General features: G+C 39.0%; 17 protein-coding genes, 2 long non-coding RNA genes and 1 other non-coding gene across 36 annotated transcripts in view; 8 read left to right on the top strand and 12 right to left on the bottom strand.

The window, feature by feature from the left end:
* The window catches only part of LOC135666069 (methyl-CpG-binding domain-containing protein 2-like), a 4,960-nt gene extending 4,787 nt beyond the window's left edge, over nt 1-173 (top strand). For both annotated transcript variants that reach the window (XM_065177583.1, XM_065177584.1), the window contains exon 5: nt 1-173. This exon is cut by the window's left edge. The gene's annotated coding sequence lies outside the window, so the exon portion shown is untranslated.
* A 5,602-nt stretch (nt 174-5,775) lies between these two features.
* Nucleotides 5,776-24,203, top strand: LOC135666108 (L-arabinokinase-like). 2 transcript variants are annotated; one of them, XM_065177648.1, is made up of 31 exons: nt 5,776-5,912; nt 6,428-6,564; nt 7,000-7,107; nt 7,209-7,277; nt 7,586-7,669; nt 7,890-7,966; nt 9,619-9,685; nt 11,145-11,202; nt 11,298-11,365; nt 11,448-11,510; nt 11,841-11,894; nt 11,976-12,078; nt 12,164-12,273; nt 12,364-12,483; nt 12,878-12,934; nt 13,590-13,762; nt 13,843-14,008; nt 15,293-15,376; nt 15,965-16,090; nt 16,389-16,519; nt 16,598-16,679; nt 18,421-18,508; nt 19,208-19,251; nt 19,365-19,460; nt 19,545-19,621; nt 19,855-20,073; nt 20,314-20,479; nt 21,198-21,269; nt 22,450-22,653; nt 23,638-23,752; nt 23,863-24,203. In XM_065177648.1, the coding sequence occupies exons 2-31, from the start codon at nt 6,457-6,459 to the stop codon at nt 23,880-23,882; spliced, it is 3,009 nt and encodes a 1,002-aa protein (XP_065033720.1). In that variant the 5' UTR covers nt 5,776-5,912; nt 6,428-6,456; the 3' UTR covers nt 23,883-24,203. The 2 variants fall into 2 exon arrangements, with proteins under 2 accessions (XP_065033720.1, XP_065033719.1); XM_065177647.1 differs by having other exon boundaries at nt 5,906-6,564.
* Nucleotides 24,204-29,449: 5,246 nt separating this feature from the next.
* LOC135666081 (uncharacterized) lies at nt 29,450-32,523 on the bottom strand. Its single transcript, XR_010509688.1, has 3 exons — nt 31,964-32,523; nt 31,748-31,872; nt 29,450-29,745 (listed from the first exon to the last, which is right to left on the bottom strand). It is a non-coding gene; the product is annotated as an uncharacterized LOC135666081 (long non-coding RNA).
* A 1,192-nt stretch (nt 32,524-33,715) lies between these two features.
* Nucleotides 33,716-44,034, top strand: LOC135666119 (auxin response factor 19-like). 2 transcript variants are annotated; one of them, XM_065177659.1, is made up of 14 exons: nt 33,716-34,124; nt 34,211-34,323; nt 36,220-36,318; nt 36,421-36,477; nt 37,015-37,170; nt 37,270-37,354; nt 37,614-37,704; nt 37,998-38,162; nt 38,266-38,388; nt 39,188-39,263; nt 39,421-39,556; nt 39,955-41,828; nt 42,481-42,671; nt 43,353-44,034. In XM_065177659.1, exons 1-14 carry the CDS (start codon nt 34,079-34,081, stop codon nt 43,549-43,551), a joined length of 3,411 nt encoding a protein of 1,136 aa, XP_065033731.1. In that variant the 5' UTR covers nt 33,716-34,078; the 3' UTR covers nt 43,552-44,034. The 2 variants fall into 2 exon arrangements, with proteins under 2 accessions (XP_065033731.1, XP_065033732.1); XM_065177660.1 differs by lacking the exons at nt 33,716-34,124; nt 34,211-34,323; nt 36,220-36,318; nt 36,421-36,477; nt 37,614-37,704 and having other exon boundaries at nt 37,031-37,170.
* A 1,479-nt stretch (nt 44,035-45,513) lies between these two features.
* On the top strand, nt 45,514-56,864 carry LOC135666104 (DExH-box ATP-dependent RNA helicase DExH10-like). 2 transcript variants are annotated; one of them, XM_065177641.1, is made up of 17 exons: nt 45,514-45,655; nt 45,992-47,067; nt 48,872-49,186; nt 49,455-49,559; nt 49,753-49,821; nt 50,491-50,658; nt 50,740-50,811; nt 50,892-51,008; nt 51,167-51,394; nt 51,529-51,687; nt 53,259-53,348; nt 53,440-53,535; nt 54,707-54,860; nt 54,932-55,080; nt 55,163-55,258; nt 55,598-55,690; nt 56,524-56,864. In XM_065177641.1, exons 2-17 carry the CDS (start codon nt 46,081-46,083, stop codon nt 56,632-56,634), a joined length of 3,009 nt encoding a protein of 1,002 aa, XP_065033713.1. In that variant the 5' UTR covers nt 45,514-45,655; nt 45,992-46,080; the 3' UTR covers nt 56,635-56,864. The 2 variants fall into 2 exon arrangements, with proteins under 2 accessions (XP_065033713.1, XP_065033712.1); XM_065177640.1 differs by having other exon boundaries at nt 56,467-56,864.
* A 194-nt stretch (nt 56,865-57,058) lies between these two features.
* LOC135666105 (gamma-glutamylcyclotransferase 2-2-like) lies at nt 57,059-59,563 on the bottom strand. Of its 2 annotated transcripts, none has more exons than XM_065177642.1 (9): nt 59,345-59,563; nt 58,506-58,624; nt 58,351-58,427; nt 58,060-58,116; nt 57,911-57,967; nt 57,770-57,813; nt 57,607-57,678; nt 57,443-57,531; nt 57,059-57,366 (listed from the first exon to the last, which is right to left on the bottom strand). In XM_065177642.1, exons 2-9 carry the CDS (start codon nt 58,612-58,614, stop codon nt 57,215-57,217), a joined length of 657 nt encoding a protein of 218 aa, XP_065033714.1. In that variant the 5' UTR covers nt 58,615-58,624; nt 59,345-59,563; the 3' UTR covers nt 57,059-57,214. The 2 variants fall into 2 exon arrangements, with proteins under 2 accessions (XP_065033714.1, XP_065033715.1); XM_065177643.1 differs by having other exon boundaries at nt 57,443-57,522; nt 59,345-59,482.
* Nucleotides 59,564-62,221: 2,658 nt separating this feature from the next.
* Nucleotides 62,222-64,222, bottom strand: LOC135666099 (cytochrome P450 CYP73A100-like). Its single transcript, XM_065177634.1, has 3 exons — nt 63,580-64,222; nt 63,372-63,499; nt 62,222-63,295 (listed from the first exon to the last, which is right to left on the bottom strand). The coding sequence occupies exons 1-3, from the start codon at nt 64,182-64,184 to the stop codon at nt 62,691-62,693; spliced, it is 1,338 nt and encodes a 445-aa protein (XP_065033706.1). The 5' UTR covers nt 64,185-64,222; the 3' UTR covers nt 62,222-62,690.
* A 2,806-nt stretch (nt 64,223-67,028) lies between these two features.
* Nucleotides 67,029-68,985, bottom strand: LOC103974663 (cytochrome P450 CYP73A100). The gene is made up of 3 exons (XM_065177638.1): nt 68,073-68,985; nt 67,865-67,992; nt 67,029-67,788 (listed from the first exon to the last, which is right to left on the bottom strand). Exons 1-3 carry the CDS (start codon nt 68,906-68,908, stop codon nt 67,184-67,186), a joined length of 1,569 nt encoding a protein of 522 aa, XP_065033710.1. The 5' UTR covers nt 68,909-68,985; the 3' UTR covers nt 67,029-67,183.
* An 889-nt stretch (nt 68,986-69,874) lies between these two features.
* On the bottom strand, nt 69,875-72,056 carry LOC135666102 (uncharacterized). The gene is made up of 2 exons (XM_065177639.1): nt 71,961-72,056; nt 69,875-71,875 (listed from the first exon to the last, which is right to left on the bottom strand). Exon 2 carries the CDS (start codon nt 70,487-70,489, stop codon nt 70,055-70,057), a length of 435 nt encoding a protein of 144 aa, XP_065033711.1. The 5' UTR covers nt 70,490-71,875; nt 71,961-72,056; the 3' UTR covers nt 69,875-70,054.
* A 142-nt stretch (nt 72,057-72,198) lies between these two features.
* On the bottom strand, nt 72,199-81,682 carry LOC135666101 (DNA repair endonuclease UVH1-like). Of its 3 annotated transcripts, XM_065177637.1 has the most exons (10): nt 81,427-81,653; nt 80,758-81,307; nt 80,381-80,604; nt 80,068-80,177; nt 78,764-78,931; nt 77,603-78,406; nt 76,178-76,288; nt 75,815-76,075; nt 74,045-74,268; nt 72,199-72,921 (listed from the first exon to the last, which is right to left on the bottom strand). In XM_065177637.1, exons 1-10 carry the CDS (start codon nt 81,503-81,505, stop codon nt 72,711-72,713), a joined length of 2,742 nt encoding a protein of 913 aa, XP_065033709.1. In that variant the 5' UTR covers nt 81,506-81,653; the 3' UTR covers nt 72,199-72,710. The 3 variants fall into 3 exon arrangements, with proteins under 3 accessions (XP_065033709.1, XP_065033707.1, XP_065033708.1); XM_065177635.1 differs by having other exon boundaries at nt 80,758-81,681; XM_065177636.1 differs by having other exon boundaries at nt 72,783-72,921; nt 74,050-74,268; nt 80,758-81,682.
* A 336-nt stretch (nt 81,683-82,018) lies between these two features.
* On the top strand, nt 82,019-84,742 carry LOC135666116 (uncharacterized). Of its 2 annotated transcripts, none has more exons than XR_010509699.1 (4): nt 82,019-82,173; nt 82,278-82,332; nt 82,421-82,517; nt 84,547-84,742. It is a non-coding gene; the product is annotated as an uncharacterized LOC135666116 (long non-coding RNA). The 2 variants fall into 2 exon arrangements; XR_010509698.1 differs by having other exon boundaries at nt 84,513-84,742.
* An 888-nt stretch (nt 84,743-85,630) lies between these two features.
* LOC135666114 (preprotein translocase subunit SECE1-like) lies at nt 85,631-86,345 on the bottom strand. The gene has a single exon (XM_065177654.1). The coding sequence runs from the start codon at nt 86,293-86,295 to the stop codon at nt 85,750-85,752; it is 546 nt and encodes a 181-aa protein (XP_065033726.1). The 5' UTR covers nt 86,296-86,345; the 3' UTR covers nt 85,631-85,749.
* Nucleotides 86,346-87,764: 1,419 nt separating this feature from the next.
* Nucleotides 87,765-100,268, bottom strand: LOC135666113 (aspartate--tRNA ligase 2, cytoplasmic-like). The gene is made up of 10 exons (XM_065177652.1): nt 99,689-100,268; nt 97,791-97,901; nt 97,445-97,558; nt 96,425-96,715; nt 96,229-96,339; nt 96,001-96,054; nt 95,014-95,093; nt 94,824-94,939; nt 89,131-89,245; nt 87,765-88,160 (listed from the first exon to the last, which is right to left on the bottom strand). The coding sequence occupies exons 1-10, from the start codon at nt 100,250-100,252 to the stop codon at nt 88,034-88,036; spliced, it is 1,683 nt and encodes a 560-aa protein (XP_065033724.1). The 5' UTR covers nt 100,253-100,268; the 3' UTR covers nt 87,765-88,033.
* Nucleotides 100,269-101,254: 986 nt separating this feature from the next.
* Nucleotides 101,255-104,344, bottom strand: LOC135666115 (SUMO-conjugating enzyme SCE1-like). 2 transcript variants are annotated; one of them, XM_065177655.1, is made up of 6 exons: nt 104,286-104,344; nt 103,543-103,642; nt 103,366-103,449; nt 101,803-101,955; nt 101,611-101,724; nt 101,255-101,512 (listed from the first exon to the last, which is right to left on the bottom strand). In XM_065177655.1, exons 2-6 carry the CDS (start codon nt 103,609-103,611, stop codon nt 101,450-101,452), a joined length of 483 nt encoding a protein of 160 aa, XP_065033727.1. In that variant the 5' UTR covers nt 103,612-103,642; nt 104,286-104,344; the 3' UTR covers nt 101,255-101,449. The 2 variants fall into 2 exon arrangements, with proteins under 2 accessions (XP_065033727.1, XP_065033728.1); XM_065177656.1 differs by lacking the exon at nt 104,286-104,344 and adding an exon at nt 104,105-104,151.
* An 872-nt stretch (nt 104,345-105,216) lies between these two features.
* On the bottom strand, nt 105,217-111,075 carry LOC135666075 (squamosa promoter-binding-like protein 12). 2 transcript variants are annotated; one of them, XM_065177589.1, is made up of 7 exons: nt 110,782-111,075; nt 109,601-109,800; nt 108,644-109,530; nt 108,108-108,244; nt 106,500-106,763; nt 105,669-106,041; nt 105,217-105,585 (listed from the first exon to the last, which is right to left on the bottom strand). In XM_065177589.1, exons 3-6 carry the CDS (start codon nt 109,306-109,308, stop codon nt 105,710-105,712), a joined length of 1,398 nt encoding a protein of 465 aa, XP_065033661.1. In that variant the 5' UTR covers nt 109,309-109,530; nt 109,601-109,800; nt 110,782-111,075; the 3' UTR covers nt 105,217-105,585; nt 105,669-105,709. The 2 variants fall into 2 exon arrangements, with proteins under 2 accessions (XP_065033661.1, XP_065033662.1); XM_065177590.1 differs by lacking the exon at nt 110,782-111,075 and having other exon boundaries at nt 109,464-109,530; nt 109,601-110,676.
* A 2,913-nt stretch (nt 111,076-113,988) lies between these two features.
* Nucleotides 113,989-114,061, top strand: TRNAE-CUC (transfer RNA glutamic acid (anticodon CUC)). Its single transcript has one exon. It is a non-coding gene; the product is annotated as a tRNA-Glu (tRNA).
* Nucleotides 114,062-114,676: 615 nt separating this feature from the next.
* On the bottom strand, nt 114,677-119,346 carry LOC135582022 (glucan endo-1,3-beta-glucosidase 6-like). 5 transcript variants are annotated; one of them, XM_065177609.1, is made up of 3 exons: nt 119,208-119,346; nt 118,114-118,589; nt 114,677-115,820 (listed from the first exon to the last, which is right to left on the bottom strand). In XM_065177609.1, exons 2-3 carry the CDS (start codon nt 118,440-118,442, stop codon nt 114,722-114,724), a joined length of 1,428 nt encoding a protein of 475 aa, XP_065033681.1. In that variant the 5' UTR covers nt 118,443-118,589; nt 119,208-119,346; the 3' UTR covers nt 114,677-114,721. The 5 variants fall into 5 exon arrangements, with proteins under 5 accessions (XP_065033681.1, XP_065033680.1, XP_065033678.1 ...); XM_065177608.1 differs by lacking the exon at nt 119,208-119,346 and adding an exon at nt 118,590-119,147 and having other exon boundaries at nt 118,114-118,508; XM_065177606.1 differs by lacking the exon at nt 119,208-119,346 and adding an exon at nt 118,683-119,147.
* Nucleotides 119,347-120,457: 1,111 nt separating this feature from the next.
* LOC135666083 (uncharacterized) lies at nt 120,458-123,696 on the top strand. The gene is made up of 6 exons (XM_065177610.1): nt 120,458-120,855; nt 121,846-121,899; nt 122,016-122,096; nt 123,007-123,076; nt 123,157-123,245; nt 123,389-123,696. Exons 1-6 carry the CDS (start codon nt 120,697-120,699, stop codon nt 123,521-123,523), a joined length of 588 nt encoding a protein of 195 aa, XP_065033682.1. The 5' UTR covers nt 120,458-120,696; the 3' UTR covers nt 123,524-123,696.
* Nucleotides 123,697-124,205: 509 nt separating this feature from the next.
* Nucleotides 124,206-130,902, bottom strand: LOC135585934 (vacuolar cation/proton exchanger 3-like). 3 transcript variants are annotated; one of them, XM_065177603.1, is made up of 12 exons: nt 130,430-130,552; nt 128,867-128,958; nt 128,377-128,637; nt 128,189-128,256; nt 128,044-128,072; nt 126,718-126,914; nt 126,432-126,644; nt 125,779-125,913; nt 125,325-125,441; nt 125,190-125,243; nt 124,957-125,073; nt 124,206-124,780 (listed from the first exon to the last, which is right to left on the bottom strand). In XM_065177603.1, the coding sequence occupies exons 2-12, from the start codon at nt 128,918-128,920 to the stop codon at nt 124,373-124,375; spliced, it is 1,653 nt and encodes a 550-aa protein (XP_065033675.1). In that variant the 5' UTR covers nt 128,921-128,958; nt 130,430-130,552; the 3' UTR covers nt 124,206-124,372. The 3 variants fall into 3 exon arrangements, with proteins under 3 accessions (XP_065033675.1, XP_065033674.1, XP_018679034.2); XM_018823489.2 differs by lacking the exon at nt 128,867-128,958 and having other exon boundaries at nt 124,214-124,501; nt 124,684-124,780; nt 130,430-130,902; XM_065177602.1 differs by lacking the exon at nt 128,867-128,958 and having other exon boundaries at nt 130,430-130,895.
* Nucleotides 130,903-133,833: 2,931 nt separating this feature from the next.
* On the top strand, nt 133,834-135,661 carry LOC135666109 (leucine-rich repeat extensin-like protein 2; the record flags this gene model as incomplete). Its single annotated transcript, XM_065177649.1, has 2 exons — nt 133,834-134,060; nt 134,143-135,661. A coding segment is annotated over exon 2 (1,494 nt), but the record flags the coding sequence as incomplete, so codon positions are not given.
* Nucleotides 135,662-135,665: the final 4 nt, after the last annotated feature.

Raw genomic sequence — 135,665 nt, 5'->3', positions numbered from 1 at the left:
TCTTGAACAATTATCCTGGTGATGAGTGATGTTTCCCAGAAAAAAGATGTTAAATTTGTAACCTTATATGGGTTGTGGATGTTTCTTCATGATCTTTGTAAGTTTTAGTAGACAAAGAGGTTTTTGTATCATGAATTTTAATATAGCTATTTACAAAATGTGAAATTAGTATATATGTGTTCTTTAATTGGATCACTTTTGAGTAGATAAGATTGATTTTCTTGTTTAGTTAATTCGATATCAAAATTATTACACATCCATCTTAGAGAATTTATTCTGATCAAAGATTGAATGTTTTAGCTAAAGATCTATTAAATCAATCTGTCTGTTTTCATCATTTATCATTTATACAAACAGAAAAAGAGTAGTACTTATCATTTATAAAAAAAATAAAAGTATTCTTATGAAACTTAAAAATTAAAACCAGTTATGAATTTTAAATATTAATTCTTTGTAAAAAAATTAAGAATATCATATTTGTCCTATCAGTTATAATATAACATATATACATCCTCCAAGTATTAAATCCAATAAACATTACGCAATACAAACCAAGATTATTAGAAACTAATCGGAACTAAAATAATTAAATATATAAAATGACATAAAACTTTGAAAAAGTCTTATTCTAGTAAACCTTTTTGGTCAAACTGTTCTCAATTAATGGAGATTTACGAAATGGGCATATATTTTTTTATCTGGCATTAATTGACATACGAAGAACTCCACTATCATTAAATTTCTCCAATTAAGAGCACAATAATTTAATAATTACCAAATAGGATTAGATCAAATTATCAAAAAGTCTAAGTTTTCACTTTTTCGCGTCCCTCTTTTGCTTTATTGCCTTTTGGTTTTCTCCGAAAGCATAAGGTTATTCATATGGATTCTTGAACGAAGAGATAGTTTAGATCGGGTGGTTGGCTCTCAAACCTTTGTTACGTGATTATGGTCGACCCGAGATGGGACTGAGTTGTCTACCTATATCGTGTTCTCGCATGACAAGTCGATGCTGGGAGGAGGGGTTCTCGACTCGACCTCTCCGATACTTAAGTTTAAGTTAGTAGATGATTTTATTATATAAAAGGTTCGGTCCTTTTCTCTAAGATGAGGGGCTAGCTTTTATACCTACGAAGTCGACCCGAAAGTGCGTGGGTCATTAATGCTTGTTGTTGCCCTCGTTCGACGTGACCATGAAAACGATTGACTTATATGTTCTCGATGACGCGAGTCAGTTCGTGTGGACTTCTACTGTGCGATGTCGACCCGTACAGTTCGAGTGGCGTAGGGGTCGATCATCCATCATTTGCCAAGTCAACCACTCTCCCCCATTGGCCACGTGTCTGGTTGTTCCACATCAACTTTCGAGTGGTTGTCATGTGTCGCTTTCTGGTTGGCATGTAGATATTCCCAAAGATCTCACTTGGAGCAGCCCCAAGGCCAATCCTCGATGCCATCCAAAAGGAGGCTCGGCCAACCCAAGCCCTCATTTCCAAGGCCTTCCCCTCTACCCCTCAACACGTCTAGGATGGAGATCTTTCTCCAAATAAGGGAGAAAGGGTTTTGAAGGAGCCCATGCTGATGAAACCATGCCCGAGTTCAAAGACCGAGTAAAGTATTGCAGGTTCTATCGTGACTATGGTCACAACACCGAAGAGTGTTGAGATATGAAATATCATATCCAAGAGCTCATTCGTAGAGGGCACCTCGGGCGATATCTTTGTAAACCCTAGGAGCCCTCCCCTCACCCTCATGGCCCCATCAAAAAGCAGATAAACGTGATTATCGGCAAGTCGGGCTTCGAGGGAGATGGTATATCCGGATGGAGGGCCTACGCGTGAGCCTTGGTGGAGAAATGCCTATTGCAGGAAGATGGCACTGAGATCACTTTCGAGGCGGGGGAAGCCAAGTACCCCAATAATGATGATGCTTTGGTGATCTCGATTAAAATGGCCAATGCTCAGGTAAAAAGAGTAATAGTGGGCACTGGGAACTCTGTCGATATGCTATACATTGATGCTTTCCAAAGACTCAGATTGATTGAGAAGGATCTATCCCATATGACCTCGACCTGCATCGGGTTCACGAGGGATTCCATCTCCTCTCTTGGAACTATTGGAAAATTTGGGGTAGCATCACATGTGCAGCGGAAGAATAAAAAATAAAATCCCAAAATTTCTCACAAGGAAAGAAGGTTTCATCATCATGCGAAGATTGGTACGCAAAAAGCATAAAATCAAAAAACTTCGTGTATATGAAAGATATATTATTTAGGGAAGTCGTATATCCCTGAAAACCTATAGATCTATGGGAGAGGATGAAAAATGTCAACTATCCTCCTCTCTAACGGTGATCCAGACGGAAGGGGCTGTGAAAATGCTCCTCAAATCTCTTCAATACGCGTATCATGCGATCAAGAAAAGGCCAACCATTCTTAGTATCCACATGCCTCAAATAAGATATGTTGGTTAAGGAAAAGAGGGAGAGAGGAGAATAGGAGATGACAGCTAAAAGAGATCTAGCCTATGGCAATTTGGTTCTCTCATATTTATAAAGCCCATTGTCAACTTAACTTTAATAGATCATACTCTATTGGGTATTGGATCTTCATCCAACTACCCAAGCCTCTTAGATTAGTGAGTCTTTACCCAATAATCTCTCATTGGCTCTTATTGAATCTCATGCATAGGATCCAATAATTCAGGGGCTTATTGGATATCTAGTAAGATATGAGCTCTAATATATCATATCTGAACATTACTCATCACAATACCTACCATATGTATGTGATACTCTAGGCCTAATATCGAGCTAGCCGTGAGTCATACCTATTATAACTCAATTTGGCTCGGTGAATTATTATCTTCATACTAATTCACTTAACTTATCGACTACGAACGTACTATGTCACTATACAGTAATCCCCAAATGATATAAGGTAATCCAATCTATTGGACTTATCTGTTCTCAGTTACCATATATTTATAGTCTCTCATCTATTTAATATCCTAGAAATAGTATTTCAGGCATAGTGATGTTAGGCTCATACGGTTTCTACTTGAGCCTCGCTCTAATCGAATTCTTCTGAATAACTATTTCTCTCTCAATTTGAATGACTCTGGCTAGGGATTTGCCTGAGTAAGAACACATGAGATATTTATCTTATAACACAAAAAGAGAATGATCCTCTATTGATACTCAATAGCCCTCGTAAGATTGGTTGCCACTCCCGATGACCAAACGTGCTAGATCTAAAACTTCTAGGCCTATAAGTCTAGTATCAAAGAGTGGAGTACTCATACAATACTTCCTTGATATCTCAAGTCTAAGGATCATATATACTAGTGGGATGACGGAATCACTGTATAACAATGAGATATTATCAACTATTCAATATTCTATGAGCAGATCAATCAATGAACTTATTCTCTAACGAGCATCGGTGGTATCCCTAGTGTCCCCACAGGAGTAGCTATAAGACTAATCACCTCCATCATATGGATATGTATACAGTACACAAGTCTATCCGGTCATCTTGATGTCCCTCTCGAGTGACTTATGACCAGGATTATTTAAGGTCTATGTTTAAAGGCGAATCGATCTCATTATCATGATCTCATCACGATCTGATTCATATTGCATAGATCCATGGACATCACTAATAGGTAATATAAAGTGAGAAAAAATCAAATAAATAATAAGCAAAAATAGTACGTATCATGTCACACATGCCATCACTTATGTGAGTGACTTGAAGGATACTTATGACTAGCAATGCTCCCTTGAGTTGAAGCCACCATCATAAGCCTCCAACATCATGAGGTGGAAGTTGGATGGAACATGCATGTCCCGAATCTCCTGAGTGAAAGGGGATTTGGCTGAGATGGTTTCTTTGAGTTCTCCTTTGGACTTATGAAATTCCCCTTGGACCTTATCTATGTGTCGATTCACCAACTATAGTTGGGCCCGAAATAAGTCATCCGTTTGACAATAAGATATCTATCTCAGGGAAGGTCAAGGTGGTGCGATAGGGTAGAGGGGCACTGCACTCTGCCACTAGAGGTCTCAGGTCCCTCAGCTATTCCCCAATAGGTGAGGAGGTGTTCGGGAGCGATGATGGCTAGTTGATCGAGGTGGCACCAAGAGGTGGGGGAGTGAGCTTGGGTTGGTTCGCTAGTCATGATGGTGGGGAAAGGGATGCCTACTAGGCTAGCTAGTGTATGAGAGGCATGATGGCCAGCATCATTCTTGTGAGGGTTTGGACTTAGTGACTAAGGTTGAGGAACGTCTCGACGGGGATGACCGACTGCTCTACACCGACCCTAAGGGGCGAGAGTCCAAGGTCATTAAAAAGGCACTAGTAGCATCCAAGAGTCTAGGCTAAGGTGGATCCATCCATCTAGGGGAGGGCAGGAAACTGTTCTCCCTGCCCGAAGGCTCTGTGAGTGGGCAGGGCCTTCTTGGGGTGCTTATTGTTAGTGGACATTCTTGTGATATCGGGCCCTCCTTCTAGCACCAAAAATGTTAAGTGCTTTTATATCGTGACTTGGGGATCGGTACAGCTTGGTTCTGTCACAAAAGCGTAAGGTCGTCCATGTGGATTCTTGGGCAAGGAGATCGGAAGAATAAGGCTAGGTTGGGGGGTTGGCTTTTGAGCCTCTGTTGCATCTTCATGGCTGATCCAAGGTGGGACTATGAGTCGTCTTGCTTGTGTCGCATTCTTGTACGATAGGTCGATGCCGAGAGGGAAGAAATTCCCAACTTGACCCTCTTCAATGCTTAAGTTAGCAAATAGTTTTGTGGTGTAAAAGGTTCGATCCTGTTCTCTAGAATGGGGGGCTAGCTTTTATACTTGTAGAGTCGACCCAAAAGTATGCGGGTCGTTAATACTCATCGTTATCCTTGTTCGACGTGACCATACAAACGATTGACCCATACATTCTTAACGGTGCGAGTTGGCTCATGCACACTTACAATGTGCAGTGTTAACCTGTACGATCCAGGCAATGCAGGGGTCGATTGTCCGCCATCTGCCAGGTCAGCCTCTCTCCCCCTTGGTCACGTGTCGAATCACTCCACATCAGCTTTTGAGTGGTTGCCATGTGTCGCTTTTCAATTGATGTGGAAACGTTCCCAATCAGCTTCTGCCTCGTTGATCATGGCCTTCGCTATGTTGATAGTTGGACCTTTTCCACGTATCACTATCGTTAATTTCGATGAAGGAAAAGGAGCCAATCACAGTGAAGCTTTTTCTCCTTCCTCTCTTCCATAAGCAACTGCATCAAGCATCACTCAATATATTTGTTCTAAGCTCTTATGCTCCCCTAATTGAGTGATTGTGAGGATGAAAATACTCAAGAGCACACTCCTTCAACGTGAGGTTTAGAATCCAAGAGGGAGGTCAAGCATACACTCTTTGAAGTTAGAGGCGGAGGCGAGGGAAATAACAATAACATATGGATTATAATAGAGATAGAGAGAAGGGTGTAGGTAATAAATGAGAGGGTGTAATGATAGACGATGATCTTAACGACTAACAAGGTAAGACGAGGAAATGACACATGGTAATCGGTGGAGATTAAAAATAATATTATTTTTTTAAAAAAATATAAAAAATATTATATGAGAATAAAAATAAAAAGGTATTATACGGAAAAAAAGTAAAAATTTAAGATTTTTTTAAGGAATTTATGCATAAAATTATTGGTGCATGATATATTATCCTAATCATTGAGTTAACCTAATTAAGACCGGACTTTCGTTGACATTTTCGGCCGACGACCGTACTGGGAAGTCAACTAAAACCTTGCCGAAAGCGCATCTTTCCTAAAATTTTGGAATCGACATCAACATTCGATCCTTTTGGTGTCCCACTTTATCCAAAAACTCTTCTCAAATCCATCATTCGCGAGGTCGGTTGTTTCTTGACTTCCCCATTTCCCCTAATCGTTCTTCTTTCTCCAATCCATTTTGTGGGTTTAAAGGAGATTTGGGAGAGTCGGCTAGCCCATTGCCTGTCCCTCTTCCTCCTCTTTTTAGGGTTCCGAGTCTTGCAGATCTGTTTCCTTTCAGTTTGCCTTTTATTTTCCTCGATCTTGCCGCTTTCTTCGTTCTGAAAACGTGAAGATTGGTTTTTTTTTGGTTGAAACGTAGAGGTATTAGAATGGCCGATCGTCAAGAAAAGACCAATATTTTCTGTGATGTTGGAATCAGCATCAACATTTGATTCTTTTGAAGTCGGTTGTTTCGCCTAATTATTCTTCTTTTCTCCATTCCGTTTTGTGGGTCTAAAGAGATTTGCTAGAGCCGGCGGGCCCATTGTATGCCAGTCTTTCTCCACTTTATAGGGTTCTGAATCTTGCAGATCCATTTCGTTTTCATTTATTTTTCCTCTATCTTGCCCATTTTTTGTCTTGAAAACGTGAAGGCTGGTTTTTTTGGTCGAAACATTGAGCTATGGGAATCGCCGATGGTGGTGGTGGAGTCTCCGCCTCTCGGGAGCATCTTGTCTTTGCTTATTACGTGACGGGTCATGGGTTTGGTCACGCTACCCGCGTCGTCGAGGTGAGCCATCATAGTTCTTGTTATCTGATATTGTAACATTCTGGCTCTATTACTTGTAATGGACGTTCGTAGCGGTCATTTTTCTTGTTCTTCTAATGTTAGTAAGATATAGCTAAAGATGCCACCCTCGACACGATCATGATCGAACCTAGAGGTAACGATGGGCACGGTTGATGCAAAAATTATGCTCTTTTTGGACTTGGAACTTCTGTGGTAAAGTAACTGATGGAATTTATCTTTATGACAAAATAATCTAACTACTATAACTTGGGTAAAATGTGGAGGATTACTGATACCAATGATATTGCATAAACTGTAATATGACTCATGACACAGATATGCCTTGGTGAACCATTGAAATATGTTTGATTGTCTCCTGGGGTAGCATGACAGGTAGCGAGAAAGAAAAATAAAATGCTAGTTCTTTCCTTGCAGGTTGTGTGGCATCTCATTGCTGCTGGCCATGATGTTCATGTCGTAACGGGTGCTCCAGATAGTGTATTTACCAGCAACATACAATCTCCCAATCTCTACCTACGTAAGGTTAGTCTGGAATCTGGATACAAGGATGAATTTGTTCTTAATTTATTGTCTTTGACGTGAGTTTGTTGCAAGTATGTTGCTATGAACCAATTGATTTGTAGGTTTTGTTAGACTGTGGTGCTGTACAAGCTGATGCCTTAACAGTGGACCGGCTTGCATCTTTGGAGAAGGTAAATATAGAGCACTCTGACAAAGGATTGCATATGTTCCCTTTTAGAAATTTTCCCGCCCTAGTTTGCAACTAATTAGTCTCTCAGCAAGCAAAAAATTCAATTGGTTTCTGATCAATTGGGGAAGAGATTTTGTGTTTAGAGGAACTCTATGGATTTTATACTGATAGCATAGCTGCCATTTTAGTTTACTGCTTCGTTAGTTTGATTTCTGATAATTTATTGATTCATTACAGAGAGGTGAGTAAATTGTTAGTGTATGATAGTAAATGTTTAAATGATTTTTTTTTCCATCTTTCTTGATTCAGTATCATCAGACAGCTGTGGTCCCTCGAGCTTCCATACTGGCAGCAGAAGTTGAATGGTTGAAATCCATCAAGGCTGATTTAGTGGTAATTGCAGCTGTCTTTTTGGTCATGATGATCAATATAAACCATGGTGTTTTGCTGTTTTGTGCTATGTATATCTTGGCTACAGCAAATATAATTTTCCAAAATTTCAGTTCTGATAAACTAATTGCTGCTTTTTGATATGATCGTATTTCTTTAAGAGGAACGTTTTCTTTGTCCTCTTAAGTTTATTATTTTACATTGCTATTTCCTGTGGATTCAGGTCTCAGATGTTGTGCCTGTAGCATGTCGAGCAGCTGTAGATGCCGGGATTCGCTCTGTTTGTGTTACTAACTTCAGGTAGGTGAATTTGTTTTTTCTCAAATGATTACAATTTTAACTATAGGTGTTTATTTGCCCATTGTCTTGTTGCTTTTTTGAGAATGTTTATTGTGATTTTAGTCAAGAAGAATTTTAATACGGATTTAAAATGTTAAATAAAGTGGGATGAGGTAAAGCAGAAAGTGGACAAAGAAAAACATTTTAAGTATCAGTTCACTAGGTATCATCCTGGTAGCTGTACCATAATCATGTCAGACTGTTATGAATGACCAACATGGTTTTGACACCAAACTGATTTAATGGCATGCTAGTAATCCATGTATTCATTGTATCATCCCATACAAATATATTAAACAATTCTTAGAATTTTCTTGATGTACCAAGGTGTACTGATATGATAAGGTTCCATTTGGTTACGGCACCAGTGGTATGGCATACTTCAGTACATCCTTGAAAAATAACAGTGATTTAAAAAGCGCTAGACGCCAAGGTCCAAAAACGTCCGAGGCGCTAGGCGCTCGCCCGAGCGAAGCGAGGCGCTAAAATATAAAAATATATAATATAATTAATAAATATAATTATTTAAAATTTTAAATAAAAATATGCTATTAAATTAAGAAAATCTATTAATAGTATTGAAAATTAATCATTTCAAATAAACTTAATATTAACAGTATACTGTATACTGAGCCTGCTGACTTAGAAACAAGGAAGCAGCGGCAGCAACGGCGGCAGTGGGAAAGGGAGCGGGAGCGACGAGCAGCGGGAGGCGCGAGCGGCGACAGCGACAGCGTTTGCGAGCAGCGGCAGCGGGAGCAGGAGCGGCGAGCAGCGGTAGCGGGAGCAGGAGCGATGAGCAGTGGGAGGCGCGAGTGGCGACAGAGGCAGCGTTTGCGAGTAGTGACAGCGGCGAGCGGTGACAGAGGCAGCGTTTGCGAGCAGCGACAGCGGCGAGCGGCGACAACGGCAGCGTTTGCGAGTAGCGACAGCGGCGAGCAGCGAGATCGGGATCGGGAGTGGCAGCAGCAGCGGGTTAGGGTTGGGTAAGGGTTATATCGATTTAGTTGGTTCGATTGAACCAACTAACCAACCGAACCAGGACCGAACCAGACCTAAAATCTTGATTCGGTTGCCTTGGTTTACCCAGGCACTCGCCCGAAGCGCCCAGCGCCTGGGCTCGGGCGAGCGCCCAGGCGTTTGAAGCGCGCCGCCTGGGAGATTAGCGAGGCGCTCGGGCCTCGCCTCGCCTCGCCCGAGCGCCTAGGCGAGCGCCTGAGCGCCTTTTTCAATCACTGAAAAAGAAGTATACAAAATTTTAGCATCGATTGGTATGGTTCTTTCATTGGCATTCCATTATCCCATTGGACTGGTATGTACTATCAATATGATCAGTATGGCCAAGTACATAAATTCATGTCATATCTCCTCTTTGTGCTGATTTAATATATTACATCTGCCTTTAGTAGCAAATTTAGCCGTTGAGAATTAAGTCCTGGCACTTTCTTGTGTTGCCAAATCCAAAATTATTTGGCAATATTAGTGAATAAGGAGAGGCACAACCTAAGAAATTTTGACAATAGAAAAACAAATGTTTGGTACATTTTTTTATTTTGATTTACCTTGAGAAGTGTAGGGTTTTCTTCTCTTATTATCTATGTTTGATTTTGCAGTTGGGATTTTATATACGCAGAATATGTCATGGCTGCTGGGCACCATCATCGATCTATTGTCTGGCAGGTGCTCATTAGGTCTTTTTTTCTTTATTTGTCAGATTAAGCAGAATTTCATTTTTATAGTATCTGGATTTCTGGATCTCCAATGTTATGTTGATTCTTTAGTTTCTGATTTCTTGCTTTTAGAATATGCTGAATCTCCTTATTTTCTTTGTTTTTCCAAAGGACTTTGTTGTCCAAAGAACTTGGGATTAAAAATATTTTCTATTTTCACTTTATATATTGTGTCTTTTCTTTTATCATGATTTTCTTATGTCATTTGATGGACTGCATAAACCATGTCTGCAACTTCATTCTTCTGTGTCAATCCGCTACTTGTTTGTGTGGGGATTTGATGAAATTAATCTATAAAATTACAGAAAGTGAAGAGCAAAAAGAAATTTTTATGGAGAAATTTAGTGTATCAATCTTTTTCGTGTAATAGATAGTGATTACACATATTTATACAGTGATCTTTTCTTTAACTATTTAGTTTCAGATATGATTAGACTCAATAGGTAAGTTATAATTGTCACTTGTTCTTCTCACTTGTGTTGGTTCATTTTTGTGGTTGTCCCTCGATGCCTTCAATGCCTAAAATGCGTTGAAGAAGGAAGAAATTAACATGAACAATGTAGTTGGTTTGAGATGCAGAATCTTTTAGCAACTTTCTTTTACATTTGTAACTGACAGGTTTGCACATTTATAATCATCTTTAAGCAGAACCTTTTATGCGCTAATCCTTGATGCTGTTTCATTTCTGTTCAATTTTTGTCATTTGCAGACTTGATTATAAAAAAATGCAAAACTTGACAGCATTTTTTTTTTATTAAAAACATGATGCAAGGATGATTCAAGGTTGATACTTCACACCTTATTTTGCTTGTAAAAAATGTCTACAGAAAGGAGGATTTCAATGATACTGAAGAACAGGATGGCTCAGAAAAACAATTAACATGAATACATGACTAAAACCATTATACTTTGTTCTATCCCTTTGGGCCATTTATTCACAAAGGAAAATTTTGGGCTATTTAATAACTAATGTCGGAGTCAGACAATATACTTATTCGTATGTGTTGACCAAAATAGTAATGAATTTGTTGAACTAGTCCAATATGTGATATTGCAAGTTATGTCATGATTTGTTCAAGTCCTATATGGGCTACTTATGTCATGACTTACTGCTTCACCTGCAACTTCTATACATTCAAATTTTCTGGTGTCAAAGTTTACTGCTTTTACAAAATGCCGATAATATGTGACATTCTACTGCTTAATTAGACCACATATGCTTCTTATTTCTTAATATCTTAGCAATGCATTTTGTTTTATACTAAAACGATAGGATATGACTGTATCTTACATCAGTCCAAAGTAAATAGTTTTCTCTGCCTATGGGAGTAGCTATGTATTCTTTCAATCTCATCTTGCTGTAATATTATATCTCAACATCACAAAGTATGACTTAAAAATTTATGCAGATAGCTGAAGATTATTCTCACTGCGAATTTTTACTCCGACTTCCTGGATATTGCCCTAGTATGTAAAATGAATTGCCATAAATTTCGTAGTTTTTTTTCAGCACTTTCACATTGCTTTGTTTATTACTGTGAATTTGCTTTTGTTACCTGCAGTGCCTGCTTTCAGGGATGTTATTGATGTACCTTTAGTTGTTAGGAGTTTACGCAGATCAAGATCTGAGGTTGGGCAATAAGTGATGTATAATGATCTTTCATAACATTAGCTCATCTTCTAGTTCTTTGACATTGTTTTTTTTCTGTCAGGTGAGAAAAGAACTTGGAATTGGCGATGATGTGAAAGTAGTTATATATAACTTTGGGGGACAGGTTAGTTTAGCAAAACTCACCTACTGTTTTGTCTTCTTGTTGTTAGGACCAACTTGTTAAGATTTTTGGAATTATTTTTTAATTTTTAAAAGGAAAATGACAGTTGTTTTTTGTATCTCCCATAATATTTTCTCCTAAATACCAGTAATTAATTATTTTTACACTCTCTTAGTTGCATAATTACTGGAAGTTTTATTAGAAACTTGGAAATTGAATTTTCTGGTCAGATCATTCCTGTACTTATGATACTTTGTAAGAATTATCTTTATGCTCAAAATATCAGAAGTTATTTTCTTTGACACTGTGGTGGTTCTTATTGTTCTCTTCCAGCCAGCAGGATGGAAGCTTAAGCAAGAATGGTTACCAGCTGGTTGGTTATGTCTGGTATGCTCATGTTTGAGTTATTAAGGTAGCTTTACGCTTTAGTTTAAGTTGTATTTCATATGATGTTCTATGTTTGTGAAGGTCTGTGGTGCATCTGACAAACAAGAACTACCTCCAAACTATGTAAAGCTTGCAAAAGATGCATATACACCTGATTACATTGCTGCTTCTGACTGCATGCTTGGTATTATGAATATTCATGTAATATTGAATATCTGGTAGAACATTGCAATTTTGTAAATTTTCACTATTTATTTATTTATTTGTAGGGAAAATTGGATATGGTACTGTCAGCGAATCCTTGGCATACAATTTGCCGTTTATTTTTGTACGCAGAGATTATTTCAATGAAGAACCATTCTTGCGCAATATGCTCGAGGTTGAACAAGTTCCTGTAGAACTATTTGAGAGTTTTACAACAGTATATCTCTTTATCAATGCATCTATATCTTTTTCTTGTTGTAAGCAGTATTATCAGGGTGGTGTGGAGATGATCAGGAGGGATTTGCTCACTGGAAGCTGGACACCTTATCTTGAGCGTGCACTTACTCTTAAACCATGCTATGAGGCAGACATTAACGGTGGCGAGGTACGCTTTTATATATAATTGATCACAGCAGATTTAAAATGCCATTTGTTGTCCTATTCTATCGTCATACTTATTATAAAAGAATTGGTTCTAGCAAAAGTGAATGAGGGAAGCTGATTAAGGAGAGCAGCTTGATGTGTGGATATACATTGCGTTGGATGAGAATAACAGTGATATGTACTGATAAAGTTTATAATTAATTTTGCCACAAGAAACAAAACATGAGTTTATATGGATGTTCCTGAAGGGAATTCTTCCAAATGTATCAGACTATCAGCTGCTTAAGACTAAATTTGGTTCATTAAGACATATCTTCTTTACTGAATAATTGCTTTGTCATTTTTATTTTCTATGTTCCACTTCAAGTTAAAACTAATTCATGCTTTAAATTCAGGTGGTAGCTCGCATACTGCAGGATACTGCTAATGGGAAACATTATGTTTCAAATAAGGTATACATTTTATTTTTAAAGAATATTGACTAAAATATAATTATAAATTTTATTGTTCTAATTAGTTTTGGTGTTGTTCAGAAATGTTGACTAATAACAATGCTTGTAGTCAACAAATCTGAAGGGTGTGGGTTATATTGGAATGAAGATTCTGTAATAAAGTAGGATTTTCAAATGAAATTTTAAGTGGTGTAGCTATGCATTAGCTTTCTGTGGAGGTTGTTTCTTTGGATTTTCCATTGCAACTACAATTTTAGATTCTAACTCATTTAACTCAAAGTTTGTTCTTTTCATTTGTCCAGATGTGATGGTGTCAAAGTTTCTTGGCTACACTTGCAGTGCAAGCATTTTCATGCTTTTCTCTAGTTCATAAGATCACCCTAGATTCAAGGCATTTTAATCAAGTAAATTGTAGCTTGACACATACCTTCAAGGCTTCAATTATAGAGATTATGTTTTTAAAATCATTTATTTAACTATGTAGGCCTTTGTAATCACTGGAGCATCCTACTTCCATTGGTTGCTGATTCTAGGATTAATTTAAAATATTCACATCAAGCTTTCTTTTTGGTGCTTCCTTCTTTTCTAGTTATGCCAGACCCTGTGATTTATGAAACATCCTGATTTGTTTTTCTTAATACATCTGCAAATGAAGTTGAGTGGAGCAAGGCGATTGCGTGATGCCATAGTGCTTGGTTATCAACTACAAAGAGCTCCAGGCAGAGATATAGGTGTACCCGATTGGTATTCTTTGGCTGAAAATGAAATTGGTCTTCGTGCTGTATCACCTATGACTGAGACGAATGATGAAAATTTTCTTGTGGAATCGTGAGTTCTATGCTTTTGTAAATGAATTCATGCTTTCTAATAATGTTGACTAGATTTGGTTGATCTTGTACTGTTGGAAGATGCTTTGAGGACTTTGATATACTTCACGGGGAATTGCATGGCCTACCTGATACGATGGCTTTTCTAAAGAGCTTATCAGGACTTGATAGTATAACTGACTCGAAGAATCCTGAGAAGCGCCAAATGCGAGAGCGCAATGCTGCTGCTGCACTATTTGACTGGGAGGTTTTCAGCTGGCTTACTCCTTGCTCCTTTTTTGTTATTTGAAATCATTCTCTTTTTTAGCATTAGCAACAGCTACAATCTTAAGGTTCTTGAGTTATGCCGTTTACTTGTCTCTGCTGCATAAGATGCAGCACCTAGTTCTCAATTGGAAGTTTGGAGTTGATGACCAATAATTCCTAATATTTATCATCTCGAGTGTTTTTTGCTGTACAAAACACACTGCCAAAGGAGAATGTAATTGTGTTTGCATAAGTCAGAAACATGGTTTTCAAGTTTCATTCTTAAAGTTTTTTCTGTTCTTTTGACTGTCTTTTGGTGTTTTAAGCCTAGTTGTTCTCTTTGCATATTTTATAAACACTTAGAGCTGCAGACACCTTTCCTATTTGTTCAATTTCAAAATTTCTTTGATCAACTATAATCGCATTAATTGTTCTGCAACCCTTGTAAACAAGCCTGCATCTCTTATTTTTGTTAACCAGGTGCAGGTACATTTCTTCTAATGATATTGGTTTATAAACTACTTGTTAATTCTTATGCATCCACATTACAGAGTTTTTTTTTATAATTATTTTTTATATTTTAAAATATCAAATTGCCTATCTTAAGCTTGAGTTTTAAAAAGTGCAATGTTGGCATTGGTTAAATGACACTGTATATACCAGACCTTGTATATAATAGGCATGCTTAAGTAATTAAGTTTAACCCACATCTTATAGATGCATATGGGTATCTTATGAAAAGTTGTATATACATGCACATCCTTGTGCATGTGTATGCCACACAAGGTTCGCCGTACCATACCGTACCAGCATTTTGACTCAGGCTCGGTATGGTACGGTACCGATGTATCGGGGCGGTACATCAGGGTGTACCGAATAATTTTATATTTTTCATACTATAGCAGTGCTACAGTATAGTACTGTATAACTGTAACAGCGTTACAGTATAGTACTATAGCACTGTAGCAGTGCTACGGTATAATACTGTAGTACTGTAGCGGTACTGGGCGGTCCACGTACCGGTAACCTGTCGGACCGGTACGTACCACCCGGTACGGGCGGTACGTTTCGGTATGGCAGACCTTGATGCCACATCTCATAGTTATCAATGGTTATATATTCATGCACAACCTCATGCATGCATATTCCTGTGTTAATGTGAATATGGAAGAGTTGTTAGAAATGGATTTTAGAGTGGCTATGTAGGAAAAAAATAAGATGAGATGACTGAAGTGCCATTCAGTTGCTGATTATTGAATTTTTTCCTCTCTTTTGATGATTGTAGGAGGACATTTATGTGGCAAGAGCGCCTGGAAGGTTGGATGTAATGGGAGGAATAGCGGATTATTCAGGAAGCCTTGTATTGCAGGTGAAAATGATGGCTACTAATGCAACATACTTTTGTGTTCTCACCCATGCTGAACTGATTACAATAGATCCATTACTGTAGCACCTTTGAGAACTCAGATTCATTTTTCAGAAGAGTGGGTTAACTATTGGGAAAGAGTCCAATTTCAGTGTATTTTGGAGACTATGAAATGCTGAGAACATACATATGCAACTTCTGATTTATTTATATTTCCTAAAACACATGGTTATATTTTTATTTCCTAAATTGATTTCCATGATTCCAGTATGTTTTCTTTATACATTTTGGTGGTTGTTTTTTAATTTTTCTTGAGTGTATCATCATCTTCATAATTTCCTTCTAAATGACTAAGCCTAAGACTTCTCCGGAAAAAAATAGAATGAAATTAATAGAAAATGTGCAGAATATATATGAGCAAGGATTTATTTAGTCATTCATAATGGTCAAGCTAGTATTAGAAAATGAGCACTTCGTTATTAATTTAGTCATTCATAATGGTCAAGGATTTATTATTGAGTAGATAAATGTCCATTGCATGTCACACCATTTTCACTCTTGTGTAAAATTTTGTGATTCCCTTTGTCTTAGATGCCTATTAGAGAGGCCTGCCATGTTGCTGTTCAGAAGAACCATCCTAGTAAGCAAAAGCTCTGGAAACATGCTCAAGCAAGGCAGCAGGCAAAAGCACACGGAGCTATTCCAGTCCTGCAAATTGTAAGTCACTTAACTAAACTTTTTGGTAAAAGATTTTTGTTTACTTGAACTTACAGCACAAAGAAGGCTGGATAAACTTTGACTACAAAATACTTCTATTATACATGTAGCTTACTGAAGTATCATTAAAACCTTGCCTTATGATTGTATTCATATTATTCAGCATATTTTTTGGTTGTGAATAAATATTTACTTTTCTTGGGTTTGTTTTTTTTTTAATTAAATATTGATTGCATGTTCCTGTCATTTCAGATTGAAAATATCAAGTAATTCTGTTCTTTGCTTCTGTTTGATTTAGGTATCATTTGGGTCTGAGTTGAGTAACCGTGCACCAACTTTCGACATGGACCTCACAGATTTGATGGATGGCGAGCGACCAATGTCATATGAAAATGCTTGCAAGTTTTTTTCACAAGATCCTTCTCAGAAGTGTGATAAATTTATCCTTATGAGTGACTTTGATTTTCTAGTCATTCTCTGTTTCACTAATATATTTTGTCATTTCAGGTGGGCAGCATATGTTGCTGGAACAGTTCTTGTTTTAATGACTGAGCTTGGTGTAAGATTTGGTCAAAGTATAAGCATACTGGTAAGTGTTTGGAAAGGAAAATCTTCCATGTGTTGTTTGATCGAAAATATTAAATAAAACAAGTGCTTTGGCATGTTTTGTGGTGTTGAAGAACTGTTTATGATTCATATGCATAATAGGGTTAGTGAATATGACAGTAGCTCTTCTGTTTTCTCCTCCTACTTTTCATTCACAAATAAGAGAACAAACTTTTCAGATTGTCAATAACCGCCATATCAGAAAAGGGAAAATTTTGGGTTTACCTAATGGCATGTCCCATATTGACTGTACATATTTGGCATGGTATCTGTGGTGGAGTCTAATTTTATATTTTTCATTCTCTTACAGCATCTCCGCAATACTATGTCCACATGGATCAGAATAGCTGTGGTGATTATTGCTAGGAATCATCAAGAATGTAGAATGTTGCTTATGATATTAACCCAATTTTCAAAGACTTGGTGAAAATGTTTAGGAAGATATTGTAATATTTGTGGGCATGAGGACAATGTTCTCTTGAACTAAGTGATCATGTATGCATTATTTTAGAATTTAGATGCATCAGACTTTGAGGAGGTACTTGGTGTCAAACAAAGATTTAGGAAGTGTCCTTTTTGTTAATGATATGATTGATGACCATTCTACGTTGTTATTCCTTAAGATAGCAATGCATCATACATATCTTTCAAGATCTCTTGCTTTGATTATTAAGATCCTTAAATATGGTTTTTCTTGCTTTCGAGGACTTTTTCCTCATTTTCCTTTATGTCTATTTTCACTCTATTCCTTAGCACAGAGAGAAAGACTTGGTGTTAGTGTTTTTAAAAGCGCCAAGCGCCAATGTCCCAAAATGCCCGAGACGTTAGGTTCTCACCTAGGCACTTGCCTGAACGAAGTGAGATGTTTTGGAATATAAATATATAAAAAACATATACTATGATTGATAAATATTATTTTAAAAATAAAATATGACATTAAATTGAAAAGCTATAAAGTACCAAATCACATAGTCCATCTCCTAATAACAAAAATGTTGAAAGACTCAAAATAATAAAGTTTTACATCAAATTCAATCAGTATTATAATCATCATTCTTTAGATAATTGTATTTCCAACTAAGATACTTGAGTTTTTTCATGAATCTTTCAAGTTACTTTGTACATTTGTCATTATTTCTGAAACCCTAATAATAGTTCTAAATAAATAGAGATTAACAGTGCTAAATAGAGATTAATAATATTTCTTAATAATGATTAACAATGTTAAATATGGATTAGTAGTTATAATTAGGGTTAACAGTTCTAAGGATTAATATAAGTTTTAAAGGATTAATAGTGTTAACAGTTCTAACAGTGCACAGTAGGGTTAACAGTTTAATGGGTTATGGCTTTGTTGTTGTTGTAGATGTATTGCTATCTACCTATGCCAGTAAACTTGCATTGCAGCCAGACAGTAAATTGTATTGTTTGCTGAAGTGTAATTGTGAAATGAGCTTGTCTATCATTCTTTATAGTTTATGCTAACTTTTGGATGTAGAAAAACTGAAAAAGGCTTTTTTACAACCTGAATGATCTTCAATGGTATATTATAGGCTTGAATATCTAAAAGTTCACATGCTTATATAAAATGCTTATATTATAAAAGTTCACATGCTTCAATGGTATATTATATGATAATAAGCACATTGCTTTTTTTACATATAAAATGATAGATGTTCCTCTCTGAAGGCCTAATTTATTTTCTGATTTAATTTTTATGTTAGGTTTCTTCTGCTGTTCCAGAAGGCAAAGGTGTCTCTTCTTCTGCATCAATCGAAGTGGCTACCATGTCTGCGGTTGCAGCCGCTCATGGTTAGTTTTCTTGTTTATTCTTTATTTCTGACTCTTTCTGAAAGCCAACTACTTTATTAGCTCATAGTTATTTTTCTAAACCATATATGGTTGTCCTTTCTCGTCATTTTGTGAAAACCAACTAATTTGTTTCTTGAAATTTGAATGCCTATCTTGCTTCTTCACTTCAATAATTGTAAGTTCGTCAGTATTTTGTCTGTGAAATAGATAGTTGGATCATGGATGTAGATCAAGAATCTAAGATTATTGCTTTTGAAAATAATCTTCTTTAAGCATCATTTGTAGCAATGTTAAATCGTATTTTTATTTTATCTGTCAAATTGCTCTTAGTCTATATGATGATTCATTGGGGTTACCATGCATAGCATGCATTCTGTCAGAAAATGACATGTCCATCAACATTCAATGAAAATGCACTTGATTTAGACAATCATATTCTTACCCTTATATGGATCAATGTATGAATTACTTGGGGTTTTTGAGCTATAATTTTTTGGAACCTAAACTTATTTCCTGATATGGTTGTCACCATGTATTTTTTATCAGTCTCAATCTGCAGTTGGCTTGTTTATCTGGCCTAAAATACTACCTGCCGAACACTAGACATTCTAGATACATGTTTAAAATGAAGCCCTATTCTGCAGTTCTCATGTCCTGGATATTTGAACCTTATGCCTGAAAATATTTTGCTATTTGTAGGATTGAAAATTGATCCAAGGGATCTTGCATTGCTTTGTCAAAAGGTACGACCATGTTGACAGCCACTCCAATATAATACGATGTTGAAATTATCATTATAGTGCATTGAATTTGATAAGCTGCACCTTCTTGTTACTAATAAATTAATACTAAGCAGGTTGAGAATCACATTGTCGGAGCTCCTTGTGGAGTGATGGACCAAATGACATCTGCTTGTGGGGAAGCTAACAAACTGCTTGCAATGGTTTGCCAGGTTTGCATCATTTGTATTCCAGGTCTCTAGCTATTTATTTGGAGTTTGTTCTTGTATATCACTTAGCATATTCATCTCATGCAGCCTGCAGAGGTAAAGGAGCTTGTCGCAATTCCTACTCACATCCGATTCTGGGGTCTGGACTCTGGAATTCGACACAGGTATGCAGCTTATCTATCTTTCTTTGAAGATTCTTCACCAGCCAAATATAGAGAGTTGAAATTCTCAAATAGTACCAAGCTGAATTAGTCTAAATGCTTCATTGGTTTATTTTTGCTATATTAACTGATTCCTAGAGTTTTATTAACTTTATTATAGTTCTTTTTTCTAATGGGCTGGAATGGAATGGGAAGTATGAGGTTGATGACTTTCTAACAGGTGCTTGTACATGCAGTGTTGGCGGGACTGATTATGGATCTGTGAGGATCGGTGCCTTTATGGGACGCAGGATGATAAAGTCTGAAGCCACTTCTTTGTTATCAAACTCCCTGGCCAATGTGAATGTTTCCCACAATGTTGACGGAATGAATTCTGATGACTATGAAGAGCATGGCATTGAGCTGCTTAAAGCTGAAGCTTCATTGGATTATTTGTGCAATCTATCAACACACAGGTAGGCTTCATGTAGATGAGATTTTCATTTTGAGTAATAATTTCTGGATTGCATCTCCTTTTATGTATCACAACTAGATGCCTTATACTACTTTTCCTGGCCTATGAAGAAAACTGTGCTCATCTTTCCCGAGCCCTAATTGTGAATAGTTATACATCAAAGTTAGGGAAAAATGTGTATCTTGTAAATTGTAATTGCTTTGAGAATGAATAATGTGTCCGTTTCATTTTTCTATTTCAGATATGAAGCTTTGTATGCAAAGAGGCTTCCAGAATGCATAAATGGCGAGACATTCCTGAAGAAATATGATGATCACAATGATACAGTAACTGTGATTGATCCGAACTGCACCTATGGAGTCAAGGCTTCTACTAAACATCCCATTTATGAAAATTTCCGTGTAGAGGTAGGTCCATGCTAATCGGTCCATTATGTGTGTTTTTACTGGTACTGTTTTAAACCTTTTCTGCTTATTAGCATGTACTGGTAGATGCTGGCTCTTCATGCATGATTGCTATGCAGTTTGAGAACTAGATGATAATGCAATGACCATGTGGATGAAAGAAAGCATGTTAGATGGGAACTACAGTTTGATCGGGGCTATTTTCTTATACACTAAAGCTTTAGAAAGATGTAAAGCCTATATTGTCCTTCGAGTCTAAATGATGGTATTCTCGTAATGTTCTAACGCAAGCTATAATAACACTTGAACAGGAAGAAGATAATTTTTAGAACGGAAGTGGGAAATATAAGTTTCAGTGAGATGATTGTGCAGAAGTTTTCCATAATTTTCAGACTGATTCCATCTGTGTGTGCTGAAAATAATAGAGAAAAGCATGTTATGGTTGCATGGTTGGTGAAAGCTTTAATTTATATTTTATTGTTCAAACTGATTTCATTCCATAAGCATGAGTCTTCTCCTAGTAGGCCAATGAAATTTATGAAACTCAAGTTCTCATTTTGTCTATCATTGCAAATGTAATAGTGAAGGTGTTTAACAAATGTGCCTGCATAGTCCCCATTCTGAACATTTTTAGGATGGTGTTCTTTACCAAGTAATTTAATATTTGTTTAAAGGTTAAACTGATTACCGTTTGCTTTTCATGGTACCTTGATGTATCAAGGCCTTCAAATCCTTGTTAACGGCAGCGAAAACAGATGAGCAACTTTCTTCCCTTGGAGAGCTTATGTATCAGGTACATTTATGCACTCCTTCAGCTTCATATTCTGGTTTTTGTAAATAATGGATGATACACTTCAATCCCTACTCATGGAGCTAGAAGAGGCTATGAAATGTTGCACTGCAGCCAAGGGAATTTATTTTTGCAGAGTGTGTAATTGTCATTAGTAATTTCTCTCAGTGATTTCAATAGGTGCTCGGGCGCTCGCATAGGTGCTCGGGCGAGGCGAGGCGAGGCCCGAGCTCCTCGCTTCAAAGAGGCCTAGGCGGCGCTCATCCGAGCCCAGGCGCCGGGCGCTTCGGGCAAGCGCCTGGGTTAAACCAGGCGACCGAACCAGATTTTTAGGTCTGGTTGGTCTCCGATGCTTTAGTTGGTTCAATCAAACCAACTAAATCATCGATATTAGGCTCCCTCTCGCGATTTCCCTGACTTTCTCAACCCTAACACTCGCGATTTTGCTGTCGAGATTTCTTCTCCGCTGTCCCTGCTCTCTGTTACCGCTACCACTGTCGTCACTCGCTGTTGCTGTCGTCGCTCGCCGTTGCTGTCGCCGCTTCCGCTGCCGCTGCCGCTTGCAGCTCCCACTCTTGCTGTCGCTCGCCGCTCCCGCTCCAGTTACAGTTGTCGCCTGCTACCACTACCATTGCCTCAACAGCCTCGGTCTTCTCACACTCTTCTCACTATACTGTTAACAATATATTAACAGTATACCGTTAACTGTATACTAATAATAGTAATTTTTATTTATTAGATTAATAATATATTATTTTGATTTTAATACAATTAATTTTTTATTTATTTAATATTATATTTTTATTTAAAAAATAAAAATATACTATTATGATTTATTTATTTATTGTGATTTTGTACTTGATTTTTAAATTGAATAACATTTTTTATTGAAATAATTATATTTATTAATTATATATTTTTATATTTTAGCGTCTCGCTTTACTTTGGCGTTTTTGGACCTTGACGCCTAGCGTTTTTTAAATCACTGATTTCTCTATGATGTTCTTTTAGGAACTTTTTTCCCTATTAATGATGCAAATGTTATATATATTTTTTAATTTATCACTTAAGGTCAGTTTCCATTATATGGTTGTATGCAGGATTCACCAATTAAAAATGTTGCTGAGTTTCTAATTATGATATGATGTTAAAATAAATACTTTTTTATTTTGTCTTGCTGCAGTGCCATTACAGCTACAACGAGTGTGGGCTTGGCTCAGATGGGACAGATAGACTTGTCAACCTAGTGCAAGAGATGCAGCACCGTAAATCATCTCATGATGGGAGTACTAGCTTATTTGGTGCCAAAATCACTGGTGGAGGCTCTGGTGGTTCTGTTTGTGTTATTGGAAGGAACTGCATTCAAAGTAGTGAAGAAATTCTTGAGGTAATAACTACTAGGTTTTAGGAATATTTGAAATTATTTGAATCTGTATAGGAAAGAAGATTCCATCTCAAAGTGGCTAATAAAAGGCAAGAGCTAGAATATGGTTGCAACTTAGACCAACCATCACCTAGCACAGTCATTAAGCGTAAATTATAATTCTTAGAGGATGCATAAATTATAATTCTTCAATATAAAATTGCAAGGCTGTAATATGATTTATTTTAAATGATTTTGTTGTGTTTAACAATGCTGTCCTGATTGTGTTTCTGATCAAGTGGATGGAAATAACTAACTGCTTTTCACTAAAAACTTTTGCTAACTTGCGTCTATATTTTATTTAAAGTTTCTCTTGCATTTTGAGTCTCATCAACTTTTGGGAATAATGTTAATATAACATTTTTCAAACTTTGCTCATTCTTCAGAACTCGTGGCCATGTTGGTGAATTTTTTTTTGTCATTACTCATCAGACCTATCATATTGGTATGCAAACCCTTCTGGAAAGTAATTGAAATAGTTTCTGCATTTGGGTCCATCTGTGGTGGTTCAACCTACCACTGTGTATTGATAAGTTTCTTAAGAAATAATTCTTCGCCTAGCGAATTGCTTGCTATTAAGTTCCACAACCTGCTTTTAGGTCACCATTATTTGCTGCAGTATCTGAATCCATTTTAAGTTTCAAGTGCTTAAAAAATCATAGTTTATCAGCACTTGAGATTCAGATCAGAAGAATGTTATTGACAAAAAAAAGAAGTCAATAGGTTATTCATACTGTTGGGAAAGAAATATTATTATAGTGCTGCTGTTAGTAACTTTGCTTTATCTTTGTTGTTACCATAATTATTACCATAACTATTTTGTCCTTGTGGCAACCTTTAACTCGTTTGGTATTATGAATAGTTCAAAATGCTATTCATCCTCTTGGAGAATAGTTGTAGTTCATGCATGCCAATTTGATACTTATGCAAGATGTTGGGAATCTTCAGATTCAGCAGAGGTATAAATCTGCAACGGGCTACCTACCCTTCATTTTTGAAGGCTCATCAATGGGTGCTGGAAAATTTGGATACTTGAAAATACGTCGGCGGCCATCCTCAGCAGGTGCTCTTCTGAGAAAATAAGACAAATGTTTCTTGGCGCCATTGATTTTTCTGGTGTAATAAATAGTAGACTTTAATGTTATGCTGATGATATTGTTTTGTTGTTTTCAGTGGCACCCACCAATATCTGAGGTTGCTGACCTTCGGAGGAACCAACTAATTGTCATCATGAATCAAGCCTAGGGCTTTATAGAATGTTAGTGTACGAACGGGTCGGTTGAAACCCATCAATCTTGAGATGATCCATATATAACATTTCTGGTTATATTGAAAACTCGATCACGATGCAATAATTCCATATCGAATACAGTGTCCTCTGCTGCTTCTCACTAGCCATTATATTGTTAGTTCTATCTATGTTTATATTCAAGACAACAAGTTCTTTTTCATGCTCTGGTGTAATATATTGATAATAAAGTTGGTTCAAATGATCTGGAAAATTTGATATTTCACCATGAGTTCAGAGGCTATTAAGATATTATTTTCTCCCCATATTCTAGTGTTAATAAAGATTCTTCATTGCAGCAGCAAAAAAAGACTACCAACCCTCAAACTCAACTAATAACTCTGGTAATATACAAAGAATATCGAAGGAGGGAGGTATGTACGCCATAGATCTACGGCACTGCCTGAATGATGTTAATGTCATCACTGTTAACAACCTCATTGTTCATGTCCTGTAAATTGTGGAGTGGAGGTTTTCCTCAGTTGCACCATCCTTTTTGTGTTCAGAATCCCTTGGTTTATGCTGTGTGCTCATTTCACAAATTAATACAGGTTTTCTTCAAGTTGAAAGTTTAAAGATTTTATTACTGCTATGGGAAAAAAAGACATCAGTACAATATGTTTTCTGTGAATCTGAATGATACAGAGTTTGGAAAACAAATAGCAACAAGTTGATATGATGTTGTTTGAGTTTTGAGGTGAACTATAGCATTGTTTCCAAAGCCCAATCTGTCATTGTGTTTCATGTCACAGGGATTAGAGTAAAAGATGAATGTGGCTTAGGTTGCTTGTAGTCTGTCATCCCACTTGCACTGGGACCCACAACTTTTGTTTTCCACTGGAATCTATTCAGCACTATCAATTCAGAGAGGTCTTTTGCTTCAAAAAAAAAAAAAAAAAAATTTCAGAGTTGCATGGTGTGGTGCTAAAGTGGACATCATATATTGGTGTCAAATCCTGAGGCCTTCTTCAACCCTTTTTTCCCCACCATTCAAAGCCACAATGAGAGGGCATGAGGAATGGAACCAAAAGTGTGTCACTTGAGCCTAAAGGCACTCTCACCAGGGCACATGATAAATCTTCATATCTTCAGATAGATTCTAATCCATTGAAAAGGCCAGCAAAAAAGTAGATGCTGGAAGCTCTTTTTGGATAGAATTTGCCAACAGCCACTCCACCCACCCACTTTCCATGCCCAGTTTCATGAGCTCAGTTGATATCCACCATCCAATCTGATCTTTTAGCCACAAGGAGGAGAATATGTGGGATTTGGATGTATCTCCAACCATGCATCATTCTGTGTCCAAACCGATGTTGACATGGTCTGAGTCATCCAACACCATTAGCTACAGTCATGGGAGACATGCATCTTATCCAAGTTGCAATGTGTTCTCTTGTGTTCTTTTTTTTCCTTATTTTGGGCCAAGGAAATTTTGGATATGAACCATAATATTCCACACATCTTAAATCATCCTTGGTCATCAAATCTGTCTTATTCTTCAGGATTGTAGCAAGAGAGAATAAATTTGTACAAATTTCTTTGAGAAATATGTTCAATTACAAATATGAATGACTTCTATTATGAAGGAGTGATCCTAATTTTTCAAAAAATACTTATGAATTGTGTAAGATTTTACAAGGGTTGTTGAAGAATGTTGTTGTTGTTATTGTGGTTGGTTGCTGGTGGTGTTAGGCATTCATGACTTGGTTATGGCTTGTCACACTCTTTGTGATGTCTAATCTTAGTTGTGCTTGCTTTGTGCAGATGTTGGGTTTTCATCACCTAACTGTGATGCATGTCTCTTGCCAAAGAGATTCCCACTACAAATAAATGCCAGTTATGGGTTTCAGGGCCAATCTTGAGCCTCTCTCTCTCTCTCTCTCTCTCTCTCTCTCTCTCTAATAGTGAGAGGAAAAAAAAAGAAGATTAGATTGTGCTAAAGCTCTTAAATGTTACCCCGTTACATGAATAAATTCTTTCACAAGATTCATGAAATCGATCCCAAATAATTAGAATTTATAATATTATTATTTTCATACAAGAATAAATTCTTGATTGAGCATCCCTTGTCCATTTGCAGCAGCATAGAGCCACCATTCAAGGTCAACATCTAGACTTGGATAAGCCCTAAACCCTATTATCATGTTAAAGAAAATGATTTTTACCATAGTTAATCTAGTCCAGTTGGTCCCCTGCTGCAGTGATTGCTGCAGATAAGAATCAATCAAACAGGTGGGACAGATCCTGCTGTGTCTTCTTGCTGCTCAGGCACTGTTCCACATTGTCTGAACTTGAAATGTCCACTTCAAACAGTTGGGGAAGAGATGGACTCCAGAACCAGCCTTGAGGTGATGTGGTGGTGTTGTGGTCTGAATCAGATGAGCTGGATCTCTTGCAGCTGGGGGGATGCATGAGAGTTGGTCGTGCTTACATCTCACACTAAATGCTCCTTGGATTTATCTGTCTGTATCTTTCTTTAAGCATATGTCTGAAACATCAAAGTTTTGCCACTGTTGTCATCTGTAGGATTAACAATGACAGTCGACTTCCTATGTACTCTGATCCTTGCACTAGATGAAGTCCAAAAGACTTACAATGATGATGGAAAGGGTTACATGGAATGCAAGCATACACAATACCTATGGGATAGTGAGTATTTTTGGTTCTTGATCAAACTTAGTTACAGAGTGGTAGGGGAAATACATATGAATTCTATATTTGCAAGAAACCAGTTCAAAGGGAAAGATCTCAAGTACAGCCTCAATGATTCTTTTTGAAGACATGAATTCAAGGGAGTCCATACATTGGAGTTGAGATGCATCTGTTGACTAAAAACTCATATCCTTTTCTGTTTCCTCTGCATTTTAGTTCAACAAGTATCAAGGTTGATGAATTTGACCTCTCGAGTAAGTTGAGCAGTAATCTATGAAGCTCATGACTAGATTAAACTTCGGCAACTCTTTCAGCTCTAATCATCCTGCAGAAGTTTGTTTTCTGCTGTAATCATGGAAGCTTGATCCTTGCCTTTACAAGGAATGTTCTCCAACCACAACCACCTCAATCATCTTCAACCAGCTGCAGAAAAAAAAAAAAAATCAAATCATCAATTAACACAGGTTCGGAGGCCCCCCATATACCACCATTGACTAAAAGAAAAAGAACTACTTTATCATATAGTAGATCTACTTCATCAAGCAAGAATTGGTTAATGTACTAAAGCAACAGTTAGGAGGCTGTTTATACTCAAAAAGACAAATGGATAGGTGTCCTTTTACTCATGAAAATAGTTCTCCCTGTGTAAAGAATTTTACTTCAGCACCACGACAGACTCATTCAATCCCTTTTGATGATATGGCACAGAAGAGGTCAGTCCCTTATGCACAAGGTGGTCCAAAGGTCTACCCCTTTATGATTGTGATGATAATGGATCATGAAAGAGAATCTTTCTTCACATCTCCTTGGGTCCATAATCATGTCGGCCACCTAATTTGCAATTGACAGCACTTGATTTACTCCAATGATCCCCCATCATCTCATTACATTTCCTCTTTAATACTGATGATCTCATATACTTATCTCAAGTTCTTACAATGCTTATCTCTATCTTTATATGATCCAGTCATGCATGTTCAAGTTAGGTTAACTACAAAGCTATAAACACAAGTTTAGCATCAGTTCCCAAACCTTAAAGCAACAAAACAAAGGACTTTGACTGAGATACCATGTGCACTAACTCTGACCAGCTTTGGTATATAATATGAACTTATGAAGATTAGGTTTTCCAACTCTTCCTCTCTGATTTCACAATAATAGTTCCAAAAGTCATCCTCTCTGCATTTAGTCAGCTTGTTTCATGCTCAAGGGTCTGTGGTACCACCAGAAGACTGGTAACAATTAGGTCTCACTTCAGGAGACATGATACATTGAAGTGTCCCCTTGAGGGGCAGCCAAAGGAGGGGCAGACAAAGGATAACTGTAATCAAAGGGAAATTATATAACTTAGCTGCTGGTGATACAACATACAGCACTGTTGTTTAATCTCATTCTAGGAACTTAAGTGTAGGTCAAATGGTAGCAGCTGAGGATTAAGCTTGTTGGTATTCTTTTCTTTTCTTTCTTCCTGTTGGTATTCATGTAGACCAACTTGATTCCAAATCAGTAAACAATTTGCCAACAGCTATTTTTTTTGTGTCTGCCTCTGTTAACTTAAATGTTTTGCTTAAGCTTGGAAGACACTCTTATTAGTTTTTGTTGTCAGTGTCTTTTGCTTCCAAGCATCATTTACCTTCTTGAAGAAGTGTGTGATTATATTCATTATCTAAAGCTTCTAATTGAATTGAGCTAAAGGTAAATGTTGTATTAACAGTTGTATTCTGCTTTATATATACCAAATCCAACATTTCCTACATTACTTTATGGTTTGATCAAATTGCAAGGAAGTAGGAGGGGTTTGTGTTGACCACTGAGGCCATTAGTTGCATCCAGTCTCTCAATATGGAAATTTGTGTCTACAGAAAAGCAAATTGTTGACTTCATTCTGACATGATTCATTTGGTCAATTAATAGAGATTGTATTTATTCTGGTTTAATCATCTGAAAATTTTTGTTTTCTTAATCAGCCATGTCAAAGCTGTGTTAGTCATTCTCAACCATTTCAACAACTAGAAAGGTCACTGGAGGAAAATAAAAATAAAAACATCATAATGAAAAAATGAAAATGACACATATTTCAGCATTTTGACTTATGGTTTATCAAGACAATGAAGAAAAATATTATCAATGAAAAGCCCTGACAAGTGTTGAAAAGCATGCTGATTTAACTATAATGCATTCAGAAAATGATAAAGCTTTTCCAAATGTTAAGTACAAATCACATTCTTCCACTAAGTATATAGGTTGATGTGGATCGGTGTGCAGACAGATGAAGGAAAGGGCAGAAGTAGGAACCACAGTTTCATCCACAGATATACATTGATGCTGATGCTCAAAGATTTTATTCTGTATTAACAAAGTACCTAACACACAAGATCAATGTATAAGATCAAGATTTTATACATTGATGTGGACCAAATTTTATACTATGACAACGAAGCTTAACATACCAACATGATCATTTTATTCTCAACTTAGCATTATATGTCAAATTATCAAGTTTTTTTAAAGAGTAACATAGCATCATATAGTTAAAGAAATCATTTGAATTTCCAAGGATTTCATATAGTTAAGGAGCTAGTCTTCACAAATTTTGCAAAACAGCAAATCCACATGTAGATATTATTTTGCAGACAACATAAAAACCCTGTTCTTTTGCTTTGGATATTGAAAGCTGAGTTTTTCTTTTTTTGGTATTATACTCTGAGGTTTATTCTCACACATATGTCCACCTACATGTTGACTAGCTAAACAAAAATTTTGATGTGTAGATATTTAATGGCATCATGAGAGATATATGAATTATTTTTTCCCAAAAAGTAAAAAGGAAGAATTTGTTTTCACAGTTGTCTTGAACATAAGAAAATGGTAGGGAAGGGTTCACATATGGGTGTAGATTGCCAAGCTTCTTTAACTAGTAGAAGGTTCATACTGCAACAGCACACAAATTTGGGAACTGAATTGCACAGGATAAGGATGGACTGAAACTATGCCTTGTGGTGTCTTCTGAGCCACTCATTCACCATAACAAAATCCAAGGAACCCAATCAACTTACAATTTCTTGTCTTCATAAGCATAAGTTGATCCAACAGTACTTTCATTTCTCACATTTTATCTGCAAAGAACAGAAGATTCAAGAATAAGTACATGACACTGAAAGTAGAGGTTTATCTAATTTATGATTGGTTATGATTTTCAAATGTTTACAGTTAAAATTAAAAAATATATATATTTCAGATAAGCAGAAACCATCGCAGACAGGGAACTGAGACAGTAAGATCATCTTCCAAGAGTAATCTTACTGCATGTCCGCTGACTTCATGCAGAATATTACTGTCTACCGAAAGCTAAACCAACTGTAAAAAGATGTCGGCCCTTGAAGCCTTTGGAAGGTGGCCAGTTCAATCACCATCCAATCAATCATTTCTTCCTCCCCACTCTACAATTGTACACTAAAGAGGTTGTTGAATTCTGTGAAGCCACCCATGCTGCAGGGGATGGCGATGGTGTCCCCAGAGGCAAGAACAGTGCATGGTCAAACTCACATGGCATCTGCTTTGTGGTGCTGTAGCTGTCCAAAGAATATGTAATAATCTTTTAGGCATCTGATGTTGGTTGTGAATTCTTTTTTCCTTTTTCTTGTTCTTGTAGCCACTGTTGCACCAAAACCATGTTCTTGACAGAACGGATGCCTTTAAAGAAATCAAAATGAATTGTACAAGTGGCAGATAGAAAAAATGATCATGGAAATGTGGGAGGCTTGTGGGGTAGAGTTAAAACTACAGAACAGATAAATATATGAGCAAAAACAGAGAAAAAATGAGTAAATAATACTGCCAAAATGGACTGCAGCAACAGAGTGTGTTTGATAGATGGGGTAGAAACGTTGCGATCAAAACAGCTGGTACAGGTCAAGAAGCCACTGATTGACCTTATCAACACCCAACCATGTAGATCAACTCACTGCACATACCTACCTTCTGTCTGCAAGAGAGCACTGAACTCCATGTGACATGTTCGATACTTTGTACCAGCAAAAGTACTGCAATTTGTGGTTGTAAACTCATACATATCCGTGGCATTAGCTAAAACATCACATCAAAGAAACATCTTTTGGTGGATAGTAAGCCATTGATGCTCGACATTAGATGTTAACAAGGGCATGTTCAGAGGATGCGAAGCATTTATCGACTAAGTTGTCATGCCAAGGGACTCTTCTACACCTTACTATTGGTAACAGCAATTGTCCTTGCTTGTAAGATCCATCCCTAATTTCAGCAATATGTCTTTTAGTTTGAGAAATTACTTGTGAGATGAAAAAGAAACTGAAAGAAGGTTTTAGTATGAGCACCAACATAATGTATTGGGATGATCTGAACCTATAATCTATGAGGTGCAGTAGAATAATGCAAGCAAAAGCTAACATTAAGAGATTTAGGTGGTTCACATTCTTCCAGCATCAAACTAGCTGTACACCTCTCTGATTAAGATTCCTTGAAGATCCTAAAGGGGATATGGCCTCTCTAATATATATTTATCAACCATTCATGCACAAGAATCAAAGGCTTCATACTTAATGCAGTTAAGAAGGTGCTTAGAGGAAGCTTCCTGGTGAAGTTCCAAGAAGTTCATGCATCAACCCTCCTAGTTAAGCTATATGTAACTTTCTATTAAAATAATTGAATTATGTGGTACTCTCTTTTACTCTCTTTTCTTGTTTATGTTTCTAAAATGAAGGGTACATACAAATGTAAACACTTTAATGGCATTATTATCAACTGCATTTTAAAGTTCACCAAGGATCCCAAATCTGTACTACCATGGCATGCATTTTTTATTTTATTTTATGATACAACCATTAAAGCGTGGACCATAAATTTGATGATATTATAATCACTAGCACCTTTTCTTATACTCTTCTTCTTCTTCTTCTTCTCAATCCCAAGCATGCCTGTGAGTGATATTATTAGCTACTTGCACATGAGTTTGGAATCTCCAAAGCATCTTTATCATTGTTCTAGATTGGTGCCAATATCATTTTATGGCTGACGTAGATGGATATTTTAGAACACATTATATATCCATATATGTTGTAGCATAGGAAAGGTTATACATACAAGTGAATCTTGGAGTTGCAATTCTCATTGCTAAAAATTCTTTCTTGCAACCGAGGAAGTCTTCTCCCATTTCTATTAGATGCGTTTACTATTTCTTCTCTGCTTGTGTGAGAACCAAACATGTCCTTCAAGAAAAAAAAAGGTAAAAAGACCATTTTTAGGGCCAACAAGTTAGAATCATATCTGATGTTTTTTAAGCTTAAATACCAAACCCACCATCAAGGAACAAACTGCGATGGATGTGGAAGCATCAACCTCTCCGTACTTGTTGTTCTGCCTACTTGCTTCTTCTTCTTCTGCACAACATAAAATAGCATTAATATTATCGCATCCAAGCTTTTGTCTTCGGTGACGTATTCACCGGCACATGACATCTGATACACAGCAGACATGTTAGGCGACACTTATCTTTATTTTCTCTCCGTGCTTCCCCTCCGAGCTTGAGACGGAACAGAGACAACCACTGTTTGCTGGCACTGGTCATGACCCCCACAGCCATGCGGACAAGCATGGCCGTCCTCTCGCGGTCACAAGGGAACACCTCACTCTGGGCTCCACGGACCCCGCCGCAGCAGAGACAAAACAGAGGAGCAGGGCTTCTTGCTTCTCCTCGGCGGCATCAACCGTCTCGTCTCGCTTTGCGCGATTCGGCTTGTACGAGCCGGTCCGGCCTGATCCCGATACCGGACGAGCCGGCCGTCCCGGCGGTCCAGAAAAGGACCGACCGAGCTGGGTCCCGCGTGGGCCAGGTTCGGCCTCCAGCCCACGACGCACCTTCCCGGGAAATGAGTGCGCCCGGGCCCACCTTTCCCCACTCTCGCGCCTTAAATACAGCGAATTAAAGATTAAATTATTGTTTCTCTTTTTCTCTCTTTCCGCATAAAAGGGGGAATGTAACATAAGCAACCTTTTTTTTACACGTACTTGTCCCCACCGTATTACCTTCTTTTGATTGGCAAAAGACATACCCAACCAATGGAATTGCAGGTAGATTTATCGTGTAACTTTTACGGGTAGAAGAAGTATTTTCATATTCGGTCGGCAGTCCCATCGCCGTCACACGAGGACGCGCCGAATAATACGCGCCACGTCACCGAGGGACCTAATTAATTAACGATGGCCAATTCGAGGATTAAACCTAATCAGACCGCATAGTATATTTTATTTACGGCACGTGATGGTGGCCGCGTTCGACGTCGGCGTGGTGGCGGCCGCTTTATTCCTCGCGCACGATCACCCTCGTCCTCGCACTTATTCACAATCTTGCCATCCTCTCGTTACACGTATGAAATGTGTTCCCTCGGCAAACGGAAGCAGCGAATCGCAGGCTACGATTTAGAACTCCCCCGTTAAGCAGTTCTCGTGCATTGATCTTTGACATATCTTAACATGCCACAAAAAGAGATGCCAGATTTAAAGCCTCAATGATTCGGGTTTTTGGAGGAGTTGGAGGTGAGCAATTAAGGAAGAACTGCACATCTGTTACTGCTGTCACCAAACATGGCATGGTGGTTGTAATGACGAGGGCTAACACGCTTAAAAAAGAAACCCCACTCCTTTGTCGACACGTGTCCACAAAAAAAATCTCCGATGATAGGTCACTTTCGCAAACAAAATCTCTTTCCCCAACCCGTTATTTCCGGTCTCACGGTTACCATTCTTGTCATAGGATGTTGGGCGGGCCCCAGAAAGGGGTGGAGTCGTGGTGCATTTAAGTGGTCGGAGTAACACGTAAAAGAGTCAGGTCGGGTCGGGCCGTGGTTCAATTGTCGACGAGCCCCTTCCCAACCGACAAAATTGCGCCAGGGGTCCTCCGACCGGACCGTGCTGTACTTTTCAGGCGATGTGACCGCAACGGGACGCGGTTAAGACTGTTACCCGGGGGTTCAAGACGAAAACGAGGACAAAAGTAGGGGCTAAACTGCTTATTATCTGCTAGTGGAACGAGGAAATGGAGGAGACGACCGTCTGACCGAGGGGGAATACTGCTTATTTTATCGACGCCCCTTCTCTCGTCTTCTTCGCTGCGACTTCTGCTTCTTTGGTCCCTCGCTTGTCGGGAGACGAACCCCTCAAAGGGCCGAAACCCTCGCGGTTCCGCTCCCCGCGCAGGGATCCTCCCCTCCTCGGTCCCCGCCACCCGGCCGCCTGATCACCGGACAGAATCGCCGGAACCCGGGGCCCCTGCCTTCGAACCGGCGCAGCTCGATTCGCGGAGACCGGGCTATCGGCCTGCCCCCCGATCTGGTACTCATGGAGAGCTCCCCGGCGCCGGCGGCCCGCGGGTGAGCGCCGGAGACGGTTGGTGGTGTGCTAGACGGAGTCTGGAAGATGAAGGCGGCGGCTCACGGAGCTGCGGCTCCGAATCCTTGCGAAGGTGAGTGTGGTTTCCAGCTGGTTTTTGCTGTTTTGACCGTTGATGGCGGGGAAGGGGGTTGACGGTTGTGGTGCTGGTGGTGGCAGGGGAGAGGAAGACGATAAACCCGGAGCTGTGGTATGCCTGCGCGGGGCCTCTGGTGACGGTGCCGCCGGTAGGGAGCCTCGTCGTCTACTTCCCCCAAGGGCACAGCGAGCAGGTAAAGAGACGAGAAAGGCTATTAATTTGCCACCGTGACCTCTCCTAGGATGTGCTGTGCATGAGTGTGGCAATTGGCTCCTGCGTTGCTTACGAGCGACCAGTCCTGTGGATGCGGAAAATACCTCCACTTTTTATGGTGGTTAGCGAAACCATCCTTTTGTGTACACTTCTTCTTGTTTTCTGGCCTGCAGACCATTCTTCACCTTTTGAACGGATTTGATTTATTTTACTTATATGGGCTCTGTGGCTTCTATTAGTGGGAACTGTTATTCTCCATACTCGGGAGATTTGCGGACAGCAGGAACTTTAGTGTGGTGCTTGATTCAAGAAATTTGGAAATATTATTTGCTTAATTTAAGGCCAATTGCAAATAAGAATCACTTAGGTTGCTTCTTGGTAGTTTTTGTTTCTTATCAAGTAAAAAAGTTCCTTTTTTTTAAATCTTCCTTCGCTGTTGTTATTTTTCTGCATAATCCTCAGATCTTCATTGCTCCATTTTTTGCCTTCAGTTTACTCTGTAACTTGTGTTTGGAAAGATGAAAAAACTAGTAAAATGAGTAATATATGCAAGTTCTCTTTGCGATTGTTGGCACATAGTGCTAGTCTTTTTCTTTCTGCAACATATTAGTAGCTTAAAACATAATAACCAATGTCTGAATTTGTGACAGAGGAAAGTAGATTTTGGAAACTTTATACTTTGGTACAGAACACAGTTGAAACAGTTTCTTTCTTATAATTATTGTGACTTGCATGTGAAATCAGGAAAAACAGATCATGTATATCATCCTCAGAACCTTCTGTTTGGATGGGCCAAGTTCGACTTTGATGATTGATGACCCTTGTTTCACGCAGTTTCGTCGCTGGAAGGCAACCTGATACACATAGATACTGTTTCCAAATAGGATGGACTATGGAGTGTCAGTGCCCATATTTTGTGCATTACCTATATTGGATGTGCATCAAATCCAAATTATATATGGTAATAGAAAACCTGTGTATGAATGTTTGGTGGCCTTTGTGTGAGTGCTAGAGAGTGACAACAAGGCAATTTATATATGTTAGAAAGCCATGTATCCATTCTCGATTTATATCAAACAAAGTATATATATTTCCATTTATTTCTGATCACCAGTTCTACTTCTTGTTTGAATCTAATTCTCATTCTTGCCTTTTTTCTTCACAAGACCACTCTACATGTTTGATAATGTTGGATCATGTAAATAAATCGACAGTGTTGGATCTTATTAATAAATTTTAAAAATCAAATGACAAGTATGCCAGTGACGTTCATAAACTAAGCTGAAGATCTGATGTAGGTCCTTGCATAAACATTTGAAATAAACCTTGCTTCTGAATTTTCTTCTATTTTTTTGTTCAATTTTAGGTTCTGGTCTTTGTTTAAAACTTGGCTGAAGTTTGATGTGGATTGGGATTGGCAGTTACAACGAACACTGGATCCAAATTTGTCAATTAGCTTGAGGTTTCCTTTTTTTCTAAAAGATCTAGGCTATGTGTGTAAATGGGATTTCACTGCTGGCTTGTTGTGACTTGGTCAATGGATGAGCTACTTGGCATCTATTTTGAGCACTATGATGTGCCATCTTCTTATTATCCTAAGTAGGCAAAATTTCTACAATAAGAGAACAGATTTATATTCTTTGAATTTTGGAACATTTTACCTGTTAGACGAAAGTCCTCAACTGGGGTAAATTTGGGTGAAATTGGTTTAATTATAGTGTTGATTGTCATTAAAACTAAACAATATTGATAATCCTATATGATCTCTTAATTATAGTGTTGATTGTCATTAAAACTCAAAAATATTGGTTGTGAAGATTGATTGTATGCTTTCACTTACATTGCTTAAATTTTTAACTCATATTTGTTTTTTCAGGTTGCAGCTTCTATGCAAAGAGATATTGATGCTCATATTCCAAACTACCCAAATCTTCCATCAAAGTTGATATGTCTTCTTCACAATGTTACTCTGCATGTATGCCACCATTTATTGATATTCATTCCTTTTATACATGAAAATTATGATTGCATTCTACAGTGGGCTTTAACTTTCAAGTTTGGCTTTGTAATGTTTTAGGCGGATCCAGAGACAGATGAAGTTTATGCTCAGATGACTCTTCAGCCAGTCAACTCAGTGAGTCATCTTGTCTTTTTTATCACATAGATTTTAAAATGGCTAAAACGATGTGGCTAATCAGCTAGTAATTTGACTTGGAGTTGCTCAGTACCCAAGTTATTCCATTTGCTTTGTATTCTATCCATCAGCAAATAGACATTAACCAAAACTAGAAAAGGACAAGACTGATTGCTGCAATAGTGTCATGGTACCTTTAGACCTATGGTATTTCTCCATGGTACGTGTGATGTTGCATAAGAGCTTCCAATCTCTTGATACTGACAAAGAGCTTTATCACAAAAAATGCTTTACCGCTTTACTCATAAATATATGGTTTTTCGTTTTTAGCCTCAAAGGTTGTATGGCTAATGCACTTTATATATCATGCATGTTACAGGACATTTCCTTCGCTTTTTTTGAGGAAAGATACTAATAACAGTTGACTCTCCCTCATAATTTTAAGCATTTTAGTCCTGCTGTATGCATTAGTTCTCCCTCCAAAATTATGTCAAGCCTACCATGAGTATGTACTTTACTTTATTTTTTTTAATGCAGTATGACAAGGAGGCACTGCAGGCATCAGAGCTTGCATTAAAACAAACCAGGCCACAGACGGAATTCTTTTGTAAAACACTTACTGCAAGTGATACAAGCACTCATGGAGGGTTCTCTGTGCCTCGTCGTGCTGCAGAGAAAATTTTTCCTCCTCTTGTAAGTAAATTCTGTAGTCATCTGTTACCTTTGCATGTGATATAGGCTTTTAATAGTTCACTAATGGTCCATAGTGCAAACCTTGTTTTTCTTGTGTAGGATTTTTCAATGCAGCCACCTGCTCAAGAATTAGAGGCCAGAGATTTGCATGACAATTTATGGACCTTCCGTCATATTTATCGAGGTAAGACACATGATTTTTACAGGTCTTTTATAGTTTAATATTCATGTCCAACTTTTTGATAAGAGTTGATATATTGTTACTATTAAGGTAATAGTATTAACCTTTACAATTTTGTGTTAGAGGTTCTTTTTGACAATCCATTAAGGAAACTTAGTTAAGAGGCTAAATATCATGGCTTACTGAACATATGCTCAGCTTTTGCATTTATTATTAAACTTATATTCCTGAAAGGTCATGATCTTCTTTCTGTGAAATCTAGGCCAACCAAAAAGGCATTTGCTCACAACTGGTTGGAGCTTATTTGTGAGTGGAAAGAGGTTGTTTGCTGGTGATTCTGTCTTATTTATTAGGTAATGCCAATTTAATCTCTAAAATGTGCACCAATACCTTTATCATGTTTTCTTGTTTCCAGAATGGAAGTTATGAAGACATTATAAGGAAAAACTCAGTCAACGGTTTCAGAAGTGTTTTAGTTAAAATCTTATGGTTGTTCCTTTCAAGTTTTTTCACAACATAATACCAATTGCCACATTTTTCCTTCATTAATTTTTCTATCTGTATGTAACTGATGGTGGATGCTTAGCCAAAAGATCAAGATCTTAGTCAAAGCTTATGTATTTCTCATTCACTACCTCATGTGCAGGGATCAAAAACAGCAGCTTCTTTTAGGTATTAGGCGTGCTAACAGGCAACCTACTAACATACAATCATCGGTCCTGTCAACTGATAGTATGCATATAGGCATTCTTGCTGCTGCAGCCCATGCTGCTGCCAATCATAGTCCATTCACCATATTTTACAACCCTAGGTACGTTATTTTCCATTCCTCACTGATCCACAGTTTTGGAGAAATGTTAATTTTACATAAGATTTGTTCTATATTATAGTGATAAATTGACATCTTTCTGCAGGGCTAGTCCTTCAGAGTTTGTTATTCCTTTTGCGAAGTACCAGAAAGCAGTATATAGCAATCAAATATCCCTGGGTATGCGCTTCCGAATGATGTTCGAAACTGAAGAACTAGGAACTAGAAGGTAAAGAACTTGTTCATTAAGTTAACCACATCAAAATGGGATGTCTGATTGTATCAATGCTTCTTTGTAGCAAGGGTGTCAAGGTGGTCTGGTTAGAAAAGGCCATCTGCTGAGTTCACAATTTTTAGGCATTCAAGTGTGAAACTTTGAGAGTATAAGTGGTCTAGATTAAGATTAATTTCTCCCAAAGACACTCAAACAGCATCTAAATTGTATTTCTTGTCTAGTAATCAAGAATTCAAGATGCTGATGATGAAGTGGCAAACAACGGTGATATTTGAAAGGAAGAAATACAATTTAGGTGGACTAAAAGAGAAAGAATAAAGTAGAAAAGATAACAAGTAGGGAATAGAGTAACAAATTATAAATGAAGAAATTAAGGAAAAGAAATTGAAGAAGAGGATGGGAAAATAAAGCAGCATAGGGTTACTGTTGTAGTGAATATGACTGTTAAATGCCCCAACTCACATAGGAAACAAGGATGTATGTGATGAGTTCTTGGAGGAAACTGCTTGATTTTTCTAGGAGTTGGTTCACGATTATATGCTTTCTTCATTACAGTAAACTGCTCTTTAAATTTCACATATGCAAACACCTTGAGTATGTGACTTAACCACTACTCAGTTAGGCAACAAATTTCACAGTACCCTTCTGGTTTTGCTTTTCCACTGAGTACTAAAGTTTCCTGTTTCTAAAATGACAAATACTTTCTCATTCAACTTAAACCCTTGATTTGTGCCACATCCCCAGAAAAATTCTCACTAGATCAAAAACGTAAAGTTGCTTTGAAATTTTGCAGGTACATGGGTACGATTACTGGTATCAGCGACTTAGATCCTGTAAGATGGAAAAACTCACAATGGCGAAATTTGCAGGTTGGTCTTTGAATATCAGTGATATGCATGCTATGGATTTTCCAAACGATTGAATCTTAAGCTTTTAGTCCAGTTAATGATTTGCATTGTTTAGTATTTTTTTTATTATCTCTTTTACAATTTTTTTCCTATTAATAGTATTTAGCATGCCTGACAGGTTGGTTGGGATGAGTCTGCAGCTGGTGAGAGGCGTAACAGGGTCTCTATATGGGAAATTGAGCCTGTGGTAGCTCCTTTCTTCATCTGCCCTCCGCCATTTTTCAGGAAGCGACCCAGACAACCAGGAATGCCAGGTACAATCTGATGCATAGTACATGAACAGCAAGATCTCCTAATAAATGATTTAGATCATTGCAGAACTTTCTTGTCGTAAGCTACTTTTCCTAGTAAATTTGAAACAAGATGCAGCATATCCTCAAACAAGCTTTTTCTACAAAATATTGAAGTGCTTGGCATGAAAAGGGAGTGGCTAAAACTGTAACATAAATAACAAAAATTCATGATTTGGAAAAAGCTGGCAAAGAACTGAGCAGAAACCCAGAGCTCTAGATAGTGGGGAGAATCTTGGTGATGATTGCAGATGAATCTTGATTTGCGGAACTTGGAACTAGGATATTGAGCTAGATTTTGATATTTTATAGTTTTAGTTGTAAAATGTTTTAGTATGCTGAATTGGCAGTTGATGTTGCAGATGATGAATCATCAGAAATGGAAAATCTTTTTAAGAGGGCAATGCCTTGGCTTGGGGAGGAGATATGCATAAAGGATTCTCAAACCCAGAATACTATAATGCCAGGTTTAAGTTTAGTGCAGTGGATGAACATGCAACAGAATCCATCACTTGCTAACCAAACCCTGCAGACAGAATATTTGCGCTCTCTTACAGGACCTGTTATGCAAAACCTTGGCCCAACTGATATTTCAAGGCAGTTGGGTTTGCAAGCTCAAATGTTGCAGCAGAATAATATACAGTTCAACACCGGTAGACTGCCTCAACAAGGCCAACAAGTTGATGATGCTAAGGTGTCAGTTCCGCTGAATCAAGTAAGTGCTGTTAGTAGAGCCCCACAACAAATGCAAGATCCATCTATGCAGCAGAAGCAGCAATTGGTCAACCAAGCATTACCAGTGAATCAGACACAGAACAATATCATACAGCCTCAAGCTTTAGTCCAGACTCAAGTGCAGCCACAGCAGCAGCAGCAGCAGCAGCCGCCAATGATTCAGAACAATCAGCTATTACAAACTAGCATCCAACAGAATCAACAACAACATCCTCAGCAACTGCTTCTGCAACATCAGCAGCAGCTTCAGCAGCAGCAACATCAACAGCAGCCACAGCAGCAATTTCAGCAACAATATCAGCAAGCACAAAGTAGGATGCCAGTTAAGCTTCCTGGTCAAGTGAATCAACAGTTATCTGACCAACAGATTCAGTTGCAGTTGCTACAAAAACTCCAGCAGCAGCAACAACAGCAGCAATCATTGTTTTCACAGCCGAGAACACAACAACCTCAACTTCCCCAAGTTCAGGAATACCAGAGAACTCTCCCAGATGTACCACAGCAGTTATCAAACTCACATTCACTACTTCAGCTATCAGTGATCCCTCAACAATGTGCAAAGCCTACTTCACAGTCTGTGAGGCTGCCACAGCCCTTGCAGAACCAGTCACAGCAAAAGCCTCAGCAGCCGCAAGTTCTAATCAGTGATCTGCCTGGAGCACTCTTTCCTGCCACACCAGCAACCATTATCACAGCTAGTGGCAACCCTTTACTAGCTGCTGGAGGGGCACAGTCAGGAGTTACAGATGACATCCCGTCTTGCTCCACATCACCTTCAGCAAACAATGGAACGATTCTTCCCCATGCAATCTTAAATAGAAATGAACATCGTAATCCAATGTCAACAGAAAAGACATCTAAGTCAGTCATTACAATGCTTGGCCCCAACTCATTTGAAGCAGCTGCAGCAAATCCTGGCATCCCGAAGGAGCTTCCAAAAGTTGTACATAATGTGAAGCCTTCAATCCCAATTTCCAAGATGCAAAATCAGGGTATTGTTGCCCCTCAGACATATGTAAGCAACACAGCTCAAATGGATTACTTGGACACAATCTCCTCAGCAACTTCTGTGTGCCTATCTCAGACTGATGGAGCTTTAAATCAAAACTTCCCTCTCTCTTCATTCAATCAGCCATCACTTCTCCGAGATGCACCTCCAGATGGTGATGTACCAGGAACAGACCCAAGAAATAATGTCCTTTTTGGAGTTAACATAGAGGGTTCGATGGGGATACCTTTGGCTACTGATACTTTGCTGGTTAATAACATTGATTCAGGAAAGTATCAGAATCATATCCCTGGAGATTTAGTTGCCAATTACAATACCTCAAAAGATGCTCAGCAAGAGCTATCATCATCCATGGTTTCACAATCATTTGGAGTTCCGGACATGGCATTTAATTCTATTGACTCAACAATTAATGATAGTGGTTTATTAAATAGGAATTCCTTTGCACCGGCACCGCCGCCACCCCTTCAACGTATGCGCACTTACACCAAGGTTCGTGGTCTCAACTTGAAGCTATGATATTTGTTTTGTCCAGCATTATCATGTGCCAAATTAATTTCTCTGCTAAATATAGGGAAATCTTTAATCAACTTTGTTGTTTTTGCTTTATCACCCAAGAGTAAATTGATTTATATTACCTGCAGAAGAAATGCTTAGTGAGCCCAACCTAAAGCATCTTGTAATATATAGCATAAAAAGTGAAGCTAATAATACCATCATATTGTGAATTATCCTTGAAAAGTATAGCTTGCTGCAATAATTTCCAAATACTAATCAACTTCATAGCTACACATATTGAAATATATATTGCATCAATATAACATGATCCAAATGCATAAGCTTATTTATCTCATTGGCTACACTGTAGGCATGAAAATTATCATGCATAGGGTAAGTTCCATGAGCTTAGAAATAAGTGTTGGAACTCATGGGATAAGTTAGCTAGTAATGGATGTATAAATAATCTCATTTTTTTGCAGTACTATAAGATTAAAACAGGATCCACCATGTTAAGCAAGACGGGCAAGTTTATGAAATAGCATAGATATTTTTCTTATTTCTTAATGTATGCTTCTTGATAATATTAAAGCTTGCTGTTTTCAATCTTCCTCTCTCGTGTCCTAATTTATGATATTTCTTATAGGTGTACAAGCGTGGAGCAGTTGGCAGATCTATAGATATCGCACGTTATTCAGGCTATGATGAACTGAAACATGATCTTGCACGGATGTTCAGTATAGAGGGACAACTGGAAGATCGTCAGAGAATTGGCTGGAAGCTAGTTTATGTAGATCATGAGAATGATGTTCTACTTGTTGGGGATGACCCATGGGAGTAAGTTACAGCATGAATTTAAGCATTTTAAGATGTCTTAATTTTTTGGATTAAAGAAAAATTTGCCAATATTCTTTAGGAATACTGAAGATGACAAACATGCTTATTAGTGCATAAAGGATCCAGAAACTTCTGTTGTCATTTGTTGTGGAGTCACTATCTAGGATGATATTTATGTTTTCCCACTTTATTCTTCTGAAAGGAATATGGATGATAACACAACCCATGTAGGCAATACCATAATTTAAGTATTTATCATATCTCCTCAAAGAAAAATGACAACATATTACAGGACTTCTGAAAACAATTCAGAATAATTCCAAGTCTTTCCAGGATGATTAGATATTTGTGTTTTCCTGACTTTGTGTAATAATAAGCAAAGTATACGAGGTTCCGAATAGACTAAGTCTTCTTAGTGATCCGAGTGCTGCACCCAAAAAGATATTTTGTTATTTACAATTGAGATAATGATTCAAGTAAAGAAATGCATGAGAAAAATTTAATGATAGCAAACAGGAGGATAAGCAAAAAGACTACTAAGTACTGATGTTGTGAAGACTTGGTTCTTATGCGATTTTGTTCATGTCTTTCACATTTGCAATGCAATAGGTTAATTACTAAGCCATCATAGCAGAAAGATTGTCTATGTTCTAACAAAGCATGATCACTCCTAATGTGCAGGGAGTTTGTTAACTGTGTTCGGTGCATCAAAATACTGTCCCCGCAAGAAGTCCAACAGATGAGCTTGGATGTTGATCTGGGAAATAACAACCTCCCAAATCAGGCTTGTAGCAGCTCAGATGGTGGAAATGTCTGGAGGGGCCATTGTGATCAGAACTCAGGCAACCCCTCTGCAGGATCATATGATCATTTTGAATGATGTAGCTGGTCATGCAGTGAAAGTGGTTTTGGCCTTTCAGCCTTCATTAGCCAAGGCCATTTCTTTTTACTTACCTGCCTTTTCCTGATGAAGGTTGTGTACCAAGTGATGTGAGGACCAGAAGTCTCAAACCTCCAAACTGCACAACTGACCACGGAACACCAATATGTAAAATTATGTGCAGCTCCACAAGGATGAAAGTTCCATGATTTGCTAATGAAGATGGGAATTGTAGTCATGAAACATCCAAATCGAGAGAACTGGTAGGATCCTGACAGGAGCTGCAGGCTTTTGTTGTTGTAGGTTTTGTACTTGGTTAATTTCAGTTCCACTCTTCTGGTAGTGAATAGCCTCCAGTTTTTTCTACTATGTACATGTGTAATATCACAAAAGAAAACTGGAGAAATGAGCAGATCTACTTGGTGGTTTTGTAGAGCACGCATACCGCCATGAATGTCTTTAATGTAATTGTAGCTTATTTTACCCTGTTGTGATCAGAACTTTATGCTTGTTAAGCTTTATCCTGTGGCTTGGCAGAAAGAAGACAACCATCTGTTGCTCATTCCAGGTGAGAAACTGGTAAGATCTTAATGTTGCATGACTTGGTGCTGCTTCACACTGTTGGAAACATAGGAATCATTCAGTTTTCAATCTTGATGTAGTGTTTGCACCAAAAAGCCAAGTTCTTGTTATATAATTTGGACAAACTGCAAGATCCACAGGGAGAACAGTTTGATAGGCTAGATGATCTGAACTGCTAGGCTTCAGCTCAGTCCAATGAGAGGGATAATGTGTTCTTGTGATATCATAGCCAGGTAAAGCGAATAAATGATGGTTCCCAGCAAATGTCTTTGATATTTCCTGCCAACCAAATACAACACTGCTGTGGGTACATGAACAAACGTCTAGTTGATATGAGTTGTATTATCATCTTCTTGCTGCATCAATAATATCCTTTAGAGGCATGAAGTTGAGTTGTCTTGGGAGGGAGAAGGGGAGAATGCATGCCAAAGGCTATATATATATATATATATATATATATATATATATATATATATATATATATATATATATATATATATATATATATATATATATATATATATGTCATTTTTTTTTTATTTTTTTAAAGAATAAATAACGAAGAGAGGATAGAATTCATAGGATCTTGTAATAAATTATCAAAAGTTTAACCCTTCTATTATTTACCTACATCCTAATATATCTCTGTGTCACTGTATTCTTCCAAGTTATATGTGAACCAAATCAAAAGGTGAGTTGTTTATATCAAAAAGAAATACTTAATACATACTAGATGACATTATTATCATACACAAATCATTCAATCATTAAAATATTATATATATATATATATATATATATGTCTAAAACGATAAAAGGATTGATATTTAACTTAAGGAATTCAATATCTCAAATAGATTCGTATCGTATCATATTTATCGACGTGAGTATCCTTTGAAACATGGATCATCATTGAGACGATTCTAACCTCTTAGTTTTCTTTTGCTTTTGGTTGTCTCATCACCACAATTCAATTCAATTTTCTTAGACTCGTTACTTAGGTTCTAAATTGATGTTTTTCTTTCTCTAAATTACATCATATTCGAGCAATTAGGTTTGTCAGTCAGACCGAATTAATTTGCTTCATCAAACTTTTTTACACTGATTCGATCTAATTAAAATCGAACTGAATGCAATCAAATCTCTTTAATTATATTTATCTTTTAGTTGATACAAATTAGGAGATGGCTGAAATGACAATCTCACCCATCTCATCGGGTAGCAGTTATGGCCCAATTTGAGGCCCAATATAATTTAATGAGCTCAGCCCATTACTATGTCTAAAGCCCATTAAATCTCGTAATAAATAAATAAATAAATATTTAATTAAAGTCGATTGCGTCCAACCCTAAATCTAATTCCCTCTCTCTCTCTCTCTCTCTCTCTCTTTCTCTCAGTCCCGCGTTGCCGGCTCGCTACGCTCCCCCTCTTTTCTGTTTTCGAATCCCTAAATTTGTACCGCCACTGCGCCCCTCTCCATTTCCGCCACCGCAGCGTCTTCACCGGCTCATCATTCTTTCAGGTTTGCGCTGTATCTCCCTCATCTCTGTTCCCTCTTTATCCCTCCCCGAGAAATATCTCGGTCGAACGTTTCTCCAGGTCAGGTTTCTTGAATCGGGGTACTGTCAGCCGCGCTTCACTCTTGAGCTTATGTTATTGTATCTTATCGACTATAGGATTGTATTTAGAAGTTGTTCTTCCTGATACTATTATTTTTGCCCCTTGATAATTGTTTGCAGAACTATTCTTGAACGGAAAGAAACTTGTTTTTGCTAGTCTTTTTTTTCTCCATTCCAGTCCCAACATGGTTTGGGCACCATAATCTTCGTATATTAATTTTGCCTCTTTTGGGATGCAGTTCTTGGTTTTCTTGGTTGTTGGTTGAGGAATACCATCAGATATCTAACGCAAGGCAGGTGTAGTAGGTCATACTTCTCTAGTCGGTAGATGGAGGAAACTGTACTTCCAGGAAAGAGGAAGCTACCAGAGCAAGATTCCAATAACAATTCTGTGTTGGCAGATGAAACTACGAAGGCTGAACCCATTCCAAAGCGGAGGAACCTGTCACGTACATGTGTTCATGAGGTTGCTGTCCCAAATGGCTATTCTTCTTCCAAGGATGAAGCCACCTTTGGAAGTCTTTCAAACCCTGTGTACGGTGGTCAGATGGCCAAGACCTATCCATTTGAATTAGATCCTTTCCAAAGAGTTTCAGTTGCTTGCTTGGAGAGGAATGAGTCTGTGTTAGTCTCAGCACACACTTCTGCAGGTAAGACCGCAGTGGCTGAGTATGCCATTGCGATGTCCTTCAGAGATAAGCAAAGGGTCATCTACACCTCACCACTAAAGGCTCTGAGCAACCAGAAGTACAGAGAGCTGAGTCAGGAGTTTTCTGATGTTGGGTTGATGACCGGTGATGTCACAATTGCACCAAATGCAAGTTGCTTGGTCATGACGACAGAAATTCTGAGAGGGATGCTGTACAGAGGCTCTGAAGTGATAAAGGAGGTAGCTTGGGTTATCTTTGATGAAATTCACTACATGAAAGATAGGGAGAGAGGGGTTGTGTGGGAAGAGAGTATAATATTTTTGCCCCCAGCCATTAAGATGGTTTTTCTTTCAGCAACCATGTCTAATGCCACAGAGTTTGCTGAGTGGATATGCAACTTGCACAAGCAGCCGTGTCATGTTGTGTACACTGACTTCCGACCGACTCCACTGCAACATTATGTGTTTCCTATAGGTGGCTCAGGTTTGTATCTTGTTGTAGATGAGAATGAGCAGTTTAAAGAGGATAATTTTATGAAGCTTCAGGAGACTTTCACAAAGCAAAAGGCTCAGGCAGATGGAAACAAGAGCGGTGGAAAAGTGAGTGGTAGGATTGCAAAGGGAGGGACTGGTTCTGCAGGTTCTGACATCTACAAGATTGTGAAGGTACCTTTCCTAAAATTTGGAGGAACAGTTAATGACTTAGGTATTAAGGCTTGAATGTTTGATTAGTTTGGAAATGTCATGCGATGGCTACATGTACAATGCAAAATCAACCAGCTTGTGGTGTTGTACTCTTAATTTGGATATTGACTCTTGTAGCTAAAATTTTTTGTCAAACATTCACATGAATCAGGTGGTTCATTGCTAATCGGGCTGATGTAAGATTAGACTGTATGTTTGATACTTTTTTTTCTTTTAACCGTTAGGTTGGAAAGTATTCTGATTCTTTTGCATGGTAAGACATGCTGATTCAATTGTGAGATTGCTCACTAGCAGGACTCTGCCAACAGCTGTGGTCAGACTAACAGAAGATTAGAGCATCTTATGTATATTATGCTTGATGTTGCTTCTGCTGCACTACAGTTGGAGACTTGAAGTCCAGATTTTGAACTCTGACATTGAACTGTTTAACTAAATTTCATATCATCTCATTGCTGCTGGTAGAGCATTGAGCATTCACTCACTGATATAGCCAGCTAGATACTAGGATTTCTGTGCCTATCAAATGTGTATGGTACAGGTCAAAATATCCTGTACCAAGATGGTATTGGCAGTGTTCTCTAGACCAACATTTGGCATGTTCTGATTGACACAGGGCATGCTGATTTGCACAGAATGGAAGTGGACCATGCCATAAAGGTATGGGGATGCTATCGCCATCAAATGGCAATTCTTGGTGAGGTGACGTTTTTAGGGCAATATAAAAAAGAACATCAAATTTCTGACTTTTGGCCATGCTATTAGTTATATGTTGTTTTATATCAAAGATTCTAAATCAGCTTATCCAGATTGAAGTCCTTTTGCTGCTGTTTTGCTCATTAAGTGTTACAAAATATGTTTAATTGTTTTGATAAGCAATAGCTTAATCATTCTTTCCTCTGCTGTTATAACTCGTCACTTATCATAAGCTTGCTATAGTAGAACTGGTTGACTAATTCTTTGAGAAATCCTTATCATGCACAAACTAGCATTGAAGAAATTCAGAGTATATTGCCCAAGCTAGCAGATTTGGCTTGCAAGGAGCTAAGGCATATTAGATGTTGAAACTATTTTCTTTCCACATTTTATACATGTTTACTGCAAGGATTGTCATGTTGTGTCATGGGATCATGCCAATACTTCTACTCACAATTTCATATTGGGGGGTCCTTAAATTGGGCTATCTGTATGTTGCACCTTCGGCATGGGTCAACATGGCATATGTTGACACCATTATGGTATGATCAGTTTCAGGTTCTAGAAAACATGTGAATTGGCATATCAATCTTTAGCTTAGTCCACTTATTTTGAGGTCGTTAACTGATTGACACAGCTGTTGTTCTCCCATAGTGTAGCCTACTATTCTGCTGACTATACTATTTAGTGAATACACAATATCACATATAGAGTTGCAACATGCAGTGTAGTGCTTATACCCCTATTTTCTTCCACATATCTTTTATGGTTTCACTCATTGTTCTGCTTATGTCACAACCTTTTTCTGCCCCACCCGATGGATGCTTTTGACACGTGTCAGTCTGCCATAATATCCAGCAAATGTTGGGAGCTGTGTCATACTTAGAGCAAACTTAATTTGAAAGGCCATAAAGCATCTCCCTGATTCTTTCTGAAAATGCATTCCTACAACCGAAAAGTTAACCATGATTCTTTTCATACTTCTTGGCATCCAAAGATCACATGCTGAGGTATTTAATGGTTTATCAGTGCATTCACAATTATTAGTATTAACATGTTGTTTCGTCTGCAGATGATTATGGAGAGAAAGTTTCAACCAGTGATTATTTTCAGCTTTAGTAGAAGGGAGTGCGAGCAGCATGCTATGTCCATGTCAAAGCTAGATTTCAACAGCCAAGAGGAAAAAGATGCTGTTGAACAGGTTTTCCGCAATGCAGTCCTCTGTTTGAATGAAGAAGATAGAACATTGCCTGCTATAGAACTGATGTTGCCACTTCTTAAACGAGGTATAGCAGTGCATCATTCTGGCCTTCTTCCGATAATCAAGGAATTGGTGGAGCTTCTCTTTCAGGAAGGACTTGTGAAAGCCCTTTTTGCTACTGAAACTGTATGTTTTATGTCAACATTTCATATTTATTTTAATTTTGTTAATTTTTTCTTTTTAAATGGACACTTTTAAGAAGTAGAGGTTCAGATTTTAATCTGTAAAGATAGGTCCCACATATATATTACTATTTTAAAAAAATCCCATTTGGTGTAGAGTTCTGCTTCACCTTGCTTAGAGATGTAGTTTCATATAAAAGCTGTATCTTTTATTTTTTATTATGTTGAAGTTAGTTTTTGGTTTATCTTATGTGCTTATTTTTACTTCGCAGTTTGCCATGGGATTGAATATGCCAGCAAAAACAGTTGTCTTTACATCTGTTAAGAAATGGGATGGTGATAGTAATCGGTACATTGGATCTGGCGAGTATATACAGGTAACATAACTTTCACATTCATGTTTTATATGGAACCAAATTAAAAAGGAATAAGAAGCATAAATGCCTGGAAAAAGAAGTTAAAATATTCTCAACATCATGAAGGGTGTCATTGTAATTCATTATCTTATTGCTAGAATTTCTATTGTGGAATTATTGATTATTTCTTTATGTTTTTTTTTTGCTTCGAAAGATGAGTGGAAGAGCTGGACGTCGCGGCAAAGATGAACGTGGTATATGTGTGATAATGATTGATGAAAAGGTAAAGATGTTTTAAGCAACTTCATCAGATATTATCCTATAATAATTTAAATTATAGCTGGAGAAACTGAAAGATAAATAAAAGTGATTAAACATAATTTTTGTTAGACAAGTGGTCTCATAAAAACTCTGCTTAAAAGCACTTAGTGGAAGTCTGGATTCACAAGTACAATACCAGATGGACATCTGAATAGTTTTTGCATCAATCATGTCAGACGATAAAAATTCATCTGGTATTTTTATCCTGCAAAGAGTTAAATGCATTTACCAATTTATTAATCCCAGTCTACTGTTTTATAGAGCATGAATACTGAATAGCAATGCAACACATAACCATTGCTTTCATCTGCAAGAAATTGTGATCTTTGCATTATGAACAACTTATTGTAAATTTACTTAATAACATCTAACAGGATTACAGGTGGTAAGCAAATGGATGAGGTTGAATATGATGTTCAATGCCTTATGCCATTTTTATAAATGTTGGTCACTTGGTCAAATTTTTTTGACTTTTAACTGTTGAATGCTTTTCTGTTGTGGGTAGACTATTAACAATCACTACTTCCAACAAGCGTCCTTAGGCATCCTGATGATTCATTTTAGTGCTTTTTTTTTAAAAAAAATTGGAGTTCTCTTAAGCATTCTGATGCACACTTTTGTTTTTCTTCAGATGGAAATGAACATACTCAAGGACATGGTTTTAGGTAAACCTGCTCCATTGGTCAGTACTTTCAGATTGAGCTATTATTCAATTCTGAATTTAATGAGCCGTGCGGAAGGTCAATTTACTGCTGAGCATGTCATTAAAAATTCATTCCACCAGTTTCAGTATGAGAAGGTTAACCCTTTATAATTTCATGCATATTGTATTTTATCTTGCACTATCATTTTGGTTGAGTAATTTGGTTACTTGATTCAGGCATTACCAGATATGGGACAAAAGATCTCAAAATTGGAACAGGAAGCTGCTGTGCTAGATTCTTCTGGAGAGGTAATTTAGCACAAGGGAAAGCATTGTCATTTTCTTCTCCATGTGAAGTTACTATTTATTATTATTTTTTGCATCATTAGGCTGAACTTGCTGAGTATCACAAGCTGGGACTTGAGGTAGCTCAACTTGAAAAGAAAATTATGTCTGAGATCACCAGACCTGAAAAGGTTCTGATGTACTTGGTACCTGGTAGGCTGGTAAGTTGCAGTTTCTATCATGTTAACCAAACTCTAGCCATTTTTTTTTTATTCTACCAGATGTTTATTGCCTTCTTTTGGATTTTTAAAGAAGTATATCACTTTGAAGTAGTATTCTTAGGCAGTTAGTTGAAACTTCAATTTGTCTTTTCCTGCAGGTTAAAGTACGAGATGGTGGAACGGATTGGGGTTGGGGAGTGGTGGTAAATGTGGTGAAAAAACCTCCCACAGCGTCAAGCACTTTGCCTCCCGCTTTGGTGTCTGCTCGTGGTAGTAGTGCTTATATTGTGGACACTTTGCTGCACTGCTCTCCTGGTTTAAGTGAAAATGGCTCGCGTCCAAAGCCATGTCCGCCGCGTCCAGGGGAAAAGGGTGAGATGCACGTGGTGAGTTGAAGCTCGTGGGATAACAATTTTATTGGTGCCTGTTCATATTCTTAGCTTGGTAGCTCAAGTAGTTCATGAAGTTGAAGATACTTAAAATCCATGGTTTGGCTGATGATATTGCAAACTATCTGTAGGTTCCTGTACCATTGCCTCTGATCTCTGGTCTCAGTAGTATCAGAATTGCAATTCCTTCTGACCTCCGACCAGCAGAAGCAAGGCAAAATGTACTTCTTGCTGTTCAAGAGCTAGGAAATCGATATCCACAAGGACTACCAAAGCTGCATCCAGTGAAAGTATATTTTCAATTTTTTATTTTTCTCCTGTCATTATTCTTGTCCATGCTTAAGCATCTCCTATTTTAATTTCTTAAAGATTGGCTATAGGTATGATATTTTTGTTCAGCATGCAAGGCCAATTTGTAGGTAGTCTTTTGCCAAAATATATTAGAAAATTTCAATAAGTGTTGGCTATGTAAACATTGTCAAGTATAAATCATATTTATCTTTAAAGAGAGACATACTTATCATATGGAGACATCATACAATAATTCTTAATTAAAGAAAGATATGTTAGTAAAAATGATGTTCAGTCATAAATTTTGTCACACAGCTCATGTATTTAAAGTTCATCTCATATTAAGTATCGCAAATTTTTATATTCCTTGAAAGTTTTTGTGATGGAGACAAATAAAAGGGCTGTCAACACAGCATCTGCTAATTGTGTTAAACAGAGAGTAGATCTCTTTTTGAGGTTCAAAGTGGTGTGTGTACAATATTTTAATAGACAATCTTTTATATTGGATCAGTGCATTTGACAGGTGGAAAAAGAAGAGTAGTAGACACACCTAGAGGTCAATTTTGTTGGAAAGTGCTGCTGTACTTGTGTGCCAATTTTAGGGGCTAATTACATATTATCCCCTGTAATTAATTATCTTTAGCTTCCCGGTCCCTATACTTATAAAAGTGAAATATTTAATCTCGTTTCTCCTCATGTCGTCAACTCTGTTGATGGAAATATCGTAGGGTTTACTACTGAGCACGTACTGACTCTGCCTCACTTAGATTTATCACTAAGAACGTGCGGTAGTTTCGTCAGTAGAGTCGTCGGCATGAGTATAAACTATAAACAAGGCTAAATGTTTTATTTTCGTAAGTATATGGATCTCAATATAATTTTTGATAGTGTAGGGACTGATATGCTAAAGGTAACTAATTATAGGGGGTAATATGTAATTAGTCTAATTTTAGGCCAAGTGATATAATAAATATATGTAGAAGAATCATCTAAATCATACTCAATTTGTTATTTAAAAAAGAAAAAAAAAGTTGGAATACAACTTTAAAAGAAAGAAATTAGTAATATAACCTATGTGAAGGTTCATATTTATTAATTTATTAGGTTTTTGTGGCTGAGAATGGGACTAAAAAAACATGTGTATTTTAGTGCTGGGCAATGGAATTGCGAGGGAGCATCTTTGGAAGAAGGTTAAAAGGGAAAGAATTTTTTTCCCTTTATATCTGAGCCTAGATCCATGTATCAAAATTCTTCTGAAAACTCATCCTATGCGTCTGTCTCACACCTGACTTGTGGGGTTCACAGATAAAATTCATGAGAGAACCACATCATAAGAGAAAGATTCAAATGGAGGTTTGAGACACCGCATAAATGATAAAGTTTTCGGCAGAGCTTTGGGATACATCATTTTCCTTTATATAGTGCTAGGAAATGACAGTTCTTGTCCTTCTGCACTGCCTTTTGTCTTTCTGATTTACTATTTAATAATGCTTATAAACAAGTATCCTTGATCTTTACATCGCTGATTCCTGTGAGTCCTTCTGTTTTGTTTCTTTGGCATTTTTGGCAGGATATGGGCATCAAGGATCCTGAATTTGTTAACTTGGTTAATCAAATTGAAGAAATTGAGCAGAAAATATTTGCTCATCCGCTGCATAAGGTATTATTTTACTTCCTTCTGTTTCAACATTTTGTCTCAGTTTTGTGGGATTTATCTGAATGTGAATTCATGTTCTGTTATTTGGTTACAGTCTGGTCAAAGTGAACAGCAGTTCAAGTGGTACCAAAGAAAAGCTGAGGTGAATCATGAAATCCAGCACATTAAGTCAAAAATGCGTGACTCGCAAGTAAGAAATTCTTGGGCTTATGTACACTTTGTAATGTAATCTTTTCTCAGGGTGATCTTATGTCCATGTTTGGGTGCATTTATATTGCTTGAGCACAATCATGGTTTTTCTCATGTCACATCCAATGAGATGATAAAATTTACTTGGTTAGTCTTAGCCTTATTTTTCTTTAGGCAAGTATTAAGTTGGCCAGGAGAGAAGAGACAGGTGGTAGAGTTTAGGGCTTTCACTGATGTGCTACATTTGTGGTATTTTGATAATTAAAAAAAAATAGTTTTAATTTAAGATGCTGAGGGAGAAGCACAGGTATGTTTGGCAGAAAACATTTGAGCAAGGTAAATATGGACGTCAAGTAGAAGACTGTGATTGCAAAAATGATCTAGTAGGCCAGTCTTATGAATTATTTGGAAAAAGCAAAAGAAAAGTAAGTCGATATTGACCTAATGCCAAGGTTTGGAAGCCTTGCACTTTCTTGGAGTTATACATGAGAAACAAATATCTTGCTCAAAGATTTTCCAAAGAAGGGTAAATCAGGAATCCAAATACTCCTGTATGGAGCACATTAAATAATTTTACGTTCACAATCCTAATAAACTGAAAGCAGCCTACTATAACAGTCTCTTTGGAAGCAAACCATTACCTAAAATAGAACACAATACCCTACTAAACAAAGTCTCAAGAAATGAGAGGGAACCAGTCCTATTTGATTTCAGGATATAATTCCAGTAAGAAATCACTTTTACCTTGTGGCTTAGTCTGTAACTCTTTTAAATTAAACTTGAAAATGTAGTTAGTCATCAGAAGACTTGTTTGGCAGCTGATGAGGAATGCCAAATGTCCCACATTTTTCTTATGTGTTCTCTAATCAAGTGTCAAAAATCTCAACAGCAGCAAAATTTAGCCCTGTTCTAATTGCAGCTGGGTGTCTGTCCAAACTTCAACAAACCTTATTTTCCACAATTGTCGAAGTCTTGAATCTTGTGCTGTGATCTCGTTGAACACCTCATGCAATTATAGTGACTTTGCTCTCTTGTTGTAGCAGCAATTTTTTCTTCTGAACAAGGTCTTTGTAGGATCAAGTGACCTTTCTAATAATTAGTGTATGTTATAGTAATGAGATTATTGGCCAAAGTATATATCTAAGATTCTTTTTTTTTAACATTGATATTAGTTGCAAAAATTTCGTGATGAGCTGAAAAATCGTTCTCGAGTTCTGAAGATGCTTGGTCATATTGATGCTGATGGTGTCCTCCAATTAAAAGGGCGTGCTGCCTGTTTGATAGACACTGGGGATGAACTTCTGGTCACTGAGTTGATGTTTAATGGTGCGCCTTCGGTTAGTAAGTTTGGTTACTCTTTCATTGAAACTGTCTTACCCTAAGGAGTGTTTGAATAGGTACATTTAATGATCTTGATCACCACCAAGTAGCTGCCCTCGCAAGTTGTTTCATTCCTTGTGATAAATCCAATGAACAAATACATTTAAGGAATGAACTGACAAAGCCTCTACAACAACTTCAGGATAGTGCTCGAAGAATTGCACAGGTTTGTGAACCTTATGCTTTCCCATCTATATAAATAGAAAACTAGATGTTTTGCATTAATGAAATGCATGATGCAATTGCAGATACAACGAGAATGCAAATTGGACATAAATGTGGAGGAGTATGTGGAATCAACTTCTCGGCCATATTTGATGGATGTAATATATTGTTGGTCAAAGGTTAGCGCTTGTCTTTTTTTAATGTCTGATTAAAAAAGGTACTGATTGATGACATTACTTTTCTCATTTCTTATTGATGTCAGTTTTCTTTTTCCATCTTTTGTCTGATCAAATATGTGTTTAGTGTACTATGGTCTCTTGTTCAATCTAGCTTTGGTTTGCATGAATAATGATATATATCAAATTGTCATCTTGAAGAAAGATTGTTCAAAGGATAGGAAGCTTTTTGCAGAAAGGCACATGTTAACAGTATCTTGCTTTTCCTTGATAGATTGCTGCTTATTTGCTTGAGTATAACGAGTTCAATAGCTTTCTGTTCATAGTTTGTTTTCCATGCAGGGTGCATCATTTGCTGAGGTAATTGAGATGACTGATATTTTTGAAGGGAGTATAATACGGCTTGCCAGACGATTGGATGAATTTTTGAATCAGGTAAAATTGGATGCATCCACCTACCTTTTCTTCTGGTTTATGATGCTTCTTGTAATGTTTTTGTTATTTTTCTCCTTCCTTCTTGAGATATGGGTTTTTTCTTTGGTCTTCTTATGAGGCTAAGTGAGATGTAAGATGTTCTTTTTTTATTTTTTGGCCCTTTATTGAGACTAGAAGGAGTTCTAAATGAGGCCTGCAATATCAAACATTGCACTTAGCGACGGACCAAGTGGAACACTAATTATTAAATGAGGATAGACGTGGCCCACATCTTGCAATGGCATGATTTCTTTTGCAAGATGTCTCACAAGGATGTGGAGTATGGACCAAGTTTTGACCAAATCTTGGGTGGTTGTTTAATCAAATGCATGAGGACTATTGTGGCTTAGCTGTCATCTGAGCCTAAGATCTGCCAAGAAATTTAGAATCTTAGAATTAGCATATAGAATAGATTTATCTTACGCAAGCAATAGCTGGTTAAGGCCTTGTGATGTCAAAAGGAGTTGAATGGGCATGATAACTGGCATGTACATCAGCATATGCCTGTACATGTTTGTCTAAGCTTTTCAATCTCAACATAGAGACGCATTTAGACAGTTTCACAACATGACACATACGAGGATATATAGTTTCACAACTTGTTCGTTGCAGCTTCATCTCGTTCTTTGAGTAGAACAATGAAAGCTGCTGCAGGTTCGAAGTGCCGTCTGAATTCCTTATAATGTAGCGACCTGTATTGTCTTAAGTTGATTCCTCTGGTGCATTATTTTGGCCAGAGAATTGCTGCTACCCGATTATGCTTAGTTAATTTCCTGCACTTATGGTCGTTCCAGTTGCGTGCTGCTGCTCATGCTGTTGGAGAGGTTGATCTAGAAAAGAAGTTTGAAGCGGGAAGTGAGAGCCTACGACGAGGTATAATGTTCGCTAACTCCTTGTACTTGTGAGAATTGGAATCTGTATCATGTAAGGCGTGTCTACCATCAATTGAATAGTTGTAGTCTTTCCTACCGTATAGCCCGCCTGGCCTCTCCCCCCCTTAATTTGTTTTTGTACACCATCCAAATGGAGATTTGACAAACATGATTTTTTTTTTTTGGGAGGGGAGTGGTGGTGGTTGGGTTTATAAACTAATTTCTGACATATACCTTTTGAATCTAATCTTTGTCTATCCAAAGCCTCTTGTATGCGAATGGACTTCCTCTTCCATTTTGTTATATTCAACTGAAAACATACTGTGGCATTTTATTTCTTTAGGGAGAACAAATTAATTAAAATATTTATTTAGGGAAAAGAAATCTTGACCGAACGTTACAAAAGATTTGGCATGTCAGACATTCCACCAAATTCAACCAAATCGAACGAAGCAGATTAAATATACCGTCATCCTTTTTTTGCATAATGAGAATTGTTTAAGAATGTTGCTAAAGGCTACATTCGAATGAAAATAAAGCAATTAGTCTCTGATGGGGGGGGGGGAGTTGGCGAGTGATTGACGAGAGAAGAGAGAGAGAGAGAGGTGCCATTTCATCTCGAATCCACGACCGCGGTCTCTTTGAGGGGCGAGAGGTACACGAGAGGGAGCGGGGATACTGGCGGAGCAGCTGCCTTCTCTTGCAGCAGAACAAGCACCTTCCTCACCTCATCTGCCAACTCGATCACCATGTCATCTTCGTGGCCTGCATGCATTACAATCTCCCTCACCATCAGCAACCACATCACCTAGCAAGAAGAGCAATGAAAACCGAAACATACCTATGTCGAACAATGCCTTCTCCAGTCGGAACAGGTAGTCTCTGTTGTTGCCACACGGACCACGTGCAGTAGCAATCTGCCTGCAGTCTCTAAGAAGACCAGGTTAATAATAATATGGAGAAGAAGAAGATCGAGATTGCATTAGCACATCCTCGGTCTCTCACCTAGCCATATCCTGGAGAGGAGCTGGACCTAGATAGTAGCTGTTGGCTTCTTTGTCAGGCGTAGATACGAAACTGCAGCGCAATCAGTAGGAAAAGATCAAAAGACTGGACGGACCTCAGAGTAGGTTTCAAAGAAGAAGAGGACGGTGAGTGAGCTGCTTACACGAGTACTCCTGTAACAGTTGGCTGATGAGGACCCCCCTCCTCCTGAATCATACATGTGACACAAATCCAGTTGAGGCAAACGACAGGGATGAAGAGATGGGAAAGAGCCAAGACAGACAAAAAAACCAAGAGACTTCACCTTGAAAAAGTCCACGGATGCTTTAGTGTCGTACTCGCATTCTCTTCTCTCCAAATACTGAAATGAAATGTGCAACAAGATGCTCACGCAGCTCAGTTACAGAGTATTGAACCTTCATTCAGAATGCTAGCACCAGAATCTGATCTAACCTTCATTGCTTCTCTTTCCTTTTCTGCGCCTCCTTTAACGCAATATGCAGCGCCCCACTGTTAAAATCCAAGATCTTGTTGGAAATGAGAAGACAGAGAAGTAAAGCAGGAAGGATTATGCCGATTATGCGAGGAGGAGTTTCATTTAGCATCAAAGATGCACAGGTAATCATCTGAAACTGTTCTTTTCTTTTCAGTTTCGTTTATATCCTCTGTTTGTCGGAAGAAACAATGCTCGTCTAATAATTTCTGTGTTTGTAATAACAAAAATCGTTTGAGAGATGAACTTACGCAGATTGCTCCTTTCTTGGCCTCCAATGTGCAAGTTCTAGCTGGATTTTCTGGTGTTCCTCTATGATCTATGCAAGCTGCAGCAAATGAATCAATTCTCTTAGTCTTCCACAGATTCCAATCTGGTTATTCCATTCAAAAGAAGAAGAGCTTACCAAGATCAAACACACGCCTATAGTCCTTGATGAAGCCTATAATTTTCTCATCAAAGTCAAATCCAGGGTTCCAGATCAATGACCCATATCCAAATACCCAGAGCACCATCTTCTCTTACCTACGAATAGAAACGACAGCCATTAATACACTATCCATAAGAAAAATTGAGGAGCATAGATCTGCATCAATTATACTGTGACCATAATACATACAGAAATATTAGAAATCTATCAAGTAGTTGCTCCATATTAATAATTTACAGTTGACAAGAAGAAGAAGAAAAAAAGGGGAGACCAAGAAACTCAAATCGCAATTGATTACGAACAAGGAAGCAATGGATTCTAAGGGGAGACCAAGAAACTCGTGGAAATATATTTCCAAATTAGCTACATAATTCACGTCGGGAAAAAAAATCAAGATACATTTGGGTTATAGACTGAGCAAGGCAGCCGATCAAGAAACTCATCTAAGAAATAAATGTTAAAGCTGAAACTAAAGCCAAGAGTGAAATTGGTCTTCTTCTAGTATGGAATTTGATTAAGAGTAGGAATATTGGATGGTCTCCGCCATGGAAGACAAAACCTTCTCCGATGGCAGTAGACAGACAGGGGAGAAGATTGAATAGAAGATCTAGATTTAGTTCATCTGCCTCTTCTACACTCATCTCTCTCTCTCTCTCCCTCTCTCTCTCTCTATCTATCTATCTATCTATCTTTACCACCGAAAAGAAAGATAGAAATCGAAACTTTCCTGGAAAAGAAAATGGCGAACAGCTTCTTGGAACACCAAGAATCGATTCGGAAAGAGAAAATGACCCAAGATTGGTGCAGCTTCTCACCACAGACGGTATCCCGACGCGTGCTGAAACCACACGGAGAGGAACAGGGGCGCCTCAGGAGGGCTCGTAGGATGAGGATTGGAGGCGAGGCGAGGTTTCGAGAGCCTACGGGTTCTGGCAGATTGAAACCCTAGATTTTGCTCTCCAAGTGGGTTATTGGCTCTCTCCCTCTCTCTCTCTCCGCTCCCCCTTCTTCGTTCTCGCCGTTTCTTTGGGTTCGAAGGAGGACGACGGTGCGTTGGTATTTATAAGCGGATGGTCACATACGAAGGGGGATGGAAATCATGTGACATGATAAGACATCCATCCCATGCTTGACTTACGGAATCGCGCTCGCTGGCCACTCAAATGACCAAAATGGCCTCATTGCGACTCGCGTTTTATCAGATCCGTTACAGAGCAAATAACGACCCGTCATATCGATGTCATGAACAACCAATGGATGAGTCGAATGGGATCGGACAAGTTTGATCTGAGATCGGCGCTTGTGATAGGAAGCAAACTCTGTGGTCCCATGGGATCGATTTAGGAGTTCATAAACGGCGGCGAGATCAGCGTCCACGTGACGCGAAGATAAACCGGTGCAGGAGTCACGTGCGGCGCAAGACGACGACTGTCCGTAGCAGTGAGCCGGACGCTGATTTTTTCGTGCTTGACGACGGGCACGAAAATTGAGGACTGTCCGAATCGGGTGAGGACGCGTCTACGTTCGTTGAACACGACAAAGTGTTCGATTCGTCCTGGGCCCGAGGATGTAGGTAAGTCTCGGTTTCAGTTTCGATGACACTTCCCGCTTTGGCGACCGCATGCCCGTTGTCTATGCACCGGGACGAGTTCCCGGGCAGGTTCGACGAATCTCCCCCGGGGGAGCGGGGCCCTTCGGATGAACGAAACGCATGCATGCACATGGTCACGTGAAATGACATACTCGCCCCTTTCAATTTTCACTCGAGATTTACGAATCACGAGGCAGGCGTGAATCACGATGGAAAAGGATCACGTGCGATAACGAGCATCGAGACTTTCGGTATAGGGTTTATAAGTCCAAAGAAAACTTATTTTGTCCACATATATAAATATATATAAATATATATATATATATGTATATATATATACATATATATATATATGTATACATATATATATATATGTATACATATATATATATATATGTATACATATATGTATATGTATATATATATATATATATATATATATATATATATATATACACATACATATATATACATATACACACATATATATACTCAAAAATTCATAATTTATCTTTTTCTCACAAAGCACCCCCTACTTTAAAAATTACCTTGACAGCATGTCTACTTTTTTTTAAAATAATGTTAATTTTTTAAAATTATTTGTGTTCACATACGATTAAATTAAATTTAAAAACTAGTTTAACTAGAATCAATTTGTTATCGAATACTATATAATCTCTATTTTACATTTACTAATTGATGTGACCTATACGATCTTTTTTATCTCTGGCTATTACATATTCGATTGTTGTTGTAGCAATATACTCTATAGTCTTAAAGTATTTTGATTTCGTGCATCATTATGTTTAAAGTCAAGTTTCATTATACTTAGGAGTGTTGATTTATGTTGTTCATGGCACCAAGTCTATTGAGCTTCTATTTTATAATTATTATAATGAGAGTTCTAGAGTTTTAGTTTTTTTTTTGGTAGGGTTCCAAAACTACAACTGTAACCAATTATTGGCGACAAAGCTTTAATATTTTATTTTAAGTATGTCTCAATTTCAGTAAAAATATTTGTTAGGAAATTTAAATTTTTGGTTTATTATATATCTAGGTTTCTAGAGTCATATTGATGTTTATTATTTTAAACAGTATTATGAAAACTTATTGTTTTACTATCAATATTTTAAGTATTCTTTAAAAAAATTCTTGAACATTATTCTATTTTTGCCTTATTTTTTTAAATAATAATTATAATTTATTTATGTAATATTTTTTTCTTCATATTTGAGCTTCCAAAGAGGCCTACAATATATGTATAAAATTTGGTCTAAAGAAAAATTTTCCTAATAGGTGATGCACTATTATTGAGAAAATTTTAAAAATAGTATATCACATGGATACACTATTTAAAATGATCTTAAATTCTTAGAAAACTTTACATGTGACACTTATGGATATGTGTCATTGGTTTTCCAAATGAGAGAATTTTTTTGAAATTTTTATAGATTTTTGAGCATTTGAACAATGTATCAATTTTCTATTTTTCTTCTTTTTTTAATTTATTATGAAAAATATAATGCATCAATGCAATATTTTTTCATAATTGAGCTTCTAAATAGGTCAACAATAGTGCATCGCATAGATGCACTATTCAAAAGAATTTCCTATTATTAATAGTGCATCACATAGATGCTGTATTCAGCTATAGAAAATATTTCATAATATAAGATGCATTGTTCTTGCACAAAATCCAAAGAGATAATGCACCTCATTGAATGACTATGTAAATGATCTAAAATTTTTAGAAAAAGTTTGAATTGGACTCAGACGAATATATGACATTGGTTTTCTATTTTAGAAAATTCTTTTGATATTTTTATGAATTGTGTTTTTTTTTTTTTTTTTTGACCATTTTTTTCATGTTTGCACGAATATCTTAGATCTATGTAATATTTTTTAACATTTGAGCTTCTAAATTGCTCCAAAATACTTGATAAAAAATTTGAGCTAGAGAACTCAACCTCAAAAGTCAATCTCAAATTTATTAGGTTTTTTTTTCCAATATGTAAAATAGAGCATGTAAATTGAGTAGTTGTTTTGCTAGAGTGAATATTGGCAATCCCATTAATGTTGGTCAACACCGTTCTAATGTTCGATGTCGCTCGATACCATAGTTCATCGCATCATGTCATTCACACTTAACGATTAACATCAAAGAGGAAAACGTTGCTCGTCGCTTATACCTTATCGCCCAAAGGGGAAGAAGGAAAAAAAAAAAATCTTTACATCCGTTCGGAAAGAGATATTTTTTAAAATATTAAAAAAAATAAAAATGAGGTTATAAATAATAAACATAGGTTGCTAATAAAAATCTCCTTGGAGAAATAGTTGTTTTGATAAGAGGAATTTGTTCCTGAATTAACGAATTTAGTATACGTTTGAATTGGTATAGAGTTTCTTGTCCTTGTAAAAGAGAAAAAAAAAAATAAAAAGAAAGGCCTTTCTACATCATTTACAGTACATTCATGCATCAATTTCAACTTTGTAACCGAACCACTACAGTATGTACTTTATTGCTTAGGCCAATTGATCTCAAGTCTCAACAATTCCTACGACTTCGTCTCTCATGGTGCGATCGGATGGAAGGCGATGGTGGAGTGGTTGACGATCTGTAAGCTGAACTGCCCTCCCTTCTCTGTCACGTCGATCTTGTCCACCCCCGGCGGCGGCACCATCTCGAAGTCCTTCACCAGCTTCCCGACGATGAGAGAGAGCAGCGGCAGCGCCACTATGATCCCGGGGCAGCTTCGCCGGCCGACGCCGAAGGGGAGGAATCTGAAGTCCACCTTGCCGCCCACCAGTGCTTCCACCTCCTTCTCCTCGTCCAAGAACCTCTCCGGCCGGAACTCCTCGGGCTTGTGCCACCATTCCGGGTTGTTCCCCAGCCACCACGCGTTCACTATCACCTTGGTTCTCTTGGGGATGTCGTATCCCCCGAGCTTGGCTTCCTCGAGGTTCATGTGGGGGACGAGGAGGGGTATGGGCGAGTGCAGCCGGAGTGTCTCCTTGGCGACCGCTTGCAGGTACGGTAGTCTCTGTAGGTTGGTTTCCATCAAGGGTTCATCTCCGAGCACATCCCACAGCTCCTTTCTGAGCCTTTGCTGGACGTTGGGATGGTTCACCAGTTCTGCGATCGCCCACTCCATCGACCACAAGGTCGTCTCTATGGCTGTAGCATGCGCAACATTAGCCTCTCGTTATGCCTATCAAGTCTCGATGCAAATGATTCCAGAGTCATCGTTTACCTGCAACGTTGATGTTCTCCACGATGTAGATCACGTTGTCTGAGGTGATTTCTCCGTTCATCTCGGCCTCCAGTATGTAGTCCATGGCGCACCTCAGCCTTTTCCCGTCTCTTGCGGCCATCAGTATTCTGTAGGCGGATGAGACCCGCGGGAATTAGACATTGGTGTGCGGTGGTGATCCAAGAAAATGATGTGTAGCTATGTCTACCTTCGTTTCTCTACGTAGTTGTCGTTGTAGAAGGCCAGCCTTCGTCTCTGTAAGTCCCTGCACTTGTTCAAGTAGCCTCTCAGGAAGGGCCGCAGGATGGGGATGAAGTCGCCGTAGTTGTACTCGAAGCTCTGAGCCAAGCGGCTCCTCTCGGAGTTGAACCACGTCGCCTGCTGGAACAGTGGGTCGGACATCGACTCGAACCGGGCGTCGAACATCATCCGATACATGACGTTGTAGAGCATCAGCTGCAGGCGGCGGCGGACGACCACCCCCTCCGTTTGTGCCACTCGGTCCCCCCTGAGGTCGCGCACCACCATGTCCATCTCCTCCTCCCACATCTCCCGGTACTGCTGCACCACCTTGTTGGTGAAGAAGGGGAGCGTCATGACCCGACGCATCTTGCGCCAGTGGTCGCCGTACTCCGTGAACACCATGTCCTTGCCGTTGTCGGTGAAGATGTCCCACACCACGTTGCGCGGCCGGGAGCCGAACTCGACCCCCTGAGTGTGGAGCACCTCGGCGGCTAGCTTCGGGTCGGACACCACCACCAGGTTCCGCACGCCCAGCCGCAGCAGGAATACATTTCCGTACTTCTTGGCCATGCCCACCAGGTTCCGGTGGTTGAGGTCGTTGCCGACCTGGAGCCAGTTGCCGAAGATGGGGAAAGAGACGGGGCCAGGAGGGGTGTTAGAGCCGGGCACAGAGACCAACACGAACGGCAACAGGAGGAGGAGGAGAAGAGGAAGGGAGAGGAAGAAGGGCGACAGGTCGGGGAAGAAGGACTTGGCTGCATAAGCAGAGGCGACTGCCACGAGGGTGACGATGCCCAACAACTTCGCCATGACGATGCCTGTTGTCTTCCTTATTGTGTTGCCAATGCTTCTATATAAGCGTTTTGGTGAATGAACAAGAAATATAGTTAGGAGAATGATTAGAAGCGAATTCCCGAAAACACCTCATCTTAGACTTTTTCTTAGTTTCCAAAGATTATTCTCTATTTATCATAATCTCTGAAACATCTCACGACAAGACAATCAGAGAATCGATCCTATCTTTGTCAGATTATGAGACAATCAGAGAATCGATCATATGTAAATTTTAGATTCGTCCTAATAATGTTCAGCAGGTGAGGGTTTTCTCGATAATTCACCTAATGATCATCATTAATTGAATCTTACTAAAAGTACATAGGTACATGCACTCAATCTAAATAATATGCTTCCATCGTTCACAGCATATAAAATGTATTTACAACATGCCAAGTCTTAATCATGTAATCCTTCCTAATGTGACATTTATCTTTATCGACCTAAACAGATCATTCTTTCAATTTGCCAAATTGTGATGAATATAATATCATTTTCACTGCTGGTTTCTGAATACAGACGCAGCTTCCTGTGGTTGCAATCATCATTGTGGTGCCAAAGTTCGTACTGAACGATAAGTTCTTTGAACCTGTGGTAAAGACTGAACAGTACTAGACGTTTGTGAACTAAGTCTTCAGCATTATCTCGTGTTAATGATCGGGTTTGTGATGCACCGATCAACCCTACTCAATCCTAAATCGACACGAATCATAGTTGAATCGATCCAATTTAGAATCGAACTCATGTAGAACCTAATTCAACCTATCTTAAATCATTTTAAATTCATCTAATTTGAACTTGTATAAGTCCAATTTATATCTGTTGTGAAAGATTCTAGTTGTCATATCTGCTTTCAAATTCGTGTCAGAAGGTTAGTAATAATTTCAAGCCTATGATGTTTAAGTTAGTAATAATTTGAAGATCATCAAAGTAATTATATTCAATCAAGTAAGAATGCATTTGGAAAGTGTTTTTATAATATAAAAAATAATCATTAATGTTATGGTAATTATTAGGAATGTTTAATCATGAAATCATATGTATAGGACATAGTAACATTTTGTCAAGTCTACTTTGTTGTTAGAACTATATAATCGACTCGATAATGCTAAGTTGATGTCCTCGTCGATACCAGAACTCTTGCGTTTGTCTTTATATGTTAGTTAAGTAAAAATAGATTGTCGATCAAATGTTAGCAAGTGAAAATAATATGTTACCCAAATAAGAATAATGCATCAATAACATGTCATATCTTTTTTGCTAGGTCAAATAAGTTTGAACCAATCAAGATTCATCGGAGATCTCCTTGACTCGATCCAATGAAGCTGGTTTGGTTGATCTCCAAAGCTCAGACCGGGCCAAAGGGAGTAAGTACATGGGGCGCATTGTAACCGGGGTTAAAAGGCTCGGGTCAACCATTGACCAAGTCACAGGACCACCTTGGGTCATGTGCGCTGCACGTTCCGCGTAGTGTGAAGGGCTGGCTGCAATATGTCTGACCAGGCTCAGCCCACGTGCAAGGCGCTCGACCGCTGGCCCACATGGGCCGCATGTTCCAAGCAGGTGGTTGTTGGCAAACCTGAGTCCTGGGCTACTATTGGGCCTCTCTTCGGACAACAAATCAGGTTTTGTGGGCTCGCATTAACTCGCGAAGGGCCGCACTTACTCCACGTGGGAGTCATTGGGCCGTTGAGGCAAGCCGGAGGTTCTACGTCATGCGAGGCTGAGTTGCAGGTATAGATTGGTTCTACTGAAGGAATATATCACATGATACTAAAAAAAAATTAAAATAATAATTTTTATTCTCAACATATAAAGATATTAATTTCATAGGAGGATAGCGTATGCAATAATCATCCTTCCCTCAAGCTTTATTATCCTCCTGGATAACCTATGCAATAATAGTATCAATGGTGATCCTACTATTCTATTTATCTTGATTCGTTATCCTCTCGAACGGTTTACCCAATGATGACATCAATGGCGATCCTTATCTCCCGCACTGTCTCATTTCCCCTGCTTTGTTATCCTTCCCTTCGACTTTATTATCATTTCGGACAATCTACCCAATCGTAACATTGGTAGTGATCCTCATCTTTTGCATTGTCCCATTTCTCTTGCTTTGCTATCCGACCTAAAGTCTCTGGCTTCGAACAAGCCTAATGGGTGAGGATCAAAATTACTTTTTATCCTTTTTTTTTAGCATCATTTCTATACGTCACGACACGTGTTGTATCTTTCACCAGTAGAGTCAACGATATGAGGAGAAATATTAATTTTTTAAAATGAAAGAACTGAGATATTAGACATAACTAACTACATAGGATAATATATATTTATTTTTCTCAACCGGATAAGCTCTATGCTAGTCGTCAATTGGCTAGATCCGACCAAGTGCCATCGACGGTCTGATTTAGGTAGCCCAAGCCGGTCTAATCTAGTCTCAATCGAATTTGATTAATTCAGATTTAGAAAAAAAGAAACTTTAAAATATTATAATAACATAGATTAATAAGACTATTTCTTGTTCCGGGAAGATAAGCGGTTCTAACTACATCTGCAGCACATTTATGCATCAAATTCACTTCAACTGGTAGCCCGGCAAATCCCAATTACAAAGCAAGAGTTTACATAAAGAAACACACAAACACAAGAATACAATCCTTATTACAGTGTGTAATTACTAATAAACACCGTTTGATCTCATCATTTCATACTACTTCTTCATCTCCCTCTCATGGTGCGATCGGATGGAAGGCGATGGTGGAGTGGTTGGCGATCTGTAAGCTGAACTGGCCTCCCTTCTCTGTCACGTCGATCTTGTCCACCCCCGGCGGCGGCACCATCTCGAAGTCCTTCACCAGCTTCCCGACGATGAGCGAGAGCAGGGGCAATGCCAGTATGATCCCGGGGCAGCTTCGCCGGCCGACGCCAAAGGGGAGGAATCTGAAGTCCACCTTGCCGCCCACCAGTGCTTCCACCTCCTTCTCCTCGTCCAAGAACCTCTCCGGCCGGAACTCCTCGGGCTTGTGCCACCATTCCGGGTTGTTCCCCAGCCACCACGCGTTCACTATCACCTTGGTTCTCTTGGGGATGTCGTATCCCCCGAGTTTGGCTTCCTCGAGGTTCATGTGGGGGACGAGGAGGGGTATGGGCGAGTGCAGCCGGAGTGTCTCCTTGGCGACTGCTTGCAGGTACGGTAGTCTCTGTAGGTTGGTTTCCGTCAAGGGTTCATCTCCGAGCACATCCCACAGCTCCTTTCTGAGCCTTTGCTGGGCGTTGGGATGGTTCACCAGTTCTGCGATCGCCCACTCCATCGACCACAAGGTCGTCTCTATGGCTGTAGCATACCCAACATTAGCCTCTCGTTAAGCCTATCAAGTCTCGATGCAAATGATTACAGGGTCATCGTTTACCTGCAACGTTGATGTTCTCCACGATGTAGATCACGTTGTCTGAGCTGATTTCTCCGTTCATCTCGGCCTCCAGTATGTAGTCCATGGCGCACCTCAGCTTTTTCCCGTCTCTTGCGGCCATCAGTTTTCTGTAGGCGGATGAGAACCGCGGGAATTAGACATTGGTGTGCGGTGGTGATCCGAGAAAATGATGTGTAGCTATGTCTACCTTCGTTTCTCCACGTAGTTGTCGTTGAAGAAGGCCAGCCTCCTGCTCTGCAGGTCCCTGCACTTGTTCAAGTAGCCTTTCAGGAAGGGCCTCAGGATGGGGATGAAGTCGCCGTAGTTGTACTCGAAGCTCTGCGCCAGGCGGCTCCTCTCGGAGTTGAACCGTGTCGCCTGCTGGAACAGAGGGTCGGACATCGACTCGAACCGGGCGTCGAACATCATCCGATACATGATGTTGTAGAGCATCAGCTGCATGCGACGGCGGACGACGACCCCCTCCGTCTGCGCCACCCGGTCCCCCCGGAGGTCGCGCACCACCATGTCCATCTCCTCCTCCCACATCTCCCGGTACTGCTGCACCACCTTGTTGGTGAAGAAGGGCAGCGTCATGATCCGGCGCATCTTGCGCCAGTGGTCGCCGTACTCCGTGAACACCATGTCCTTGCCGTTGTCGGTGAAGATGTCCCACACCACGTTGCGCGGCCGGGAGCCGAACTCGACCCCCTGAGTGTGGAGCACCTCGGTGGCTAGCTTCGGGTCCGACACCACCACCAGGTTGCGCGCGCCCAGCCGCAGCAGGAAGACGTTTCCGTACTTCTTGGCCATGTCCACCAGGTTCCGGTGGTTGAGGTCGTTGCCGACCTGGAGCCAATTGCCGACGATGGGGAAGGAGACGGGACCAGGAGGGGTGTCAGACCCGGACCCAGAGAACAACGCGAATGGCAGCAGGAGGAGGAGAGGAAGGGAGAGGAAGAAGGGCGACAGGTCGGGGAAGAAGGACTTGGCAGCATAAGCAGAGGCAACTGCCACAAGGGTGATGACGGCTAACTTCGCCATGGCTTCCTTCCTGTGTTGCCAATGCTCGTTGAGACAGTGAAGGGATTAGGAGAAGAGGACGTGATTTTATATAAGCGTTTAGGCGAGAGTGGAGCAGAAGAAATCTTCGATGGTTTTGTAGGGTAATCGATGGGCAGCGGAGGGAAACAAGGTAGGAGAAGAATGGCTTTTGGAAGTCAGAGGACTCGGCTGAGTTGGTAGAGCAGATGTTGGTGGCACTTCTTTGACTTCCCTTCAGTTTACTAATGCAAGAAGAAGATTTCTATTGTTATGGGGGAAGTACTATGTTTCTAGGTGATCGACCAATAGAAACCAAAAGTACAAGCTTTTGAACAGTAAAAGAAAGAAGAGTTCTCCTTGCAAACACTTGAAGGAGAGTGTAGAAGAGAGAGTTGGTTAAAGGACAACCCTAATTTTCTCTTGATTGGAAGAAAAAAACAAGAGGATGAATTAATAAGTATTAGCTTAGCATGTGTTCTACTATGGAGACAAGTTGCATTTCACCGAAGAGCTGATTAGGTTGACACAAAGGGTTTGTTTGACCGAGTGAGGTTTAAGACAGAGAGAGCAATCGAGCGCATGGTTGGGATGACAAATGCATGGTATGGTATCGTTCTCATGTCACCTTCGTTTCTGCTGGCGTCCATGGTTTTGCCTCGTGGTTTGGGCAGTATAATATTATGGAACTGTGTCAAGTGGCTGACTATTTTTGTGGGTTTGGAACATGGATGATGATGATGATGGTGGTGGTTGGTGAGATTGAGATCAAGAAGATAGCGTATGGGTCATGGTGCTTATGTTATATATATATATATATATAATTAAAGTTTTGTACGTAAGATTATTTAGTCCCACATTAGTTGAGGAGTATAAAAATCAAGGACTCATAAGTTTGTCAAAGTCTTCTTTTCCTTTAGTGCATATTTCGAAGCTCCCATGTTTCGAAATGATAAAGTACACCACCAATGATAAATCGATCAAATGATCCCTTATTATATTAGAAGAGCTTATCATATATGATCACTAACAAATATATTAGAAGAGCAAGAGGAAATGCGAAATAGCTTCAAGATGCGAAAATGTTACTCCGAATCTCAAAGCAGAATCAACGGAAAGAAAGAAACTATCCGACCCATGATGAGCTCATCATGAAGCCAGAATGCAGCAGCTCGTGAAGCCCGCACGGCCGCGTGGCTCAGAAGACGCTGCCTTCCCGTCGTCGAAGTAGACCCTCTTTCCTGCGAGGCTCCCTCCCAAGTGCCATATCACGCACGTGTAGCTCTCCGACAGCTCTTCCTCCTCCGTGGGGTCCGACCTACTCGCCTCGGCGGCGACCCTGGCCGAGCCGATGGAGATCGGCTCGGAACGGGCCGGCGAGACGCGGGAGACGGGGCCGCTCATTTCCGCCACGATCCCAAGGCCGACGATGCCGCCGCTGTCGAAGCTCCTCGGCGACCTCGCCGTTGGTGTGCGGGCCGCCGAGTCGTCGGCGAACAGCTCGGAAAGCCCCCCGTAGAAACCGCCGTTGGCGGTTCGCTTCCGCTTGGGGAACTTCCCCAGCTGGTTTCCCCCTCCCCACATCAATCACTTCTAGTGCTTAAGCTTACGACTCTATAACACAACTCCATCTAATAACAACAGCAAATAAAAGAAAGAACAAGAGGAAGGCTTCTACAGTGGTGTCCTTTATATTGCTATCTTATGATGGAGACTTTTGGGATTGGCGTCCGGAGAGAATAAAATCAGCAGAGAAAATTGAGTCTTTAAGCCTCGGAAAGTAGTACAAACTTTGTTATATTAATGTCATCATGCAGTATTAAATGCGATAAAGATCAGAACTAGACACCTATTGTTTGGCTTGTAGATTCATATACATGTGGTATTAACAGGTAATCTGTCATTTGATACTTCAACTTGTACTAAATTATGGATGTCCCTATCCTTCCCTGACTACTCAATTGCAGTATCAAGTTGATTGTGTTCTGTATCACATGCAGTTGTACGCAGTTTAGGAAGTTCTAAAAGCTTGTGCTTATACTTGATATGAATTGTGCTGGAAGCAACAAGATAAGTAGCATAAAATAATACCTGGCAATGAGCAAGAAGATAATGAAAACCACTAGTTTGAGGTTTTAGTATTACCTTTAATCTTTCTTGGTGTCTCGCCATCATCTTTTGAGAGCTTTGTGGTATCGGCTTCTTCCGACTGTTCTGATTGCTGATGAGATTGCAGCTCTGATGTAAAAAAGGTTCTCCTAATTTCTGGACCTCAAAAGCTCAGATGGATAGATGAGTGGAAACTACGAAGAGCATCTATCTTGAACAAAATGGTACATCCAAGCCAGAATATGAAAGAACAATAGGAAAAATGCATGAGTTTGGGATCTAAGGCATTAACTAGATGCAGATACAGAATGTAGAATCATTGCTTGGTAACAGACTTTTAACAGTTAAAAGTGCATGATAAACATATATCAGATTCTTGAATTTTAGAGAAACATTGTAAAATGCTAGCTTATGCATCAGATATTTACTAAAATTAATCTTTAGCAACTACATCTAGAAACTTATCAAACAAGTAGTATATACCTGAATGAACCCAAACAAAACTTTTTCTGGAGAAACTTATCTCTGCTTGCACCTGAAGTGCCAGAATGATGGCATGTAAAATGCATTTGTCATCTATTGGCTTGATTGGATGAGACATCTTTCAAGTGCATTAATGGAAATCAAAGTCATGCAAGCATATAAGCTGAAATCCACTGCAATGTAGAAAAATGTAGTGGGGGCAGAGCAGGTTCAACAGCATCTACAAAACAGGCATTAAAAGTAGCCCAACAACAACTGAGTTCACAAGGATCTTGTACTATTCAGCCTTGACCATTAGTTAAAAGAGGTTACCATTCATTATAAACATTGGCAGCACAATGACGAGAAGAGCATTCTGGCAACCATTGAAAGCTGTACCTGTATACATAAAGCAGTCATTATCATTTGCTACAAAGAAAATAAAACTACTGTTCAGCCTAGACCACAAGTTGAAAGAAGTTACCCTTCATTTAGATTTTGGCAGCGCAACAAAGATCACTCAGGCAACCATAGGAAGCTGTACATCTATACAGAAACCAGTCACTGACATTTGCTGTGAAAAGAAAATTTGCCTACTGTTCTGCATTGACCATCATTTCAAAGAAGTTAACCCTTCATTATAAATTATGGCAGCACAAGGGATAAGAGCCTCCAGGCAACCATTCGAAGCTGTACGTGTATACAGAAAGCAGTCACCAACATTTGCTGTAAAAAAAATTAAAGTGATTGAAATTGTAACAAATACTGTTAGTTCCCTTGATGAATACAATACAGCAATTTACAGACACACTTGTGCTGAAGAATGTAAACTTGCTCTAAGGAAGTTACACACTAAGCCCCAATAACTAATAGGAACAGATTGTACAAAAACTTATGCTGGGTAATAATACCACCCATAATGTAATTAATCACTTCAGCTAACAATCAATGAATTAATCATCTCAATTAATAATGTAAAAGAGGTTGAGATTGTTGGCCATGCTGACCAAATTGACAGGTAAATTATCCTAATCTGAGGCTTGCCGTCCTAGTCTGCCTCTTGTGATGTTCTTGAAATCACATTGGTCAACCGCTGTGCATGAGATCCCACCTAAGCACCCCCTTTTATGAAACCAATCAATGTTGTCTCATAAGTTCACATTTGGGAAGGGTACAAGAAAAGATGGTGTTGTGCACTTGCTGATTCTGCAAGATCATGTGTTGGCACTTCGCATCACAACAAGGTTGGGCACTTTGCATCAAGAAATTCCTTCAGCATCCGAGCTGCCTTCTGACCTCCCATGAATTCTGTTAGCCTCTCAATGGGAAGAAGAGCAAGTTCGGCCAAGTTTTTACATCCATCCATCAGTGCTCTGTAATTTGCATCTGTCACTCCAGGGAGACGCCTCAAGAACTCTACTGCAGAGGTATTATAATTTTCAGCCCTGAGACGGCAACAGATTCATTAAATTTTAGACTATCATATAACATGTCGAAACCCAATGTAATATTCTCAGACAATTGCCAAGAAAACCAATACTGAAAGCAAAAGAACTGGTCCAAAATCTATGCACATCATATAACATAAAAAGCAGAGCCCAGGGCACAAAGCTTCTGCCAATGAAAGTTTGGAAAGGATCAACATACACATCGTTATCCCTGCAAGCAGAGAGTGTTTATATGACATGTCTAGAACTCTCTAAACATAACTCCCAATTGTCTAAGGATTCTCTTGATTCTGTCTATAATCAAAATGGAACTCAAAGGTATGAATACAAATAAAAAGACATACCACAATTTTGACCAAAAATTTGGATGAAAGTATATCCACAAATATTAGAAACTAGAAAATCAAACAGAAAGACCATCATCTAGGATCAGTTAAGTCAAACCCTCATAGGGAGTGAGTGGTTTGAGGTTCAAATGCTCCATAACACAAATACACATTAAATACAGTCATAATACAGCGACGTACAGTCATATATACAGCGACATAAACCTTTTTCCTCTTTTAAATTAGATGAGTACAAAAGTCACCCCTAGCATCAGAGTGAATCAAGGATAGAAGATGAGAGGGTCATTCCCCTCTCCGAAAAAAGAAGCCTTAGTTGTTCTAGCATGGTTGGGCAGCCAATTGGCCAAATCACAGCAACATAAACCTATATTGCTATATATGCAATCTTTATAAACACATTATCACATATGTGGTTTACATTTCCACCTTATTGCTACGATTCTGTAATCATACTATTAGTACTGTTAAACATGGTCCATGACATTAAAACTTTAATCACATATGTTTATCCATTTCTTGTAACTTATCACCTAAACACTTTAAATGAATATACATATGACACCATAAGTCCTGGATTTGAACATATATTTATTATTTATCAATCATATATTATTTTGAATATTATTATGCAAAAAGGCATGTGCATCCACTTATGTGGGTAACAATTTATGCTAAATGACCGTCCATATACCACAGCCACTTGGTAAAACATTGCCTAGTTAAATATGTGGTTATTTGCTATGAATTTAGTAGTAAGATACTCGTGTGTTTACCTTACATCGTTCTCCACAACACCGTCTTCTGATGGAACACCTACTCTAATTGCCTTGCTCTCATCTGGTTCATCCTGATTTTGTTTGAGTGATGAAAATATTTCTGCTGTGGCATGCACATTGCGAGACCAGACAAGGCGCAGGCGAGGAAAATGAAGAACAAGCAACGAGAGCTTTGAAATTATGCTCGTTGGTGATACATCATCACCAATGTCACTTGCAGACTGTAAGAAGCCATGAGAAAGTTAGTGTCATCTACAAATTTATCTAACCAAACCTAGTGTCAGCCTCAAGAAAGAAAAACACAATTAAAATGAGTTTCTGGCCTGTAGTCAAACTACACCTTGTTCATGACATAAAATGATGGAGAAAACAACCTGAAGCCACTTGAGATGTTAGGGCACACTATTTGAAGTTTGCAATTTACTGATATTTGCAACAAATATTACCTCAGCCCAATACTTAACAAATTGATAGTGATCAAGAAACTCTGGTAGCCAAAATGGATGTCATAAATGATGCAGGTGCAAAATTCTTTAAAAGTCTCCAATGAGTTATCCACCAAAGCTTGGAGACTTACAAAAAATGTGGATAATAATTAGGGATCTTGATGGACCCCTAGAACCAGAAACGCAACACAAAATTTTAGGCTTGGATCCTCATTTCGATCCAAGAACCTTATGAGATTGGTGACAAGGATCTGTACTGTGCCAGTGTGTAGAAATCTGACACCAAACCCCAGTCCCACATGAAATGTCACACGGATACTCATTTTGGACACAGGCTTATCAAAAATTGGATGTGGATCCTAATGGATATAACCTAAAATCAGCTGAATAACATCCCATAACAATAATGAATGTGTAGTTTTAGCATAGTCTTATGTATATGAACCTTTGCAATAAATTGTAAAGTAGCTCAAATAGAGACAAGATTTTATCATCATAGTACCAAAGAAAACAGAAAATGATAGAATGGCAGGCTAAGAAGCCGGAAGCATTGTTTGCCAATCAGTAGATTGGCAATCAGAAGATTGTTCAGCGTTTGGGAAACAGTTATCCAGAAGTTTAATGAAGTCGAGTTGGAAACATTAAGATAGATGAATTCCCTATCATAGAAGGAACAAAAATGATTAAATTTATGTTTCGTTCAACTCAATGGAAAATCTACATGATAGTTATTGGAACTAATGACTCTGTATAATCAACATGATAGTTATTGGAACTGGATCAGAAAGGCAGGCAGACTGGGAAAATCATGAACTGGACCCTTGGCTGCTCTAATCCCTTAATCAGATTGTTTGTGCTAAACAACCATACTGAACCAGTTGACCCAACCAAGTTTACTATCACTCATGAAAACTGAGCCAGATCAAATTGAAAAGTCCAACTTTTATCTGTTACTGTTGAGGGCATTTTAGTCATTTCTGAAATAGAAATGATAGTCCACTTTCTCAACTACCAAATGAGCTCATACAATGCTGATAGTCCTGATGAGACGCCTTAACAAGATGGCACTCCTCTTTTAATCACCAAATGACTCCTATCATGGTAATACAACAAATCACAAGCATCAAAGTCTATATAAGTAATGGGAAGCAACCCAATGAGCTTCATATATAAAAATATATATATATAAGTTAAACTGGCGGCACATCCAGTTGACCCACTAATTTAACCAATAACCTGACTGACCCGAGGTTTCTTGGATAAGACAGTTAAGAGGCATACATGATGATTAACAAGTGACCAAAGACCAACTATGAAATACCTGGAAAGAGAAGCTCTTATCCTGTGAAAACTCAATTAGAAGCACAGGCATTCTGTAGTAACGACTCATTGTTTCCACCTGATGATAGAGACGACCTGATGCAAAACTTTGAAACAGATCTGCTATGCTTTTTCTTTCAACACAAATCTGAGGTGAAAGAACGTAATCACCAACTTCCAGAGTAACAGGTATAACATGCATGCCTTTCAGGTGAAGAACATTAGGAAGGCTGCTCATGAACTCCCTCATATCCACTATAACCTGCAAAACAGTTCAAGTAGACAGCACAGTCAGTTCAACTTCATAAGAAAATACTTGGAATATCTTCCAAAATGATTTAGAAAAGGAAGGATATAAAATTGCCTGCATTTTTTTTTCTTGTAGCTTTCTACCACCTGCTTTCCTTGTTAATGAGTTCTGCGCAATAACCGACTGTGGTTCGCAAGAAGTACTAGGTCCAATACATCGTCCATTCTGAAAGGAGAACACAAATATTTTACTAATATTAATGAAGGTGAACATGATGATACACTTTCAACTTTCAAGATTTACTAACTGAAAGCTTGCAGCAATCTGGAATCATGAGATAAAGAACCATACTTTATAAAGCAAAAGATTTCATGATAATTCTATAATTAGACTCTTTGGTTAACAATTTTCAAAAACGACATATGAAGACTCTACTTAACATAAAGGAAAACAATTCTACCATTGCATTTGACAATCATGAGCAACACAAATATTATAATATCTGGAAGTGAAAGACAAGTTATATCGAGTTGATGATATCCAGAAAAATGTTTTAAAACTAAACATGATTTCTGTGATTCTGAACAATACAATGCCACTATCTTCAAATTTACTTATAAGCTCATCATTGAAACAGATTATTGCCTTTCTTACCAGTAGTAGAATTTAGAAAATATTCAATCTTGCCTATTAAAGATGCTTCTGCTGCCTTTTTGTCCCTTCAAAGGAAAAAAGTATAAAAAGTGCCAACTAACTGACCAACTTGGTCTACGGACTCATGCTCATCCTATCAATATCGGCCAGCAATATAGCATGACTATAGTAAAGAAGGCACAAGAATTTACTGGGAAAATTTGATAAAACAGCCAATATGAGGTTGATCTACAAAAGATAGTGTGACGTTCCTCACCAAGATAATATTTATACAAGAGAGATTCTCCAAACAGCCAAAGGGGGCATGAGAATTCTTTCTTATTGATTGCAGTTTAAGCTCATGCAACCATGAGGAACCCTCTGACTAAAAGTGAAAATTGTCATTACAAACACAAAAGTAGTTTAGAACAAAACTTTACAATATAATCAATTTGCATATATTATAACTTACAGTACACAGGGTCTGGTCACAAATTAAACAATAATGACAAGCTAGCCTCTGGAGAACTTGTAGTAACGAAGATCCTTAAAGGTTCTCAAATGCCCTACTGAACAGTCATTCATACTCTGTTAGCAGATAGTTTATGCACCAGATACTTTGATTCCATAAAAGAAAACTCCAGTTTAGTTCTTGAAGCCCATCATACAGAAAGAGGCATAAAACAATTTGTATGCTAGGTTGCACTTAACTAAAATAAACAATAGAAATTCCCAAGGGAAATGATAACTACATTATCTCCAATTCATTCAGGACAGATGAGTTCACGTCTAGAGATATAATAATTCATGCTTGCAGATAAGTGATAGAGGTAATACATGATAGGAAAGGATCAACAACTGAGAAAAGAGATAACAAGCAGGGGATGCAATGGTAATGAACCAGACCTGATCCACTGGGATCATCATCAGTGATTTCTGCCTGATCAAGGATTCAAATGCACTGTTTTCCCTGCGTATGCTTGCCTCAAACTTTTGCACCTCAGCAGAGTCCTCATAAAACAAAAAGTAGACCTTTAACTTCTTAGAGGGATTCTCAGCTTTGTAAACTTCTATTTCTCTGACAAAGGTCATGTCTGGATGATATACAATTATAACAAATGGGTTCAGCACATCAAGTATATGTTGGTCACTATCCAGTGCATAAAATTGCACAGGTGGAAGTGGCTTGATATGATTCAATGTTGCACCATGGGACTCCTCTTTATGCCCCTGAATAAGATCTTTCTCTATACATATGTTCTCTAGATTATTCTCCTGATAACTTTCTGGGGATTTTCTTTCAGGGTCACTGTGTACACCCTCGGGATTTGAACTGGTCTTTTCATTTTTATCATTGTTATCTATCTGATAACTTTTAGCTTCAGGAAGTTGAGTCTTTGACAAACCTTTCCTCGATCTTCCTTTTCCTCTTGTTTTTCGAAAATATTTCCTTCTACTTTCGGACTGAGAATTATCCCCAACATCAACTTCTTTAGATAAAATGTTGATCTCTGATGCTGCAGCCAATAAGGCATCATTTTCATATTTGGATATGCTGCTAGGTTCTGAATTATCAGATGATCCAGCAGCAACCACACCATCAAGTACACCAAAACCTTTAGGTTCCTGAGATCTTTTCTTGTTGCGTTTCCTTAAACTGTGCAACTCCACTTTGCCTAGCAAGTACTTCTCCCACTCTTCCCGCATAACCTTAAGCCAAAAGAGAAGTAGCATCATATCCAGATGTATTCATTAGTAATCAGAAACCAAACTTAGTTGGTTTCAACAAATCTTCTCTAAACGATCATAAAAAACAATTAAACTAGGAATATGCTGTAAAGTTCTAATTAAGATACTAAACTTAACCTAACATGCAAATACTAGCAGACTTGTCAACAGAGTGCAACATCCTTGATCTGAAGAATGTATTAAGAAAAAAATCATGCTTGATTATGGAAAAAAGGAACTACAGAAAGGTGAATCACAATGCCACCACAATGTATTGTCACAGAAATATCTTTGTCGTGATTTGTTTGAATACAAATACTACTAGTTCCAGAGCAACACCTGCTGTGGGCTTCTTGAGATGCAATCTTCCAACTGCATGCATGAGCGTTCATCTTTACATGCAACCAGAACAATTTCACTGAGATCCCCTGCATCTTCTGCTACTGTTTCTCCTTCTTTAGGCTGAATGTCTTTTCTGCGCTCTTCTTCTATTTCTTCCAGCAGTTCCTGCAATTAAATTCCTTTTCTTGGTTACCTTAGGTTCACTTAAATATATAAATATAAATTATATATATATATATATAATCTTATAAACTAGAAAATCAGGAATTTCCAATGAGAACTTTATGTAATGGACTAGAAAAAGTTCTTAACCTGCAACTAATAAAATGTAGAGCAAGAAATAAAATTTCTCAACACTATTATATCTGATTCATACTTGTGCATGGAGAATTAAATGAAAAATGTACAATGTATCTAAGTAAAAGGTAAGAAAGAAATTTAATAAAGCTTAAAAATTAATGAAGTTAAAAGATTTTGCAGTTGTGCAAATACAAAATCAGATGTCACCTGGAAAATTTGATAATGCTGATTTAGTTTACAACCTTTTCAATCTCATCTATTTCACATAGCATTATGTCATCAAAATCAAATGTGGTCTGGCCAAGGATGATCACACTGGTACACGCTTGTAAGATAAGGACATGGTATTTTTCCATGCCACACCAAAGTGGTTATTGAGACATGCCAGTCTGGCCTAGACCCTGATGGCATGCTCCAGCAGCATATGTCAAGTTACCATTTGATATATGTTCCATAACTAAACAGAGAACAAAATAAAGTTCCTTAGGAAGTAGGAACTTTATGAAATTCCTTTTGACCATTTGACCATGAAATTCATTTTAAGAACCCTTCTAACCATGCATGTTTCCACTCCAAAACTCTTGCTCACTTGTACCTTGCTTTGGCACCAATACAAGCTATAAACTGGATAAGAGCACCTTAAGCCTGCCAGAAGAAACTGTTTTTACATCCCATAGGCACCAAATTACACATACAGACAAATATAGCACGATGGACATACAAGATATAATGTAAAGTGCCATATAGAGACTTCAATGAGGGACTTGAATATGTGTTATATCGTTGCTGCATCAGCATGCACCACCCACAATACAGATTTGACATAATAATCATCTGTTTAGAAACAAAGTTCTGATAGGATAACATCTATTCAAGAACATAACTTCATAACACGACATCCTACGTGCTACACTGCTGTGGGAGAAGAAAACAAGAGAGGGAAACACAGTGTATCATACCAAGTGGACAATGAAGAAAAGCAAGCAAACTCACTCACTTACACGTAACACCTTCCACTTGGGGGCTTCTTCCAGGACTTCTTCCAACACTACACCAGCTTTTGTATCCACTTTACTTCCATCTGTTTCAATTGCAGAAGAAGCTCCAGTCCCTGACGAAATGAACAGTAATATTATTCAAAACAATGCATGATGTCTTTATCTAGAATAAGATTTTCTCCAGCCTTCATTATTGAAATGGGTGGATGCGAGGATTCAATGGTATGCAGATACATACTAGCAAGACAACCATTAGCATAAACCCACATAGTCAAAAGGAAAAGAACAGAAACTAAATGAAACAGGGGGAACTCACCACTTCCGGTTTCTTTCTTGCTCTCATTATTAACTTTCCTTTTCCTAGTGGCGCTTTTAGTGTCCACACTGATTTTTGTCCCATCTGCTCGAACCATCTGGTAAACCCGCTTTTTCGCAAGCTCAAAAATCTTATAGCTTGAATCAGCAAATATCCACACTGATCGAACACCTTCTGAAACTCTCAAGGTATCCAAATACTTCAGATACGTGACAGCATCGTACCTAACAAGAACAATTTCCACTAAACTAAAATTAAGAACCAACTTCAACAGCACTGCCGTAAATTTTAGTCACGAAGAATCAATCTTGAACCTCGAAGTATAAGAAGCATCAAAAGTAGACAGCGGTAGAAATTTCACAAGTAACTTTCTTTACCTGACAAGGTAATCCAACAGCTTCCTTAGGGTCTTGAGATCGCTAACCAGCTGCTTGGTCTTCTTCCCAAGAGTGTGCCAGATGGGGTCGAGCTGCCGCCTCACGATCTCATCGAAAGACTTGAACAGGCCGTTCTCGACAGTGAGGTCCTCAACGTCGACCTTGTTGGTCCTCCGGAGCTCCTTGAGACAGGCATCCATGGACCCAAGCACCGCAGCCTGGATCCCAATCATGGCTGGCGTCATGGGCACCCTGACGTCCACGACCTCGGGTGGAGCACTCTCGAGGTCAGACGAGACGAGGACGTGGAACCTTGGCCAGAGGTGGAGGCGGCGGACAAAGAGGGACTTCATAATGCGCTCGGCCTTGGCGAAGCCGGCGACCATCGCGTGGGGCCGATCGGAGAAGGCATGGATGGGGGAAGAAGGGGAGTGGTCCCGGAGGATGCGGGCGATGAAGGCCTCGGTGGAGGTGTCGGAGAGGCGATGAGCGTTGAGCACGACAAGGGCGGCAATGGAGGATGGGGGGACGCGGGAGGTGAGGAGGTCGGCTACGAGGACGCGGGGAGTGACGAAGAGGGCAGCGCCGGAGGCGTAGAGAGCAGTGCGGTTGTGAGAGGGGAGGTCGCCTGGGATATCAGAGGGAAGGGGGAGGTCCGGTTGCCCATACCTGCGGAGCGCGGCGGAGATGGCGGACTTCTGGGTGTCGGAGGCGGAGAGGAGGAGGAGAGAGCCAGCGGAGGCGTCATGAAGGAGGAGGAGGGAGGCGACGAGGGACGGGAGGGGGAGGCCAGAGGAGAGGACGACCAGGCCGCCGTTGGGGTCGTCGAGCAGGTCGGAGACGATCAGCCCCTGGAAGGGGAGCATCGCTGACTCGCGACTTGGGGTGAGATCGGAGAAACGGTGGAAACCAGGAAGAGGGAAGAGGTAGGTAACATCGGGCTCTTATCGGTCATGGGATCCGACCCGGTCCAATGGCCTTGGTCTCAAGACGGATAGGGTTCGGATCCCAAGCAGTTGAACCGGTAGTTTGTACAAAGACTAAATTGACCGGACACGAATCCAATCCCTCCATACGAGCCTAAATTGCCTATTTTGGCGCACGCAGGTCCAACCAAACCAAGCCAACCTGTCTAACCGGACCCGATCTCCAAATTGCTGAACTCGGGTCAAAAATTAAACAAAAGGTTGGTCAATTTCGAAATTGTAATTTATTCGAGCAATAGCGGTAGAATTTTCGAGTTAATTCATAATTAAAAGAATTAGAAACAGCGGCATTCGACCTTCCGCCGATGGAATCGCGCACTCTGAATCCGCGCTTCCACGCCGCTCCTCCTCCATCTCCCTCTCTCTGGAGCGTCCGTATCTCGTCAGTTTTTGGGTTCTCCCACCGCATCGAGGACCACCAGATCCGAAGGTGTGATCTCCTCCTCTTCAATTCTTCGTCCCCTTTTGTATTAGGAGTTAGGGATGTTGAGGAGGCACTCCGATTCTATGAACTGATCCACTAGTTTTTCTTAGGTATTTGAGAAGGGTGATCTCATTCAAGCCCCGAGGCGTCGCTAGAGTGTAAGAGGTAGGAGTGGACACATTCGATGCCACTACAGATATATCCGCAGAAACACTTGTGATTTCTTAGAAGATAATGATTTGTTTTCGACCAGTACATCTCTTGGGAGGTGAATGAACTCAATGCTCTGAGGGTGGGAAGGCGCCAATTACCATGGGCTTCACATATTCGAGTAGGAGCAAACGCCTCAGGTACTTTCTCATTCTGGGTCATCGACGTTGCAGAATAGTTCAAATGAAATAGTTTAATTGCTCTTCTTGTAGCAGTCAGATACTTAGGTAATTTTGCCAAATTTCACAAGTACAAATCATGTCTGATAAGTGTAGCAAAAGAATTGTAGTATTTTATATGATTTACATGGGAACACTGGTGTGTCTTATATGAAGTGCTAGAAGTATACCATGAATAATTCAACTGATCAAATGCATAAATAGGGAGTCTATGAGTGAACTGGGATTGTCTCAAGCGATTCCATATTATGTATGATGTGTTAAATGCATTCTGTTGAATATTTGTTTTTACTTTCTAATAACTTTCTGTGAATCTCATCTTTTGTTGCATTTCATTTGCACGGAGTTTCCAGACAGTGTAGTTGATTTCTCAAACAAGCTTTTAGTGTAGAAATCTGCATGTCCATCAGCAACAATTTTCTGAAATTATACAAGATTTTGATGTATGATCAGCTCCAAAATGTAGTATCACATGCAATTGTGAACTTGAGATCCTTTCAGTATATTTCATTGTTCCCGGAAACAAATGCCTGAATCATTGTATATATTGGATTGCATGAATTAGGGTAGACTATTTTTCTATATGGAAGAAAACCAATTTTCATCTACATGTAAACTTGAAAAATTTTATCATGTGTATCTGAATGGAAACCATAGGCTGAAAGAATACATTTAACTTCCAGTCACTTAGATTTGAAAATGTGGACCAGTTTGACAGTATTTTCCTGCAACTTAGATTATTGTCTTTCTTCATTATATAGTAATCCATTGAGTAATATAATTTCTTGATTCAAGCTTGAAAAGATTTATGTCATTCAATGTTTCTAGTCCGAAAGTTCATATCGGTACAAGTCCTGTGACAATTTAATTTTTGTAGAACATTTATTGAATGCCATGGCAGACTGGTTGTTCTCATGGCATTATAAAGTTTCTTTTCTTTATTGCTCTACTCTATTACATTTCACAATCTCTTTTTTTTTGTGAGGATGTGAAGAATAAAGAGACTATTCTTTTTTCTGGATTCATGTGTGAGAAATGCTGCCTAAATTTAGAACACAATGAAACTATAACCTTCGGAACAAATCTATATTGACATTGCTTGGACATGAACACGTTGCAACATGGACGTAGCTATATGTCAAATCTTTTAAAGTAGGTCACAACACGATATGAACGAGGCAAACAACAATTATGTAAATTATATATTGCTACAATTCATATATTAAGTGATATTATGTACAATTTGACAATCTATGGTCATCATAAATATAACTTATGATAAGCATAAACAATCAAGTATATATCAAATGACCATTCACATATAGTACGTCGTATTAAGGAGACTAATTAAAGCATGGAAATTCAAAATTCAATGTATACTATATTCAAGTGTTCAGAATCCTTATATTCAAGGTATATGCACATGTGGGCATGAGAAGCATTTTGATTGCATCAAGTTAGAGATAGCATATCATTTTTGTTTATCAAATTAGGATAGTTCAAGTTGCCCAACACAATAAATTATCCTTTAAGGATCTTGTAATTTTGCAATCATTACTAAATGAAAATAAATTAAATATCTTGCTTAGAAGAACTATTACATTTAAGGTAGATGAAGTTACCTGCACAAGCCAAAAAAATGATATCCTTATTAAACTAGCAGTTATCCTAATTAATGAAGTATGTCATGACAACACCATCCCGAAATGCAGCATTTGATCATTATTTTTAGAAATCTTGGATTGCACAATAGTGCAAACTTCCACCTTGTGATATTGACTAGGCTTAAAAGATGGAAAAGGCTCCAAGGCAGTCATTTTCCTTACAGAAGTGAATTTGATTGTATAGGCTTCTATCTTGCTCAATGGTGCAAACTTCTACCTTGTGATATTGACTAGGCTTAGCAATCGTGGATTACAAAATACATGTTCATTATATTTTTGTGCATCTTAACAGCAGTGAATTTGATTGTCGAGTGCCTTTTCCTTAGCGGTGCATGACTATGCTGGAGGATTGGGCACTGTTACAGACTCAAGTGCATCTAACTGGGGTGTATTTTATGGGACACATCAGACTAGGTCCACGTACAAACTGATATATGCTTAGAACTTTAATTTGTTGTCATTTTGTCAATCTCTTGTACTTGTTAAACAATTTGATTTGATGATACTTTTATCAATTTTGCTCATGCAGTTCCATTAATGATGACCACTTTTCACTGGTTAAATGCATGGGTCTTCCAATAGCTGAGCAATCAAGTAACAATTGATGCATAATAGAGGAAATGCTTAAGCTTTGATCGCAATGCTTCCTTTGGTCTTCAGCTGGTTAGAGTTTTCTAACAAAGAAATTTTCTAGATGAACCCGAGAAAAGTATATATGTACATATCATACTTCATTTGGAGTTTATTCAAGGTTTGGAAAAATCAAAGTTGTTAAAGCAGGGTGTTTATGTAGATTAAATTGGTCATTGTACAAGGTTTGCCGTTTGCTACCGGGTGCAAACGGCAAGCTTCACAATCTACTCTGTTTATTGGCATAACTCCCTAGGGTTTCCTATTTTCGCCAAGTACAAACCAGTTAGATTCTGCTTTTCTGTGGAGCATTATATTTGTGTTGAAAGCTATTCTTTGCCTCCGGTATGCAGCCTAAGTTGGTACTGTCTCTGCTGCTTTTAGTTTCTGTTCTCCACTTCAATTTTTCATTTCTGCATCTATGCAAACCTTTGTCACTTAGAATTCCATTTCTGCATCAATTTCTGCTTTTGGATTGGTTTCTCATGCCAGGTATAACATTTTTATTACATGTACTGAGCATGTCATGGATTCTTTTCTTAATCATGGTGTGGTTTTTTTATCATTTCTATTTTTTATGATCTTGCTGTTATAACTTATCAGTGTATGCATCATACTCTTAAGCATCTGTAATCTATAAATTATGTGATTTATATGTATATTAGCTATCATTCTTTATAATTCTGCAAATTTAAGTTCATCCATAAAAGTTATTCAATTTATTGTTCTTAGTGACGATAAAATTGCAAAAATTCAACCTGAGACAATGAGAGGATTAAATTCCGGGGAATAATGGAGCTTGCATTAAGAAATTGACATAAAAGGTACAAAAAATTTCAAATATATATGATGAAGAGGTTTAGCTAATTTTGTTCTTTTCTGTTTTGTTTTGGGCGTTCTCAGAAGAAGTCTTGGATGCCCTTGCCCGCGAAGACCTTGTCGGAGATCTCGGCGAGGATTGCGTTGACGGTGAGGAGGGCGACGCTGGAGCCGGCGATGACGGCGATGACGACGCCGGTGGTGCCCAGCACCTTGCCGAACGGTGGCCACTCGATCTCCCTCACCTCGTCCGCCACCCCTCCCCACAGATCCGACGACGACGACTCCTTCTTCCTCGCCTCCATCATCTCCTTGAGCTCCTCAGCCACCGATGCCGCGGCGGTGGAAGCTGCGGTGTCCCTCTTCTCTACTTCCTCCTCCTGCTCCTTCTTTCTTCCCTCGTCGGCCTCCGACTCCTCCAGGGTCTCGGAAGCGCCGCCGTTCTCCTGGGCGGAGAAGCGGCGAGGGCGGCGGGTGCCCGGGAGACGGAGGGGCGAGGAGACCCGCAGCGGCGAGTACTGGGCTGGGACGGGGTGGAGGTGAACGGGGAGAGCCGCCCGGAACGGGACGGCGCGCGGAGGCGGCGGGGGCTTGAGAAGGAGACGGGAGAAGGGGGCAACCGCCATGTTGCTCTCGCTATTATTGAGGAAGAGATCGGTCGGTTCGAAGGAAGATAGGGGTGGCTCGGAGAGCGGTAAAGTTACTCGCGGAAACACCTTAAGCCTACGAATGCGGCGCTACTAAGGAGAAACAAAATTTGGGGGAACAAACGATAGTTTACTATAACTGAAAAAGAAAGTGAACGAACTCGGGTTAGGGTAAATTACACTATGTAATCAGTTATTTTTATATTCATCTTTATACTTAAAAAATTATGCTGTCATCCTTTTAATTATAAAAATGAAACATCTAGATTTATTTATTTTAACGTCGTTAATTTTATTAATAAAAATATTAAATAAATAGTAGAAATATAATTTTAACGTTTCATCAGTGATATTCGACAACATTAGTGGTGGTGGATGATGGTGTCGTTGGGGATTACGGTCGATTGTTATGGATGAAGAGAGCGACAACGAAATATGGGGATCACTTTGCATCTGCGTCGACGTCGACGCAGATTGGAGAAGGGTTGCTCGGCATTTGCGTCGACGTCGTTTTACATCTGCATCGATACCGACGTAGTTGTTGAGCGACGTTGTTTTGCATCTGCGTTGGTGATCTTTTCGTCGCTCAATAATTGGATCGACGTCAATGTAGATGTTAACGGTCTTCAACTCTTATGTCACTCTACAACTACATCGGTGGCTTTTTCATCGCTCGATAATTGTATCAACGTTGATGTAAATGTCGAGCAATCTTCATCTCTTGTCGTCGCTCTTCACTTCCACAACAACTCTTAACGGTGTTACCATCGACATCATTGGCTATCATTATTGGAATGTTAAAATTATATTTTTATCTTTTGTTTTCATATTTTCGTTAATAAAACCAATGACGATAAGATAAATAAATCTAGATATTTTATTTTCGTAATTGTACGGATACCAATTTAATTTTTTAAAGTATAGGGATTGAGATGCTATTATAGTATAGGGATTGAGATGCTAATAATAGCTAATTACATACAGTACTATGTAATTAGCCTTGACCCAAAAGCTAGTTGGTTCACTTTCTTATTTGATTATGGTAAACTATCGTTTGTTCTCCCCACATTTAATCTTTGCTGAAGCTATGGTTGAATTTGTCACTAAGTCGATTCTTAGGTTTTCTATATCCCTTATTTACAACAAGTAAATAATTTTTTTTGAGTTAAAAATATTTAAATAACCTAATCTTTATATTCAATTCAATCGATTCATACAAATCATTCAAAAATAAACAAGTCAATTGACTCATTACATGACTGATTCCAGAAGTGAAAAAGATCAGTCAATAATCAGTTTTCGATTTTTCTAATCCGACCAACTAGTTGGATCCATTTCAACCAGTATTTTCAATTTTTATAATCCGACCATCCAGAAGGGTCCACTTGGATCAGTATGGAAGCACCTGTGCAACATATATTTCAAGCAATTCACAAGAAACAGTAGGATAGCGACAACAAATAATTTAGACAGCATCTCATTCGTTTGTCCCACATATAATGCTGCTTATAACCCATAAAAGATACATTCAAAAAAAAGTCGCACTTGAAATTGGGAGTTGGGGAAACGTTGTTCTTGTTAAACGAGAAAGTAGATTAGAAAGACATCAAGCAGGTGTACTTATATAGTAACAAAGGACTTGCCCAGGGTTCCTGAACTTGCCCTAACAACAGATTACGACAACTTCCAATGATGGAAGCGATGAGGCTGGCAGTTGTTACGGAACAAGCCTTTGTGGATCGCGTGGGAAAAGGGATGTCTTGCGGATGTTATTGAGAGCGCAGAAGAGCATCACCACTCGCTCCAAGCCAATGCCAAAGCCACCGTGTGGAGGTGCGCCATACCTAGAAAAGATTCACCAGTTCAACATAAGAACATGGATGAATAAGTAAACAAAGGCTCAGTACTTATTTCCATATTTGCAGTGATCAGTAATCCGTTATCCCAAAGGACGTTCCACAATTTATTTTAGTCATCATCTATTACATTCAAAAGCTAATTCTAGTAAGATTTATGCATTACGCAGATTTATTGACTTAGATGTCTTTACTCGGTTCTTCAGATTGTGACAGTTGGAACTCATGAAAGAGAAGCTTAAAAAAGAAAAGCAAGCCACCCTTCAATCACACACATGCACGTCCACATACAGATGCATGCGCACACACAGAAGCACACCCACACACACATGAACACTCACACGCGCACACACACATAGATAGATGGACAGAGAGACATGAAGACAAATAGACACGCTTGTGCAAGTGTGTAGCACACACACACAAACATGTGCATGCGCACACACAGTTAAAAGGTCACCATCAAAAGGAAAGTTGTTACTACAGATAACTAAAGCATTAACCTGGGAGAAGGGTCTGCTTCAAGTTTGAACAGCTAGTTATGGTGCTACAATAAAAAAGGATGTATAATGGATGTAACGTATCATTAGGTTTTCTCCAATTATATTAGTTTTTCCTCATCAAATGTTTTGATGCCTAGTGGTTTTACCACTCTAAAAACTGAACCATTTCATTGAGCATTCTACCAGTAAAAATTACTGTGATTACAAACATATCTTTGAATGAAGTCATGGAACAAAACACAAGTCAGGTAGGAATGCGTCACATATGTGGGTATATTCTTCCAATTGGTGTGCATATATTGTGTATACTTTCTGTTATGAGTATTGGTGCCAGCAAAAACATGTGATACAAGGAATTAAAGGTATGAAATCATCATGACAAGAAATAGTTAAAACAAACATCAGAAGGAATAAATAGTACCAATGGTAAAAATAGGAAGCAGAAAGATAAATACCGGAAGGAGTCGATGTATGATGCTATTGTTTTTACATCAATCCCACATGCCTCTGCACGAGTGGTCAATAACTCTGGCAGGTGTACTCTTTGAGCCCCTGAAATTATCTCCTCACCTAGGGAAGAAAAGAGAGGTTAAAGAATGGAAAAGCAAAATACCAGTCTATTTTACAATATAACTGAATAATCAAAATAAAAATGTACCTAGAATCATAAATAGGCATATGCTAAAAAATAATGCATATGCAAATTCATTGAGTAATATTGGCTGTGTCTATAGATTCATTAAGTTGTTTCTAATTATATAACTAGATAATTAGGCATCAAATATACAGAGCTTTCAGAAGTGAAAAATTAATGCATATGCAAATTCATTGAGTAATATTGGCTGTGTCTATAGATTCATTAAGTTGTTTCTAATTATATAACTAGATAATTAGGCATCAAATATACAGAGCTTTCAGAAGTGAAAAATATCACAAGAAATCCTGTGTAGTACATTATACCAAATTCAACTTTGTATATTCTGCTTCGTTTTTAATTAATGTTTACTTCACTAATGAGAGGCCAAAAACACCAAGGCACATTATTCTGAGGGCAGCAAACAAATATCCCTAATCAGCTCCTGAGCCCCAAAAGCCTAACCCATGAGTTATTTAAATGCCACCATTATTTTGTACTTGCTTCCCTCAAGAAATTGCATTGTACGGGAAGAGACATGCAAAATGTAAAGCTCTAATACCTTATTCAGCAAAAGCTTCGAACAATGCAAAAGTTCACCATACTTACAGCAGAAAAATTATATTGTCAAGTGTCACACTAAAGAACAAATTTTGATATTTGTTTGTAAGTTGGTGGAAAATTGACTTTTGAAGTCTCAAGGAAAAACATTTGAATGAAGACAGTAAGTGACTGCAAATACACTGTCAAGATGAAAGCTGAATGTAGAACACAACACACTCTTTCAAACAAACAAATCATGGCTGCATCCAGAATCTTATGCTTAACAGAACAATTTCTAGCACTGTGTTTACTATATGATACACAAATCTCAGATGACTGTTGAAGACAGCTAACCACATTATGGTAAACTGCCTACGTTGTTTTATATGGATGTTATTAACTCACCACAATTTGCTTTCATGTGCACAGTGTACATGTCAAACAACCATTTTAAACCAGCTTCTCATCGCAGCCCGTATTGAGAAAACATTTCCCAACTTTAATGATAAGCGTACAGCTAAACTTGTTATCCGAAGAAATGGTACACTAACAAGGTCTTGGTTTATTTTGTCCAGTAAGGTAGATCCATGTGTATTATCAGCAAAATATATGGCCCATGTACAAACAGAAAACTATAAGCAATTTATGCATGTACACAACCAGGGTCTGGATAATAGTATTGTATTTAGGTTTGAAAAAGAAAACCACCAATGCTAGTTCCAATCCCGGATGAAAAAGGTGAAAGGTTGCATTGGGTCACCGACTACCAGCATAAAACTATGTCAAATCTCATGAACATAGATCTTAACTGATTTCAATATAGAGCTAGGTCATCACTCAAAAGTGACACAAGGTACCTTCACTACCTAGGTGTCCCAAATTGCAAATGATTGGCTAGGAGGTCGCTCGGAAGAGGCCCATCACATCAACACCCTGATGTGGTGCTAGGTAGAGTTCTCTTATTGTTTTGGACGAATGGGAGTAAAAAAGTTCAATAACAGATAGTTAGATTAGCAACTTGGAATATAGGAACATTTTCAAGAAAGAGGCTATAATTGATGGACACTATAATCAGAAGAAGAATAAATATTATTTGCTTAAAAGAGACTAAGTGGGTAGAGACAAAATCTAGAGAGATTAATAATACTGGATTTAAAATTTGGTATACTAGAAAAGTTAAACACAGAAGTGGTGTAGGAATTGTTATTTATAAGGATCTTAAGAACAATATTATAGATGTAAAAAGATTTAATGATAAAATTATAATTCTAAAATTTATGAAAAGACAAGATGTTTTAAATATCATTAATGCTTATTCCTCTTAAGTCGGATTGGATAATCAAACCAAAAGAAAATTTTGAGAAAACTTAGATGATATCATTCAATGTACGTCTATAATCGAAAAACTTATAATTGGAAGAGATTTAAATGATCATGTAGAGAAAACATATGGTGAATATAAAGATGTGCATGTGAGCTTTGATTATAGGGAGAGAAATGAAGATGGTTGTATGATTTTGCATTTTGCAACTTCGTATGATCTTATAATTATAAATACTCACTGTACGAAAAGATATGAACATTTAATTACTTATAAGAGTGGTCACAACTGCAGTCAAATAGATTTTTTTCTCACTAGAAAGGTAGATGAAGTTATTTGTAAAAATTATAAAGTTATATTTGACGAAAGTTTGACCAATCAACATAGGTTGATGGTTGTTGTCAAAATAAAAAATATGTTCTACCCTTACCCTTTCTTCAACACCAAACCCGATAGAGTAAGAGACACATCCATTTGCGTAAAGGGCTCTAAATAGTAAATACTACACTGCTAACGCAAACATTGGTAAGAATCCAATGCCACAATATCAAAGGGGGTGTAACAAGGACTTTAAAAGGATGGAATTGCATAATCCATCGTGATCTCACTCAAGCAAACAAGCAAGTCATTGTGCTAATGTGAGAACTTTCGAGGTGCGTTAGAGAGTTCTTTTCACACTTATTTTAGGAATTGAGTGTACTGCTACAGTGTACTGGTTCACTGTACTACTACAGTACTACAGTGCGGACCGGTAGCGAGCGGTCCATGTACCGTCAGCCTGTCGGACCGGTACATACCGCCCGTACCAGGCGGTACGACTCAGTATGGCAGACCTTGATATTATCTTAGTTAATAGAGCCTTAGTGGAATTAACTATAAACTTGAGCTACGAAGGCAAGACTTAAAAGTTAAGTTTTAAATTAAATAGGACTAAAACTGAAAATATAAAATGTACTTTTAGTGAATTTAAAAATAGACAAGAGAATATAGTTAAATTAGATGGACAAAAAGTCCCTTTAAGTAAAAGTTTTAGGTATCTTAGATCAATTATTTAACAAGATAAAGAGATCGATGAAGATACTATTCACAGAGTAAAACTAGGATGATCAAGATCAACGGTTTAAATAAACGCCCAAGTGCTCGGGCAAAGCGAGGCGAGGCCCGAGCGCCTTAAGGGTGGGCTAGACGACACGCTTCAATGAGGTGCCGCCTAGGCACTCGCTTGAACCCAAGTCCTCGAGTGAACGCCCAATTCCAATAAAGTAACCAAACTAGACTTTTAAGTTTGGTTCGATTCAACAGTGACTAGTTGGTTCAATTGAACCAACTAGCCACTTTATTACTCGTAAATGCCACCCCTTGCACCCTCACAGGACCCCAAGCCATCAACCCTAATGCAACTTATGCCTCCACCGTAAACGCAACGAACCGAGGCTTCCTCTATCGCTGACGGACGGGTCCACCGGCTTAGCCTTCGTCCGCAATTTCCTTCAACCGTTGCTGCTTCCATGTGCAGCTCCTGCCACCGTCGAGGGAGAAGACCGCAGCTTCCTTTACCACCAACGGACACCTCTGAAGCTTCCTCCACCCATGACGTCATCATCCACAGCTACCGCTACTGTCGTTCGACGTTGTCATTGTTGTCGTCCGTAGCTTCCGTCGTTACTACTGCTACCGTTCGTAGTTCCTTCGCCACCGCCTCTATCATCCGAAAGTTCCACTATCGGTAACTTTTTCTCCCCCTCTTAACAATTCTTTTCTCCTTGTCTGAAAGTTCCATTGTCAGAGCGCCTCGCGTCGCTTAGGCGAGCGCCTAGCGCCTCGAGCAGTTTGAGATCTTGGCGCCTTTTGGCACCTAGTTTTTTAAATCATTGATTAAGATGGAGAGAGGCGTCTGGAGTCTTATATGATCATCAAATACCTTTAAGATTAAAAGAAAAAATTTATAAGATAATTGTGAGACCAACAATGTCTTATGAATATTGAATGTTCAACAGTTAAAAGAAAACATATACAAAAAAGTTTATGTTGTCGAGATAAGAATGTTGAGATGGATGTATGACGTTTCGAGGAAAGATAAAAAAGAAATACTTTAATTCGTGAACAACTAGATATCGCTTTAATAGAATATAAGATAAGATAAAATCGTTTAAGATGATATAGGCATATGCTAAGAAGGCCTATAGATATTGTAGTTAAAAGAGATGAAATAATTAATGTTAATAGTACAAGGAGAGGTAGAGGAAGACCTAAAGAGACTTTAATAGAAACTATAAATAAATATTTAAGTATTCTGAACTCAATAAAATATATGATATTTTATAGATCTTTATGACGGTAAAATATCCATGTAGTCGATCCCAAATAGTTGGGACTTATAGCTTTGTTGTTCTTGTAGTGATGTTATGAAAGAGTGAAAAAAACTTGAGCATTGGTTACTATTAATGTCAATTACTAACTCAACCAATTAATTCCACTTACTAGATTAACATAATATTATTAGTAATTGCAACCATAATATTATTAGTAGATGAACATGTCAATTACTAACATAATATTATTAGTAGATGAACATGTTGGTATCATGCGTGAAATTGCTTATCAAAATGAAAGAAAGGCTATCATTTGCCACCGCGCCCGACACCCGACGAGCAATCGTTCGTGAACTTACGACTGTTCGTTTTGCCTTTTAAAGTCTTTATTTTCTCATTCCTCTCTTTTCTCTCTTGCACATCGAGTGTTTGCTAAATTATTTGTAAAGCTGCCCTCTTCACGAGACATCAAGACTTATTCGCCGCTCACTTTCAAACTTATCAATTTGCTCTTTTTACGGGTTCTATAAGACCTGAGCAAGGTTACAACTAGGTTGACCCTTTGCGGATGGATAATGTAATGTCATATCATGACTTAGACAATCCCAACTAACTCTGAGACATTGGCACAAGACTAATTCAAGACTTAGGCAACTCTAGCTAAGTCCGTGACTTTGCCACAAGGGTGCCTCACGACCTGGGTAATTCCCGCTAAATTCATGACATTGTGAGTACTATTGATGTCATTTACTCAACCAATTAATTCCACTTGCTAGATTAGCACAATATCATTAGTAATTGCAACCATAATAGGACTTGCAAGGCACTAACAAGTGATGTTGATATCATGGGTGATTGCTAGTCAAAATGAAAGAAAGGTTGTGCATTTTCAAAAACTGACAACCGACTCTGAGACTTTGAGTTTTAAAAAAAATAGATGAATGATTTAAAAGTGATAAAGTTTAATAATGGTAAATGACCAGTTAAAACAGAAATGATGGATTAAGAAAGGCTACTATACATGTCTTTTAAAAACCTAATACTGCTGAAATTATATCTTAAAATTTTGCTTGTGATGTAACGAGAACAGGAACTTAAATCTATAGGAGAACTCATCAATAGTGTGTTTTATAGTAGTAAAAGTGTCAAGGTGAAAAGAGAGAATATTTTTTGTTTGTAAAAAATATACTAAAATCAGTTGCTCATTTTTGTACAGAAAACATAAGAGACTAGTCACCACTATAAAATATTAGGTAGCTGACTAAAAGAAATCACACATTTTCAAGACTAGTTAAAGCAATGGAAACTGCCAATAATAAACAATGCCTTAATTCTCACCTCGAATGAAAACATCAAACGAGTTACTGTATGCTGGATCATCATAACAAGGCATAGTGTAAAATGGTCTCACAGCCAAAGGATATCGACAGAGAATGTAGAAATCTGTGTCATACCTGTGTTGGCAAGGAAGATTATGCATGTCATTCACAAATCTCATATAACCAGCAAAAGTAGAAAAGTAACCTACTTCTCACGGACAAGCCGGCCCAATTTTTTCTCGGCCTCAGTGTTCAAGTCACCTAGAGGATCAACTTCAACTCCAGCTTCCTGTCAAATCACTCACAGACTTCTTTAGTCGAGAAGCCACATAAAACTAACTTTATGATTGAAACTTGGTTTTCATCGTCAGAAAGCAAAGGAGACAGAGTAGCTAACTTTAATTATTTGAAAATAAATTAAACTGTTAAATGCTGGAGCTGCATAATTACTGAGAGATCCATAGCAATGCAGCAAATTTGACTTCCATGTAACAGATTAAAAAAAATTATCGCAACCTTTGATCTCTTTAACAAGTAATTTAATTGAATAGAGAACATAAAAACATTACTAATATTCAACATGAGGTTCTTTTTGGAAGAGAAGCTATGTGCTTTTTGAAAATGGCCACAAAAGAGTCTGGTGTCCGCAACATATATATACTAAATTTCTACCAGAATGAATGTTATGAACATCACTATCAGGTTCAACAAACACAAAGTCCCAGCTTCAATTTGACTTTCATGATAAAACCAACACTATGATGTGCATTCGATTGAGCTCTCCAGATTGCAATCCAATGTCAATATCCTAATATAAATAAAAGCAATGGTTTCTATCTACATGCCAACAATCCTCCACTCAACAAACTATTAATTTTTAGTGATAACCTTTTTTTTCTGTTCATAAGTCATATCACCAGTTCAGATCATAATCTCTACCAGATTCATGATGAAGTCAGCCTCCAACAGATTAATAACATATTTCATTCTCCACGTGGCTGAAATTTGTTTTCAATGCCATGCAGCATGCTATATCAGCCTCATCTTCATTGCATTAACTTTCAGTATTCAACACAATCAAAGAAAACTAAAGGAAAGCATACAAAAGTGCTCATAACCTAATGTTAACGAGTGATGACCAATGAGTGACTTTGATATGAAGATATTGAAAATGAACCAGTTCATCTGATATGCACCTGAAGCATTTTGATGCCTTCCTGGAAATTAAGTCTCAAGGTCTTCCTCAAGTACTGTAAATCATAAACTAAAGGATATTAAAAACAATATACAGGGGAAGCTTGCCAAAAGCATGAAAGAAGTATTCTTTCATATTGAGAAAATCAGAAAGACAATATGTGCTGAAGGAGATTCAATTGTTTAAAGAATTCTATATATCATCTTAATAAAAACATCATATCCTTCACCTTCAGAGGTTCAAAAGGATACTGCCTGTTGATAGCATCAAGTTCCTTCTTGCAATTCTCATTCAGGTCATCAAACATTGCAACAAATAATCGATCCACAATATCACAAACCTATGCAAATAAATACAACAAGAAATCTTGAAAATTAAATCAAAAAATAATTCAATTAGAGGATGCAATACAGTCGAATTCCTACCTCAAAGTAGTGCTCCTTAATTTCCATTTCAACATCAAGTCCAACAAATTCACATAAATGCCTGTGTGTGTATGAATCCTCGGCTCTAAACACAGAGCCAACTTCAAAAACACGTCCAAAACCACCACATATCACCATTTGTTTATAAAGTTGAGGTGATTGTGCCAAACATGCTGGTTGCCCCTTGTAGTCAAGCTTAAATACAGCAGCACCTCCTTCGCTTGATCCAGAAATCAACTTTGGGCTATGGATACCAATAAATCCCTCAGATCGTAGAAACCGCCTGAACACCTGCACATTGTTACTAAGGTCACATAAGATTTTGTACATAAAAAGACTAATGCTTTGATTTTAGTTCTGCAAAAATATAGTGAAGCTGCAATGTAAGTTTTTATATCAAAAATGTTTCAGTTAGATGCATTCTAAGAGAATTAAAAAATCTACACAGGGCTGCTACACCATAAAGACAGCTTACATTTCAGAAAAGGCAAAAACTAATTAGACGTTGTAGAAATAAAGGCCGCAATTAGCTCGCAAATCTCGAAAGATGTTATTCCTTTCCACAAAGACCTATGACCAATGACTAAGCAATCCATGTGGCATATGGTGCTAACATAGTTAAACTAACGTGTTCCAACTTCCAAAAAGTTCAATTGTTTACAATGGTCTACTGATTAAGAATTGAAGAATCCCTGTCATTACAATCCGTACAAAGGAAAGGATTGCATGGCACAGAAGTGGGTGTTTATAAGCCCATGCAAACCATTCCACGACAATGCTGCTAATTCTACATTAGAAGACAGCATGGTGAAAGCCTATTAGTAACAATCAATGTAATAGGCAAAATGCTGGATAATGTCAGCAGCAGCAGCATGGCATACAAATTTTTCATTAAAAAACGATAATAGAACAAACAGAATTTAGCACCAAATTTGGTCATTTCTGAAAAAGTGAGCACAAAAAGGAACTTTCTATGGGAAAAAAAAGGGCTAGATCTGGTATATAATATTGTGAACTTACATCCTCAACGTGACACTGAATACGAAAAATTGCCTGATTTGCTGGAGTCCGCAGATCAAGAACTCTATAGTTCAAACGTGTATCCTGACCAACACGAACAAGCTGCTCTCCAGTCTGCGTCATTCAGTTTATCACCTTCAGAAGATTAATCAATTAACCAAAACTTATATGCATTAAAAAAAAGTAAGACAAATGAACTTCCAATTTTTTTCTAACAGTCCTAGATACTATAATAGTTTGACCTCTAGCATAAAAGTATATAAGGTGATAAAAGCACAAAACTGTTACTTATTACTAACCCTTTTGATGTACCAAAAAAAAAGAATTTTAATTAAAACAAACTTACAAGCTCTGCTTTTTCGAACTCTGTCTCACTTCGTGCTGCATCCTCAATATTAATAGGCAGATTAGGTACAGATCTGTTGATACAGTAGAGCTTCCTTACCTGAACTTCTACCTGCAGATTAAAATTTGAGTAAGGAATCTTGTTTTCTCTCTCCCCCCTGCCCCCCAAAAAAATATCCAAGAGACTTCTTCATCGTACAGGATGCTTAATAAACAGGGTTGCCATACATAACAAGGCACATAAATTAAGAAACTTGCAAATGGCATGGAGAAGACCAGATAGGGTAACAAGATGGATTGTTGAGCAGCTATCTTCTAATATTAGCAAATAGAAGAATCAGCTAAAAGATCAGGCAACATAATATCAATATATAAGGTAGAAACCTGTTGTATATGCCATCCAAGCAGGAAAAAACTGAAAATTAATTCTTCAAGCAATTATCTCACATCAATGGCATGCATCTTTGACATTCAGAGTTGGTTAACAAATTACAATAAAGAGGTGATTATAATATCTATCCATTACTCTGGGCTTAGAACCTAGAATTGATTCAAGTAATGTCGTACATGGGATTTGAACAAAATTCTCCACTTGGATCTTTTGTATATCATTATTGTCATATATCACTAATCCAACATTTTTGCCATTAATCCATCATCAATATTTTTTCCTGACCTCAAGCCGATAACCTGACTTCAATTCTAACACCAAGGGGTCAACAACTCTAATTTTTCTTCATCTGTTCCCAGTAATCTGTGCATCCTTCCTGATGTAATTTCTCAATTTTTTTCTTTCTTATAATTGGAAATAAATCATGTGAACTCAAGGAGAAAGTTCATAATAGGCCTTGTCATACTTCTGCAATGCAACATTCTCCTCCAAATCTCAGCAGCATAATGCCTAACAAAACATGTGGTACCTTGACTATTCATTGACCTGACAGAAAATGCAAGAAGAGAATGTATAACACCATCTTTCACCAACCTGTTAGAGTAAGTAATTTATCCAGCATCACTAGCCATAGGATTAAAACATATTGATTTGATTCTATGTTTACACCAAACTGCCCCCTTGACTAATCTATGTTAGCTTCTTTCCTCCTAACAATGGCCAAGTGTCATGCACACTAAAACTTATACTTGTATGGGAAGCCAAACAACTCGATCTACAATATATTACCTCTCTGATTTTCTCCCATATATACCTAGCTTTCTTAATCAAAGCTTAATACAAATACAAATGCCCATTAAAAATGCATTCTAAAACTCTAGCATAAAAAAACAATATCAGTTAATTCAATACCACCAATAGACATCCTTTGAATAATTGAGCCACCAGCAAGCCAGACATCAAACCAAAATAAAGCCTTCTTCCATTTCCAATATGAAAACCAATCAGATGCGTCAGCTTATGCCAACTCTAGCAAGAATCCTTAAACTTCATGGCATGATTCCATCACAACCTCTAAAAAAATCAGAACATATAAGCAGCATCGACTTAAATGCCTTTAAATTTAAGGAGTTAGCCAACACGCTGTCTCCATATTATCATTTTAGGACAAGGGAAATCCCCTTCAAAAACAACACTATCCCTGCTTTTTATTGTTTTAAAGGAGGCAAGACATCATAATTCTGTGTCTCTCGGTTTCAAGAATGCAACACTTGTGGGCAATGTCAGCCGTCGTGTAAACTCAAAGGCTCTCCCTGGTCTCTCATTCTCGTCAGCTAAAATCCTCATAGACTTGCTAAATTCGCAATCCTCGAAATCACACCATATAACCAAAATCAGTTCGAATTGGGGATACCTTTTGCATCAAGTCTCAAATTCAAAGTTAAAATGTTAATTAGCGAACAAAGCTACGACAATTTATACAACAAGAATTGGGAATAATCAAGTACCTGCTGGGTCGTGCCCTTTATCGGGTCTTTAGGAATGGAAATCATCCCTTCAACGTCCACGATCGACTCCTTGCTGAGCCCCGTCGCGAACTTCACCATATGGGGGCTCACAAACTCCTTGTCGACCGTGAGGACGCACTGGACCGTGCTCATGAACTGCCGCAGGACAACAAAAGCCATCTTCTTGCTCACGGGCCTGATCGTCTGGGCGACCCCCCGGATGAGCACCGCCCGGCAGGCGAGGTCCGCGCCCAGCGCGCCGATCTCGGTCCACTCGCGTCCGCTGATTGCCTTGGACTGGATATCCTCGACCAGGACGTCGCCGTAGTTCGCGGCTAAGGGATCGGCCTCAGCGGAGTCCGCCTGGGAGGCGGCGGCCGCGGCTGTAGCGGACTGCTGCTTGCGGTCCTCCTTGGCCTCCTTCTTAGCGAGTTTCTTGGCTTGCTTCTTGCTGAGGGACCCCGCCGCTGTCTCGGAGGCATTGCCGTCGGCCGGAGTGGGCGGCGGGGGCGCTTGGGCGGCGGTCTCGGCTTCAGATGAGGCCATGGCGAAGGCACCGCGCATCGACAATCAACAAAACCCTACTAGTAGCAGGTATATATAGGTAGATGGCAACATTGCAAAGACAACCCTCCAATGACAGGTATTTGATATATATCCCTATACATTTTAGTTTAACATATACATTCCTTTTAATCTCGATTTTAACAAATATATCCCTATAAAATTCAGAAAAACATATTGACTATTATTTGGAATAAAAAATACTTAATGAGAATATATTTAAGTATATTTAAGATATTATATATATATATGCATATTTTTAACTAAATAATCTTAACAAGTATGATTAACCTATATTGTTTAGGATCTTATTCCCAAGAGAAATGTTTGATGGATGATCACAGTTAATAATACATTCTTCTAATCTTGATCTCTAAGACCATGGGAACAGAATCATTCTTGCACAAATTCCTCATGTTCTTCCACTATCAGACATCAATCTTTGTTAATGCAACTTGATGTGGTCACACTCCACTATGGAGGACATGGATTACACAAGGCAAAGATCGTTGATGCTATAAAAGATACCATTTGATGAGTGCTTTATTCTGACTCATAGATTAATAACATGGATTAGCTGTAGTGAATAGAGTTCAGATTGGGTTGATAAGTAGGACCTAATTTCCTTTCAATTTTCCAAATCATATTCATAAGAAACTACTGCTGCAAAAAGGATATCAACAGACAACAAATTTTACTTCTCTCCAACTTGAGTTCATCAAGATGTCATAAAGTGTGTACACAAGGAATGTTCATGTGGCACACAATTTGTTATGTAGCATGCACACTGGTTAGATGGAGAAGCTAATCTTTGATGCAATGTGTGATGCCCAAGTTGCAAATGCACCTTGACACAATGAGCAAATTTTCAACTGTAATCAGTAAACCAGATTCATGAACTTGCACTGAAAGCATAAGCACTCGCAAAAATTTTCTAGATACCGATAGGTATGGATCAATTTTAACCCATTCGAGGTATCGTGATCAACCTGATCAGTAATATTGAGATAGCTAATGATCACAACAATTCATTTGCAATTAACGAAGTACGTTACACATGGATGAACAAGGGAGTAGCATTGGTCTATATGCATTTAGGCAAATCACCACACTGACAGCTGATTTCAGACTGGAACTAGTTGTCAGAATAACAAGCAAAAGTCTATCGCCTACGATACATGGCACGAGTTGGTGAGACTAGACAAGAGCAGGATACTGCTTGGCTTGCTGTCGAACACGTCTTCTGTACTCTTCAAGATCCTGTAAGTTAGCAGACATGTTAGCTTCTTGCATCAGAATCACAAATTGGTGCCCTGACAAGCCCACAAAGAAGCCATGCAGATTTTGATAAGACGGACCTGGATGAAAAGATGATAGCCATCGGTCTGAGCAGGATCAGCAGGATTTGGCTGATCTAGTAAGTCTTGTATCCCCACAAGTATTTGTTTCACTGTTATGGCTGGCCTCCATCCCTGCATATGACAAAGGCAGGTCATAACACATTTAACAGCGACATATGCCAATGAAGATGGTTTGCAGCAGTAGCTTACACTGTCCTCGTTGAGAATTGAAAGGCACACTGTTCCTGAAGGATAGACATTTGGGTGGAAGAAGCCCTGCGGAAACCTACACTTGGGAGGTTTGCTAGGGTAATCCTCACTAAAATAGAGTGTTAGGGGAAAGTAGCCGCCTTCCCAGTCAGTCTGCAATGCAAATATTGCAAATTATGATTTTAAGAGTACACACCTGTCCTGACAAGACTTTAACTCAGATGTCTAGCTCAAATATACCTAGAAAAGGGAAATATATGATAGTATTTATCTTTTGCAAATAAGCCTGCATTAAATTTAAGCACCCTTGATTCTAGTGGTTCAACATAATGTTTTAACAAGGCATTGCACTTTAGGGTATTATACATACAAGTCCATTACTATTAATTTTTTTCCTAAAATTGCACGTATCAACAAGTCCATATGATTGCAAGAGTAGCTTTCTGCTTCTCTACAATTGCTTTCACTAGAATTGTTTGTTTGCACATCTAATTTGTCATCCACTATGTTGTGAGAAAATCAGTTTACGTAAGCATAATTCATATACATAAAAACCATACATTTGTTTTTTCATGAAACTTTCTTTACAGAACGGGTACTAAAATGGATAATTTACAAGCTACGAAATCATGCCTCAGTGTTAATAACATCCGGTAATTAGCAAACATTATGCACCAAAACATTAGATCACGATGATATTGTTGAGATAGCAGAGCCACTAAGAAAGACAATAATTGATTGCATCTCAAGCAGGTCCGAGGTAGTACTGGCTGAGGATGACATTAACTCATCTAAGTGGTCCATACGTGTTGGGAAATACCTTATAAAACATCAGAAGGTTATAACACAAAAAAATTTGATACATATGAAGGAAGACCAAGTAAGATTTTAATAGAACAAGAGAAAAAAGTACCAATCTTTTTAGTGAAAATTGCAATCCTGGACAAATCCAAATTAGATCTCATCACAGAAAGGACTCCTAAGCTTGATCCCAAGAAGCTGAGACTTTAAAGCACTGTCTTTACGTTATTGTTGTTGTTCAAAATAATACATTCGCACAAACTAATAAAACTGATAAAGAAACATGAAAAATATTGCTTCAATTCATTCGGCAACTTAATAGAAACTTTTCCCTTATTTCTGGCAATATAGTCAGTTCAGCTACTTTAGTAGACAACGAAACCAACAAATTCCATATTCCAAACATATCAAAAGGAGGAGAAAAATGAGAAGAGAAGATTAAGAAGAATAAACAAAAATCTTCAAGGAGAAAAAAGACAAAATGAGTCACACAGCAACAACCAGACACCCAAGTCTGGAATGGTCTAATCAACTTGCTTCATATATTTACCATTTATTTTGAGAAACCAAATTACATAAATATCTATTCATCAGGATAGTAAACGGGTTGTCAAGAAACTTCATGTGGTTATCAAAATCAAATCATGGTAAAAATAGTAAGACAACTAATTATGCGCAAGAAAGGGCAAAATTAAAGAGCTATCTAGGAAAATGAAGATTGCAAACAAAGATATTCATGTATGAGATTAGAATCAGACTTACCCCCGGCTTACCAGGGATCGTGCAATGCCATATCATCAGATTCACAGTACCATCTGCCAATGTTTCTGGCTTAGCCACAAAACCCTACCAATATTGGCACCACTAAAATATAAGTACAATAAATCAATTTGACGCTATAAACATTCTATGAGCCCACAATCAGAGAGAGCAACACACATGGGGGTGATTCTTACGCCACGCTTTGCGTTCTTCTGCGAGACGACCGCGTGCTATGCCTCCGGACATGTTGTACCCTTTTTGCAGATCTCTCAGGTTCCTACAATTACGGAACTTCAAAATTCTGCCTTGCAATTATAGGTATCAATTGAAATGTAAAGCTTTTAGTGATGATGACCAAGTAACGAAGCTATATATGCACCATATGGGAGCACTACTGGCAACAGAGAAAAAATCTCAACATAGCAGAGGTCAGACAAAACTTTATGTCATGGAGAGCATTCATATACATGAAACATCCTCGATTCCAAGTGTCGATTATGGAACCCTAAATATGGACTTCGTAATGCAACTAACCTCAGAAAAATTTCTTAGTGTCCAATTAACATCAGTGAGACGTGCTTACAAAAGTATAAAACGCCAAAAATAAGGAGAAATCACAGCATCATCCTGAAAATTCGAAGCAAAGTACAATTTTGCACTAGTTACAAACATCTGCATCTCGCGGAGGAGATGACAACACATGAAAGCTTCAAATTTTAGCATGCAGACTATTCATCACCTCAATCACCGACGTTATCCTCATTACTACGAACAAGAAAGACCGATCGATGAGATTAATCTTGTGCAGAACCCGTCAAACACAGAGATCGAGCAAGAAAACCCAACTCGATGCATCGAATCCTTAATCGAGAGGCACAAGACGAAGAACAAGCGAGAGAGAGAGAGAAAGTAGCGCATACCTTCGAGAGAAGCGAACGCAGACACGGCTCTCTTTTCCAGCTAGACGAAGGCTTTTAATAGCGGGTCGTGATGGAGGTCGACGGGAACGCACGTGGAAAGAGCGTCGTCGATAGACCGTCCGATCTTAAACGGACGGTTCTGCGTGGTATGACGGGGGATAGCGACTTAATGCCTAAAGAAGTCGGCCGTTGAATAGAATGGACAGTCCGCGTGCGAAGTACGCAAGCAATTTAAACGCCCCTTTCGTCCCGTTGCTTTCGGCGTTGCTATATATATTTACCTATCTGTCCTTTGACAATTTCATGTTTACCATTATGCATGTAAAATTTGGCATGTGTCCTATTAATGTTAAAACTTATTTAACCACTTCCTAAATAACAAAAGTATTCGTAATATTCTTATCTTCTAATAGGTTTTCTAAAAAATAGCAATGTAAATTAGATTTTTTTTTTATATCTACTTATACTCGGAAAATTGAAAAGAATGTTCGACGATAATTATTTGAAATTATGCTAAAAAGATAAAAATTTGAGGTTTTATGAGTAATTCCTTCCATGAAAATTTATTTGGCTATCAAATTAAAAATATTTGATCGTTGCCTTTATTCTCTCTTCAAATGTCTATATTCTATCATCTTTTTCTTTTATTATTGTGGGATATGAGCATGAGCACATCCAGAATTGATTCTTGACTATTGCATGATTCTTTCATAAATAATTCAAAAAATAATTGATACGTGGCCCTTCATATTAGGTTCGCCTTTACCACTTTAACAAGCATATTATATATATATATATATATATATATATATATATATATATATATATATATATATATATAGTGTGTGTGTATGTCCGCACGCACGCGCGAGCGCGCTGTGCATCCAGTTTCTCATCGAGTTCGGTAAATGTTCGATCGAGAATGCAGGAATGCAGGAGGGCTTCGATAGTTCATGATCTTATTGACCAAAGGTTTCCATAGTCATTCATAAAGAACAAAGCAGTAATAGAAGCAGCAAATGTTCTCAGCTGGGAAATTTAGTGCTGTTTGGCATAGACAGATACTCTAACTATAAATAGATCGAAGGGAACCTCATTGAAGCTCATCAAGGAAGTAAACTTCTTCGATGACAGGATCACTTATCGACGCGCTTCCATCTTTCACCGGAACAAGGGAAAGGAAGAAAGCCTTAAGAGTCGGGGCTGATGGTATCGGAGTGGATGCCACAGAAAGGCATACAAGTAAACGTTGCCAAGCATCTGGAGCTGATCAATCCAGTGTCGATAGCAAGAACATCACCTGGTATACAAAAGCATCACTGAGAGATCACAGTGCAAATTTGCAGAGCATTAAACAAGAAAGTATATGAAGTAGAAACTGACCTTGGATTCAGAACAATGTAATAGTGATCTGGTCGAGGGTCTCAGTGTATCCGAGTGGAGTCGAAGAAGGAGGCTTGGTATGATGCTTTGTGCAGCTGAAACTCCTGGAACTGACCACCATTACCGTTTTGCGGGTTGAACGGCAGCATCATGGACTGTGATGGTGACTGATCATCCTGCAAAAACCTTGTTGCTAAATCAATCGGACTTGCAGCAGGACGGATAGCAACTGCATTCTTTGCTTTAGCAAGCTTGATATGAGAAGTTGGTCCTGGGTTGGCTGAACCGCATGGATCATTTGACAGAAGAGAGAGAGCACAACCAAGACCCGGTGCTCCATCCAAGTTGGAAGCAAAAGCAGATGATTCCAGAGCTGTAAAGTACAAACTTGAATGTTAACCTGAAGACTAATTCGGTATGGCTAGCTTCAGAACAAGGAGTGCATTATAGGAACCAATCATCCTGAATATGCACAAAGTATATTGATTTTCAGTTGTATTCTATGTCAAAAATCGCCAGAAAGAATAGCTACTAATCTTTTTGTAATGTTCATGGAAGAAGAGCATAGCTTAGCTTATCATGCAAATGAGAAGTGGAAAATTCTCCTGATACATGTCTTACCGAAGAGAGGAACACATAAGACATACGTTTTCCCCCATGCAAAAGACCATGGCAGGTCCTTCACACACGGTGTTAAGGTGTGCACAGAAAGAGACAATAAAGTTGGTATATCTATACCTAAAATACAACAGTTCCAAACATGGATACAAAAGATTAATAGACAGCTATTTCCTTTTCTCAACAAACTCTGTTAGTGCTTCAAAATGTTACCTTCATTTAAGACATCGACAGTGGTGCCCTTGGTAGGCAACAGCCCGTCCATGTTGACATGGCGAAGGGTGGAAATATTGTGTGTTTGACAAGATTTAGAAAACTGCAGCTGCCCATTAATGCCTGCTACTTTATTTGACTTTGTCCAAGAATTGGGTTGAACAAGCTTGAAGTTGCTTGGGCCATCCCATGGGAAACTTACGGTGGTTGTCATGTGACCCAGAGGAGTTGGACCAAAATCAAGATTCATCTGATGTCTATCATCTGTACAGGATCACAATAAGATAAAACATATGGAGAGAAAACCTTCATTCAAGTTGCGGTGAAAAAGGTTGTAATCCTGGGATCTACAAGCAGTTAACATAAACAATTGCAATTTCCAAAGTGAATTTTGTACTTCTTAAATTGACAAGGCAAAAATGTCCAGCAACCACATATGCTAACAACAAAAAGAACAAAAATGTTCATTCACTCAAACTGCTACAGATTGCAAATGGAAGGTTGGCAATCCACAGACATGCCTAGTTACTATAATTAACCAGTTCTAGTACATGTTCAACAGCTACTGAAGAAGCAATTTGCTAAGCTGCTAGTACACGTTCACTCGTCTCCTCTCAATTGTAATCTGATATTGGAGAATTGAACGTGGTCCTACAAGACTCGATATTCCTAGGTTTGGATGTACTACTGACTATGTGTTGTGCATATATCCAACGTGGGTGTTAAACACAGTAGCAGAAGCTGCTTTTAATGACATTTCATGCTGGTCTGAACAAAGTGGTGTCAACTTGAACCAGTAAGAAGCAAAAAAGATACAAGACAACAACTACGACAACAGTAAGCCATGATGTTCCAACTTTCCACCATTAAGCTATGTACAAGGCAATAAGCAAAAAAAGGCATGCTGCAGAAAAAGAAAAGGAAAGATTTCAAGTGAATGCATCTAATAATGGATTCTTGCAACCAGCTGATGCAGGCATCAGAGTTGACAGCACTAAGGGGAAAAAAATCAAATCCGACTTAAATAACTGAAACCATTGGCTACAATCAAACTTATGGAATAAATTTCAGATAACCCTTTTAAGCTGAAACAGGATGCAACAAAATGTCAGGAGATAATATAAAAAGAGGCAAGAAATAATATACAATCCAAGAAGAGAGTGAAGGATCTGAAATTAAAATAAACAAAAGTGACTTTATACAAGAGAAGCAGTCACTTGTGGAATACTAAGAATAAGACCATTTGTGCAGTTAACACAAACCTAAAAATGCATCTTAACCCATATATTTAACTTAAATCCATTTGAAAATACAATAATACTAAAATAATCACTAAATGCAGAAAAGGAGAAATTCTATTGCCAATCCAAGAAAAACAACAGTTTAAGAGCGTTAATAACGTGCTTCCAAATCATGTGCCTGAATTTAATTATTCAGTAAACAGAAAAAGAAATAGAAATATTGTTTTTTAAAAAGAAACAGCAAAACTGTTAACCAAAATTCCATTATGCTTGTAAGAAAATGAACATAGCTGCCTGAAGCTACCATTCTTTAGGAAGAAGAAAAAAGATTCGAGTTGCTAATTTCAAGGACATAGTCAAGTTATACCATAAAATGATGAGGAAATCCTTGAAGAATTGAATGAGATCGTTGCTGGCTGTGGCTTCCTTCGGCGTGCATTATGATCAGATAGACGCCTACGGCAACTTCTCTTTGTTTGATCAAACTCAGACAAATGATGGAACCTGGAATAACCGAAAGGTTATTTTCAGGTTGTTTGATTTGTCAATAAAACAAATCGTATGAAATTTTTCAACAGAACATATATCTGGAGCACACCATACAACACAATGACCAGAAAACACTTGCATAGAATATGTACTATAAAGTCCTGATGCAATACCCAAATATAGAGTTACTAATCCTTTCACCAGTCATTTCATTTAGAGCTTCAGATTCTGTTCACATTAGCCATCTAAGCTTGTGTAACTACTACAATCAGCATGACGATATTGGGCAGCAAAGGTGTGTTGACAATGTGTTAAAGAGGGAAAAACCAAAATGATCCATAAGATATAAGTTACTTAAAAGAGCTCGATAATATGTTTCATTCACTTTCACAAAGCAACTTAAAAGAGCTTCACCTGCTACACTGTTGACAAAACCGGCGCTCCTGACCAGCTACAATTACCTTGGGAGACTTTGAATGGCTTTCACAGATTCTATGTTTGCGATGATAATCTTTAGCTATGGTAAGGTCAATGTTACAACCCTCAACCTGGCAGTAGGGGCTTTGTGAGCTCTGCTGAGACACCCTAGGTTTCTTAGCTACAACAGCGGATGAGGCCAAAGGAGGCAAGGAAGATGAGCTTTTGACATTATTCTTTGCACCACCTTCTTCAAAATAGGTGTGCCCAAGCTTCAAACGAGTAAGTGGTTCCTTAGGGCGGCCTGCAGCCAAAGGAACAGGTGAAGTTCCAGAACCCCCAACCCTTGCAAAGATAATCTTATTCGAGCTATGAGGGGTCGCTTCAGCTGAATTAAAGTTAAACTCCAAATTTCTCTGTTCTGTCTTAGGTGAAGAGTCAACCGATGACGAGACAAAGATTTTGGATGAACTATTGCCCAATTCTAGAGCAGATGATGCTTCACCATGAGATGAACACACAGATCCATTGCAGATACCCATGCTGCCTTGACTCTTCAACAGAGGTTCTTGTGCAGATTTACATATTTCTTTTTCTTTTTCACTGAATAATTCCAGAGTTTCCCAATCCCACTGGAATGGAGTCTTCGCAACCCAATCCATCCAAGAAGCACTTGCAGATTTCAAGTATAATTCTGATGGAAGAAATGACTAATAAAATGCACTCGGAGGTGCTGGATCATCAAGCGAGAATAAATTCAACCAAAAAAGAGTAAACAGAACTCACTTAATCTGGATAAAAAAAGAAGAGTACAGACCAAGAAAATTTCACAGGCTCTTCTTGACTTCTTCCATCCTTAATGACAGGAGCTTGTGAAAAGCAAACTGCAATCAAACACTTGTTGATCAGATCAGGGAAAAACATAGCAATGGGATGGAAAAGAGCAATCTTTACCTGCGGTTGTCATGCCAGGATACGGTTAATGTCCATACACATCAATAACAAAAGCATCAATCGTGTTTCCTGCTGAACTCACAGAAACATAATGAATCTTCTGCGCTTATCTTCTTTGATCCAGGCTACAGCAAACTCCTTTCACGGGAGCAATGACTCGGAAGCATCTAAGGCATTTCTTACACTTCCTTTTCTTACAGCTGAAACATGAAAAAACACACAAGACACAAATTTCCCTCTGTTGGTTTATTCTGCCACAAATCTGATCAACGTCTGTACTACCAGTTGGCTGATAAAACAATTAGCACTAGTGCTCCCTTAAAAAGGAACACATCCATGGATATCAACTTTACCCCGTAGTTATTTTCTCTCAAAATTTTCTGCTCCACCAATCTATGATCAACTTTATTCCGTGTACTCGGGTCCTCCCATCGGAAGGTGTCAAATAACTTGAGCTACCACAGAACACTTCTTATCAATCGACCACAAGGCATTGTTCGGGCTGAAGGAAAATAAACAAAGAAGTCAACTTGGGATAGCTCTAACTTTCTATTCTTGGATGAAAGATGTTGGAATGCCTTTTATTTCCTCCCACACAAGCACAGTTAACCACAAACCGAGCTAAAAAGCTAGAAATCTTTCACCTTCTCCATCAACACATCAAAAAGGAGATCGCAAGGAAAAGGCTTGCCGTGAGGAAAAGGTAAAGAAAGCGACCAAACGCGACATGTGGACACACAAGTGGTACAAGCACATGGAAACACGATAGCATGCTTCTTCGTGCCCTTTTTTTGCCCTTTTTACTGCAGTCTCCCACGTAATTGATAACAAGGAACCCAGTGGCTTTCGTACAGGAAAGCAACCAACCAAAGTTACTGTCACAGAACGTCGAAAGGAAACGGTACTGCAAATTAACTAATGTCTAAGCCAGATCTTCCATTCTATACTTCTTACAAGCTTCAGATTAGGTTTAATCCGGAGAAGGAAAGGGCTAGAAGAGATCTTTGGCCATAAGGACCCAATTGCATCGTTGTTATCAGACCAACCCGCCATCTTTATCGGACCAAGCTCGGTAAAGAAAAAAAGCGTACTTTTTACCTCCCCAAGGGGAGCAGCAATATCAAACACGGAAACCAAAATGCAACTTTTACCCGGTGGGGAAAGGATAAAAAGGAACATACCGGTGAGAACCCTTGAAAGGGCGGAATCTTGAACCCTAATTATTGGGAACGTTCTAGGGTTCAAGCCGGGCGGCGTTTGTGAGACCCACCATTCGTTCCAGATTGTTTTGATCGAAATCGATCTTTGGTGGAGGTGCATTGAACCGAGAGCGGAAACAGCCACCAGAAATGCACTGCAACGATCACGTGCGGTCACCTGGCCGCACCAGAACACTCGCCCCTCCTGTCTGAGAGAGCACTCCATCTTGTCTCGCTCCAAATGGGCGGCGAGGAGAGAGATGGCAGCCCCGAGTGAGAAAGGAGCTCGAAGAGGTGCGACAAGATGGGAATTCTGGCAAAAAAGTAAGAATATATTGGGAAATTAAAGAAGACGAGAAAATTCGACTATTGGAATATAATTACAACTTTGTCCAACGTCAGAGTCGAATACACTCACCCCCCGGTGAGTTTGTCTAATAAATAGTACGAAGGGTCTACTCATATTAGAGATTCCTATTTAACATTCTTATTTTATTATTTATAATTTTATTTTAATTTTTTTTTAATATATTTAAATTATTCCTTTATAAATAAACATCTTTCTTCCGAGTGACTAATGGTTTCTTAATTGAGTAGTAGCCAAAGATTCACTATAAAACACATAAGGTTTACGATAAATTTGAATGTCAAACTTGGATTGACTCTGAACTCTTATATGTCAGATAATTAAAACCTATGATAATAAAAAAAAATGATTTTCCAAGATCATGAAACCATCTACATGAGCTTATCACTTGCATCATATCACCATGCCTTATAGGATCTGTAGTAATATATCTAACTTTAATATATGAGTTGCTGCCTTGAATGAGCTAAAGACATTGGCACATGGATTTCTTGAAGGCTACACCAAACTGAACTGTTCATAAGTGTCGGATCTAGGTTTGGTAGGTCAACATTATTTGACCCATCTAACTTGGGACCTCTGCAAGGAGCAGATTTTAATATCATGTGGACCTGAGTTCCTGTTCCATCAGTGGGGGGAGGCATCAACAGCCACTTGACAAAGCTGCCACCAAGGAGTCATTTTTGCATTGATGCTGTTGCTGCTGTGGCTGTTCCTGATGTTGTCAGTGGTTTTCTTGGAGGTCTGAGAAGATGAACCTATCATTTTCTTTTGGAATCTTTAAGGCCTGGTGTCACTGACAGTAGCTTGGGGCATCAGCTGCTGGAGCAGCCTCTCTGGCTTTGGCAATTTTTTAGGCTCTTCTTCAAGATTATTTAACTCAAAATAGACCAACTTATGAAATATTTTTTTGATTTCATTCATCATGAGGCCAATCATACTGATGATTGTATAGGGAATTTTCCATCTTCAAGACACTCTTTCAAGATAGCTGGTCTTTAAGAAAATAAGTTTGTGAGATGTACTGTTTATCACATTGATTGGTTGTGATAATGATGTGCCACCAGAATCAAGCCATGTTCTTTCTCACAGTGTAACAAGGTTTTGTTGCACTTGCAATCTGTGACAATTGATTGAGGACTTTTAGTATGAGGTTTTGAATGAAAAGAATTACCAACATACAGTAAGGTAAATGACTTTCCATGGATAATTGTAGATTGATATTGTCTGCACTGGGGGTCAAGACAAGACAGAAAAACAAAAAAGAGTAGTTAAACAAACACCTCTCATCTAATGTTTAGAAAACAACAACACAAGAACCTACTTATCTGCTCTGTGTACTATCAGTAGCAGCTGAGTAAAATAAAGTCATAAAAGAGAGTGGGGTTTTAGCAACATGCATACCAAGAATTTTTTAATTTGGTGGAAGTGCAATGGGAATTAATGAATCATCTATTCATATTAATTTGGACAAAATGGAAGCATAGATACACTCTAACTAAGAAGCCTCCTGGCCTTAATCATTGATTGACCATTGGTCTTGTGTGGTTGCAGATTCAGTTCCCAAGCAGTTCTTAAACAGTGACAAGTCTATGTTGTCTATTCTCTTGAGAAGAAAAAACTTCAAAAAAAGGGAGAAAGATTAGACACCAGATGCAAATGATCTATCAAAAACCACAGCAGCAAAGGCAGTGTGTGTTCAAATGATGTCAGTTTGCTTGATTTGACTTCACTAAACCCACCTTGTCATTATGGTTATGCTCAATCATCTTCTTTATAGTCATCAGCACAAAACCACATTTTTGTACTTGATTAGCTCCTTGATCTGATCCACAATAGAAACTTTCATCATATCCAGTACAGAGGTGCTCTTCTATATCAAAATCACACTTGATGGCTTTGTTTCTTCTTGTGGAACCCCATTGCAGAACACAGCATATTATGTGAACTCATTTTGCCTATTCCACAACACCCACTCATGGAGATGATCATGATGATGGTGGTAAATTGCATCAAAAATTCAAAAGAGAAAAAATATATTTGTTGATACATAATTAATCAATAATTTATTTTCTCATATAACTAATTTCATAATGTCCACGAGTGAATCTCGTAAAGCAAAAACATCTTAATTGGTTGAATCGAACATAAAGATTCAACCTTTGTTATCTCTCGTGAACACGAAGGTAGATGATTTGATTTAAAATAAAAATATAATAATAAATTTCTTTTTATAAAATCTAAAATGTGGCCCAAATATTACTTCACGAGGGCATTGTTCAAGGGACCAATTATTTAAATTTTAATGAAGTAGTTAATATAATTGACAAAAATATATTATAAAATTTGAACTTTAGCTTTATCTAACACCTTTCATCTCCATCAAGAGCACTTGAGCTGTTGCATCCTTGCATCTAATCCAGTTGTTTAAACCCAAGCTTGTTCTTTGGTGTCCTCAAATTGACAAGTAGAATTTAATATGAGCTCTAATATTTTATGTGTCTATGCTAAATATATGACACCAACTTGCTTCATGTACTTGGTTGGGGTTCAATGAGATAGCAAGTGGCAGAGTATTTTGTTGTGTGCCCTATCACCATGATAAAGAAAACATAGAATCAAGTCAATTGGCTATTTCCTTAACATACTTTATGCCAAGTGTTACAATGTTGCATTTATTAGCTCATTGAGTGGGGGGGGGGGGAATACAATTCCCAATTCTTTATGAGCTGTTGCATCATCTCATTTATGTAATGGTGAAATGATGCATCTTTTATTTAGATTATATATATAATTAAATCTAATCCAAAGGTGGATGTGAATCCGTTGTAGTCTAGTTGGTTAGGATACTCGGCTCTCACCCGAGAGACCCGGGTTCGAGTCCCGGCAACGGAAAGAATTTTTGACCTTATTTATTTATTTTATGGACTTATTTTTAACTGACGCACATCAGATGTTTGTTATTTTGCCTCGTCATTGCGAATATTTCCGGATACTTATTACATCAGAGGTGAAGGCAGCTGGGCTCCATTCCATGTCCTGTGAAGCACCCATCTGCTGCCCAGAGAGAGCAGAAGAAGGTCATGTCGCTGAAACCTTTCCTGTTTTTTGTTCTTTCTGCCGACGATCTGACAAATTGAGCTCCAATTGTTTGTGATTTTGCTCGGCTGATGTTAGCACACCACATGTTTGATATTTTGCCTTGCCGCCCTCGACATGGAAAATATTTCACTGTACTTGCGAAGTCTCGTCACATCAGAGGTTGAGGCATCTGGGCTCCCATCCCATGTCCGTTGAAGCCCCATCTGCTCTTGTTTGTGTTCTTTCCGCTGACTATCTGACAGATTGAGTTCTAACAGCTGACTTTGTAGTGACAGTATCCTACCCAAGTAATTATGAATCATTCAGACAGAACTAAGCAAAAATAAATGGGGAACTTCCTACTGTAGATGAAAGGTGTTAACTCTGTTCTATATAGCTAAGAGCTCATGATCACTGAATGCACACTAGTCATGGAAGTATGGCTGCAATTTGAAGACACCATGCATAATAATGTCAAAACAAGGTAAGAAATAGTGAAAGAAGTACAGACAGTATCAGACCAGATCCCTGGTATCTGATTCCAGAATCAGCTATGATCATTACACCAAACCTGCAAGTACCAGTGGATGGATCCTTGTTGGTGGTCGTCGCCAGGTTTTCGAAACCACAAGCCACATCGTCCTGGTCGTTCTTCTGGTAAAAACTGTTGAAAGCATATGATATATTCCCTCGGGCATCCAGATCGCCACACGAAGTCTTGTAACCGAGACTAGTGCAATCTGCATTAGCACATGCATAGCTGATGCTCGGTGCGACCTTTGAGTTATCGAGGTTGACAGAGGGCTTCAGAACACACCACTTCTTGTCCAGATACTGGATATTCTTGGCACGAAGTAGCGTGCCAGTCTTCATCGTCCCCAGATTCAGCTGATACTTTGGCCACCCATCGTAAGTGTAGATACCCCAGTGCCGCTCGAAGTTCCCTGGTTGGATGCTCTTTTGATCCTCATCGATCAAACTGAAAAGGTATGCATCAATCGGTCCAGCCCTCATCGGTGTGCCCTGCCCTGATGAGATGTGGTTCATGAATCCTTGATTGAACTTCTGAGCATATTGAACATTTGCATTCATGTCGCCGTCTGTTGGCCAACCAATCTCACCAACGATGATGGGGAGATTTGGGAAGCCATTCTTCTTCATGGCCCATACGAGAGTATCAAGATTTGCGTCGAACATGTTGCTGTATGTGACTGAACCATCAACGACAGCAGAGGAAGATCCTTCGAAGAATGCATAGTCCACAGGAAAGTTGGGGTCGCTATAAAGGCTGATGAAAGGATAGATGTTCACGGTGAAGGGTGCGGCATTGTCATTGAGGAACTTGACAATGGCCAGCATGAGGTCGCGAATGTCAGAGCGGAAGTCCCCATCAGAAGGTCGACCACTAGGTGACGCATAAACATCAGCATTTTGTGGAGTAGTGACTTTGACCTGGTTACTGAGGCCTGCTTTGATGAGAGCTCCTTGGATATTTTGGAGTGCTGGAAAAGTAGTCTGCAGAAAGCTCCCATTGTAGGTCTGCAAGAAAGGTTCATTTCCAACTGCGACATACCTGTTCATGATAAGAGAGCAAAATTTTGCTGAGCAAAGCATCAATATGAATTATTCCTTCTGAAAATTTCAATGTGAGGGAACCAGAACACAATGTTTAAATTGCAGCATTGAACATCACAAAGTATTTCAGGTACTGTCACCTTGGTTCATCAACCTTTACCACTAGGCTGGACTTGCATGCTAACTGCAGTTCGAGTGATTGCCATTATAAACCAAAAGTCAAGAAATCCTCATAAAGAAAGGGGCAGCTCAGGTTTTATATGACGTGATCAATATCAATACATGGAAATTAGCATACATCAACATCTAAATAGAAAAACACAAGGAAGAGTACTTATATCGTCAAAGAAGCTTCTTGTTTGAGAAAGGAAAAGGTTAAACAAGGGGTTTGGAGAATGCAAATAGAACACGGATCTACAATCTAGGAATTCTTCAAATCCCAAACCTGATCACTACAATAGTAATCCTGATGGAAATATCTCCTAAGGAGGCCTAATTATCACTTGTTACGGAGCTTCTCAGAAAAATTCGAATAAAATCATAGATCCGTTGTAAAAAGTCCAGTCAGCTAGCATCCATTCCTAATAAAATCAGTTTAGAACATGGTAGATTCCCAATGAGAGGAAACTAATAAATCCATAAATATATAACTAATATAACAGGCAGTGGTGACCCTTGGCAATCACGTTTGAGGAGAAGAAACGTGAGGTGAGCGAAACCCTTCATTTCCATGCTGTCGTAGAAGACCACGTTGTTATTCGGTTTTGGTAATGGTATTGCTTAGCAGCTCTGTGCTCTTACACGCACGATGGAATCCCGAAAAGGTATAATATCTACCTAGCCGCTTCATGCTCATGAGAAAGTTAATGGTGTATCATAACAATTATGATTGCAAAAATTAAAATGTTTTGATAATGTCCATAGTTGTCGCTTTAATATGAATTAAAACGTCTTATCAGTAAGCATCTGTCAAAGAAGTTGCAGTTTTAACCATGCCATACATGGTTTCTAAAGGGAAGAGGCAAGAATAGAACACACTTCATAGTGGCAGGAACAATTTGAGATGTTTTTGTTAGATTTAGCATAATGAGAATTCCAATAGAGCGAAATATTTAGATTATTAGCAGAATACGTGATGCTGTTCTTTCAACTAATTTCTCATATATTTTTCTTTTGGTGAAATAAGTAATAACAGTAAAGAACAACACATTCATTAAAGAAACTGTATAGATTTGACAAAGTCATTGATACTTAAATTGCCAGATCAAGAAAGATCTTTAAGAAAATAGAAAAGCTAAAAGCAAATTATGAGTCATTGCAAGCAGAACTAGGAGCTCAGAAGACTGGACCTCAAACCCCAACTTTTTGCTTCCTCTCCTACTTCTAGATCCCAGTGTTGTGTGCCTCATCTCTTTCTTTATTTACAAACAAACAGTTTCAATCGGCCTATAACTTTGTGTTTAATAATTTCATGTAGTCCCATATTGGTTAGGATTTGGAGAGCCATGACTTCTCACCCAATTGTGAGGACTGCATAAATGCTGAAAGAACGTGGTATATTATGCAGTTAAGATGGGTCTGTTTCAAGAAGGAACTCCCTCGGTTCCTTCTTAAGTCTCTTTGCGAGATTTTTGTTCTACTTGACTCGTTTGTCGAGTGGAGAGTGTTGCACGCCTTTAGGGAAGGCAACCAGTGTGCCCACTCACTTGCTTCTTTTACTAAACGGTCCAAAGCGGATCACATTTGGAGGCAGGATTGGCATCCTGACTTCTTCTCTCTATTTTGTACTCTGATGAGCAAGCTTTACCTCGTAATCATCCTTTGAGTTAATATAGTTCTTCTATTTTTGACAAAAAGAAAAGAAAAGACGGCTTTGTTCCGAAAATGCAACAAAAGAGTCCTCAGCTAGGTAGTGATTGTCTTCAATATGCTAAATCTCGAGTTCTTAATATACATCAAGTGCATGCAGGATTGTGTTCTTGGAATATTCTAAATTTCCAGGTCTCAATATCATCAAGTGTGTGCAGGATTACGGTTTCCGAGTACTCCCAGGTGATACACCAAAAATGCTACAAAAGAGTCCTCAGCTAGGTAGAGTGATTGTGTTCAATATGCTAAATCCCGATGTCTCAATATTCATCAAGTGTATGCAGGATTGTATTATTGGAATACTTGGAGGTGATCTATTATCTCAAATTAAAAGTTCATAATGAATCATTTAGCAACTGCAATCATATGGATCACAAGATATAACCCTAGTTAGAAAGCAATGTAATGAAGAAAGTGAGAACCTGATATTGACTCCATCATTGATGTATGCTGAGACATTATTGGACACCCAGTTGTTTGCAGCCTTCATACTAGTGGCCAGCATCGCAAGCATGTCATTTGGGATGCCAACCATGACCTCCAGCCCACTCTTCCTCAGGGCACTCATTGTGCCCTCTTCAGCATCAAACAGCTTCACCTTCTGAAACCCATTCTCCTTCAGCATCTGAACCACCGTAGTTGGCGATAGAGGGTGGCTTGCCTGTGTCCCCCAATTAGCACCAATCCCACCCACAGAAACCAGTAAGCAAATCCAAGAAAGAACCCCAAAAGCAAGTGAAATCCACCCCATTCTCCCCAAGCTGCAACTCCAAGATCTTGTTCCCAGTCTACCTCATGAACTCGAGAACCCCCAAGTCTAACAACAGAAGAAGAGTTGGATCAAGAGATTTCACTACCACCAGCAAAAAAATTCCCAAGGAAATCCACTTAGAGCAACCTGAAGAAATCAACACAGAGACAGCAGTCAACAGCAATAAATATGATGTTTTGGTTTTTTTTCCAAGAAGGGATTAAAGCTTGCAGCAAGAACCCAAAAATAGCTTCTTCAGATCCAAAAATAGTCCCTTGGAAATTGCATCGACACTTGATGAGCTTCAAAGAGCCTTTTACAACAAGAGTAGGTGGTGGTGGCAAAGGAAAAATCTTTCTGAAACAGGATGCAGAAGCAAAGGAAGGAGGGGCAAAGATCACGGAAAAAACAAAGCAAAAATAAAAAGAGAGAATATTCTTAATCACACAGACCAATCCAAAGGCCTCTCGGCTGCAGCGTGACAGCCAGCCCAGTCTATTCCCCTTCCCCACTCAGAGAAAAAGGAAAAGGCAACAAGCTTAAAGCGCCTCGCTTATCTAACAAATCCCGACTCCACATTTAATTAGCACCGCTAAGAAGAAAAGATACAAAAAATCCTTTTTATCCTTTTCTTTTTGTTTCGACTGAGACGACGGGGGAGTTAAAGATCCTGAGCACACTGCGCGACAACGAAGATGAGGTGGCTCCGTGCATGAATAATGGACTGCGGTCGTTCTCTCTTGGCATGAATTATAGAGAAAGTACCTGAAGATGGCACCCTTCTTGGCTTGGATAATCGTGCTTCACACAGTGGTCTTCGCCATAAATGTTTTGACTGACAATACTCTTGGAAGATGTGAAAGCATTCACGGATCCAGAGTTTGCCGACCTGCAGAGTCTGTGGTGATATGATTCATGCGTTATGCGCAGTGTATGAATTCGAAAACCCATTTGGAAGAAAGCAGAAGGATACCTGGAAACATTAGTGTCTTGAAACGGACACGACAAGTTTGATGAGTTCATGAGCTCTCCGGGCTGTTCCAGGTCGAAGCAGGTGCGCACAAGCTTGTGACTGGGTCCGTCTCATCACTGGTGAGTGCCATGTCCTGTGCATTACTACTAGCTTCACAGTGACAGGTAAACAGTTCTTTCTTGATGGTAGGATCACAGAGAAAGCAATGAGGAAGACATAATTACTCTGTGAATAAACTACAATAAAGCTACATCTGTAATCATTCGTCGAAGCAAATCAATCTCCAAAAGCGAACATTGATTACCAGTGAGTCTCGTAGAGGGTCATTGCTCCGGTAGAGCTGACCCAGTCCCCTCACCTGTTTCGGATAAGAGAATGGGGTCATCATCGATGGGTGATATAAATTGTGGGTCACAGAGGCTTTTGGCTGAGCACTCTGCGTTCCTCAGTCTTCATCATCTCTGGATCTTAAAGAGCATGCATCAGAGCTTTCACAGATTTAGAGACTTGCGCGGACGAGTACTCTGCACTCGTCTCTAACTTTCCATTTTCTCAGAAAATAAAATAAAATTATATTCAAACATCACGTGTTATGTTCATCTCTCTAATCCAAACTAAATCTTTCTTTCCTCTCAACAAGACAATAAGATCTTATCTTAATTATTGTGATTATCTTATTTTGTTTTGAATGCATTGTAAGCGAAAATTAAACTGTTAACAATAGTCATACCGACATCTAATTCACTTAAAAGGATGAAATCAAATTTCTTATATATATATATAATATAATGCTGATGATAATACCTGAAATCTAAATTTCACATTTACTTACTAAAATAAATTAGTTTTAGTTAGATTGAAAATAATTCGAGCCGAATTCAAATAACGTTGCAATGCGGTTCGTGGATCTGAGTCTAATTATAGATTGGGTCAGGTCAAGTTGGGCTCCAGTGGACACGTGCGGATGCTGCTAGTATACACCAGCCCGTGTGAGAGTACCGGCTCGAGAAGGGCTCCGAAGACCCCGGAAGCTTCGAGAACCCTCCCGGTTTAGCCGATGCGGAGCTAAGAGTCGTCCCCGATTTAGACAAGCGCCTGCCTATAACGATCCTCGCCTGTCTCTTCCAGGGTCTTCGCTTCCCCAAACTCGTCGGAGAGCCGCCTCGGTCGTCCTTGCGATCCGATCTCGTTGTTCTCCTTCTTCTCTTTGCGTCGATCGGTTCTTATCTTCTCGCCGGGCCTTCGATTCCTCGAATCCGGTAGGGTAGCGGCGATTTACGTATGGAGGGCGGCGGGGTGGCCGAGAAGCAGGCGTCCTACACCTACTGGGTGAGGGAGACGCGGGAGGACGCTGCCCCCCTTCCGGTGCCCCGCAAGCTCTCCGCCGATGACATCTCCAAGCAGCCTCAGCCCAACACCCTGGGATCCGTCTGGAATCAGGTCCCTTCCCCATCGCTTTCTCTTTGTTTCTTTTTTGTTCTAATTTTGGTATGTGATGTAACGTGGGGTTAATGGTTTGACGCTAGTTTTAAAATAAGACAAGGATGGATTGTGTGCATGACATGAAGCTCGTCTGTAAGCAGTATTAATTTTTATGTCATTTGAAAGTTTGAGCAGACAAGCTTAACTGTGAACTATTTTTTAGAACTTATGGCGATACCTACTCTATTGTGCACAGAAAAAGGATAAGAAAAGACCAGAAAATATGAAGTAAGAAGAAAAGGAAAGAAAAAGATGAGAAAATAAGAGATAAAATAAAAATAGAAGAGAAAGTAAAATGGAATTACTTTTTCGCATTTAAAATAAGCATATTTAGAATTATTTAAATTGTAAGGAACATATATTTTTAGATATTTTAATTTAGAATCATATATACGTACCAGTATGTTAAATTTGCACCGTGTTAAGCTGTAATCTTATATTCCTACATTTGAGCAATAAGCATGGCGTTAAGATTGAGCAACATAGATTCTCATTTTTACTGTAGTCATCAGTCACACTTACAGGTGGTTATTAATATATCTGAAAAAAAAGAAATCTAGTGTGCAAAACTCTGGTCAATACAATGTCTATCGAGGTAATCTAGTGGTTATTAATACACTGTTTTAACCCTCCATTTAGTGAAGCCTTTTGATATATTTATTTATAGATTTGTCGATGTCATATGTCTAACAATATGTATTTTAGATCTCTTATGTTTTACTTATCTTGCTTGGTAAGATATGGTTGGTCACAGTGGGAGAATGTGTTGGGTCGCCTTCATCCTATGAAATATTGTATTTTTCCTCGGTATTGTTTTTATCAGCTGACAGTTTAAGATGCTTCTCATTTAAACTAAAAGCATGCTCACAAACTCTGTGAGATAAGATTTTTTTTTTTTGTATTGTTTCTTTTTTCATGCGTGCCTTGATTATTTGGATAAATTTGCAGGCTGGAACCTGGGAGGAGAGAAACCTTAATTCATGGGCAAGTAACAGAATAAAGGTACGAAACCTTCAAAATTCATAGATGAAGAGTATGTACGTTGGCGTGAATCTATTGAAATACCTTATTCTCTTGTTGTTTGATAAAATGAAGATGGATTTGATCTTGAATTTCAGGAGTTGCTCAAGTCGATGGACTCATTGGAATTCTCTAATGGTAAAGCATATATCAATGATGTGTCCAAATGTTCAGGCGATGTAAGTATAAGACCATTTAATCCATAATTTCAGTTTGGTTGTTGTTTATCACAGTTCTACTTTCTATGTGTGAAGCCTTATGTATGGAGTTAGCACATGTAAGATTAATCATTCTGTGGCCATTAGGCCCAAAAGGAACTCTATCTGGAACTCCTGTTTAGATCTTGAGCTCTTCCTGAGTTTTAGGTTTCTATGCTCTACTTTTATGGTCTAGATATCCTTAAATATGGGATAATCAGCATTCTCCGTTATGCTTTCTTTGCTTGAATATGTGCCCGCACCTGATCCTCTTATTTCTATAAATAATATTTTGTGGCATCATATGGTTCTATAAATGAAATGTCAAGAAACACCTTTGCTGGAAAGACACCAGACATATGACTCCAACAGAATTCTTAAACAACTATAGATTATACAAGATAGCCTGAACTGACTGATAATATTTCCTCATGTCATTGAATATCTGATGTAGTATATGTTCCTCTGTGTCCCTGACATGTGTATCTCACAGACTAAGAGTTGATGAATCATTGAGAAATCATCACAGATATATTTAAAAATTATCATTGTTTGGTTTGATTCAATTTAAGAAAAATAATGCTGGCTCATTAAATAATGAAACTCAAATCTGTCCTTTTTAGGATAGTGAGTGAAATGATTAAGGCTGTTTACCTGTTCTCTTTGTGTGCAAATGCACAACATATTGTGCCATTCTGTGTTTTTCTTTGACATCTGGTTAGCTGGTTTAATAATGTATCAAATGGCCAAGCAGAACTTGGTTTCTATGCTCTTGCTTCTTAATCTTGAAGTATTTATTGATTATCTTATTTATTGATTATCTTTATTACTTAAGCACCTAATGCCTTAAAAGCTACTAACATAGCATTATGTTATTGACTGTGTCAAGCAGGCTTTTCTTGTGACAGTGCGAAATAAGAAGAGAGTTGGTTATACCTACGAATTAACTTTGAAGTTCAAAGGTAGAGTACTTCTTTTGTCTTGGTGACTCCAGATCTGTTTCTTTTGCCTTGTGGTATAAGCTCATCGAGTTGTGGAGCAGGTGAATGGTTGATTCAAAATGAGAACAAGAAGATCAAAGGTCACTTAGATATCCCTGAGTTCTCATTTGGTGAACTTGAGGATCTGCAGGTACATGCCCTATCACTACCATCTAGAATATCATCTAATTCACAGATTTAGGCAGCGTTTACTTAACTGTTATTAATTCATGGTCTGACAAAATCAGAGCAATGTTGCAGTGTAGCATTTCATAATGATGTCTGCTCGTGCAGGTAGAGGTGAGTCTCAGTGAGGAAAAGGATTTGGCAGCCAAAGATAAAATGCAGATATGCAAGGATCTGAGGACATTTTTGATACCTATCCGTGAGAAACTAATGGACTTCGAACAAGAGCTGAAGGATCGGTAGAAGAAGAGCCCTTGTTTTGGTGCAATTTGGTTCATCTGGGATTGTTGTGGCTCAAGCCTCTTGTTTGTACAAGATTATGTTATCGATTGAATCTAATCACCCACGACTTTATAACTATTGAATCTAATTGCCCATGACTTTTATGACAATTGAATCTAAATGCCGTTACATGCTCTTGGAGTGTCGGTATGTTTTGTGCGATCTTCCCAGTTTGAAACCTTTATTTGTCTAATCACTATGTTACCTTTTTATTTGCTTTTCTTTAGATTTGTGCTCGTGGATTTCGTAAGTCGACAAACGAAAACAGAGATTGTGCTCGCGCCGATCAAGATTCATTATGTCATGTACTATGATCAGTGGGATCATCCGACTCGTGATATGAAGCTTCTTCAAACTCTTTTGAGCGTATTTGTGTCTACTCTCTTGTCATTTCACAGAGCTTTGTCATCGTTGTACAGTGATATTTTGTTTTCTATCCAACTTTCGTGGTCAAAAAAGTTACAGATCGATCCTTCTTTGGCTACAAATTATTTTCTGATTGTTGCTCTGATGCTTTTCCTGTTTTCAAACATTTCAGCATCAGAGGCTGCCAGAAGAACTCGAGTGGTGCAGAGACGTACTTGGGTATGTATCGGGTACTGTTTCTTACTCGTTTCAACTCCTTTTCAGAAAAATAGACGATATGATATTATGTTTGAGACTGAGAGTTGAACAGATCCATTTGTTAAATGGCTTGTCAGCATAAAACCTTTTGCAGATATATATGTATAATTTTTTCCTTTTATACATGTCTAAATCTTTAGCCCTCCGATGGAACTAAAGATCAGCTCCTCTACACTAAAGAAATCGTCATCCACTGGAATCACTGCTCCTCTGCTGAAACTGCGAACCCAAAGCAACAGTCGATGCCTCGCAACCAGCTTTTGCGTTCCACATCCGAAACAATGCCCGCCTGCTATCTTCAGGGTTTCTTGTCTTCTGCAAAAAAATTATTCCCATTCGGCCGTTTAGGTGTGTTGAATGACCAAAGGAGTATATACATTTGCAGTGTTGAATGCTTGAAGCAAAAGCAGTAATCAAATGTTTTCGGTCGGTGTGTGATAGATTTTGATTTCTGGTTGATGCATATGGTAAGCTAGCAACTGATGTGAGGAACTCACGGACTGGAGAAGGGTCAACATGTACAAAGAAGCTGGCAGCTACTATTAGGTAGCAAAGAACGAGCATTAAACCTTTGAAGTAGTTAGAAGTACCCTCCTGGAACAAAAACCATCATATCAACTTGTGATCACATCATAAATAGCAAGAATGATGATTAGATTCTACTGGATCTTAGTATAGTCCAGAGATTTTGCTGCGATTGCTTTCGAAAGGCCATCTGGAAACAGATTAATCTACTTTTCTTAACATTTGTAGTACAACCAGAAGCTTACCTGCAACATGAAGGCCACAACTAATACTGTAATGAAGAGTGATGCTGTCTCAAAAAGTTGGAAATTTAGGTCCATTGGTCGTCCCAATATCCACCCTACCACCACACAGAAAGGGATCTGCATGGTGAATACATGCAATGGAATAGCATGAGATAGATTGTTCGTAAGGACCCTGCTGAAAACAATATGTTGGGCTGTCCATGGTGAGTAAAGATGATGATTACTGGGCATACCCCAAACATGGATATCTGTGTTGATGACCCAATAGCAACTCCTAGAGAAATGTCCTGGAGAAAAGATGATAGAGAAGCTTCCTCAAGATGATCAAGCAGTACAACTTCGAAGATTTAAGGGATGTGGAGCCTTACGAGCTTGTCCTTCATGGCAAACATGATTGCACTCGCATGCTCAGCTGCGTTCCCCACGATCGGCAGCAAAATGACGCTTATGAAAGCAATAGGAATGTTCCATGCGGCTGAAGCACCCTGTGAGAGGAATCATGGATGCAGTGACAACAGGTCATTAAACAATGGTGAGAAGAGGTAATGAAACAGTAGAAAGAATGCAATCTACATTTCCTGGTCTATTAGGTGAGACTCTTGCCAGATTTTTCTTGAAATTTTGACTTATTTTAACAAATATAATGTGCAAATAAAAGGTGAAGTCATTTACATTTGAAGGAAGTACAAAGCTACATGACCAAGAAGATCATGTATAATTTTCTTGGAACATGCAGTGCACTTATTGTACTAATTTACACAGTGACACTCTAAAATCAAACTTCAGCAAAAGAATTAAGGAGTAGAAAAGCAAAATACAAACCTGTATGGCATCAACCAAGTAGTCGGAGAGCACTGAGATCCAACCAGTCAAAATTGCAAGCCAAATGATGGCTTCCCATTTGGAAATCTCAGGAACTTCTTCATCATCTGTACCCCCTTCATTTTGACCTCCTTCCTTCAGTTAAATTTAATTTTAGAACCGAAGAATGAAAAATGCCATGTTGTGTAAGAATGCACAACTGAAGATGGAAGATCAAATAAAACCAGGAAATAAATGTCGAAAAAATAACTGAACAAAACAGCAATTCATCAAAATGTAGCATAATTTTATCCAGAGTTAGCATCAACTGGAGATCATTTCTGCACAATTGAGTTTCCAAATTATAAAAGAAAAACATGTGACCTTTTTAGGAAAAAAAATCTCTGATCCTATATAATGTTCACCAATGGTATCCTAAAATCTTATGTTGGAGATCATTATAGATCAGATTTAGCAGAGAAAAAACTCAATTTGAGAAAAATAAAAAGGTTTAAGTTTTTTCCAGAAGCAGCAGCTATATGCCAAAGAAACAAACTGTATCATAGAGAATACACTTGTATCAATCTAAAACCACCATAGTTATCAGGATGAAATGCCAAGAAAAAAATCAAGAAGAACGGAAGGATATTGCGAAAACTGGATGAAGAACTAACCTCATTGACCCGCTCGTAGGATTCATTATGACCTTTTAGCTGGAAAACAAGGTAAAAGGCATATGCCACAAGCATTATGCAGCTGCTAAACCTTGAAAGGGCTAATTCTGATTTGCCGTAATGTACTTCAGAGTGTGTGTAATGGAGAACAGCAGGGAAGAGCAAGCCCATCACTGCCATCAGAAGCAAGCCAGAGTTCACTACAGCAGCTGCCTGCCACAGAGTAGTAACAATCACTGTGACCTTCATAATTAAACAGCACAGTCCCGTAATCAAATAACAGTACCTTATCGAAGACTTGGTCCTTCTTCATAAAAACAATCCCTCCGCAGAAGAATGCGCAACCAAGAACCAGCAGCATATTTGACAATATGGATCCTAGTAGCGACTGTTGAACGACCCGTATCATTCCACCTTTTAGTGCATGGACCGATATTATCATCTCTGTTGCATTTCCAAAAGTAGCATTCAGAAGGCCTCCCACTGCATGTGTGTATTTGCTAGTGTTAGAACAAAACTCTTCATCATCCGGGTGAGCATGTAACAAGGGGCTGCATATATGCAAAAGCAGAAACTATTACTAACAGTTATTGAAATGTGCAAAATATTTATCCTTGCACAGAACAGGCCATTTTCTGCCCCTCTGGTTTGAGTAATGGCAGGCGTAATTTGTTCTAGATAAATGACATTGAAGACAAAAACTCTCAGATTTAATCCTTTTTTAGTTACATTAGGAAAATTTGATCACATTAGCATCATCGAGTACTCTTGAATTTGGATTACCTGAGCTGCAAAGTTCCAAGCTTGTTTCCTTGGATTGTGCATAATAAACTCTTACAACATTGAACAAATGCCAGAAGATAGATTTAGCATACAACAGTTCACTATCATGTTGATTGATACATATTGGGACTTTCAGATCTTACCGTGCCAGAATGGACTTGGAAGGTATCATCCCGAATTGTGCCAAGATGGCCATATATAATTAGGCCAATTTTTAGGTTGCGCTCGCCGGTACAAATATGTGCCAACCAGCATGCCACAAAAATTGTACCATGCCAAAAAACTATTGACATCCTATTTTTCCATGAAATGGCAATCCTTGTGTAGATGGTCATCCAGTATTGAGTGCTTCAAAAGAACCATAACTAAATTTATGCTTAAAACTCGTTATGATGCAAGCAAAGAGATGCTGGCTCTCATGTATTCTTAAGGAAGCTAAATACCATTTCACTAGATGAGAACTATAATGGCCAGCAGAGAATTAGGTCTCAGTCATCGTAACTAACCAATTCGTCGAGTAGGATCACCGGATGGATGGTCAGTTTGACTAGGAAGTAGCTTGATCTAGTTTTACTTTATGCAGCTCATTAAATTGATTAATTATGTTTGACCAACTTTCATTAAAATCAAAGACAACAAATTAAAAATTTATGGAGATGTCCATCAAATAATGAAATCCAATGATAAGCAGTTTAGTAAAAAGCTAGTAATTATCAGGACTGTTTAGTATGTATGTTTTAGTTGTTTAAATACTACAAGTGGCTTCGATTATTGCTGTCCCAAAATACCAAAAGTGCGAGCCTTAAATCTGCAAGGAACAAAATACTACCTGTTGGTCCTGTGAAAAGTGCTAGCTGCCTGCATCATGGCAAGAACATAATTGTATCAGATTGCTAACTTATGATGCTGCATAAATGAATTGAGGAAATAATAGCTTATCTATCACGTTAATAATAGAATACTAAGCATCGTACTCTGTGGCAAAACCTAAACGCTCTGCCAATGGAATAATGCCCAGCAAGCTCAGAAAGAACACCCATCCCTAAATTCCAAAAAAATATTACCACAAGATAAATCATAAATAAAAAATAATTGTTTATATATGTTCCTACAGAAAACATCAACAACTGAAATAAAAAAGGTTTAGAGAAAATCAACTAACTTGATCCTCAGTCAAATGATGAATCACGACTGCTAAAGGTCCACAAGGCATCAATATATTTATCTTGGATGTAAACAGTATTACTTTTAAGCTCCTCAACAAGCTGGTATTGATGTTGTCGATACTTTTCTGTTGTTCCACAGCAGAGAAGGAACCATGATGAATTCCAGTCAGACCATTAGTCATTTTTGTGAGTTCCATGGGGCTAACAAGGCTTTCATCTTCAAATTCATGGTCTGATCTACCATCCATAGAACCCATCTGTGTGATGAACCAATTAACATATAAGCATAAGCAACAAACAAAAGACTTTCATGAATTAAATAATTTAAGCTCATAAAATCATATATGCAGGGTTAATTTCCTTTTTTGTTGATACGTTAAAATTTTGTTGATCTACAGTTGAAGTACTGCAATATACATTTCATCATAGACATGGAGAAAAGGCAGTATGGAGGAGGTTCTATGGAATAAGCATAAGAAAACTCACTTCAAAGTGAGAGTGAACTATGCCCAGTTGAGGTTTTTCATCAATTTTGTCCATCTGTAAAGAAAGATTGATTATGAAGAGGAACAACGACACTGCAGACATAATGGACTATGATCAGTGAAGATCTCGGACTCGAGGACTATCATCAGTAAATTTCTCGGACTCAACTTATAAATGACATGATAAACAAGGGAGCAAATTGGCATAAGATGAACATGCATAAGAAGCTTCTTCTTTGGCAGCTTTTGGTGAATAAGAAGGAAAATGTAGTCATTTGTACATGGAATCCGAGATCAAAATTCCAATCCAATAGCACTTCAATCCATGCATACTTACTCTTATGCAGGACACACTTGTTGGAGTAATCTCCTTGTCCCCAAACTCTTAGGTTCTTGTGACCTGTTTCTGGTTCATGGAACCTCATCCACATGATAGTTTCTATATGGTCATCCGAGTCCTGAAAGCTCATCCTACTAACACTGATCTAACTTAATGTTTTTGCTCTGCCACTCTGCACAACAATTTTTGTGCTACAAGCCTATTGGATTCATTTTGCGCTTCATTGAATTTTTTTAAGCTTCCATATAAAAGCATTTTTATTCAACCTTCGAAGACCGAATTTACCTTTACCTTTCCTTGCTATCTAAATCATGGAGTTACGCACTACTAATTCAATCTTCATATATGTTTTCATGGTTTTGGTTGCTCTGCAATGATATTTGATGATCAAATGTCAACAAGCCCTGTTTCTTTTTCCCAAAAGTCAAGAGGCCCATGACCAGTTAAGTCAGCTACCTGCTCCTATAGATGTTACAGACAACAATCTGAATGCCTCTTCAAAAATGATGTCTCGAAGAACCATGCTTCCCTTTTCTAGATATCTCATTCAATCCATCCCCTAAATATTCAATGAGCTGTTTTTTGTGACAATTTTGAAGTACAGAATCCCTTCTTCATAGTGTTCATCCATTTATGACCTTAATTGCCTAACATATACCAATTTCTCTCCTTTAAAGGAAGTAAGCAAGCAATAAGTTATTCTCATTCTGCTCTTTAGACCAGCCAGTCTGTGGAATCAGATACCTTCACCCACTTGTTAAGTGAAGATAGCGCTAAGTAATATCGACTTTAATGCAAACAACACCAATTACTGCAGAAACTCCAATTGCAGTGTCTTTAGCAGGGAGACAAAACAATATGTAATTCATGCAACACACAAGAAATCAAACCCACAATGAAAATTCTAAAGCCAATGCTGGATACCTTAAATGATACACATGTTTGGTGATTGATGCCTAGTGTAAAGTTGGGAAAGAATCCAATTCTTAGCCTCAACTCATCCTCAACACAAAGGGTTGCAGGACTTCCCTCATGAACCAGTGAGGCTACTCAAATAAGGAAGACAAGAAATAAGCCAAAGAAGAAGAAAGAAGCGAAATTGCTTTAACCCATTCGCACCTCAAGGCATGAAAATTCAGAAGATCAATGCAAAGTAGGTACATCCCAAGAAAACGAAAACATCAACAGCGGTATACAAAGAAAATGGAAATGGTGGATGATAACCTTCGAAGACGTTTGCGAATCGAAGCCGACCCGCAGCTTCCCGCTCATTTCCTTGATTCCGAAATGAAAACGTATCGCCTTCTCTTTTGTGCCGATCCTAAGGTTGACTAATTCTGTGAGAAAACCAAGAGTGCAGAAGGAAGTTTCCTCGAGGTTGAACGTTAGAAAGGCGAGCAGTGAGAAGAACATAGGAAGGGAGTCAGACGCGGGCGGTCAGAAGACGAAGCAGAGAAGAGCGGAGAGAGAGCAGGTGGTGGGACAAAGGGGGATGGGGGGGGGGGAAGGGGAGAGGGTACAATTCTTTGAGTTGCGATGACCCTAGGTGGAATCTTGGAAGCGGTCGTTCTCTTCTCCTTTGCTTTGGTGGGAAATGCTTCCTTCTTCGCCTGCTTCGTCGTTTTCGTATCCCCCTACCGCTTGCATTAAACTGCGGCATTTCCTGTGTTTGAAGGCGACGCGAAGGCTAACGGTCTCCCGCAACCAGCGGTTTGGTCGTGCGTCCGAGCAACTCCGCGTACATTTCGATGGCGTTGAAATTTCGTACCACTCACACCAATATATACTGCGTATTTACTTATACTTTATAATATATATATATATATATATATATATATATATAAACAAATACCAAAATTACATATTTACCCCTTTCTTATTATTATTATTATTATTATTATTATTATTATTATTATTATTATTATTATTATTATTATTATTATTAGCGGATATATTTTTGTACAAATATGCGATAAATTCAAAATTAAAAGGATAAATACAAAAATCACTGATTTGATTTATCAAATATGTTTTTTTTTGCAAGAGAAATTTCTAATTAATTTACTTTTTGGTATGATTATGATCACAATCGCATTACTCAACGATTAATAGGTCTTAAAGTTGACTTTGAATAAGTGCGTCTTCTTTAGATATTTAAAGAAAAACAATGTAATGGGAACAATTTCATGTAGATAGTGTGAAAGTAGAGGGGCTAATTAGTCATAATTGGTTGGCCACATTACGATTGCTATTTCTTGGTAGGTCGTGACAGTAATTAATTGTGCAAGATTTCGGAAGCATATCGACATGCAGAAAGCATTTTGTGGCTCCCACAGAATTAAATTATCAGAATTATTTTATGAGACATAATATTATATAATTCAAAAATAAATTATTTTTTCTCTTTCTTCTTCACTACAGCCATAGATTTCTATGTTTGGTTGGATTTGACGGTGGCTTTGACTTCACACTGCAGTGAAATCTTGACCCAACTTATAAGCATCACTTACGTGGGCCGAAATTGCTCGGCCCAATTTCTTGGTTGTCGTAGTTTTGGGCTCAATGTTCATAATTCCATTTTGTTTACGTGGGCCAAAATCCTTTTACTTTCCTGAATGTGAATTAAATTTGCAGAGTCTGATTCAAATTACTGTTTCATCTATTGTTCAGCAGCCCATTTCAGAGACACAGAAGGATAGATTGTAGAAATCTTTGCTTGTTCCTACTATCATTAGGAGTTTCATGGTTCATGCCTACTTTAATGCAGATCTCCTTTTCCCCTATTTGCAGGGCAAATTTTCTTATAATACAGGAAAAGAAAGCAAAGAGAAAAAGAAGGGTAAAAGTTGGCAGTCATTAATTCAAAAGTTTCACCCTCATCTTGGATCTAAAGCTGAAACATAAGCTTTTCTGACAGATTTTTCAAGGGGATCTCTTTTTCTAGAGTAGTCCATGGCATCTTTTGTTTGCATATGTACAAGGAGGGGGTGATCCTCTATGAATTCTTGTTGGCATGTGCAGGAAAAAGGATGACACCTTTGAAGTAGAACTCAAAAGATTGATTTGGCACAGCTAGAGCTCACAGATGTTACTATGACAGCCTTTTTATTTGGTCTTTGGCTTCTTCTCTCCTCCTTTCACATCAGTATTTGAAATAGCCAATGCTTCAGTCTTACTTGAAGCTCCATATGGTTTATATGTATATACATACATACATAGTATTCAATGAATCGATGCAGAGAAATCACTGGCACTTCATTTACTCTTTCCTCCGGTCTTTTTATATGCTGTCAATCACGACTTTGTGAAGAAAGCAGGTAGAGTGAAAGCTGGAAACATGTAAAGCAGGTTCTGCTTTGGAGTGAACAGCTTGTTCTCTTTTTACATTGGATTGTTCTTACATCACCTTCTTCGTTTATCCGGTTCGAGTCAGCTCACCCAGCTGTTTTCTGATCACTGAAGAGATTCAATTATGATCAGGCTGAGTGACAATCTAAAACTATTACAGGAGCAGATCAAATCCCAGCACAGATTCCTGACGTTTGAGAGAAAACAAATAGTGGTCGGATGAGTAGATGAGCAAAGAGGTCCCCTTTGGATGTGCCATTATCTATGACAGATACATGGAGAGCCATCTTCCCGGCACATAATAAAGGCATATAACTCTCGGCTCATCGTGTTGTCTCGTGAGCTGTTGTCCTGTCCCACTTTTGTGTACATCGAAGCAGCACTGTGGAACTCTGTAGTTTGCTTGGAGCAATTGATAGATTCTGGTGGGTTTTTGCAGCTCAATCTCCAGAGTCACACAGATTCATGGAGGCAATCCATGGATGTGAAGTTCTGCAAGCAACCATGTAATCGGCGTGTTAATACGAAGATTTGGTAGGAAATGATTGCTGAGAATTAATATTAACAGCCATGTGATGCGATGAACACACTTCGACCCTTTTGATGTGGGCTGCTGCTGCACGTTCACCCTCAATGATGCTGCTTGCTTTTGTCCATTGCTTGCTGGAGACGGCCGCGGAGCAGAGCAGAGGTCAAAGCAAAAGCGCCTTTAATATCACTTCGTCTTCCCTTTGCGTCCGAGGAGAGAACGTGGATTCGTTTCTTCCCCTGAGATAGCAAGTAATCCCTGCCAGCACTCGGCATCGATTGGGAGAGAAGACTGCACTCGGCAGCTTCTTTCACCCCTCCTTTCCCTCCGGTGCCCTCCGTGGGTGTGACCTGTGGAAGAATACAAAGTGGTTCACTCTGCTCCCCTGTCGGGCTCGCTTTAATTTATTGCTTCACATGCATGTAGCATGTGGACGGCAAGGCAGCTTAGAGAAATGGCTTGACCAGGGAGGAAGACGCGACCTAAAACGAGCTTTGGTGTAGTAATTATGAGGGGGAAATGAATCCCTCACACACGGAAAAAGGAGGTGATTGGGTGGATCCGACCCATGGAGAGATCCCCCGGGAACAGCAGGTGTCAGGCACCGACTCAATAAAGAAGGGGAGGGAAGAGACATGGAAGGGTGGCGAGGGCCAGCCTTAGCTGGAACTCTCGGGGGAGGGATGAGCTTGCTTGGACCGTGGTCTCGCTGTTCCTGGTTTCTGAAGCTAAAAGACATGGCAGCTGTACGTTGGTGATCCTACACTTCTTCCTTCTGTGTCCCTCTCCGGTAACTCTCGAAGTCCAACTTGAGTCCCAATCCCAGTGTTACTGTTACAGCGCTAGTCTTCATACAAGAGGATAAAAGTCACAGTCGCGGCAGTGCATTTAATAGGGGAGGTGAGCAAGGAGCAGAGAGAGAGAGGCAAGGCAGACATCCCGACGTAGTCTCTCACCTTCGTCCTTTCCGTCATCCATGTGATTTGGCCCCTCTCTCTCTCTCTCTCTCTCACAAACGCACACACAGGCAGCTGTTTTTGATTTGGTTTCTTTCTCTCAGAGCTCGGTTAGCGAGGGGAGATGAGATGGCCCCTATCAAGCTCTTCTTCTTCGTTCCCTGCCTCGTCTTCTTCCTCTTGTCGGCTGCTGTTGCTGTGCTTGGGGTGAATGAGGGAGAGGACGAGGCCATGGAGGGCAGCGGTGTGAGCTTGGCGGTGGACCCGAGCTTCCAGTTCGCGAACTCGAGGCTGAGAGACGCCTACATTGCGCTGCAGACGTGGAAGCGCACCGCCATCTTCTCCGACCCGCAGAACCTGACGGGCAACTGGGTTGGCCCCGACGTGTGCTCCTACTTCGGCGTCTATTGCGCCGCCTCCCCGGACGATCCCTACCTCACCGTCGTCGCCGGCGTCGACCTCAACCACGCCGACCTCGCCGGGTACCTCCCAAAGGAGCTCGGTCTCCTCTCCGACCTCGCCCTCCTCCACCTCAACTCCAACCGCTTCTGCGGCACCGTGGCCCCCACCTTCGGCCGCCTGCGCCTGCTATTTGAGCTGGACCTCAGCAACAACCGCTTCGTCGGCAAGTTCCCCGAGGTGGTGCTCCACCTGCCGGCCCTCCGTTACCTCGACCTCCGCTTCAACGACTTCGAGGGGCCCATCCCTCCGGGGCTCTTTGAGCGGCCCCTCGACGCCATCTTCCTCAACTCCAACCGCCTCCGTGCCGGTATCCCCGCCACCCTGGGCTCTTCCCCCGTCTCCGTCCTTGTCCTCGCCAATAACGACCTCGGCGGGTGCATCCCCTCTTCCATCGGCGGCATGGCCAACACGCTTAACGAGATCATCCTCCTCAATGACAACCTCACCGGCTGCATCCCGCTCGAGGTCGGGCTGCTCCGCCGCGTAACCGTCTTCGACGTCAGCTTCAACCGCCTCCAGGGCCCGCTGCCTGAGTCCGTTGCCGGCATGCAGAGCGCCGAGCAGCTGGACGTCGCGCACAACCGCCTCACCGGGCGCATCCCCCCGGGCGTCTGCGACCTCCCCAGCCTCCAGAACTTCACCTACTCTTACAACTTCTTCACCGGCCAGCCGCCGTCCTGCGGGCGCGCCGGGAGGGCGGTGGCGTTCGACGGCAAGGTGAACTGCATCCCCGGCCTGCCGGACCAGCGCTCTCCCAAGCAGTGCTCCTCCGCGGCCTCGCATCCCTTCGACTGCCGCAAGTCGAAGTGCTGGAGTGGCGGCGCCGTGCCGTCCCCTTACACCAAGCCGCCTTCCCCTATGCGGCCGCCGAAGTATGCTTCTAGGAGACGGCAGCTACCGCCGCCGCCGGCTCCGGTCGGGGGCAAGAGTCGAGGCTACTTTAAGCGAGCATCGCCACCGCCGCCGCAGTACGAATCATCGCCTTCCACAAGATCCCACCCCCCGCCACGACCGTCATACTCGCCGAAGCAATCGCCGCCGCCATCACCATCGGGCTACCATGCTTCTTTACCACCACCTGCCCCTCCTACGCACGGCTACGAACCAGCAAAGCCTCCCCACATCCCATCGCCACCCACAACTGTCTCACCTCCAACGCAGTATT

This window comes from Musa acuminata, unplaced genomic scaffold, assembly GCF_036884655.1.
Source record: "Musa acuminata AAA Group cultivar baxijiao unplaced genomic scaffold, Cavendish_Baxijiao_AAA HiC_scaffold_1072, whole genome shotgun sequence".
Lineage (NCBI taxonomy): Eukaryota > Viridiplantae > Streptophyta > Magnoliopsida > Zingiberales > Musaceae > Musa > Musa acuminata.
Note: the sequence above shows the minus strand (reverse complement) of the source record. Positions and strands in the feature narration are given on the sequence as shown.

What these genes read in the sequence shown, in the direction of transcription:
- LOC135666108 (XM_065177648.1), top strand. Translation starts at nt 6,457, where the DNA reads ATGGGAATCGCCGATGGTGGTGGTGGAGTCTCCGCCTCTCGGGAGCAT. An exon ending in TGCTTCTGACTGCATGCTTG is followed by an intron (nt 12,079 to 12,163) that starts GTATTATGAATA and finishes ATTTATTTGTAG; the next exon opens with GGAAAATTGGATATGGTACT. An exon ending in TCTTGCGCAATATGCTCGAG is followed by an intron (nt 12,274 to 12,363) that starts GTTGAACAAGTT and finishes TGTTGTAAGCAG; the next exon opens with TATTATCAGGGTGGTGTGGA.
- LOC135666119 (XM_065177659.1), top strand. Translation starts at nt 34,079, where the DNA reads ATGAAGGCGGCGGCTCACGGAGCTGCGGCTCCGAATCCTTGCGAAG. An exon ending in TTCACAATGTTACTCTGCAT is followed by an intron (nt 36,319 to 36,420) that starts GTATGCCACCAT and finishes GTAATGTTTTAG; the next exon opens with GCGGATCCAGAGACAGATGA. An exon ending in GATTCTGTCTTATTTATTAG is followed by an intron (nt 37,705 to 37,997) that starts GTAATGCCAATT and finishes CCTCATGTGCAG; the next exon opens with GGATCAAAAACAGCAGCTTC.
- LOC135666104 (XM_065177640.1), top strand. Translation starts at nt 46,081, where the DNA reads ATGGAGGAAACTGTACTTCCAGGAAAGAGGAAGCTACCAGAGCAAGAT. An exon ending in ACCAGTTTCAGTATGAGAAG is followed by an intron (nt 50,659 to 50,739) that starts GTTAACCCTTTA and finishes TACTTGATTCAG; the next exon opens with GCATTACCAGATATGGGACA. An exon ending in TAATATATTGTTGGTCAAAG is followed by an intron (nt 55,259 to 55,597) that starts GTTAGCGCTTGT and finishes TTTTCCATGCAG; the next exon opens with GGTGCATCATTTGCTGAGGT.
- LOC135666105 (XM_065177642.1), bottom strand. Translation starts at nt 58,614, where the DNA reads ATGGTGCTCTGGGTATTTGGATATGGGTCATTGATCTGGAACCCTGGA. An exon ending in CCAAGAAAGGAGCAATCTGC is followed by an intron (nt 58,117 to 58,350) that starts GTAAGTTCATCT and finishes GGATTTTAACAG; the next exon opens with TGGGGCGCTGCATATTGCGT. An exon ending in CCTCTCCAGGATATGGCTAG is followed by an intron (nt 57,532 to 57,606) that starts GTGAGAGACCGA and finishes TGGTCTTCTTAG; the next exon opens with AGACTGCAGGCAGATTGCTA.
- LOC135666099 (XM_065177634.1), bottom strand. Translation starts at nt 64,184, where the DNA reads ATGGCCAAGAAGTACGGAAATGTATTCCTGCTGCGGCTGGGCGTGCGG. An exon ending in AACTACGTAGAGAAACGAAG is followed by an intron (nt 63,500 to 63,579) that starts GTAGACATAGCT and finishes ATCCGCCTACAG; the next exon opens with AATACTGATGGCCGCAAGAG. An exon ending in GGAGAACATCAACGTTGCAG is followed by an intron (nt 63,296 to 63,371) that starts GTAAACGATGAC and finishes CGCATGCTACAG; the next exon opens with CCATAGAGACGACCTTGTGG.
- LOC103974663 (XM_065177638.1), bottom strand. Translation starts at nt 68,908, where the DNA reads ATGGCGAAGTTAGCCGTCATCACCCTTGTGGCAGTTGCCTCTGCTTAT. An exon ending in AACTACGTGGAGAAACGAAG is followed by an intron (nt 67,993 to 68,072) that starts GTAGACATAGCT and finishes ATCCGCCTACAG; the next exon opens with AAAACTGATGGCCGCAAGAG. An exon ending in GGAGAACATCAACGTTGCAG is followed by an intron (nt 67,789 to 67,864) that starts GTAAACGATGAC and finishes GGTATGCTACAG; the next exon opens with CCATAGAGACGACCTTGTGG.
- LOC135666102 (XM_065177639.1), bottom strand. Translation starts at nt 70,489, where the DNA reads ATGTGGGGAGGGGGAAACCAGCTGGGGAAGTTCCCCAAGCGGAAGCGA.
- LOC135666101 (XM_065177635.1), bottom strand. Translation starts at nt 81,623, where the DNA reads ATGCTCCCCTTCCAGGGGCTGATCGTCTCCGACCTGCTCGACGACCCC. An exon ending in TGATGATCCCAGTGGATCAG is followed by an intron (nt 76,289 to 77,602) that starts GTCTGGTTCATT and finishes TTCTCCTTTCAG; the next exon opens with AATGGACGATGTATTGGACC. An exon ending in GTTGTGGAGAACGATGTAAG is followed by an intron (nt 72,922 to 74,044) that starts GTAAACACACGA and finishes TTGCCGTCTCAG; the next exon opens with GGCTGAAAATTATAATACCT.
- LOC135666114 (XM_065177654.1), bottom strand. Translation starts at nt 86,295, where the DNA reads ATGGCGGTTGCCCCCTTCTCCCGTCTCCTTCTCAAGCCCCCGCCGCCT.
- LOC135666113 (XM_065177652.1), bottom strand. Translation starts at nt 100,252, where the DNA reads ATGCGCGGTGCCTTCGCCATGGCCTCATCTGAAGCCGAGACCGCCGCC. An exon ending in ATCCTTTTGAACCTCTGAAG is followed by an intron (nt 96,055 to 96,228) that starts GTGAAGGATATG and finishes TATGATTTACAG; the next exon opens with TACTTGAGGAAGACCTTGAG. An exon ending in AAGGCATCAAAATGCTTCAG is followed by an intron (nt 95,094 to 96,000) that starts GTGCATATCAGA and finishes GTGATTTGACAG; the next exon opens with GAAGCTGGAGTTGAAGTTGA.
- LOC135666115 (XM_065177655.1), bottom strand. Translation starts at nt 103,611, where the DNA reads ATGTCCGGAGGCATAGCACGCGGTCGTCTCGCAGAAGAACGCAAAGCG. An exon ending in GGCGTAAGAATCACCCCCAT is followed by an intron (nt 103,450 to 103,542) that starts GTGTGTTGCTCT and finishes CAATATTGGTAG; the next exon opens with GGTTTTGTGGCTAAGCCAGA. An exon ending in GCTATCATCTTTTCATCCAG is followed by an intron (nt 101,513 to 101,610) that starts GTCCGTCTTATC and finishes GCTAACTTACAG; the next exon opens with GATCTTGAAGAGTACAGAAG.
- LOC135666075 (XM_065177589.1), bottom strand. Translation starts at nt 109,308, where the DNA reads ATGGATTGGGTTGCGAAGACTCCATTCCAGTGGGATTGGGAAACTCTG. An exon ending in TTTTGTCAACAGTGTAGCAG is followed by an intron (nt 108,245 to 108,643) that starts GTGAAGCTCTTT and finishes CGGTTATTCCAG; the next exon opens with GTTCCATCATTTGTCTGAGT. An exon ending in GATTTCCTCATCATTTTATG is followed by an intron (nt 106,764 to 108,107) that starts GTATAACTTGAC and finishes GATCCTGTACAG; the next exon opens with ATGATAGACATCAGATGAAT.
- LOC135582022 (XM_065177609.1), bottom strand. Translation starts at nt 118,442, where the DNA reads ATGGGGTGGATTTCACTTGCTTTTGGGGTTCTTTCTTGGATTTGCTTA. An exon ending in AATGATGGAGTCAATATCAG is followed by an intron (nt 115,821 to 118,113) that starts GTTCTCACTTTC and finishes TATCATGAACAG; the next exon opens with GTATGTCGCAGTTGGAAATG.
- LOC135666083 (XM_065177610.1), top strand. Translation starts at nt 120,697, where the DNA reads ATGGAGGGCGGCGGGGTGGCCGAGAAGCAGGCGTCCTACACCTACTGG. An exon ending in TGTCCAAATGTTCAGGCGAT is followed by an intron (nt 122,097 to 123,006) that starts GTAAGTATAAGA and finishes TGTGTCAAGCAG; the next exon opens with GCTTTTCTTGTGACAGTGCG. An exon ending in GTGAACTTGAGGATCTGCAG is followed by an intron (nt 123,246 to 123,388) that starts GTACATGCCCTA and finishes CTGCTCGTGCAG; the next exon opens with GTAGAGGTGAGTCTCAGTGA.
- LOC135585934 (XM_065177602.1), bottom strand. Translation starts at nt 130,618, where the DNA reads ATGTTCTTCTCACTGCTCGCCTTTCTAACGTTCAACCTCGAGGAAACT. An exon ending in ATCATTTGACTGAGGATCAA is followed by an intron (nt 128,257 to 128,376) that starts GTTAGTTGATTT and finishes TTTGGAATTTAG; the next exon opens with GGATGGGTGTTCTTTCTGAG. An exon ending in CCTACGAGCGGGTCAATGAG is followed by an intron (nt 125,914 to 126,431) that starts GTTAGTTCTTCA and finishes ATTTAACTGAAG; the next exon opens with GAAGGAGGTCAAAATGAAGG.